General features: G+C 41.5%; 1 protein-coding gene across 1 annotated transcript; it reads left to right on the top strand.

Annotated features, from left to right (window-relative positions):
* The first annotated feature begins 17756 nt into the window (after positions 1–17756).
* LOC148016123 (uncharacterized) lies at positions 17757–98467 on the top strand. The gene is made up of 14 exons (XM_087664226.1): positions 17757–18318; positions 28413–28502; positions 28602–28775; positions 28848–29054; positions 54327–54713; positions 54987–55081; positions 72938–73079; positions 73220–73386; positions 95336–95570; positions 95653–95796; positions 95884–96012; positions 96115–96201; positions 96336–96431; positions 96541–98467. Exons 1-14 carry the CDS (start codon positions 17953–17955, stop codon positions 97699–97701), a joined length of 3480 nt encoding a protein of 1159 aa, XP_087520352.1. The 5' UTR covers positions 17757–17952; the 3' UTR covers positions 97702–98467.
* Positions 98468–112211: the final 13744 nt, after the last annotated feature.

The raw sequence follows: 112211 nt of genomic DNA, 5'->3' as shown, positions 1-112211 counted from the left end.
TCCCAATATCAACAAATCCAACAAAGACCCCCAAGTCCTAGTGCGAGTCTGATAGTATAGACTGTGTTAAGACCCCGCGGTCATATAGACCGACAGACATTGACCAGCTTGATAGGAAAAGCTGTGTTAAGACTCCGGATGAGTCAAATAAAGCACTACCCTTAGATTGTTGAGGACAGCAATCCAGTAAGCAGGGGTGAGTGTAAGGGCTTTGTAGCTATACCATGCTGTTATCATCAGAAGCATCTATATAGGGAGTAGTAGTGACTCAAAGCCCTGCCTTGTTTCCACACTACGTGTGATTCCCTATACCCAGTGGTGGTGAACCCTCTTATGTGCAGTGTCACGAGGGTGTAGTCCTGGGATGTGTCTATGTTGTCCCTCTTTTTAGATTGAATAATATAAGAGTATACATTGAGCTCACATATCGTGTTACCTTTATGTGCCGTGTTGAGTGCGTAACGAGTGTAGGTGCATCACAGCGGGGGAAATAAAAGGGCTCCCCCGAACTTACCGTCGCGCACGACCGTCATCTCGCTCGCCCACATTAGCACGACCGTCGTTTTGCTGCCCGTATTTGTCTTCATCTGTGCACAATTGTCACCCCACCCACCCACATCCATCGAACCGCCCGCCCACCTCCATTAGACTTCGTGTGCTCTCTCTCTCTCTCTCTCTCTCTCTCTCTCTCTCTCTCTCTCTCTCTCTCTACACACACACACACACATTAAAAAAAGCAAAAAATGCTCTCTTTTTCTAAATTAAGTAATTAATTAACCAATTAAATAATTAATTAACTTAATCAATAAATTAACTTATTAATTAATTACTAAGATTTAATAACTATTAAGTCAATTGATTAGCAAACAAAATTAATTATTAACTTACTAATCAATCTATTTATTAATTAAGTAACTAATAAAATTTAAGTAATAACTTTTTTGAATTAATTAGTTAATTAATAATTTTTTAAATTTACTTATTTAATAAGTAATTAATTAATTAAGCAACTAATTGACATGTAATTCTCTCTCTCCCCACACACACATATAGATACACACACATATCATAAAAAGCAAAAAAAGCTTCCTCTTTTTCTAAATTAAATAATTAATTAAATTACTAAATAATTAATTATACCGAATAACTAATTGGTTTAATAATTATTAAGTGAATTAATTAGCGAACAAAATTAACTATTAATTAATTAATGAATGAACTTACTAATCAATTAATTAGTCAATAAGTTAAAATTAATAAGTAATTACTTAAAATTAATAATTAATAAATGACCAATTGGTTTAATAACTATTAAATCGATTAATTATCCAACAAAATCATGTATTAATCGATTAGTTAAAATTAATAGCTAATTACTTAAAATTAAGAACCAATATCTAAAAACTAATTAGTGATAATCAATAACCAATTACTTGAAATTAATAATAAATTAGTTAAAATTAATAACTAATAACAAATTATTTATTTACATATTATAAATTACTAAAATTAAAATCAATTGAAATAACTATTAACAACCAATAAATATCTTTCATTCAAGTAGGGATTGTTAGTTTTAATTTTATGTATTTATTTTATTAAAATATTAAATAATTTTATCACATAGTTATTTAGTAATTAAAACTACTTATTACTCAATTGATTAATGTTAATCTAAATATTAAATTATTAATATTTTCTTTTATTAGTATAAAACCTATTTAATATATATATATAAATCAAATAATATTTACTAAGATGATATCAAATAGTTCATTGATTAGTTAATTAGTGTATCGATCAAATTATATCAATTAGATTATTAATTCATTTCTTAATTGATGTTAGTTATCTTGTTTATTAATTCATGCATATCAACTAGTTTATTAAGTAATTAGTTATTATAGTGATCAATTAGTATGAAGTGAACCATTGGTATATTAATATTACTTCACTTGTTTATTAATTTATATATTAGTATTAATCATCTCACATAAATCAATGTGTTAGTATAGTAATATTAATTAATCCGTTAATATGATTGTATATTAATATGTTAGTTGTATGGAATTTTTTTTGGAGGGAATGAAGAGAGAGTGCAAGTGCATGTGGATTAGGATCGTTCTGCCCGCCCGAGAAAGGAGTTGTCGGCACCCCAATATTTGGTGTAGAAAAATATGACAAGCACCCCTCCCCCCCTCTCATAGCTCTCTCTTTATACAACACATATCTCTGAGTCTCCCTTTCTCCATCTCTCTCTCGCTCTCTCTCTCTCTCTCTCTCTCTCTCTCTCTCTCTCTCTCTCTCTCTCTCTCTCTCTCTCTCTCTCTCTCTCTATGAGACATGCATTTAATGCCCCATTATCTCAAAGTGGTTATATAAGGCCACACACCCCTTATGACACAACGCCTCCCCCTCCCTCAAGTTGTGGAATATTTTATTAATCTCATAGGTACGTACACATCTCTCTCTCTCTCTCTCTCTCTCTCTCTCTCTCTCTCTCTCTCTCTCTCTCTCTCTCTCTCTCTCTTCGTGGCACCCACATCCACTCACACACACACTCTCTCTCTATCTCCCTCCCCCACAAATCTCTCTCTCTCTCTCTCTCTCTCTCTCTCTCTCTCTCTCTCTCTCTCTCTCTCTCTCTCTCTCTCATGCCAAATACTTTATATATCTAGCACTCACACACACACATACACGCACGCTTTCTATCTCCCTCTCTCTCTCATGCACATGCTTTATATATCCTCCTCTCTCTCTCTCTCCCTCTCTTGTATATGACATACATCCGCACACTAAGTCTTTCAATGATACCTATATCTGACATGCGTATTCGTACATGTGTAGATAGCTTTGGAAATGGATCCAACATCCAGTGCTACACCAAATACCAAGGTCCGCATATATGTATCCTTCCTCTCTACCAAGCCTATTATGCACTACACAAGTAGTCAGTTCATAATGTTGAATAAGGAAGACATTTGCAATGGCAATGGCCATTGTGTTCTTGCTATCACCCATGGAAATGGCCAAATACAAAGCACATTGATCCATTGTAACAATGACCATGAAGATGTCCATGTATATGTTTCTGGATACCTTGGTCTCACAAGACTATCTTGTCGAACAAGGAAATGGGCCTACATTGTAGCCTTCCTCCACCATAGACCTCACCCAGAGCCCTTGTAGTGTTGAGAAAATAACAATCACAATGGAAGCCTCACCACCCCCTATACATTGAGAAAAACAAAACCATCCCTATCACACTTGATGTGGAAGAGGAGAGGACATGATAATCCTCTTATGTTGTAAGTGTGGTAGAGTACATAATATCTTCAGGGAGTTGACGCCGAGTGTTACGTCATTTGCTTTAGAATACAAGTGCTATAGAGAGAGTGGAGGAGATCCCAATTTTGTATGATGGCAATGTGGCATATAAGCTTTCACCAATAGCAGACAATATGTGTCCAATGGAGGGTATAGAGCCAAAGTACGATGGCCATTGTTGGACAAAGCCCGCATCAACATCGATGGCATTCCTCAGTACTTTTCACCGAAGCAAATGTATTGGAGAGCTAGAGTGTCCCAATAGAAATTGTACTAGTAGGTCGATTTTTGACCCCCCCAAACAAGGTGGTATTGACAAATACAAGATTCTTCATTCGCTCCACTATCATTAAAATGATTGCAGAGTTGCATAACATGGTTCTAGTAATCTATTGCAAGTAAATCATAATAATCAAGTCCCAATATATGTCATGCATGTAAACTCAATACCAGCATACCGGCTGTCAAAATGTTAGCTGATGGTCTTGAAAGCCTTGGATGCTTCTATGTAAGAACCCCCCCATCCCGCTCTCCAAGTGAGAGTGTGTAGTGTATTCTATGATGTCAACGAGGCCAATGTCAAGATTGTTTATCCATCAAGGCACACATAACCATGAGATGCAAAGAGGAACATGCATAGCTAATGTCAAAGATGTGCAAAAGACAGTAGAGGAAATGGTAAGAGACTTTAGTGCAACTGGACCTCGACACTTGCAAAAATGACTATGGCTAGAAAGCTAACTATGAGTGCCTTGGTTCGTGAGCAAGGTGTCCCCATTTCTAACATTGAACTCTCAACAATGCTCAAGGAACTCCAATCACTCATTTAGAGGAACATGTAACATATTATTCCATTCACAACACATTCCAAAATATCATTAAAAAGTCATGCATATGAATATCAATATTCTGTGCATGCAAGTTCAAACACATGGTCCATGCGCAGCACATGTTGAGAGCGATCAGGGAATGGAAGCTTGTCTTCTAAAGTTAAAGCAACATTGCGTATATAGGTTTTTTTATGGTAGCCTATTTCTTGGGTAAGCCATTGACAATGATAGTAGGTGTTTTATATTCAAAATGTTAATGATTGGGCCAGCCTCAAGGATTGGCTTAGTGAATTGTATGCAAATGAATGGCATTGGGGACCTACGCAATAGCTAGATATGCTACGACTACATGCATCGTATTAATGATTGGACCACCATGGCAGCACATGTGTATAACCCAAGGTAGTTTCTCTTACGTAATTCTACAGTCACAACACGAACTTAAGTAACATAGTTCTCCTTGCTCTTTCATTCATGTCTTGTGTTTCTATAGTGTACAAGAGTTGATGACTCTAGAAATATGTGAGATGAAGGAAGAGGATACATATGCAAAAGCTCTTTTTTGGACAAAGATGGAGAAGTGTGAACAACCAAGTGCTGATTTTCGAGGATTCATGGCAAACGAGGCAACCACCAATAAGAGGACCATCTGCACATTGTTCAATGGTGGTCTAGACAACATAATGCAAGGAAGGGAGAGATCTTGCTTATTTCATTGGGAAAAAAGTCTCCAAATACACACATCACAATATGTGTACAAGAATTTCCAAGATGAGCATAAGTGCTTGTGTCGAATGTAGAGGTGTGTAGTCATGGAAGATGATTCAACAATGCAATTCGATTCATTCGAGCTTGGTGGGCCTCAGGGAAAGTTGCAGGTTGCAATATACCAACAATGGATTGTTGACTTAATTGGTAGCATATTAGATATCCACGTTGGAGGTGGCACTTTGTCGGGGTAAGACTAGTTCGTAATAGTAGGGTGTGATATGTGGTGCATTTGTTTTCTCACGCTCCATACCTTCTTGTGCTGTATTTTTGTCCAGGTGGTGGAGAACATTGCTCATATACCAACCATGAACCTAGTAGAGCCAATGCATACAAGTTGGTTGGCAAGGGAGGGATTCAAGGGATCTTTCAACTTGTATGATTTGGCTAATGCTCTACTATTATACAGAGCATAAAATGACATGCATTCATTGGTGGAAAGTTCCATGGTGTAGGATCTGGTGTAGAGAAGCTTTTGAGTCGACTACAACAAGGAATCAACCCCACACCTTGAGCAATGGCAAGGATGGTCGAGGAGGTGGCAAGAGGAACTGAATTGCATAAATGTCTTGATTTTTTAGAGGACAATGTGATTATAGCAAGAAAATGCAAGGTTGATGGGAAAGTGGGGTTCGAGGAAGCCAATGCCTCTCATAGGCCTGACTATGTGACTGAAAACATACCTAGAAAAAAGGGTACAAGAAAACTAATCTTTAAGGACTCTTTGCCTTTTGACCAATCGAGGGCAGTATCACCAAATTTTTTGGAGGAAATGGTGGTGGAGACAGTCCTTCATGACACCATTTGGGCTATAAGAAGGATTCTTGCTCGCAGTCATATACAATGTCAATAATGGTTGGGAGCTAGAGAGGGAAAATATAAAAAACCTATAAAAAATACGCCGCATGGGGTGCCTGTACCTTCGTTTTGGGGCATCATGTGGATTTGTCTAGCTCAAGAGGAGAAGCTAGCAATCAACATGGAATGCGGCATCAATTCATGTGGTTTTGTAATGATAGTGTGGACCATACATGGAACATTTGTTCTTCCATTCATCACGCATTGCCTAAGGTTCCACAAGTATGGCTAGTGGCATGAGGCACAAATTTGACAGCAGAAGAAATCCACATGTTGGAGAGTGGTGGGTTTGTTTTACAAAAGGCGGCACAAGAGGTGGATGCTAACGAGGGCTTGTGTAGATATTGAAGAGGTGTTTCACACGCTACAAGGAAAAGGATAGACTTAGCGTTGGCTCCAGATGCAACTATGAAGGGCCACACAGTGGTGAAGCCTTTGAAGCATGAGGTTTTCAAACTACTACAGACACCTAACTCGTGTCATGTAGGAGTGTTATGATGTGCACATTGCAAAGAATCCAACATGTAATTGCAAGGATTTCATGGACAGTGCTGCAAAAGAAAAAGCATATTTGGCATGCAATCACCTATACTATGTGTACCTCCAAGTGTTTGGGATGGATGCAAATGCCAACATGTTTATACATCAACCCACACTCATTGAAGAAAACTTGCACATTGTCTTTGGAAGTAGAATAACTTTTCCAACATCACCTATACTATGACCAGTGATGCAACGCCAACATTGCCTCTCAGCACAACCACATTTTATTTTGCTGAGAAAGACATTGTTATACAATCCAGTTGGATGGCTTGTGTCAAAAATTTGACAAGCCTTTGGTGACCTTGTCTCTCTTAATTTGACAAGCAATAGCATTTTTTTGAGAGTTAACACAATATAAATGTACATTTGAATCGCTTGTATGAATTGTCTTGTATCGTATTTGTTGAGGAGAGGGGGGGAGGGGAGGGAGCTATCAATCCATTGCAATTAAAGTTCTAAAAACATTGAGTGGCCACCCAAGCATTCACATTATGTGTGTGTGTGTGTGTGTGTGTGTGTGTGAAAGAGAGAGAGAGAGAGAGAGACGTATTTAGGATTTAAGAGAAGTGTTTGTTACAAGACGTGCCATAATCTGATGTGAGGCATTATTATACAATGTGAACTAATCGCATGCATGAGAGAGAGAAAGTAAGAGAGAGAGAGAGGGAGATAAACATGGAGAGCGAGCGAGTGACTAAGATATATATATCTATATATCTATATATATATATATATATATATATATAAGTGAGAGAGAGAGAGAGAGAGAGAAAGAGAATGTAGAGAATCAAAGATTGCATGTACAATCCTAAACTAAGAGAGAGTAAAGACATGGAGTAATTTGAGAGAGAGAGAGAGAGAGAGAGAGAGAGAGAGAGAGAGAGAGAGAGGTGTGGGCCATGGAGTTCCATTCTTCCAGGGTGATTGCATGAATGAATCCACATTATGTGCGAGAGAGGGAGAGAGAAATCGTTTACATGAGATGGAGTGCTATTTGATCAAGTGTGCTAGAAAGAGAAAAAAAGAATATACACATAGAGAGAGAAACTTAGAAACTAAGAGAGAGAGAGAGAGAGAGAGAGAGAGAGAGAGAGAGAGAGAGAGAGAGAGAGAGAGAGAGAGAGAGAGAGAGAGAGGTACATAGAGTGAAGGTAGTGGTCGCAATCGTGGAGATAGTGGGGATGATGGTAGTGGTGATGGAGGTGGTGACAGTGGTGGCAGTAGAGATGGTGGTAGTGGTGGTGGAGGTAGCTATGGTGGTGGGGGTGGTAGTGGCGGCAACAGAGGTGGTGGTTGTGGTGGAGGTACAAAACTCTAGGGGTGGAATAAGTGGAATATGTGGAACAAGAAATGGAGGTTTCCCAAAAAAGCTTGCTTCTTGCCCTTTCCCCTAACTGTATGGTGCTCATATTATCACAATGAATGACAACTAGACCATGTTCTCTTGCACATCCAAATCAACCAATAACTTATGCAGCTATACCACCTCACATGCTCCCATGGCAGCACCTCTATACTCAACCTCTGTACTCGATAAAGCAAGTGTAGGTTGCTTTTTACTACTCCACATAACTACTGCACACTAAGGGAAAACATGAATCCGTCAATAGATCTTCTATCAAATATCCTACCAACCCAATTTGTATTTGTGTATCCAAATACATGTATATACTTATCTGCCTCATAAAAAAGTCCATAATGTAAAGTGGACTTCACATACCTCAATATATGTCTAACTACATCCAAATGAGGCTTTCTAGGCATCTGTATAAATTGACTAACAAGAGCAACAATATAGCTCAAGTCTAGCCTTGTGATAGTTGTGTAAACTAAACTTCGTACTATCCTCTTGAACATAGTAGGGTCTCCTATCTCATCCCCAACATTATCATTTAATTTCACATTTTGCTCCAATGGCAGTAAAAGAGGCTTTTACACTATCATACCATACTTGGATAGCATATCCAAGCCATACTATCTTTGGGATAGCCATATACCAAAACAAGCTTAATTAGTGATTAGAACCACTGTTAGTTACTTTCAGGGTGATTAAAGTTGAAGTGGAAAAGCTTGAATCTTTTTGGCTATGGCTACCAGCCAAACCCACATTTAGGGTTTTGCCCTACATGAGCAACTAAGAAGGAATTTCAAGAAACCCTTTTAAGGTTGAATAGCCCACTTGGGGGCTAATAAAGCCCTATGGTGGCCGCCATGATTATGCCTTCTATAGGTTGCTGCATCTTTTCAAACTCCACATTGTTTAGAACTATGTTAATTTAGGAAAAATGGCAATGCTGCTGAGCTCATATGTGCCCAATGCCAGTTGTTGATGTGCCACCTTGGTGGGCTCTGAGGTCAAGAGAAAGTTCCTAGAAGAACCCTGATGGAGATATTGCCTCCTTTCCTCTTACCAAGTCCTCCACTGATTGACGGTCAAGGCTAGCTATGGTGTAGAAGAAGGTAAAGTGAGAAGAATGAGATCTTCTTGTGCACTTAGGTTAGGATGAAGCTAGAAAAAGTGTGGTTGATCATAGATGGCTCTGATACCATGCTAAAAATTAGAGTGAGAGCATAAAGTTGTGTGCACAAGAGGGAGAGAGAGCTCAAGTACAAAAAGAAAAGCTTGCTTAGTAAGTTGCTCAAGGTACAATTAGTACACTCTCTCTACGCTTAAGAGTAGCCTCCATGTTGTTTATATAGCCTTGCTAGGGGCTAGGGTTAGGGTTTCCCTTACCCTTCAGTTCATTCAGACCTCACCTTCCCTCATGCATCCTTGCTTGTTCAAGGTTCCCATGCTACACTTCTAACAATCTAGCACAAACACTTTCAAGTGTGACATATGGGGCTTCTTCCTTGTAAAGCATTCTTCAGGGGTCATTCTTCTAACAATCTAGCACAAACACTTTCAGGTGTGACATACGGGGCTTCTTCCTTGTAAAACACTTTCAAGTGTGACATTTTGCTACAGGGTATACCTACAAGTAAATTCTCTCTTTATTCCATGAGACCTCAAGAAGTCACTGAACTCATTACAGAGGTGCTCTCTCCCTCCATCTGACCTCAAGAGCTTAACTTTCAAGTCTATTTTTGTTTCAACAATGATGTTAAAAGTTTTGAAATGCTCAAATACATCACTCTTTTTCTTCATGAAATACGCCCACAGCTTCCTTGAATAATCATCAATAGATATTTGTTGCCATGAGGAGATATGTTTTGTATCAGCTCCCAAATAACTGTATGCACAACATCAAGTATATTTCTGCTCACATCTCTATCATGCAAAAAAGGTTGTCTTACCTACTTACCAAATTGACACGCTTCACAGACTTTATGAAATTCTACAAATCTAAAAGTAGGCAATCTTATAATCAATCCTTTAGATTGTATTAATTTTAGCCTTCACACATTTGCATGTCCAATATGTTTGTGCCTTATATTCAATATCTGCAAACCACTCTTTTTTTCTTTAGTATACATAACAACATTTATAGTAGAAATTCCAATATATAAAGTGAACATGCAACCAACTCTACTTCATTTTGTGAGTAACCTTTGGGTATCATTAAAGTTTTCCACAAAACAACCTTTTGGATTAAATCAAACTTGCAACCCTTGCTCTATTATTTGGACAATAGACACTAAATTCTTTGTGATTGATGGCATATGTAATACATCTGACAAACTCATTGTCCAACTATCATGAAAGGATAAGGAAATCTTTTCAATGTGTGAATTTGGGTAGCATGAATCATCACCTGTCTGCACATAATCTAGATCTTGTAAATTTCGTATCTCTCCAAATCATTCAACACGACTGGTCATGCGATTAGATGCTCCTGAATCAACATACTATACATAATAATGTGTCTCCTTTCTTGTAATAGCATTCATCATATGCTACATAACAAACATATGCTCATTTTTATCTCCATTCTATTATGAATATGATACATAGTTTTCTTGCTGCAATTACCACTATGGATATCATCCTTCTTAGCATAAGAATGGCCTATAATATGATATGTTTTGCCACAATAATGAAAAATAATACCAGAATCTTTGTTCTACCATCCACCTCTTTCTTTAGAGCCCCCTTGCCTCTAAGTTTCCTTGGCCTCTTGAAACCTTTATTTCGTCGAATTGCTGATTTAACATATTTTGCTAATTACCAGCATGTTCCATATCACACCCTCTCAAAGAGGATCTGCTACGTCTCCTTCTTAAACTCGAGTAAAATGCTTGGACATGTTCCCTACTTCTTTCAAATGATTCACCCTGCATATTAATCTCTTCGCTGATCATGAGAGAGACCAACACATTAAGAACTAGAACCAGCTTTCGTACATACACAAAAGTGACAAATGATTTCTAGGCCTTCCCATTATTAAGGCCATTCAAAATAGATGAAACCAAATCATCACCATCAAGCATTGCATCAATAGTTGTTAAGGTGTTTGCAATGCTTCTCACTTTCAAAACATACTCATTTATAGACATATTCCCTTTCTTCAAAGTATTTAACTCTTGCTTGAGTTGAATCGTCCGTGCCTTTATATTTATTGAAACCATGTTCTCAAAAATTGTCCAATTTGCATGTGATTTTTTTGTATTTCTAATATGCTTCAACATAGTATTATCAATGACTATATAGATAGCCAATACATCACCTTTTTGTCTTTTGTATTCCATTATTTTTACACCTTCAATTAATCTTTAATTGCACGATCACTGTACTCTGGCTCCTTTTCTTCACTTGAAACAAACTTGTATAGGCCTTTTCCAATAAAGAAGTTCGTCATATGAAACTTTCATGATGAATAATTATTATCATTCAGCTTCTCAATGATAGCACGTCGTTGTCAAACTGTGCCAAATTTGGGTTAAACCGCAATGCCATGCTACTACACCTACAATGTCAAGGTTTTATGTGCCAAGATGTTGCACCATGAGTTGAGGAAGAGATCTCTAGAAGGAGTAAGAGAAGATATGGCTTCCTTTTCTCACACCAAGTCCTCCAATGGAGGTAGGTTTGAAAAGGCTATGGTGAAAAGAGGGATAGGTTGAGAAAATGACATGCTCATGTGCACTCAGTGGAATTTGAAGTTGAATGAAGCCTTTTGGATCAGAGATGGCTTTAATACCATGTTGAAATATCAGAGTGAGAGCATGAGAAGGTGTTCACAAGAGGGAGAGAGAGCTCAAGTACGAGAAGAAGATCTTGCTTAATGAGTTGTTCACAAGTACAACTAGTGTACTCTCTCTACTTTGAGAATGAATTTTAGGTTGTCAAATAGCCTCTGGATAGCTAGGGTTAGGGTTTCCCCTACCCTCTAGTCTATTCACACCCATCTACCCTTATCCACCCTTGCATACATAGGGTTCACATGCCTATCTCTCAACAGATACACCCAAAGGTAATGTTTAACTTGAAAACATCACTTAAGTTTGAGTCTAGTTAAGAAGCTTATATTGCACATTAGTCATGAAATTTAGGTCAAACTTAAAACTATAAAGTTTAGCTCACAAAAAGTTTCACAATGCATATCTATATTATAAAATGATGGATTGTAATCATGACCATGTTAAATTTATGGCTAAAGTTGGCCAAGGCCCAAATATTTTTTTCTCAAATTTGTGCTAACTCAGAGACAAAATTTTGAATACACATGACATAGAAACATACAAGCAACTATCATGAATGTCCAACCAAAAAAGAAATAAAAAACCACTTATCATAATGCAAAATACTCATAAATCAAGGTGAACATCACATTGGATGCCAAGAATGGTTTTGGGACTTCCCCATGCATGCATGTTACAACTTTGCAACACACACACACACACACACACACACACACAATGTGTGAGTGGGTGCTCTATTATATCTCTCTAAAAGAGTACAAGCAATAGAAGAATGAATGCCTAAAAAGCATAGATACAACAATGTGTTGTGCTTATATAGAAATAGACTTTTCATATTAAAAAACAATTATTATTTCACTTCTCAATTAGAGACGAGTGGTTCATTGGAAAGTACAAGAAATGCCAATATATATGAGTTAGTTTTATAGATCGAATGAGCAATCTAAGAAATACCTATTTTTCAATGATGATCATTTATGCTCAACAATTCTTACAATAAATGCACTGACATAAATATGACTAATTTTACTTAGTAGTAAGAGTAATGCTACTTGCAATTTTCTCTTTTGTTCTAGGTAATAGTGAGTGTTGCCACCCTAGGCAACTCTATTTACAAAGTACATGATAATGAAAAATGAATAAAGGTAGGGATAAGGTACTCAAGTAACTTTAGCTACAAGTTACTCTCGGTGAGATAGCTAATCCTTCCTAGTTTACTTGGCTTATTGAAAGTGCTATTCCTTACATCCCCTAATGAATGTAGATAGCTACCCTCTAAGTCAACCTAAGTAATGGTAGTTTCAACACATTAAAATATCAGAAGGTATAAAATCATGCCCAATGAAATTATCACCCATAATTAAATCCTTTAGATGAGAGAGAGAGAGAGAGAGAGAGAGAGAGAGAGAGAGAGAGAGAGAGAGAGAGAGAGAGAGAGAGAGAGAGAGAGAGAGAGAGAGAGAGAGAGAGAGAGACCATATAAGGCTTACCATGTGGCATATCTTGTCATCAATTATTTTTAAGGTGATGAGAAGCTAACCAACAACGGATTCGTTTTGTTAAGATGTGCAACTAGATCTTTGAATTGTCATTCGACCCTCAAACTCTTTAATAGTAAGTCATTTATAATTTTGCAATGCCTTCATATAAAACATGTCTTATTTATGTGGATTGTTTCACACTTACTCAATTTTTGGTTGCATCTCTCCAAAATCGTGGCCTGGGAATCATGGTAGCAGTTGATTCACATTAAAAGCTTACCAAATGGGTCTCACCATGCTTTGGACAAGTGTGCTTACTACTTATTGAAAATATTTGGTGCTTGAATATACTCATATGGAATCCTCATTGTATATTTGACATGCATATTGATCCAATTTTGATCCTCTTTCAAAATACTTAACCAAATTTGTCATTGTCCAAGCACTTGTGAGGATTCACATATGCTTAACCAAAATGGTCATTGTCCAAGCACTTGTGAGGATTCACATATGCTTAACCAAAATGGTCATTGTCCAAGCACATGTGAGGATTCACATATTGATCCAAATTTGATCCTCTTTCAAAATACTTAACCAAAATGGTCATTGTCCAAGCACTTGTGAGGATTCACATATGCATCTTTTATAAGGGACTTTCTTTTCATCCATTCACAAAAGAACTTTATGCAAGCATCAATGCATATGTGGCAAACTACTCATGATGGCCTATTGCTCGTGACCAATGGAACATCCATTCAAATTGCTTGACAATGTCATAACTGCCTTGACAATAATACTTATGGCCATGAATCTTCAATCCTCCTCACAAGTACTTGTCCTTTGCAAGTATGCCATTTTCCAAATGCAACCTCAATAGTTTTGAGGCATGATCCCATGAGTATTTCTCCAATACTTTGTTTTTTTAGGATTGAGTTCAGCCTCTAAGGATTCTATTGCTCTCATTCCTTGCCAAGTTGCCAATCTTACTAACTATCATCTACTCTTGGATTGAGATATCAGTCCACATCTTGGGTGAACATTTGTGTTAAGCATATGATAGATATTTCTTCTAGGGTCATCACTCTATATCTCTCTTGGGCATCTATAATTGTGGATATTTTGTAAGGCTCATTTGTATTCTTTTGTGTTGATTGTTTGAATGTGTCATACTAAATTGTATCAACACTCCATGATTACTAAAGCTAGCTTCTCTCTAGCTCATCATTCCTCTTACCTTCATTTGTGCATATTCTAATCTAAGGAGATCCATATCCACTCCCTTGATTTTTTCAAGCACCTACACAATTTGGGCTAAGGTGAGAATTTTGTGATAGTTTTAACCATTCATTGTCTAGTGTGGCATTCATGGAGTATGGACTCTAGAATGATATTGACTACTTTATTTGTTTTTAAGCTCATACCACTTTCCCAACCACTAGGGAAGGGGTTTGGGGATACACAAATATAAAATGAATCTAATTTTTTTCAATAGCACAAATTCTTGCATTCTTGTTCTGTTAATCTTTATAGCCATTTTGTGCTACTTTTCTCTGTATTAAGTTGGCTTGCTAGCAAGTGCTACATAGTAATCCATGAGGAACTTTCGTGTCATATAATGCTAGTTTGGTATGGTATCTTTACGATGTTAAGGATATGTAGCTTACATATTTCTAGTGTTACCAAAGTAATAACTCCATTGCACATAAGTGTGGTTATGTTAAGTTGTTGTATTGATATGTATCCTACTTACATTTGGTTTGCTATTGTGCCATATATAGCACATTGTAGCTTTCTTCTACTTAGTGTGGTAGATCATGCAATTATGCTACATAATATCATAGAACAAACTTTTATTTAGGAATAAGTGCAAACATGTAAGATATTGTATTTACGAACTTGTAAATGGAAACATTTCTTTAAAGATTGTTCATGGTAGCAATTGGATGCATAACATTGACACCTTATAAGATGCTTGGCATAATCTCTTTTGCAATGTAACACGTGGCATGTGTAGCATTTGTCTTGCATGAGAGGCTTTTCCAAATAAATGTTCTAATAATGAATGGATCAACTTTGAAGTTGCAAGATGGGAGATGAATAGTGCGAATGTTGTTGTTGCCTCATTGACTGTTCGGTGTTGATTTCTCATGTGAGATGATAGTGTGTGAGAGCTTGTAAAGGCTTTGAGTTTAAAAATGGTATATATTCTAATTTCTTGATTATCATATGCCAATATCAAATTGGATACATGTTCTTGGTATGTTTTCTTACACTCATAACACATAATCAAGAGGTACATAAATACTTTATTCGCAAAGTGAATACTACAATTGCATAGTAAAATTATCTATAAAGTGCATATTACCATAGGTGCAAGTATTTTGCGCATTGATAATACAAAGTGTTAAGAACTTGTCCAATTGATGTTTATCTTCGAGACATTTGCTATGGACCATTTTGCACAAGGCCTTTGCTTTAATATTTTCTCTCTACCCTTGTTAGTATAACCATGCTATTACCCAATGTGTTTGGCCTTTACTTAAAGCATGTTTTGCCCTGTTAGGCCTCGAGCTTGCTTTCTCCAACAAGTGTTGGTTTGAAAATTAGACCTAATTGATGCTATGTGCTTTAACAAAAAACTTTACTCGGGAGTAAAAGAAGCATTGAGTTTGAAATGTGCATATATGTTGATGGTATGCATCCATTTGATGTGGGCTCGCATTTATCGATTAAGATTATTAATTTAGACTAGAATTTGCACGACTTCATCATCTACTCTTTCGTCATGATGCAATGAGGCCTCACCATGGTTTCCATTATCAACATTTATTTCAAGCTAGAGTTGTGGGAGTTGCTTAACAACTTGGGATATGGCTATTGGCGATTAAGTTTTATTGGACAAAGATCAATTCCTCATCTAGATCAAGAGTCCTAGTGAGAATGATCATGCTCCAAAATAGTTGTAGTTTACCTAGAGCATGGTCATAGTCAAATTGATAACTTGCATTGCTCTCAATATTCATGAGCTTAGCTAGCTAACATGATGATGAGATCTTAGTGAGCTCTTCTTGCATATTCTATGTCAATAACAAAGGAGAGGAACTTGTTACTATTAAACGGAGAAGTTTTCCATCCTAGGTCTCTAGGGAGTTACAAATTCACTTATGATATATTTTGGTGTTGTGTTGATGCCTTACCATTGTAGCATGAAACACTAGAGCAAAAGTCATTTGGTAGTTTCAGAGCCACTCGTAACATTGTTCATGGTTGTGTGCTTTACATGTATGTTGTCAAGGTGGGGTTTGTCACTACCTAAGCTACCACTGCATTCATGTTTTGAGAAGATTCTTGTAGATGTATTTCTTTACCCCAAACATGTTATAAAGAAGAAGAGCTCAAGAATGTGTGAAACTGGAAATAAGGTCAAATTGATTTGGTGCATATTATAGGGTATAAGGCTAGTCTAATCTCCAACAAAGCTAGAGCTTGAACCTTAGTTCCATTAGCATTACATTTTCACGATAAGCGATTTACTTTTTTTTTTGTGGATTTTCTTTTTTACTTCAATCATCATTGCGGATCAAGTAATTATGTAGAATAAGCACCATCATTTATAAAAATTAATAATGCTAAATTCTCTCAATTTGTAGTAAGCATGGTTTGATATTCTTGTTTTGTGGGGTAAAGGGGTTAATTTATTGACAATAAAATGCCCCCATATTTTCTTCAAAAGAATAAATTATGAATTCCGACATACTTCCCAATGCTATTATCTACTACATCTCTTACACAACTTTTTTTTTTGGGGGCTTGATGCGTATTGCACACACAACCCCTTGTAAAATGCGCTATGTGCATCATGCACACCTACCAACGTGCATTGCATTGTGCCTATTTGCCCACGCGCATCTCGTCATGCTCGCCACCCATGGCCCATGGTCAATGTCCCACGTGCATCAATCCTGGCGAAAAAGCACCTAGTGAAATGTTTAAAGCATAGTAGTTTTTGCATCAAGTAGTCATAACTCATAACATAAAGACCAAAAACATTTGCATGCTTGGATCAACCTAATTACATCAAAGGACTAATTGTTTAGGGTTCCTCACACATGTTGAATACGAAAGTAAGTAAAGCATATAAATGTTAGGCACGTACGTATTGATCCAAACATATATCTTATGCAAGCACACATCACCAAAGTGTTACTAATTGATGTTATAGGGACCTATGCCCTATACCATTTTTTTGTTGTGGGTGATTAGGGTGGAAAGTTGTAATTTGTTTCATCATTGTTAAGCCTCTTATGTGTATATTATGCTTGTGATAAGTGTTTGTGCTACAGGAAAATCACAATAATATAGGAATTTCTATTAGGTGTCTTTTGAGTATATTTTGCGTGTATTGATTGATTGCATCTTATGTGATCATTGATGATGCATTTGCCCTCAAGAAGATTTGGGAAACCAAAAATGATATCTGGTTTTGGTATCTTTGAAGATGTAACTTGACCAATGGTCTTAAATATTGTTGTAATGCGCTAGTAAGAGCGTTTAAGAGAAAGGAAACCTTAAGGTTGTAGCTAAGCTTCTTAAGGCAGCGGTGTAATATCTATGAGCGAGGATGTAGATATTTTGTATATTTTTGGTTGGTAGAACTACTGAGTTATTAAAAAGAAGCAAGAAGAATGATAGGCTACTATGCAAAATTCTAACTGGTTTTTTATAATGCACAGTTTATTTATTGAGAATGAAAAAAGACATCTAGAGATGGACAGGCATTGCCACATGCTTATCTACACTTAGCGAGCCTATGAAAGACTACCTTGTACACATGTATTATGCTGCATGCATGTGATTGTGGTAAAGAAAGAAGGAATAATAGAAGGTGAGTATATGTATAGGAGGGAGCACGGCCAGCCATGGAGCACGTAGGTTGTGCTGCATGACATGTCGACAGATGGAAAGCGGGAGATTGACAGCCATTATAGGACGAAGTACCAGTCATGACGATGGGCAAGGGACTCTTGGGACCTGCTCCCCTGTCTGCCTCCTGCCCCTCCAGCAACAGCCGAAGCTTGGCTTCATTGCCCGAGACGATCACCACGCAGGAAGAAGAGGAACAGAAGGAGGCGCAGGGCGAATGGACGGACAGGGTTGGCACGGAGACCGAGACAGAGAACAAGAGCCGCACTGCTGACCTGCGCGTGCGCTACATCGCCTCCATGCTCAAGGCCAACCCCAAGATGCTTCTCGCTGACTCCCCCATTTTCGCTGGCCTCAGCCAGCAGCAGTTGCCATTCTCTGTCTCCCTTGTAGACGCCTTCACGCCCGAGTGCCAATATGAGGCTCGGATTAGGCTACCCCTTCCGGTATGTGACATGCTGAGAGAGAGAGAGAGAGAGAGAGAGAGAGAGAGACTGCGCGTGGGCACGCGTGTGGAAAGGGGGAAAAATGCATCCTCGTACAAGGCTATTAACTCTCCAAGTCTAAAAACTATACATACAAGTTATCTAGATACAACAGCTCCTCTCTGAATCTCAAGGTCAGCATGTGATATGATGTTGATTAGGACCCCTCTTTTAATGTGTTGAGGGGTGAGGCTCCCATACCTCACAATGATGGCTCTGATCTGTTGTAGCCTCCAGTATCTATTCATTCTTCATTCATCTTCTGAGTTGCCGTAACCCTATTGAGTATTTTGTGTTTGAGTATTTCTTTACAGATCTCTAGTTCTCATACTCTTATGACATAGTAGAAGGTTCAAAGCCCTCACAGAAGAGGCAATGATACCTTCCGTGTATGTCATAGTCCATTGTACATTTGCATATGTCGTGCTCCTCCATCTTGGGTTCTTGGGCCATAGAGTTGACAAATCGGATCCTCTGTTGGAATGTGTTCAACTATCTATCTTTGTTCTCAGTCGATGGAAGGAGGTGCACATCTATCTAATAGCAGCTTGCATATTGTGGGAGAGGCATATGTTCATATATTGTGGTTGGACAATAAATCCATTCTCTCAGAGATTGTAGAAAGTAGTTGGTGAGTGTGGGTGTCCTTTTACTTATCATCATACTAGCCGTTTTGAGTAGTTGGCTACCCAGTGGCCTACCAAGACTATAAAGGCAATGGTGATCTTACCAAGGGAGTCCAAATGATCACCCTAGAGAGGTCAAAGCATTGAACAAAGGATGCTCATTGGCTCTAAGTGGTCTACCAGGACCTCCAAAGGTGGATGGAATCACATTGAACCTTTTCTTTTTGGGAGAGTTTTAAATAAGTTTTTCGTCCTATTAAGTAACCGTGCTCATGGGGAGAATGAAAGGGGACGGTTAGATCCACCACATCACAAAATAGACAAGCTATCTCAACTATTTGTGGATGTCGGCGACGAAGTACAAGGGTGAAGAGGTATAGAGGTGTGGTATAAGGGTGAAGAGGTATAGAGGTGTGGTATAAGAACTATCGATGGAAACAACTCAAGGTTTGCTCAAGGGTGCTATGCACAATGAGATCCATAGAGTAATGCTACATGATAAGAATGCACATGTAGTAGGTGTCACTTGGATAGTGTCCCTCTAGGGAAAATTGTTCACTTGCCCAAGTGTCCTTTTGCAAAGATGATATTGATCATGCAATGCAAACAGAAAGGTACAGTGGGGAAGGGAGGCTAATGTCGAGGACAAATACCTAAACCTATAGAATACCAAGAAAGGGTAGGAATTTCCTCTCAACCACGGATATCGATGCTGAAGGAGGAAGAGGAACATGATATCGGTTTTTGTGTGGTGTTGAGAACCATGAAGAAGAATGTGGATGAAGCAACCTAGTTGGAGAAGCTATTGCCATGATAGCATTAAGAGATGATACAAGATTTGCCTCGGGAGTGGAAGCCTCCATATTAGTAGAAGAGCAAGTTTCCAAGGAAGATGAAACCACAAAGGAATAGTGAATTTCCCATATTTATAGCCTAGCTAGGACTGGTGTAAACCTGTTTGTGATGTTCGGAAAAACAAAGTCCTATAGAAGAGAGAAGAATTTGCAAAAATGGAGGTCTAGTGTGAGATGTTTTAAAGCAGAACAAAGCAAAAGCAAAGCTAAAAGAAAGTGAAGGAATGTGTGAATGAGTGAATGTAGTGAAAGAGAGAGGAAAGAAAGCCAAGGACGAAATAACCTACGGGCCTGACTCATTAGCCTAAAGAACTAAGAGTGCTAAGTAGTATGAAACTATAATGTAGTATACCCTAACGGTGCTTGCCTAAGTGTGTGGTCACCATCACACATGGTCATACAATAGGTCTCTACCAATGAAACTTGTGTCAAGGTGGGAAAATAGTCCTAGGTGGGAAAATGGTCCTACATGGAGGTGCAGGAGGAGACTTGGATGTTAGAATATGCAACAATGCAAAGAGAGAGTAGGGTTTGCGAGGAGAAATGCAGTGTACGGCAAATGCTGAGAGAGAACAGAAACTCAGAAACATAAGAGAACAAGGTGATGAAGCACAAAATCATGCTCTATGAAGAAAAGTTGATACAGTGGAGTTGAAGATCAGAAGATGACAGTCTTGTCTAAATTAGGCGGCAGCACCTGTAGGGAATTCGCAAAGTGAAGGGAGTGAAATGTAGTCTTTCGGACAATGGGCTATCGAAGATGTAGGTTGATGCAGGACAGCTATGGAGGGAGCAAAACACGGTCCTTTGATGCTGTTTGAGATGAAGAAGGAGATCACTAGCTATCGAGGGAGTGAAGCACAGTCCTTAGATACTAGGAGACGGGGCTTGGGCTGCAAAACCAAATGCCCGAGACCGCAAGGCAACAAAATGCAAGACATGAATCAACACTAGATGCCTGTCTGCTGATACTAGATGCTGGGACCTGCAAATGCAAGGTAGAGGGGCTGCCAAATTGATGCCAAGTGGAAAAAGAGTGATGCCAAGGCGACAGATGCTAATGCCAAGGAGGAGGAGATGACACTAGATTGTGGGAAAGACTCCAGATTAAAAAATGCAAGTGAAGGTGGAGCTTGAAGAAGAGGGGTGTTGATGCCAAGCAGAGGGATGGCGACGCTAGGTGGAAGATACTCCAAACACAAGGCTTGATGCTATGGGAATAGGGCGCTTGAAGTAGAGGGAGAAGATAGTGAAGGATAGCCACAAACCACGAACTGCAATGTCTGCTAGGAGTGTGAGGGTAGTGGAAGGGTTGAAGGGAGAAGGGAAGGGTGTTTGATGATGGAAGAAGAATCACGAAGAGTGTGGGTGGTGTGTAAATGAATGGAGATATGGTGTGGCCTATTTATAGGCCTCTAGTGTCTAGGGTGACGCACCATTGAGTGGATGCCCATTGATAAAGTGCATAAAATGAGGGCGCTAGTCCTTTTTGGGGCTATAAGTGCGACATCCTAGCTGAGATGGATACAGGGAAGAAGTGGTTTCTCAACACCCTCTCTCAGGCCTAGAAAGGGATGAAGAAAGAGGAGTGAAGAACATGGAGAGGATCCTTGAGATCTAAGATTTCCACTTGAAAGGTAATATATAGTAAGGAATAGTAGATAGGATGAATTGAGAGCCTAACTTCACCTTAGGAGAGAAGCCATTATCTTCATAACTCCATGCTAGAAGGAATTTAAAGGCTGCGTTATCAAGTTGCGGCTGTAATCTAGGTCATACCTGAAGATCCTGGGTATCAAGAGGAGAAATGATTGCTCGAAGATAGCCATCCCCAAAGAGTGAATGGTGGGTGAATAACTTCATGATGAGTAGGTACCCCCTCTAAGGATGGAGATGGAGGGGTCCCCTCTGAAGTTAAAGAAGTAGAAACTCCCTCGGAGGGCATGGAAAAAACATCCCCCTCTGAATCCCCCTTTGTGAGAGGGAATCTAAAAACTCATAGATCACGGACTTTGAATCATTGAATGACAAAGAAAGTGCCGCTGGTCATGCCAAAGAAGGTTTTTGGGATGTTGAAGAATTTCAAGAGGTGGCTTGTTGAACCTGAGAAGTCGAGGGTGGGGAAAGGTGAGGGTTATGCTAAGCCAAGGGTGGGCAATAGTTGGTGTCTCTCGATGGAGTGGATTGTGGAGCCAAAGTAATGGAAGGATTTGAACAATCACTGTCTCTCGAAGGAGCGGATTGTCGAGGGGATGGTAGCTAACAATAACTGTCTCTCGATGGAGTAGATTGCAGAACTGTGGGTTGTCAAGGTGGCATTCCTAAAACCCCTAGAAGCAGTGGAGTTTTCCCAAGGATTAACCAGCAGCCTAATGTGCTGGGTGCATAGGCATTATTATTACCTCTGATTGTGATCTCATTCTGTTGTGTTACTTTGAAATCACTATCTTGGTTGACATTGTTACCAAGTGTGTCATGCTCGTATCATGTTGTTTTGCATTGCCCTTACATCTCTTTGGCCATCTTTTGGATTCACCGGACCTATAGTGGGGTACAATCCTCCTTTCGTCCATCCCAATCAAGTGTTGGGATAAAGGCCCGGTTTAACCTCCGTGTATAGTACACGCACATTGTACATGTGAATTCGAATCATACTTGAGTCTGCTCTCTCACTCTCTCTCTCCAACCGTCACACTCACGCTCACTCCTCCTCAAACTTCTATCACTCTCAACTGAGCTCCCCAACAATTGGTATTAGAGCATCAGGTTCTGCACGCTTCTTGAGATCTGACGGGATTAGCTAACAGTGTTGATGACCAGCAAACAACTGGAGTTCTTGGCGATTGTGTGTTGGGCAATTGCAAGTTCAGGCGATTGGTGGCGTGGTGACGAACCGGGCGGACAGAAGCAAGTGTGTGGCGTGATTGGGTTGCAGAAGGCGACGACTACTGGATTTGTGTCAACCAGCAGTTGTGACGTGACCAGGGCAGTTGGGCAAAACACGCGATGTTAGTTCGAGCGCAGCCAGGCAGTTAGGTGCGGGCGACATGACTCTTGGCAGGTCACACGACGTGTGACGTGCCAACAGACCCACATTAGGTCACGTAAAGTTCTTTTTTCTTTGTTAAAACTCAAATCTTCCCCTTAATCCTTTCAGCCACCACTTATTCTTGGCGGGGGTTCACGCGTGAAAGCACAGTTGCCAATTCTGTGCAAAATTGAGCCAGAAATTTGGGGCTTTTCCTAGATTTGACATTGCTTATGCTCGTCAGTGATTTTGAAGTCAGGAATTGCAGACATTGCGTGTGGTGACCTCAATTAATTTGGGGATTTTGCTAAATTAGTCAGAATTTTGCTTCTTTGAGCAAAATTTCTTGACATTGGATCCCAAAAATTTGGGGCTTTTCATGTATTGGCAAAGTTTTGCTCAGTTGGGTCAGATTGGTTGACATATATGCAATTTTGGACTTGAAATTTTGGGGATTTGCGTAGAATTTGGTAAATTTCTGCATTTTTACATGTGTAGTGGCTGATTCTTATACAAACAACAGAGATTTATTTCTGGATTGAGAAAGAACAGCAATGTATTTTGCTAGTTCAGCTTGTGCTTCTGTAGTTTAGTGCATTTACTCTTGTGTTTGTGATAAAATGGTTGCAACTTCTTCAAGTTCAAACATCAAGAGTTTGGTGGTCATGGCTTTGACCTTTGGAAAGATTGTATGTAGGGCATTTTGTTTCTAAAGGATTGTGAAGTTTCTTTGCAGGAAGATAAAGCTGCACTAATGCATGTAGATTGGGCCAAAGTAAATAAAAAAGGTTGTGGCTTACATAAAGATGGGTGTCACTAATGACATCTTGACAGACATTAAGGGTTTAGATACAGGTTATGCAATATGGGAGAAGCTGAAAACTACCGATGAGATCACCGCACCTGTTAATCAGGTGTATTTAATGCACAAGTTGGGTGAATATGCGACTGGATGAGTCAAAGCTTGCAGCTGAGCACTTGGGTGCATTTATAGGGATTCTAAATCTGCTCAAAGATGCAAATTTGGACTTAGATGATAAGTTGAGGGCGATCTTTTTAATCATGACATTGCTTGACTCTTGGGAGACCTTGGTGGTTTCACTCAGCAATAACCCCAATCTCTCATATGATGGGGTGAGGGGTTCTATCTTAAATGAAGAGATTAGATGTATGTCGAGTGGAGAAGGTAGCAACTCAGCTTATAATGTAAGAGGCAGGGCTGAAAAGAAAAATGCAAATGCAGGACAGAGAAACATGAGCAAGAGCAAAGGAAAGGAAAAGAGTAACATTACTTGCTATCACTATGGTCAGAAGGGCCACAAGAAACCTGATTGTAGGTATTACAAGAAGGAACAAGAGAGAAAGAAGAATGCAATAGATAAAAAAAAGGAAGATAAGACAGATGCATTTGAGGCAACCAAAGGCAAAGAAAAGGCTAATGTGGCCTCTAGTGTGGTCATAGAGGAGCTTTATAGAGGCTGATGTATTATGTGCAGTTGATTATGATGCCCTTGTATGTCACATGCAGGATATGCAGATTACCAAGGCTGATGTGATTGATGCACTTTTGTCAGTTGATGATGGTGTCACTCAGACTTGGATTGTAGACTCTGGTACCTCTTTCCATGTAACTCCTTGCTTGGAGTGTTTTGCTATATTCAATGTAAGCAGTTATGAAAAGGTGTATCTTGGAAATAACCATGCTTGTAACATTGATGGGATTGGCACTGTACACTTGTCTTTAGGCAATGGGGAAGAGTTTGTGTTGAAAGATGTTAGATATGTGCATGGCATTAAAAAGAGTTTACTATCTGTTGGTCAACTTGGCATTAAAAAGAGTTTACTATTTGTTGGTCAGCATGACTTGCATGGCTATACCACACTGTTTGGTGGTGGTTTGTGGAAAGTGAAAAAGAGTTCCATGCTGATTGCAAAAGGAACCAAGAAGGGCACTTTGTATTGTTTGCATTGTAAAGCCTTGAATGGCAAGTTTCTTACAGTTGCTGAAATTTGCAACCACTTAGAGTTATGGCATAAGAGATTAGGCCATATGAGCCAAAAAGGACTTGATGTCCTTACCTCTTTGAAGAGGGTTGATGGAAAAGGCTCTAAACTTGACTTTTGTAATGATTGTCAGTTTGGAAAGAAAATAAAAAGTTTCTTTTACTCTGATGTCTCTCGTAAGTCCAATGTCTTGGACTTAGTGCATTCTGATGTATGTAGTATTTCCGTGAAATCATTGGGTAGTGCTGTATATTTTATCTCCTTTATTGATGACTATTCCAAAAAGATTTGGGTATACTTGCTGAAAAAGAAAAGTGAAGTGTTTGCTGTTTTTAAAACTTTTCATGCATTTGTGACCACTTAGACAGGTAGAAAGCCTGAAATGCTTGAGAACTGATAATGGGGGTGAGTTCACATCGACTAAATTCAAGTCCTTTTGTGATTTGCATGGTATTAAGAGGGAGCTTACAGCCCCTTATAGCCCATCTTCAAATGGGGTGGTTGAAAGATATAATAGGACTTGATGTGAAAGAGTGCGGTGCATGTTGTCCATTGCTAATCTTTCTCATGAATTTTGGGGAGAGGCACTCAAAACCGTGGTTCACATTTGCAACCGCTTTCCAAACAGGTCCTTAAATAATGGCATCCCTGAGGAGGTTTGGTCTGGCAAATCGGCCTCATATAACCATTTACGCATATTTGGCTGTGATGCTTTTGTGTATGTTAGGAATGAGCTGAGGAACAAACTTGACCCAAAATCCACCAAAGGCATTTTTATGGGCTATGGTGATGAGGGTGAATTTGGCTACAAAGTGTGGTTACCTCGGTCCAAGTAAATTATTTGCAGCCGTAATGTTGTGTTTAATGAGGCAAAATTGTTGAAAGGCACTTTAGCCTCTAATGAAGATCTGAAAAAGGTGAAGTTTCAGAGTTTGCAGCCACCTATTACTTCAGAAAATGAGCCTCATGGTGCTGTACCACAGGCTGAAACTGAGGATCAGCCAGTTATTTTTGAGCTAGCTGATGATGGACAACAAATAGGAGCACAAGGAGGTCACAGACAGCAAGATAGGCTTGCTGATTATGAAAATGCAGGTGTTGGAAATGAAAATGAAGGTGCTGTACAGCATGAATAACATGCTGAAAATGGCTTACAGTAGCCAATAAATGCTGAAAATAATCTACCTCCAGATGTAGACCCAATTCTTGAAAATGTTGATCATTGGGTACGTAGGTTTACACGAGTAAGAAGGCAGCCATATAGGTTTGACCCCTCCTTGCATTATGTGATGCTTACAGGTGAGGGTGAGCCTCTTACATACAAACAGGCCAAGTCATGTGAATTCAGCAGTAAGTGGGAGCTAGCTATGCAAGAAGAGATTAAATCTCTATATGCAAATGATACTTGGGATCTTGTGTCATTGCCCAAGGGAAGGAAGCCACTTCCAAACAAATGGGTGTACAAAGTAAAGTTAGTTGATGGGAAACCCAAGTACAAGGCAAGACTGGTTGCCAAAGGGTATGCACAAAAGGAAGGCATTGGCTTCCAAGAGGTCTTTTCACCTCTTGTGAAGATGACCACTCTACGTGTTTTTTTTACTCGCACTGCTGTTTTAGATTTAGAGTTGTATCAAATGGATGTAAAAACAACTTTCTTGCATGGTGACATTGATGAGGAAATCTACATGAAATAGCCCGAGGGCTTTGTAGTTCTTGGAAAAGAGCAGGTGGTGTGTAAGCTAAAACGCAGCCTGTATGGGCTGAAGCAAGCACCACGGCAGTGGTACAAAAAGTTTGACACTTTTATGCTATCTCATGAGTTTACAGGCAGTCATGCAAATCATCCCTTGTACATGAAAAAGGATATGGATGGCAGCCCCATCATACTTGTTTTGTATGTGGATGATATGTTGCTAGCTGGGAAAAGAAAGACTAGCTTGGATGCTCTCAAAAATCAGTTGAAATTAGCCTTCTCCATGAAAGATTTGGGAAATGCAGAGCATATTTTGGGCATGAGAATTCGTAGAGATAGAATGCAAAAATTGTTGTTTTTATCTTAAGAAAAGTACTTTGAAAAAGTATTAGACAGATTTAACATGGTTGAAGCTAAGCCTTTTGGGGTACCCTTACCTCCTTATCTTAAGCTTAGCAAAGCCAACAGCCCAAAAGATGACGCAGAAGCAAATGCTATGAAAGGAGTCCCTTATGCATCAGCTTGTGGCTCTCTTATGTATGCTATGACTGCTACTCATCCAGACATTGCTCATGTAGTGGGAGTTTTAGTAGGTTTATGTCAAATCCTGGCAAAACACATTGGGAGGCTGTCAAGTGTATTCTTCGATACCTTAAGGGTATACAAAGAAAGTGTATTTGCTATGGGCAGGGTGCACTTAGTTTGCAGGGTTATTGTGATGCAAACATGGCAGGTGACTTGGACATTCATAGGTCCACGAGTGGGTATGTCTTCACAGTTTGCTGGTGGAGCTGTTTCTTGGTGTTCTAGGTTGCAGAACATTGTTGCACTGAGTACCACTGAAGCTGAATACATATCAGCTATTGAAGCTTCTAAGAAAGCTATATGGTTGAGTAGACTTGCAGAGGATCTCGGCATGTCTATGGGTACTGCAGTTTTGGGATGTGATAGCCAGAGTGTTGTGTATCTGGCTAAGAATGCCACATATCATTCACGCACAAAGCATATAGATGTGCGATATCACTTTGTCAGACAGATTCTGGAAGATGATTAAATCACATTGACCAAGATCAAAACACAAGACAACCTTGCAGATGTTCTTACTAAAAGTCTAAGCAAAGCTCAGCAGGGGCATTGCATACGACTAGTGGGAGTTGGTTAGAGGTTCACATTGGACCTTTAAGTGGGAAGTTGTTGGGATAAAGGCCCGGTTTAACCTCCGTGTATAGTACACGCACATTGTACATGTGAATGCACCCTTACATGCCCTAAGTATAAATACATTTTATTCTTTGTGTACCAACACATTGTTGGTACACTCTTATTGAATCGTATTCGACTCTACCCTTTCACTCTCTCTCTCCAGCTGTCACACTCTCACACTCACTCGAACTTCTGTCACTCTCAGCTGAGCTCCCCAACAATCAAGAACCCCCAGGATGACCCTCAACAGGAAATGTTAAAACTTCTAGTGTTAAGTGTGTAGGAACAAGTGCATATAATGGAGAGCTAGAATGTTAGAAAGAGTACAACTATGCTAGGTATCAGTTTATGGAAAACCACATGGACAAAAAAGGGAGTACGTGTCTGCCATTAAATGGGAGGGAGGAAACTTGTGTCAGAGAATCTTAGCTGACATTTAAAAACGCTTCCAGGTCTTTACTTCTTAAAGAGTAAAATTAAGTCAATTTCGTGTTCCAACCATCTTTTTTCATTTTCTGTAGTGTAGTCCAGAGCTTGTCTCACTTGTTTTGAACTCTATAGGTACCATGAAGTTGTACAAGGCTAAAAATTAAAATTTAGCAGATGAATGCATAAAATGCAACTTCTTGATGCTTTCAGTCTGACAGGATGGTAATGAAGCATGGGGTGTTGCAGTTGCGGGGAGCAAAAAGCAAGCAGAAAGAGATGCTGCTGTTGATGCATGCGAAAAGCTAAATGTAAGACTGCATTACATGATATGATCATCGTACTTTTATATACATCATGTACACCTAATGTTGCTATCTTGGCAATGGGCTTGTGTTTTTTGCTTTCAGAGTTTAGGTTTATTAGTGAGTACACAGAAGAGTAACTCATCTGCTAGCACAGGGTGGGGAGAAAATCCTAAGAACATTCTGGTTACAAGTGTTGCATTCCGAAGTTATTGCTGTGGGGGGAGTGCAAAACCTTTGCCAATCACCCTCACTTCTTCAGGACCAGTTCATGAGCAGGTTGTACAGCTTTTGTTTAAGAAGTCTATCCATTGTTGTTTGTTAAACCTAACACACAGGTAGATTGTGCAGACATTTGTTGCTGAGTTATGTGTCCCTATTCAAGGTCAGCCACAACCATTTAAAGCAGTTGGACAAGGCCGCAGTAAAGCAGTGGCTGAGCGAGCATGTTGTTATGCTGCTTGTGAAAGACTCTTTCAAGAAGGCTTGCTGAAAAGGCCTGGCGATTCAAGTGGAGGGCCCATTCACAGCTTTAATAAAGCTCTGCACATACAAGAGGTAAAGGTATTTTAAAGTAGTGCATACTTTCAGGCCATTAATCTTTGGAATCCATTGACTTTATTCGACATTTTTTTGCAATACCTGCAATAAACATATGATTTTTGTAAATTATTCAGTTGTTCAACATGCACTCACATACATTTTCTTTCTGAACTGCCGTAATAATAACCCTCATAAAGTGCAAGACTATGATGTATGCATATGGTTCTCACGTTGATACTGAAGTGATTGCTCACTTTGTTCTCCGAGAAGACTGGCTTTTATCCTCTCTCCAATCTTCTCATCTAGCTATTTGTTCACAATGTATTTGCAATTGCTGCTGCTACTCTTGCCATCATATCAATATTCAGCTGTGAGAGGGTACTTTCTAGGATCAAAACTAGTCCACCAAAATAGTCTAAGTTCCATTATTAAGTTTTAATAACATAATGAGAACTTTGGATGGACCTGAACACATGCAAGGACTTATCTTGAGTGCTACAAGTCGTCTAAGCCTAAAAATATAAAATTTCAAAAATTGGTGTTTATGGCTATTTTGGGGGATTTTTGTAATTCTTTCAGGATTGGCTTGTTGACCAGCTGTTTGCTTTGATTTGAGTACTTGGATAATTCTATTCAGAGTTCGTATGTGGATGTTATGGTGGAAGCAAGTTGTAGCCAATCTTAGGACAGGATTGCTGTCTTAAAGAATGTATGATAGTTATATGGTTTTCTTGGATGTATATTGTCCTGAAGATGGAGGGAAGATTTTGTGATATTTTAGAGGGGTGCTGTTGCTCTTATGTAGGGTATTTTGAAGTACATGGACTATTTTGGTATTGGATTGTTTTATGCTTGTCCGAGGCGTGATTTTGGGCTATATGTACATTGTTTTGGATTTATTTAAATTGGACTTATTTTGAGTCATAGTCTTAGAAATTGGGATTTCACTGAGCCATAGTCTCAACTAATTTGGATTTCACCGAGCCATAGTCCCAATAATTGGGATTTCATTGAACCATAGTCTTAGTATTTTGGTTTTCTTTGAGCCATAGTCTCAGAAATATCCTTAGAAATATCATTTGAAAGTGGATGTATATGTTTTATGGAAATTGGGCCAAAGCTTTTTTGCGAAAAATATATTTTTACAATTGAGTTTCTTTTATTTATTGTGAATCTCTTTGATTTTGTCTTCAACTTCTATAGAAATTTTGATCTATCTTCTATAAATTCTTCTTGCTAGGATCTCAATGGTTTTAGTCTAGATAGAGTAAACACCTTGACATCTTTGGTGAAGCCAATGTGAAAGGCCGATAGAAGTATTTTGTAGGATGGAAGATGCTACAAGTCTTGCGGATGATGTAAGATAGTTATTGTAGACCGAAGTGGAGATTCAGATATGGAGTTTTAACCGGATATAGATACGATGCAGATGTATCAAGAAATTATGGAAAGAAACTAGCGATAAAAGCTCTTTAAGTAATCGTCAAGAAAAAAAGCAAATAATATCGAAAGGGATGGTTTGTAAGGATATACGAATGATTGCGTAGGATGAAGTTAAGGACTTTAACATGAAATACACTGGAGCCCCAAGAGAAACACCAAGGAAATAGGGTTTCTACTGCAAGAAAATCTATCTTGTCATCATCAACAAGCTTTTTTTATTAGGTTTTATATGATCACAATGAAGAAAAGAACATGAGGCACAACAAATCTTCATGCAGCATCATGTAGATCTCCCACGGATTTTATAAATCAACCATATTCTTCATAATCTTCATAATCTCCATCAAAAGAACAATAAAACACCAAAGAAAGACACCACTTTTGCTTGGAAATACATCACATAGTATTCTTCTTTATTTACTTCATAGTCCTTTTCTCTTCTCTCACATGCAGATACATTGTTTTTATGCATAAAATTGACTCTCTCTCACTTTTCTCTCTCTCAATGATACTCTCTCAAATGTACATAATCTCCTCACTACAATAATCAATAATCACACATAATACTCCTCTCTTGGTCATGAATATACCTTCCAAAAGGTATGTGTGGTATGAAGGGACACCAAAGACTTCATAGTGTCCTGTGAGATCTGTCTTCTGTCACTGTCTTCTGTAACCTTCTGTGAATCTTCAGCAGTTACTTATTCACTTCAATTAGCTTGGATAGAGCTTCCATTCATTCTTTCGTAAGACAAAAACACTTTTCAAAATATCCATACATCCATCATAACACTCAATAGAAACAACAAAATAGAACCACAGAGCAATAGAAGTACATAACAACAAAGCTGCAGAAGCTTACAGAACTTCACAGAAGATCAACAGAACCCATAAAAATCATAAAAACCAAAACAAAACCAATTCAATCTTTCATAAACCTCTTCACACAACTTCAATCATCTCTCAAAACATTCATTCAACCATCTCTACTACCAAAACAGAAACAAAACAGAAGAAAATCAGACCTTACAGAACCAAACATCCTCATAAAAAACCATAAAAAACCCTTCAAACTTATCTAAACCTTTCCAAACACTTCAAAATATCTCGAAATTCAAACAATCAGTCATAAAAAACAACCATTTATCATAAAAAACAACAAAAAATCAGCCCAAAAACCAACATGTTTCACACTTAACATATCCCACACTTAGACAAGGAAGCGTCCTTGCGACCTCAGGAAAAAATGAATAAAAGCTCTAATCCCTTTGCTAAAAAATCTTCAATCAGCACAATGTACCAGCTACGATCACGACCTCAACATCAGCTTCATAAAACCTATATAATATGTTTCAGCTTCCAAATCTTCAACTGCAACTTCATCCAGCTAATAAGTAACATCATCAATTTTCACAGCTCCATCTTCATCAGCTCCTCATCCACAAAGAAAAACAACAATACCCAATACAAAAAATACCCATATGCAAATATAATCTGAATGGCACAACTCCTCAAAAATGTTGAAGAGAAAGAAGAAATTTCCATTAAAAAAAAGAGAGTGGATACAATTAAGAAAACCCTCCTACTAAGTAGGATGAAGGTATTTCTTCTTAAATTGCAAACTAATTTTAAGACGGTCCAAGGCTTTGTTTTTATCCACAAAGTACTGAGGTACATTTTGGAGGAATTGTAGGCAACACATCCTTTCCAATAAAATGATGAATCTGGTAGGGAAGGCCTATGCAAAATAATATAAGAGATCCATTTGAGCAACTGCTACATCCTCATTTGGATTAATCAGCATCTGGGGGATACCCTTGCGAGTATTCAAGTGTGACTGATGATGCACGAACGCAAGATACTAGCAAAAGTGAGCAGCAAGACAAACTGTAGTATCTCCAGAAGTACCATGTATCCTAGCAAAGTGGAGGTAAGAATTGGAACACGCTGCAGAAGTATCCCAGGATCCTGGAATGAGAGGCCAATTAAACACTGGACCTGTCACTGAATCATGTAATGTCCATAGTCTTCTACGAAGGATGTCACCATCATACCCTGGGGTATCCAGCACTGTTTGGGGAGGAAGGTTGATGTAATCTGTCGGAGAGGGTAATTAAATGAAAGGAGAGCATTGTAATGGAGGATAGGACAGATCATAAAAAGAGGGTAATTGAAGGGATAAAGAAGGTGGAAAAGATGGAGAATACATAAAAAATGTATGAAGGGATTCTGTTGGAAAAACTGAAGGAACAGGAGGAACAGTAGGTGGAATGTCAGAAGGAGTAGGAGATAATGTAGGATCAGCAAATGAAAGGACATGTAGTGAACATTAAAATGTGAGGAAATCTTGAAGGGATAAATGATAAGAGAGGAATATTATCAGGACTAGATGAAAGAAGAGAAACATATAATGGGAAACGATAAGACATTAGGGAATATGATAAAAGATCAGCAGGATCTAAAGGATAAATAGAACATTGGAAATTTAAATCTTGAAAGAAAGACTCAGTAAATAATGGGTTATCAGCAATGAAGCTCAACAATTGAGATTGAAGAGGCTGGATATCTGATTTATGAAAGACACTTTTGAGGCGGCGAGGTTCCAAAGCAACATTCTCCAAAGGTGGATGCCAAGCATATCCCTTGCACCAAGACGTCTGCTCATGATAAGTTCGTAAACTCTCTGCTAATAGAAGCTCAACTGAATGTACATACATCACTGCTTGCAAGATGACATCTCCCACATAAACGTTTAAATCTTCCTTATCAGGGATCTGTAGATGGCCTGTAAGATACATGAAAGAGAGTAACTGGACCTCATGGAAAATCAAGTCATCCACAAATCTATCAAAAACAACTCGTAAGAAATCCGCAGACTAGAGATTGGACCATCCATCCTCTGGAGGCTCTAAATCCACATTGCTCAAAGAGATATATAAGGCAAACCTCTGTTGATGATATTTCACCCAAAAGAATGGAGGAGGTGACACCAATTCAGTATGACGGACAAAATCATTCTGCACACAATTCATCTGCTGTGCTGAAGGCGATCAACCTTAGTTGAGAACCCATCACAGAGCTTAGCCTTATGTTGCAACTGATTAAGCTTCTCTTGGGATGACACAACAGAAGATACAGGAGCAGGAGGGAAAACAAAAAGAACATCCACCTTCTGATTAAGTTCTTCAATGAGTTTTTGTTGGGACTCTACAGTGTCCTGAGATTGCTGGAACTGACCCTCACTGGTAGCAAGCTTACTAGCCAAAGTGACCATCTTTGCAAGGGTAGAATTCTTCTCAAGCATCAAAGATGCATTCTCCTCCTCTAGTTTAACCTTAGCTTCTAGCTCCTGAATAGTGACCTTCTGTGAATCCATTAAGGCTGTGGCAGTAGTCATCTGATTGTGGATATCACTGAGGGTAGCCCTTTCTGAAGACAGATTCTTCAGTGCCTTACTCAAGTGATTAGTGAGGGAATCCACCTTGACTTGCATGGAAGTGTAAACATTGGTGTACAGCGTCTGAAGACAGGAAGTAAGGGAAGTTTCCAGAGTAGACTGGACATTGGAAACCATCTGTGGAAGCATGGGTCCAGCTAAAATGGTTTGTAATGATGAAGGGATCTGTGAATCTAATTTTTCTTTCTTTTGAGCGGCAAATAGATTGGTACAGGAAAGGAATGAAGGAGGGGCACTGCCAGACACAATAGGAGTGGATGTTTGCACCAGTGGATCTCTGGACAGAAGGATTGGAAGGTCCCTTTGTGCGAAGGCGTTTCTTTCTAGAAAAAATAATAGTCGACTGCTCATCTTCTAAATTAAGGTGCATGGGCCTAGGAGAAGAAACTGATACTGTAGGCTGCACTGGTAAAGGAGCTGGATCTGGCATTGGAACACCACCAGGAGAAGGTGCAAAAGTAAGGATCCTCTGTAGGAAGGCACCATAAGAAACAATACTATTTTGACCCTTCTTGACACGCTGGAAATGCTGATCCATCTTAGATAACAGGAAACTTGCCTAGTTGAATTTAGCTCCCTTCAGAATCTTCACAGAATCTGTGAATAATTCTTTTGACAGGTATTTGGATGCAGCCTTTCTTGACATGAACGGGTCCTGTAGGAACTGGCATAATTGCTTCGAGACTGGAGAAGAAATGTGGGCAACAGATACCCCTGAGCTATTAATGAGCTGGTTAAGGAGCAAGGGGGTGGAAGTTTCGTTCTTCATCAGTGTGACTGTCTCCTTAGCCGTCAGTAGTAGCTGGTTACCATTGGGCACAAAGGAAACAGATAAGGGCAAACATAATGCTTCACTGATATTGGCTACTGATAAACAGAATGTCCGTTTGTAAGCCAAGCCAGACTGGTTTTTGTAAGAAGCGAGGAAAGAATAACACAGCTTCTCATCCACAGGTGGTAAAGTGAGAGCCACAAATGGGCGAAGGCCAGCTCGTCGAATACAATCTGCCTCTAACAAAAGAGAATAGTCATGGACCGCAAGAGAAACATGCTGGATCACAATTGGAGGCGTAGAAAGAAGTGCCATTCAGACTATGGTAAAAGAAAACCCACACACACAACCAAGAAATAAAAAAGAAAACCTGCAAAATCCAAAAACAAAACCAAGACTGAGACCATCGATAGGAAACCGACTAATTGATACGACTGACTCGACCATAACAACCCCCAGGCAAACCGCATCCTAGAAAAAAATTCGGCATGACCTCTACACATATGTGACCGAAAGCTTCATGCTATGCAGACATACATGCACCTTGTAACCCCGTATCAAGAAGAAAATAAAATAAAACTACATTCCGTAGCCCAGACAGAGACAAAAAAAAAAACATGACGCAATCAAATATTCTGACTAAAAACGAGAATAAATACCATGTTGACCAATGTCAGATTACTACTCCTACTCCCACGTAGGGTTTACGTCCTACAGTGCGGCGGAGAGTGTGAGTGAAACTAACGACTCATTGTTTATTATATAAACAATTAAGCATCGTTCATTATTCAATTAACCCGTTAATGCATGGTGAGTCGACATCGTAACCTAGTCCCACTCAGATTTTGACACGACTGGACTGATTGACTGGGTCTCTACTAATGCAGTTCTTTGTTATAATTAGATGATGTATGACACTTGCGTGTATGCATGCGTGACTTCGGGGGTTGATTTTAATTACAAGTTAATGTGTCTAAAACGCGTGTGCGTGTGCATTTGTGAATTGATTTTAATTTATAATTTATGTGGGTTAGGATGCAAAGGTGCACGTGCAATGGCGGGGATTCTTTTTAGAATTAATGTCCGGTTCATTTTATTTACAATTTATGAGGTGCAGTCTATTAATTATGTGTGTGCAACGTTCGGTTGATTTTATTGACAATTAATGTGTGTTATCGTGTAAGTGAGAGGGGGAAAAAGGAAGGAACCTGGTAATGTGTGGGTCTGCCTACGAAGTCTGAAATCACAACCTCCAAAAGTGGAATGCCCAGTCCACAAAAATCCACAAAACGGTCAAACAGTCGACTGCAAAGAGTCGTCCTGACCACGACAAAGAACAATGAAATGGATGACCAAAAGAAAAGAAGAAAAAAAAATGTATGTCTTGGATTTATTTGGATGTGTTGATTGGTAGGGTTTTTATGTTTTTAGTTTGTGGTGTTTGGTTAAGTTGAAGTGCGTATTTTGTTTTTTGTTTATTTGTTTCTCGGTTTATGGTGTTGGTTGTTTGTGTATTGTTTTAATCAATAAAAAAAAGGAAAGAAAGGTTTGTTTTATTTTGTTTGGTTAAGTTGTTATTTGTTTTTATTGTGTATGGTTTTATATTTGTTTTTGTTTTTGTTTGGGGTTTGTGGTGTTTTTTGTTTGTTTGTGTTTTTTTTTTTGAATTTTAATTTTAACCAAGAACCCAATTTTTTCTACTACGAGGATGGAAACCCTTATTGTTTCAATGTGATGGAAATGTTCATTTGATATTGGGGAGTTTCGAAAAACTTTATTTATAATAAATACATTGTCATGAGATGTTTTTAAAAAAAAGTTTCCAACATTATGTGAATATTTTTTTATTTCAAGAAAATGTCCAAAATAGGAAAGAGAGTAAATGTGATTTTTTGTATTTTTTTGAATTATTTTCTGATTTTTATATATTTTTTGGATTTTTTATCAAATTTTATCAGTTTAGAAAGAATTTCAGCCAATTTAGAATTTTCAAGAATTTTTTAATAGGATTTTTCAAGAAGAAAAATTATTAAACTGTGGGAAAAGGTTTCAGCAAATTTTGGTAATTTTTCAGAATTTGTTTTGAATTTTTTATGATTATGTTTAAATTTTAAATGTGTTTAATGGATTTTGTGATTAAGAAATAATTTTCGGGATTTCAAAAATGAAGATGCTGATTCAGAGCTCTTGTTTGAACTGTTGGCTGTTGGCTCCAGTTGGTAGGGTTTCACTGTTGCTGCTGATTTGGCATCGGGGGAATTGTTTGGGAGCATTGTTGTTGTGGTTGAATCATCATTTGAGGCATTGATTGTGGCCATTGTGGATTTGGTGCACTGTACTGTGATACTGGGGGCATCTATTGGTAGGGGTAGGGGACAGTTCCTAGGATTGTATTTGGTGGGTACATCATTCCTGGCATCAGAGGAGGTGGGACTCCTCTTCCTGGATTCATCGCCAATCTAGCTTCCACTTCATCGTACAGTCTTGCACCTTCTGTTTGCAGCTTGCAGTGTGGCTGGTCTTTGCAACTCCACAAACTTACGAACTTCTGGTTGTAATCCTCTGAGGAAGACTCCCTTCTAAATGCCATCATCTAGATTATGGTTGGTCCATCTCTTCAGTATGGACTCCATTTTGGAGAGATACGCTTCCACTCGTTCTCCAACAGACTGACTCAAGTTCATGAATTCTTCTCGCATCCGCTCTTCAAAACCTTCACGCCCGAATTTAGTGAGAAAGGCTATCTTCAGTTGATCGCATGTGCCAAACGTTCCTGCTGCTTATCTCTCATATCACTAAAACGCTGTGCTCTTGAAAGTGGCGGGGAATATTGCCAACCAATGCTCAGGGGTTCTGGCATTGTTAGCCACACATGCTACCATAAACTTTGCTACATGAAGATCAGGGTCTTCACTGTACTCTCCCTTAAAAATTGGCAACGGGACTACATTCGCTGGCCTGTCATCAATATTTCTGGGATGGATCTGGCTTGGAAGTGGACCTCCAGCAGGAGGAGGAAGGGCTTTGCTGTGCCATTGGGACTTTTGTAAAGAGTTCCGCAAGGGCGTCTGTGGGAGCTTTCGCTCAACTGCCAAGACTCACAGACCGCTTATTGCTTCAAGCGTTCCAAACGAGCTCTAATGGCTATCTCTCACCTAGCCGACGCGCCATCGATCCTACGAGTGTAGTGAGCTTACCTTGATGCTTGATTGAGTACCCTCCTCTCTCTTGCACTCTGGTAGCTCCACGATTCTTGATGCTAGCTCTGTTAGAGATCACAGCCAGGCAGAGGCAGGTGTGCAGTCGGACAGGCAGTCGGACTGCACAGTCGGACTGCATTTAATGCAGCCGACACAGTCTCTGACACTTATCTGCTCACAGATTATAGACCAGTGCAGGCAGTCCGACCAGTGCAGGCAGTCGGCTGCATTAAATGCAGCCGACACAGTCTCTGACACTTATCTGCTCGCAGATTATAGACCGGTGACACGCGCAGATTCCGTCTCTGTTCGCAGATTTCATACAGGAGACAGTGTAGACTGCAGCGGACTTCGAGGTGAACAGCAGGTTGCATCGTCGAGGTGGAGACACGCAGTCCAGTGCACTGCGCCCGTGTATATATCTGCATATCTTTGTTTTCAGCACTTACAATTGAATCATCACTTAGAAATCCTAGCTGAAACATATTGTAGGACATAGGGAAAGATTTCCTCCATAGTGATAACAAGGAAGCACCTTGGCAAAAGATAGTAGCGAAACTTCTTCACACTACACATAAGAGCTAAAACCATATGCTTAGCAGGAGTGTAGTTCTTCTTTGTTGGTTTCATCACTCAACTAGCAAAGTAGATAGGCCTCATGAGTGAGGTCTTTGGATACTCCTAGAGACTCTAATCCCACCCTAGGATTCACATAAAAATCTTAGTCCCATGATAATGGTATGATAATGAGAAAGATGCTAGGATTTCTTTTGTTTTTCGAAACTTTTATTTACTCTCTTTATTCCAAGCAAGTATTTTTGCATTAGTGAGTCGCTACAAGGGCAAGACCAATTGTACCAATACATGAATAAATTGACTTAGAGACCCGACCTTCCAGATGAAAGAAGTTAAGCTCCTTAATTGAGGTAGAAGCTTGTAGTGTTAAGAAAGCACGAATCTTATTCGGTAGGTAGCTTTATTTTCATTTTTTGACACCGCATAGCCTAGCAAGACCACCTTTCTTTCTCCAATAGGACATTTATCTATGTTGAGTTGTCTACCCATTTGTGCTAATCTACTTACCCCTTCATCTACTCTAGCCAAGTGGAGATCACGAGAATTGTAGATACAAAAGTCATCAATAAACACTTTGATTGATTTACCAAAGAAAGGTTGAAATACAAAGTTCATGAAACGATGAAATGTAGTAGGAACATTAGTTAGGCCAAAGGGCATGACTCTATATTCAAAACACCCCCAAGGAGTAATGAATATTGCTTTTCTTTGATCTTCTTCAGCAAATTGGATTTGAAAATAGCTCGAGTATCCATCACAAACAGTGTATCTTTGACGACCAGCTACCTCATTGAGAATCTCATCTTGAAATGGAAGAGGAAAATGATCTCTCTTTATTGTTGCATTGAGTGGTTAGTAGTTCACACAAACCCTCCACTTTTTTTTTTCCTTAGGTGTTACCACAACTGATAAAATCCATTTAGAATTCTCTAGAGGATAGATGAAACTTGTCTTTAAGAGTCTTTTCACTTCCACTACGAGAGCATTTTGTTGTGTGACCCCCAACCGTTGCAACTTTTGTATTGCCAGTCTACTATATGGCTTCAAGTTAATATGGTATTCCACAACGGTTACTCCTGCAATGTGATCATGATTAGAGATAAACAAAGTGGCATGCTTCCTCAATATTACCATATAATCCTCCTTATCCTTTGTACTAAGATCCTTTGCCAACATCTTTTCTAGTTTCTCTTCACTTGGTCCTATCCAGATGCTTGACTCGCCTAATAATAAAGCTTAATGAAGCTTCTTCAAATCTTCTTTTTATCACAGACTATCAAACAAATGGCGCTATGAGAAAGGGGGTTGAATTTTTCAATCTTGGCTTGAACTACACAATTTCTGAGTAGAGATAGAGGGGTTTGGGGTTTTGAAGCCCTGGGAATCTAGCTGTGTAGTCAGTTTGAGCTGAGACAGACCGTAGAGCCCGATTGCTTCAGAGAGCTCCCCTTTCCGCAAGATGATGTTGAGCTAAAACATGCGTTACTTGCTGATTAGCCTCTTAAACAGCCCCAAAACACGCTAAAAAATGCTCTTTTAGAGAAAAACCCTAAAACAGGGAGCGGTTCGAGAGAGTTTAGTGGAAAACCTAATTTTTGGGGTGCCCTTCCACATCTATAAATAGACAGGCTGCCCCCATTCAGCCTCATTCCGTTTGTTCAGGTTTCTCACTCCACGTGTAGATTTCAGCCATCGGCCTCCTCCCACGTGGCTGTCCAGTCCTCAAGACCGCTGTCACTCCATTCGTGTTTGCTCCTGCTGTTGGCGCCTTCATCCATGCTGATGTCAAATGCTGGCGACATCATCATCTGTTGCAATTTGATCATCAAATCATCACCAACCACATCAGACAGTGTTTCAGCCTGCTGTTTACAGCAGACTGTGCGCAGTTTCCAGCCTTCGATCGATGGTATGCTGCTGCGTTTACCAATTTCTAGCCTCCAGATAGTTGCGTTTTGGTGACCAGCCTGTTGCCATTCACTATTCAATACTCCTACACTCCGACTGGTGGTCACAAACTTGGGATCCATCTCTAGTGGACGTCACACTCCGGCATTGCTTCCTTGAGTACACTGTACACTCTTACATTCATTTATAGCATTCATTCACTTTAGAGTTGTGTTCTCTCTCTCCCTTCTTCTGTTTGTGTTTGAGTTTTGAGTTTTTGCGTTTAGGGTTTGAGTTTTGAGTTTTAAGTTTTACGTTTAGGGTTTGAGTTTTGCCCTCTGTGTCTGTGTTTGTCTCTTTGTGTTTCTATTGTGGTCGTACACTCTGTGTGTCCTTAGTGCAAACCCTAGCAGTTTTCTTCACAGATGATAGGTGATTGGAAGCCCCAAATGTAAGCTGAGATTTGATACCACTGTTGCGTAGGTCAAATGTAAGACTTGTGCATAGCAAACCAAAGAAGCTCTCCTTTACTCTCTTTTCTTAAAAAAATTGAAGGTGCAACTCATGGAACTCAAAATAGACTAAGAAGAGTAAAGTAAATTTGAGCCCCGTATATGGAGTGAGTATCTCCTTCATACCGTATTTATAGTATTAAAGTGAATTTTGCTTTGCCCAAACATAGACCCTTTACAATCACTCTTTTTGCAAAAGAGTTTGAGTTAATTGAATCAATGGTTACAATCAATTGCACAACTTACAATTGCTGAGAGCCATAAAATATTTTTAAAATATCTTCAGTATATCTTCTAAAACTCAAGTGTAAATAAATATTTACAAAGAGTATATATGTACACCTTAGAATAAATGACGATGCGTTTATTTAAATATTTTAATGAAGAAGTCTTTGGAATAAATAGTGCTTGTCGTGTGTATTCAATTCATCTTGCTCTACACATTAGCTATCAAAAAATCAGAAAATTATGTTAGAAAAATAATCAATTGAATAATTGCAGCTAGCCATAATAATTAACTAATAATTGGAATTTGATTAAATAATCAAATCACGTAAATGTTAGTACTTGAGATATGAATATTGTGGCATCACCCACGTACGGCTTCACTCGCGTTCACACCTAGAAGTCTCATGCGTGGAAAGGATAGGCATCCCCATTAACCTTCCACCCAAGATTCGTTCTTAGGAATGTGCCTCGTGCTAATGGAGAACCATCTAAGGCACTCATCCCCTCGTGTAGGTGCTAGCTGGCAACCGTTCAGCAAGCTGCTCCATTGAGCAATGTAGAAATTCAGCCAATGGCTGATCTGAATAGTCAGCAAGATGTTGAATTCGAGGTTTAGTAGGAGTTTGTACATAGTCAGGAAGCTAGGTTGATGCCTAGATGGTACTTGTAGACTATGAAAGATAGTCATTTGGATGCTCCTATTGCTGGTTGTATTAGAAGGCAAGCCCGTTTGCATGTTCATGTTAATACAATGGAGTTTGTTATGGCAGCATATACAATTGATGATGAGGAGTCTGATTGTTTTGAGGATGCACAACAGAGTGTGCATAGGATGGCATCAATGCAAGCTGAATTTGATTCTATCATGAAGAATCAAACATGGGATTAAGTTACGCTGCTTGTTGGAAAGAAAGCCACTAGTATTAAATGGGTCTATAAGCTGAAAAGAAAAGCGGATGGATCCATTGATAAGTATAAAGCCAGGCTTGTGGCAAAAGGCTACTTTCAAAATTAGGGTATTGATTATGAGGAGACATTTACTACATCCCATATGACTACCATACAATGTATGGTTACTTTGGTTGCCCATCATGGTTGGGACTGTGCACCAGCTTGATATTAACATTGCATTTTTACATGGGGAACTTCAAGAAGAAGTGTAATGTACAACAGTCCATTTGTTTTGCAGTTGAGGGATCTGAATACTTGATATGTAAGCTGAAAAAGGCTTTTGTATGGTTTAAAGCAAGCTCCACAAGCTTGGTATACAAAAATTGATGCCTTTTTACTTAGCCAAGGGTTCATTAACAGCTCATTAGAGTCTACTCTTTAGGTATGCAAGGAGGGGGGATTCTTCTTGGTCATATGTCTTTATGTAGATGATCTTTTGCTCATAGGGACATATCGTAATCAAATTTTAGTATTCAAAAAAAGTTTGCAGCAAACTTTTGAAATGTCAGATTTGGGGCCTTTGCATTACTATTTGGGCATTCAGTTTATCCATGATGCTAGAGGCATTGGATTGTCTCAGTCCAGATATGTTGGTAAACTCCTTGAGAGGTTTGGCTTCTAGGATCGCAAACCAGTTAGTTAGCACACCAATGGAGACTGGACTCAAGCAGTCTTTGCATGATGACAGTGATTTGTTTGACATCCATACATATGCTTCAGCAGTTGGATGTCTCATTTATTTATGTAACGCAAGGCTAGATATTCAGTTTGCAGTTTCAATCCTGAGCATATATATATATATATATATATATATATATATATATATATATATATATATATATATATATATATATATATATATATATATATATATAGCTCACGTGTGTCACATTGGCAAGTTGTAAACCACGTTTTTCTTTACTTGTAGGGTACTAGGACTCTTGGATTGCTATATGCCAAGGGGGGACCATTGCAATTACATGCTAATAGGTCCTCATGTGATGAGGGCAGTGCTAATTTTGGCACCCTTTGAATGTGCTAAATATAGGAAGGAGCACGGAGTCTCATGGCAGAGCCTGTGGAGCAGCACATGGAGTTGATGAGCTTGACAACTTCTCTCTAGATGCATAGGCCATGATGATCCATGATGAGCAAATACAACTTCACGACTGGTAAGATGAGGATGAAGAGAGTGATTAGTAATAGCAAGCTGAATACGAGGCAGCTTTCACTGCCACAGGTGAATGTGTATGGCTGAGACGTTTGTTGGCTGATCTTGATGTATCTGTCATGGAGCCTACTCCTTTGTTTATTGACAATCAGAGTGCCATTGTAGTGGCATGGAACCCAGTGTTTCATGCACACACGAAACACATAGAAATCTACCATCACTTTCAGAGAGAGGCTACATGCAGGAGATAGCAGCCTTGTCTACTGTCCTATCACAAACAAAGTGGTAGACATCTTCACTGAAGCTCTTCCTCACGATAAATTTGAAGCAATTTGCAATGCTTTAAATTTGATCTCCTTTGGTGGATGATCCTCATAAGCTGATCATTTTTCACTCCAAGGGGGTTTATTGGGTTTGACTCACACCTACGCTCATAGAGGAGCGTTGGTGATCAATAGTAGGATATTGGGGCACTTTTTACTCTCCTTATGAGAGGTTTTTCTCCTTAGCTACTTTATCTTCTATTTTGTGTGCTTGTGTTATACAACTTGGTCACTTATCGTGTTTTACACCTTTTAGGTGTGAACGTACATTAACAACCCTAAGGTTTAAGGTTGCATACTATGGCACATGCTGGAGAATGTGCAAGTTTGAAGGGTGTGGATGTCGTGTGGCTACACATTCAGTGAGGGAAAAACAAGGGAAAGACATCTATATAAGTACTTTAGATATGTGCTTATGGGATATTTACTCATGATCCTAATAGATTTTTCTAGGATCAAAATTGGCCCACCGAAATATTCTAAGTTTTCAACTATTAAGTTCCGATAACTTAATGAGAACTTTGGGTAGATCTAAACACATGTAAGGATTGTAATTTTGCTTGCATTGGCTTGTCGATTAGTTTGTTCATTTCGATTTGAATACTTGGACGACCCTATTAAGTGTTTGTATGTGAAAGTCATGTTGGTACAAGTTGCAACCAAGGATTGCTGTCTTAAAGAATTTGTATGACAGATCATGGTTTTCTTGGATGTATACCATTTTGAAGAACAAAAGATTTTGTGATATTTTAGAGGGCCAATTTTTCTCTTATACAAGGTATTTTGATGTATGTGGATTGTTTGGTACTAGACTGTTGTATACTTGTTTGGGGCCTAATTTTGGGTATAGATACATTATTTTGTGCTTGTATTTTTGTATGGTGAATATGGAATCTTTTGATGGTGATTTTAAATTGGATTTCTTATGATCCATAGTCTCAGAAATTGGTATTTCATTAAGCTATATTCTTAGTAATTGGGATTTCATTGAGCTATAGTCTTAGTAATTGGGTTTTATCTGAGCCAGTCTTAGAAATATCATTTGAAAGTGGATGTATATGTTGTATAGGGATTGAGCCAAAGCTTTTTTGCGAAAAATAGAATCTAAAATAGGATTTCTTCTATTTCTTATGAGTTTGTTGGATTTTGCCTCTATCCTCTATAGAAATTCTTGTCTCTCTTTTGTAAACTCTTCTTGCCAAGAGCCTGGTGGTTTTAGGCCAGACACAGTAAATACCCTGACTCTGCAGCAACACACTACCAAAGCTTAGGATATTGGGGGATGCAACTGGAGAAGAAGAAAACATGGCTATAGTGGTCCTAGAGAAGTGGGCAATAGCAAACACAGCCTTTGAGAAGAAAACACAACTGTTTGGATGATCCGAGAAGTGGGCAGCAGCAAGAAGTGATGAGAAATGCAGCCCACACATTGTCATGATGATTATGCCAGCTAGGGTGGTCACACCAGCAGTACACAGCAGATTTGATGTTGGAAGTTGGATGGGCGGATTGCCAACTTGTCGCCAACAGTTGAAATAGGTTGAGGCAACAAGTGTGGCACCTAGGCAGTAATAAGATTGCCTGCTGTTCAGCAAATGCAGCTGGTTGGAGTCGTGGTAGTAGCTGACTATGAACATGTGTAAGAGTTGCTAGCAGGTGGACAGCGAGTATGAGGGTGCAACAATTGTAGATACAAGATGTGGGATGTGAAAAGTGGTCGGACAGATTCTTATTTTAGACACATGAGCCAACCAATTGTCTAGGATGGTGTCTAGGCACACTTGGGTGGCACTTGGACACTTTGGGATTAAATGTGGGTGTCCGGACAGTTTTGTGACATTTAATATTTGAGTTTTGGGGATGTTTATTGAGCTAAAAAAGGGTAATTAAAGTTCATTAAGCCTTTCTTGCTTAACTATGCTAACTAGACAAAGCTCCTAACATCCTAAGTGGACTCCATATAGGGCTTATAACTAGGAGGTGACTGTGACCACTAGTAGAAAGAACTCTAATAGTTGCTTTTTTCATTAAGTTTAGAGTTTGGTGCCAAAGAAAGGCTTGAAATCGTTCCAAAGGTGATGCCTAGTGTCTAAGAATTGGCTTATGGTCATGGTGTAGTGGGTTCAAGTCTCATTGGTGCATCACTTGGTTGGACTCCTATAATCATATGGTGCGTTTGTGTAAGTTTGGGTAGTTGCCTACTTGAGCACTGTGTTGATTCTCCTCCTTGTTAGGGTCACTGAGAAGGTGGGTCCCAACGTGATTAAGCTCCATTGCTCATTTGGCTTGCAAACTTACTATTTGCACATAGAGAAAAAACCAATGTGGTTCTTACTCGCTCTCTTGGGGAAAGGAGGTGCCCCACCTATGTTCTAAATTTTCATGGTTTGGGCTTGCATTAAATGCTTTATATATGATAAAAAATAGTCACATGGTTTGATCCCAAGGTGTAGAAGCATTGCTCACAGAATTTCTGTCTAAAGCACATGGCTAGAACAATGCTTTAGAAAAGAACTATATAACTATCGATGACTCCCTGTATAAGCACTGCATTAAATCCACAAAGAATTACACATTCCTGAAACTTTTGGTTCGGAACAAAAATGACAATATTTTACTGAAGATCTTCTACTATAAAGATGGGGAATATAAGTAGAGTACAACAATATCAATAAGAAACACATGTCCAAATTCCAATGTGAACATATCAGATGTTTAGCTTCTAAAGTTAGACCGAATGTATTCATTCCATGTGGAAGTTATCAGATTATTTAGCCTGCTGCATACCGCCCAAAGAATGGGTAATAACAAAGCGATTCTAGACTAGGGGATGCCCTATTTTCTCCTCGTCTAGGTAGGTGACATTTCTGAGTGGAGGGCATACTTGCTTCCCAGCTCTGATGAATGCTGCAGCAAAATACATTCAAAACCTGTGCTGAGACCTTTGCACGGTTGTCACATCCATCGATGGCATCCAATACTAGTACGGTACAAATCGGACTAATAAATCTTGGATGTATGTCCAATGTAAAACATTTGTACATATAATTTTAAGGCCTATACTTAATATTGGGGGTTAAGATAATTCACTTAACATATATAGAGTCTTTACACTAGGAGTTTACATATGGAGAGCTTGAGAGCGGAGGGAGGGTGGAGGTAGGGTGAAGGGAGAGCTTAAGGGAACAGAGGGTAGAGAGCTTGAGGAGAGAGAATTTGAGAGTGAAGAGCTTGAAAGTTGAACTTGAAATTTGAATTTGAAATTTGAGAGAGAGAGAGAGAGAGAGAGAGAGAGAGAGAGAGAGAGTGTGTGTGTGTGTGTGTGAAAGACCAGTGTGATCCTCACACAGGAGCAGGGAAGAAAGATCCGCTCTCCTGTCATCCATCAGTGTTTTGCTACACACTTCGCTTTATTTTGCTCATCCTCATCATCGCGTGCCGGTTCGGACGCCTTGCAGCCTGAAGCCGACTGACTTCGCCTGCTTCTGCACATCGACCTGCCCTGCGTCTGCACCGCCCGTCTGCCCCCTCTGACCCGTCGTGTGACCTGCCATCCGTCCTGCCCGCCATCAGGGACAACTTTGCTGAGGAGAGACAAATCGATTGCAGCAGACGACCTTACGCCAGTGCAGTTCTGCTCTGCCCCTGTATGAACAGCCTTCTCACTGCCAGTCAGGTACAGACCTGTTTTGCGAGCAGCCCAGACTTCAGCACAGTCCCTGTGCGCCCTTCTGCAGACAGTTACAGGCCCCCAGACTTACAGGCTTAGACCTGCGGTCAAAAGGCTTGCATACAGGCATCTGCAAGGACAGAGAAATCTGATTGCAAGGATAGGTCACGTCAGAGAGAGAAGACAGCAGTATGGCTGGCCTGGATATGGATTTTCTAGACCGGACGGTGGCAGCCCTTGGCCCTGATTCTGATACAGAGGAGCCGGAGGATATGGTGCGGTGCACGGAGGAGATGCCTCCGGGTTCTGAATTGCCGCCTGCGGGCAAACGCTCCAAGCATACTTCTGACGAGTCAATGGGTCCTCAGGAACATTCCTATGCGCAAGTTGCCTCTGATCCTGTGGATTCGCAGGAGATTGACTGGGAGCATTTGTTGGACTTTGCCAATACTCTGCTTGGCGATTATGTCCAACATAATAATGAAACTTTTTCTGACGCGGGAACTAATGACGTGCTGGAAGCCACGGTGGACCCGAAATCAGTCTTGCGGTATTTTCCGGTGTTTTATGACCGTGCCGTTATACTTTTCTTCACTGGCAGGATCCCAGTGCTTTCACATATTCGCCAGTGGATGCACCATTTATTGCAAGGGGAGTGTGTTGAGGAGATCTTCCTTGGACCTCGCGGCTTTTATGAGGTGCTGTTGAAATCAGAAACACATCAAGCTGAGCTCCTGTCCGAGTTGCCATTATTCTTTGATCGCCGCTTGGTCCATGTTGTACCATGGCGGCCTATGGGAGACTTCCAGCGTCTGCTTCAACGAGAATGCCCGGTGTGGGTGGAAGTGGAAAATTGTCCGGCGGTCTATTGGCCATTGTTGAAGGATGCGATGGCAGTTGTGGAAACAGTGCTGGTTCCCCCAAGCCTCAGGGCTATGAATTGAAACCGTTTATGCATGTTATGGGACATGGCCAGGAAAAGGCCTGCGTGGCTTCGCCTCAATTGTTCTGGCATGCATCCTTTGCATTTTCGCTTGAAATGGGCAACTTTGTAGAACACTGCTTTTCATGTGGTAAATTGGGGCATTCTATGGCCGAATGCCCCGAAAGACAACCGTCGTCCGAGGATGCGCATGTTGTGCTGCCTAAGGATGACATGGTGCTTGATGCCTCGGCACAGGAGGCCCTTCAGCCACCTAATGTCGTGGATAAAGGCGAACAACAGGTCCTGGGTTTGGATTCCCGTAGCACTGATTGGATTGAGGCACGTCAAACAAAAGGTAAAAAGTTGGATGCAGGCCTGGCGGATCCTGGGCCTAATGCTTCACAGGATTCCGTGCGCACGTATATGCACAGGAAAGAAATGTTCACTTCACAGCATGCTGCGCGTACTATGGCCCCGTCTGCCCCCCGTAATCAGTCTACAAGGAAAGTCTATACAGATGGTCCCAAGGGCCTACCTGCTAAGCTGGCGTTTGATACAAAAGGTAATGTGATTACACCCTGGGATCGGCGTTATTCCCGCCCCACTCCCAAGGCAGTGGATTTTCCTTCTACCTCTAAAGCAGGTCGCCAGAATTCGTTTGCAGTATTGGCTGATTTTCTGGATGAGGGTATCCTGGATGCTCTCGCGGAAAAGGTGAAATCGAGGCAACAGGCACCTCGTTCTTGGCTTCCTTTTTTTGAAGATATATGAAGATAGCCACGTGGAATGTGTGAGGCATTTGCTCTCGCCATAAGCAACATGCCATGTGGACTGTCTTGCATGAGAACCAGTGGGATGTATTGTGTGCAGTTGAGCACAAAAGTCACGGTGAAGCAGGAAAAGTTGTGGATTATCATGGATTCCGTCTGTTTTATGCAGGGACACATGCTACGCACTATTCGGGCGTGCTGATGATGGTCCATGAGAAATACCATCCTGTTCTTGTTAAAAATGATGTGCAGGGCCGCTTTCTGGTAATCGAAGTCTTATTTGAAGGAGAGATTTTATGGTTGCTGGGCCTCTATGCTCCGAATGATTCTATATCCCGACAGGATCTTTGGTCGACTTTGCAGGGCTCGATGTCACTTGGTCGAAGGGGGTTTTTGATGGGAGATTTCAATATGTGTGTTGACTCTTCTCAGTCCACTTCAGGGCATTCGGTAATGGATGCGCCGGAAAGCCGGGTGTGGAATTCCTTTGCTTTGCGCGTACTTAAGCAAGATCTTTGGTCGTGGCTTCACCCTTCTTTTTCAGGGTTTACTTTTCATTCCGCACAATATGCAACTACTTGGTCGCGGTTGGACCGAATGTATATCATGCAGGGGGATGATTTTCTTTCCGAGATGCTAGAAATGAAGGTCTTGCAGCAATATGCATTGACAGACCATTTCCCCCTCCAGCTTGAGATGCGGGCACAACCTATTGCACCTTTTATGCAGTTGCTGGATAGGCTCCCTTTACGTTTCAACTCCTCTTATTTGAAGCATCCAATTTTTCAGGGCTATATGCAGTAATTGATTGAGAGGTTCTTATTGGACTTTGCCTCTGAGAGCTTGGCTTCATTTGCACGGCTGCTCTCTAATGTGCAGCGGGTTGCTCGGCAATATGGGATCCATCATGTCTCTCTTTGTCGGCGACGTCGACATGCAGCAGAGGACTCACTGGCTTTGGTCCGTTCGTTGCTCGTGGATACCCCAGATGATGATTTTCTGCTGTCACTGGAGATGCGTTTGGCCCATCTTATTCAAGTGTTTCAGTTGAAATCTTATCAGCAGGCCAAGCTGCATAACTTGACCGACACATTGCAAGATAGTGCCTGCCAGTCTCATAAGTTCTTTCGCGCCTTGCATGCTTCTCCTGCTCGCGAAAATATGACTAGACTCTAGGATTCGGAAGGTCGCATGGTCACTGATCCGTAGACCATTGTCAATATGTACAGAAATTATTTTATGGAACTTCTTGGTTTTTCTCCCTCGCCTTGTAGCCAGGTTACGCATGCCCGCTCGGTCTTCTATCATCTGGTCCGCTAGCAGGTTCCACTTGATATGCAAGCCACTTTGGAGGCGGATATTTGCGAGGAGGAGGTTATGGATGTTTTATTATACCTGCCTAAGGATAAAAGTCCTGGTTGGGATGGTCTCACTAATGAATTCTTTGAGAACTCGGTCACGCAGCTGGTGAAGCCGTTGGCGGTTATGTTTCAGCAAGTTTGGGAAACAGGGGTCATGCCTTCCTCATGGAAAGAAGGCCTTATCAAACTGATTCCAAAGGTCCCTTCGCCGTCAATGCTGCAACACTGGAGACCAATTTCTTTGATGGGCTCGATGTATAAAATCTTCTCCAAAGTGCTGGTGAATTGGCTTCACAAGCACCTTCCAGCTATTGTGCATCCTCTCCAATATGGTTTCATTAAGGGCCGCAACAATCTGCATAATATCTTAAATGTGCAAATGGCTATTGACTATGCACGGCACTCCAGTCAGGAAGTGGTATTGATTCAATTGGACTTGGAAAAGGCTTTTGACTATGTGGACTGGTCTTTCATTGCAGATCTCATGTCTACTATGGGTTTTGGTACTCGGATGTCCCGATTGATCTACACCATTAGTGCTCCGGCTTCTTCAAGAGTTATACTCAATGGTGGGGTTACAGAGCCATTTGTCCTTGCACGCTCGGTCAGACAGGGTTGCTCTTTGAGTCCTCTCTTCTTTGCCCTAGCGACTCACCCGGTCCTTTCAATGTTATCCTCAATGGCGGCTTCTGCTCAGCTGGCAGGATTGTCTCTTCCTTTGGGGCAGCACTTCATTAGCCAATCTTTGGCTGATGACACCTTTATGATTTTGTGGGCGGACAGGGACAACATTCGAAAGGCATTAGATGTTTGGACGCTCTTTGGTCAGGCCTCTGGTCTTTGCATCAATGCCTTTAAATCAGCCATACTCAGTTGCATGGAGCCTGATTTACAGTCATTAGGTTGGCAGGGCCAGGTGGTTTCCCGTGGCTCCATTGTCAGGCATCTTGGATACCCATTGGGGGTGGATGTACGGCCAAAGGAACTACTGGAGTGGATTTCACAAAAACTGGCAGCGAAGTTTATGTATTGGAAGTCGCAAGCGTGGCCATTCCATGTCCGCCTCAAAGTGGCTCAGACAATTATGCTACCAATGCTAATGTATTTCCTGCTATTGCTGCCGTGGACGCCTACTACTTTGAAGGCTCTCACTCATCCCATTCGTTTCATGCTATGGAAGAAGGATTCACTGCAGGCAGGTATTTCGTGGATTTCATGGTCACATACATGTACCCCTAAATGCATGGGTGGTGGAGCTATTTTGGATCGAGAAACTCATATGCTGGCTCTTCGTTGGTCTCTTTTTCGTGCCACATGTGTGGATCATCACCTGTGGACCATTATAGCCCGTTATTTTCTTGAGGACAGCGGGCTACACCATGGTAATACACGACTTCGGGCCTCCTGGTGGCATGTCCTTAATGCTGACTCTCGATTTTCCAGTCCCTCTTCCTCTCTGTTACTGCACTTGGTTGGCTCTTGGAAAGTGGTGCTCCAAAAGGCCCGTTGGCATCCAGTGGGGGACCGCTTGCAGACTAACTCCTTTCAGCTGGAATTGTTGGCAGTATCGAGATTACTTTCATGGGAAGATAAACATCAGCTTAGACCGAGATTTAACCGCATGGCCCGTTTAGGTGTGACTTCGATTGCGGATGCTACCCTTGCCACTTGCAATGTCCTCGCATCGTTTCAGACTGCTAGGAGACTTTTCAGGATCCCGTGCGGATACCGTGGTTTATGGGAACAGCTTTTGTCGGAGCTTCAAGGTAGGCAACCCTTTCCTGCCTTGGCTGTGGATCGTCCTTGGCAGGACTGGGACCTTGCAGGCCGGTTGAGTCTGGAAAAGGCCTCTACTAATCAGGTGTATCATCTTCTCATTCAAGATCACCAATGGCTGGGTGTGAAAGCTAATACTGTTTGGGGACTGCGGAAATCGCAGTCATGGTGGCAGGCAACGGTGATGGAGGGCTGGCTGAATAGGGCACCTTTCAAATGCAAGGTCTTTCTTTGGCGGGTAATGATTGGTGGTCTTCCTCTTGCCTCGGCCCTTTCCAAGCATAGAATCTCGAATGGCAATTGTTTCTTCTATACCACTACTGCGGAATCGGCCCGACATCGATTTCTTTCTTGCCCGCTCGCCAAGAATATCTGGTCACTCTTGTCGCAAATCTGGCGCACAGTGGTGGAGTCCTCACTAACTCCTTTCGATTGGGTTTTTGTGCGTCCAAAGTACCCCACACCGCCACAGTTACATATGAAGATCTTATTTCACTTTTTTAGATATTGGGGATGCTGGCACATTTGGACCACGCACAATGCTTTTCTCTTTGATTCGGCCTCTAATGTACCGAGACATATTGCCAGGCTTAAAGGGCTCTTGCATTGGCAGATAGATCTCATCTGGCACTCCGACTTGCTCCCTTGGGAGGATTTGCTTCCCTGGCATATGGCAATCGCCTCTGGGTCGTTGCCATGATTGGTGTAACCTTTTTCGTGCATTAGTATGGGGATTTCCCACATGTTGGCCTAGGGCCCTCGTGTCTCTTGTAATCATGTACCTTTTCGTAATTAATACAATTACCTTTTACGAAAAAAGAGAGAGAGTGTGTGTGTGTGTGTGTGTGTGTGTGATTACGAAAAAAAAGAGAGAGTGTGGGTGTGTGTGTGTGTAGTGAAATGTGTTTCGTCTGTGTGGCTTCTATGAGGTTGTGCTTTGCTCACCCTCGGCACGAGATTTTTTTCTCCATCAGCAGCCCCTCTTTTTTGATAGACAGTTGATGCATATTGTTTCTTGATGTCCAACAGCAGATCTCCAATGTGTGCTCAAGTAGGTATGTTTGGTATGGGTGGAAGTGGAGTGTTGCCCGGCTATTTATTGGGCCCTCCCCAAGGGTGCTATGGCCATAGTGGGTCATGTTGGTGCCCCCTAGTTTGAAGGCAGCCAACAAAAATAGATTGTGCATTCTATGGAATGTAGCATGAAAGAGGCCCAATTGGTTGCACACCTCAATTGCAATGGCATGCGGCCTCTTTGGTTTCAGCCCAATTGGGTACTTTTGTTGGACACTGTTTCTCCTGTGGTCAGTTGGGTCACTTCTTGGTAGAATGCTCGGATAGAAAGAGTACCTTGGTGGACCAGCCTATGGATAAGGACCAAAACGCACCTCCCCATCTTGCTGATCAACAAATTATTGAGCATGGCCAATCTAGACTGAGGCAACCAGCTCCTCCTTCAGATCTAGAGACACATAGATAAACGAAAGCCCACCGCAATAAAGAAAAAGCCAAGGAGACCTCCATGCATGTAGTACTTGCTGGCTCTTCTTCATTGTCGGACCTTCTCTACACTTATTCACATCATTGAGATGCACTGACTACTCCAGTTTCTACTACTCCTAAGGATCTGTAGGTCCCCAAAGAGCCACAACAAGAACAACACGCTTGTGACCCTCCAGCCTTGCTAGCTTTTGATGCTGTGGTCGAGTGATCTCTCCTTGGGATCACAAGTATCTAGGTTCGACCTCCCACCTTGTTGATGGACCTTCCTCCTCACGGGCCAATTTTCCAAGGTTGAATCCTTTTGTAGTGCTAGGAGACTTCTTTGAAGATGGTGTATTGGAGATTTTGGCAGCGAAGGCCGAGGCCCATGCAGCAAAATCTCGTCAACACTCTTGATCCTACGTGTCTATTTAGGCTTGGGGTGTCTCTTGCACACTCCTCCTTTTGTGTTTGTTGAATCCATTGTATCTAGTTTATATATGATGGCCTAGAGCCACCTTGAACATTGTAATCCATTGTATCTAGTTTATATATGATGGTGTGTGTAAATGGGGTTAAATGTTGATGTAATAATTCTACTTTGTAGAGGCAAGCTTCAAAAATAGAGTATTTGTCCTTTATTTGAATTGCACTGTTATAATATGAAGCATCCTGTTGTTGACGGCCACCATGATCTCAGTTAAAATCTGCAAATTCAATCTCTACTAGTATCCAGCAAAAACAGTCCATACTAATTCTTTCTTTTCTGATGCTTTTTAACAGCAAAATGAACGGACATGTATTGTAAGTCTTCGCAATGAGGACATTGTGATGATTGAGGATGCTCTTAGACGTCTTCAGCTGGAAATTGAAGAATGCACTGCTCAAAAGCCTGGTTCCTCTGTTACTCTGGAAGAACATGAGTCCGTCCCTGAGATGACCATTGTTGAAGTTCATAAAGAGACTGTTTGCAAAGAAAAACTGGCAATAGAGAATACAAGGTTATGCCTTGAAGCAAGGAGGAGGTTGTCATCTTCAGATTTTGAAGAACAGAGGCGAATGCGCCAGTCATTGCCATCCTGGGTTGAAAGGCAGAAAATTATTGATTTGATTGCCAGCAATCAAGTCGTAGTTCTTACAGGAGAGACGGGATGTGGAAAGACAACACAGGTTATGGAAACCTTATGTCCTTAGTACCAAAGCAATCTCTTTTTAGGAAGTAGTGAGAAGTTCATGCTTTCATGCATTGCTTTCTTGTGCTGGCCTAGCAAGTTTGAAACTGTTGATGAGCTGGCTCTTTTAGACTTACCTGCTGTCATTTGGCTATTCTCGTCTTGATTCTCAACCCAAGATTGAGTCTGAAAACTCATTTAGAGAACAAACCTGAAAATTAATGTTGATTTGTGGTTTGGGCTGTAGGCTGAAGGTCACCTTTCTTTGCAGGTCCCACAATTCATACTAGAAGATTATGAACTGAATGGTATTGGTGCTGAAGCACACATTGTAATTACTCAACCAAGGAGGATTGCTGCCATCAGGTGTTAGGTGGCTGAACTTTTTCTGTATAATTTTATCTTTTGGAAGTGTCTGATGAATCTACTTCAGCTGCTGATACTGGAAAAGAACCTTTGTGAATGTCTCCCTTTTGATTTTCCATGTTGCAAAGTACTCTGAGCACTAGATTACTTTCAAACCATTCACCATTCTAAATCTGTGTATTGGTTTAGATATTGATGATATTGTATAAGTGTGAATCCTTGGTGACAATGGAACATGTGTTAGAATGTCTGTGGCATTATCTTGAATTGCATTTCTTCAAAGCCTTTTGGAAGGTCATGTCAAGGGAAACCAATCTGCTAAACTCATCTTTATGGCAGCAAAGTATAACAGCTGCATAAACTCTGTGCTCCATACTGGTGGTCTAGTTTTAGAGAGGCGCTTACCCTTAAAGGCTGCACCGTTAACTTTGTTATGTTTATGAGCATTTGTGCCAAGTTCAAGAAGGCTTTAGGGGCTTACTACCTTCAGGAGATGTATTTGTTAAGACATCATACATGTTCAACAAAGCATTTAGGGGCTTCCTAGATTGATTTGTTAGGACGGTGTATGATTTGACAAATTTCCTTTTCAGCAGCTCTTCTTGCATTGACCAACAAAGTTGTCATATCACAGTTACATGATGAATAAGATCTGACTATCAAATTATCAAGGTAAGCTGCCTTTTGCTGGTCTTTGTATGATGGGATGCCTAGTGAAAAAACGGTGTCCAACATTGCCCAGCAAGAAAAAGAGGATGGTTATGCACCACAGGTTTAAGGTGGCCATGTACGTTTCATGTATCTCTTGGGGGTGCCATGATAATTGTCCAAATTTTATCCACCTTGTCGATAAGGAAATAGAATGGTGATCAAACACTCTGCCAGTCAAATGTTATGCTTGCATTGACTTGCCACCTATGGGAAGGTAAAGTTCCTGCAGCTTCTGCTTCAGAGAAATTAATAGTAAAATAGCAATTATGCAGTGCAATATCTTGTATACATATCTATAATATCATTACATCTGAGGATATTGTTTGATGCAATACTCAGCTAAAAAGGTGCATTACAAACGTAAGACCTTAATTAACTCTTTATACAGCCCCAAAACTCAAAAAATACCAAAATTTATTAAAGACTACCTAAGTGTTTGTGTGCCATAAGTTAACACCCAAACTTTGAGAGGAACCAGGACTCCAGCTGTTCTTCCCATCCTTGCTTTGCAGATCCTACTTCAATTGGCTCTAGTTTCCAAAGCTGTCTAAACCCCTCCTTGGCAGATACCTCAGTTCATGGTGCAGCCAGCCCTCCATCAGGTCTGGGTGATCAGTCCACTCAGCTAGACTTCTGTGTTTGCTGTAGACGTCTTCTCTACAGCTTGTCTAAGCATCTAGCTTGCAATTGTCAAGTCCTAGAGGCTGCGTTTATTGCTTATGGACCTGGCAGTATTGTTGAAGTCATCAGCTGTGCAATTACCAGCCCCAATTCAGGCAGCAAGAGGCTGCATTTTTCTGTTTCTGCAAGCACATGCATCATCTGCTTCATTTTCAGCCTGCTTCCCTCAGTTTTCAAGCTGCTGCCCTGGTTTTTTTGCTCCTATGCAGGTGGCCCTGCTGTTACTGCCTCCGATCAGCCTACTCCAGATATTGTGATCTGTATTTGCTGCTGCTGATTGCATTTAGAGGCTGCCTATTGCGATTCAGGATCCCTTTTGAATATGAGACTCTCTCCAGTTCATCTCTGCCCTGAACCTTTCTAAGGCATGGAGGTTTGAGGTTTTGTATTCACTCTTACATAGTGTGTTTACAACATTTAATATTATTCATTCATTCTTCATTATCTCTGAGTTACTCTTTACCTTTTAGTTTTAGTGCTATCACTTTTTGCATTTTGTTGTATACCTTGGTTGCATGTTGTCCATAGATGGATCCATATAGTACGATCCATCCAGTCCAGTCGGATGTGTACGATCCGTCTTTTTTTCTTTTTGGAGTTGGTGTTCAAAGAAAAGTTTATTTCTGCTCTACCCTTTTCCTCTTTCTCCTCATTGACCCTAGCCTATACTTCATTTACCACCTCTTCTTCTACCTCTCTCTTACAAGCTCCTCTACTTTTCTCTCTCCTCCATCCACTTCTTTCTAGACTCTACCTCTACATCCTCTTCCTCTTGTGTCTCATCCCATATAGCTCTATTTCTATTTTGTCTTCTTTTACCTCCTCTTCTTTCCCTTCCCTTGTCTCTACCTATATTTCTATATTCTTTACTCCTCTTACAATGCCTAAGCCTCTTCATGAAAAGCCTTCTCATTATACACAGCTCACCTTAAGTCTTAGCCTTAACTTTATTTTTGTATCTACTACCTACTACTTTTTATACTTGCTACTTGGCACTTGTAACTCGCTATACCGTGATCCATAAACCATGATTCATCATTGCAGGTAGTTTTTTTTAGAATCCATTGTACATGTCTTCAATCTTATAAATAAAATTGGATCTTGGAAATTACTTCTGATTAGAGTTTTGGATTTACATTTTGTCTCAAGCTCTCATCATGTTCATGACTCGTTGTTGAAAATTGAAGCAAAGACATTTGTGGTTTGTAAACTATATTAGTATTGGATGGATAAAACCTTGTGATACTCTCATGGGTAGCCACTCTCATGTTAAAACAAGTAATATTTACTAGCCTAACTTGTAATTTTCTATGTATTTTTTAATGACCGCACGAAACATTGGATTTTATCCAGGATTTTTTTGTGTACGTTCGGTACCGTACTAAGTCCATGTACTGGATGGATTGAACGGATCATACATGACTATCTTGTTGTATACTTATGTTAATCTTCCATGCGTGAGTATTTCTTGATATGGTATCAAAGCTAGGTACTCTTTGAAGAAATCTAAGTCTTGATTTGCAAGCTTGATATCAAAGACAAAGAAGTCTGATGTTTCTACATCAAGAATTGAACATGAGTGGTACTCTCAACTCACTCCTAGAGATTCCAACACAGGCGGAGAAACATCTGACTACCATGGTTTTTATTGACAATATGATGATCTCATGGCCCAAGTAAGATTTGATTCTCATGTATCAAGCCTAACAAGCTGTGAAAGGTTCTATGGAACTTATAATTGGGATTGGCCACCCAATTGGAGAAAGAGACATCGAGTACAAACCTTCATTCTCTACCCCCTTTCTACTTTGGTATCAAGTACAAAAGTTTACACTTTTGTTTTCATTTCTTTTGCTCCTACGTGCATACAAGATTTTGGTAATAAAAAAAAAAAACTCGCTTCCCAATTTGTTTGCACAAACTTAAGTCTTGAAGAGGAGAGACTTGTGTATGTAAATATTAGAAGAGGTACTCATAAGAAAAAATGAAGTAATTCTCCTCCGAGTTTAGCATCTTCAAGTAGCAAGCTAGTTTGATGTTGATGCTTCATTTCAATTTCCATAAGAAAATAATTTATCTTCATTCACTTCTATTCCATTTACATCTCCATTTCCAATCCCACCCTTCTCTTCCTCTTCCACATCTTCATACACCCCATTTTTCACATTCCCATTTACCATTCCACTTGTCCAACCACACACCACACTAGGGGATCTTAAAATATCGGCACATCCTTTCCCTGTAAATTCTTTGCTTTTGCCCAACCAGGTGGTATAGGTGCACCGATGGTAGGGGTTTAACCCCCAAACCAAGCTGCCATGGGGACCTATATGCAAGGGTGTTCCACCCACACATCTAAAGACTAAAACCCCACCCTACTCTCCCATCTCACAAGTAACCATATAATTTTCCAACATGTCACTACCAAGTGGGTCAACCTATACCTTTTTGGAATTTGAACCACACACAAGTTAGTCATCTGCTTTGGGACACACATGTAGAGTCACCATTCCAAGCTTCAATGCCACATGTGACACCTAGTCACCCACAATTCTATCCTATGCCATCGACTTATCCCTCACCTCACATAACCATCCATCCATCTGCATCTGCTAAGCATGCGTTTATGGACAAGACTTGTTTTAATGGGTCTAACTTTACGACTTGGTTTAATTTGATGCGATATATCTTGGTTCCCAAGGCTTGTGGAAACTTGTTCGTGGGTAGGAGCTTAAACTTGACCCTTGCTTGTTCTCCTTTGAGGTAGTTCACTCTTGGAAGAGCAGAAATGCCGTAGCTATCGTTGAGTTTCTTTCCCATCCTTATTTTGCAGTTCCTACTTCAGTTGGCGCCAGTTTTCGATTGTTGTCTACACCCCTCCTCGGTAGATACCCCAGTTCCTGGTGCAGCCAGCTCTCCATCAGCTCCGTGTGATCACTCCACTCAGCCTTACTACTGTGTTTTCTGCACATGCTTCCTCTGCAGTCTGTCTATGCAATGAGCCTGCAGTTGCCAGCCCCAAAGGCTGTGTTTATTGCTGTATGGACCTGGCAGGTTGCTGAAGTCATTAGCTGTGCAGTTGCCAGCTCTAGTTCAGCCAGTAAGAGGCTGCGTTTTGCTGTTTCTACAGCCAAATCCATCATCTACTTCATTTTCAGTCTGCTGCCCTGGCATTTTTGCTCCTGTGCAGGCTGCCCTGCTGCCACTGCTTCCATCAGCCTGATCTAGACATGCTGATCTGTGTTTGCTGCTGCTGATTTCATTCAGTGGCTGCTTGGTCTGATTTAGGATTTGTTTTGTAGTCACGGAGGCTTAAGGTTTTGTATTCACTCTTGCATAGTGTGTTCATAGCATTCAGCATTATTAATCCATTATTCATTTTGAGTTACTCTTTACCTTTCAGTTCTAGTGTTATCACTTTGTGTTTTGTTGTGCACTTATGTTTATGTTCTATGCTCAAGTATTTCGTTACAAGCCTCAGATCTTCCCATCTACCAAGAAAGTATCTTTTTTTTGGCAAGTAAAGTGTGGCTAATTATATTACTCAGAAGGTTGAATACAATGAAGTGCATATGCTCAACAGACTAGCTGGAGCTGATGCAAATCACAAATCCATTATGTATACAAGCCTCTCAAGGCGGTTTGGGGGGGATAGGGGCAAGAAGCCATGGAGGGGGGGGGGGGGGGGGGGGTGTATCGCCATCTGGGGCTGCCCGCCTACATCATGAAGAATAGGTAATGGCTGCCCCAAGTGTGCAGAAAGTGAAAACGGAGTTCCTGATAGGCTCGAGACTCGCCCTGCATCTAGTCCCATCGGTTGCGAAGGGAGTGGATGATAGAGGTCAAAAGCTCTGCCAAAGTCACATATACTAAAAGGCACTCTCCACCAAAAACCACTTGATAGCCAGCGTGCCTTCCAAATGTGCCATCCTGTAAGACTGCCTATGATCTTCCATACCTCTGAGTTTCCTACTGTGGGCTCCAATACTTAGCGGATGGGTAAAGCCTCCAAGCCGACCATTGCATAAGACCCAATCTGGATGAGAAAAATCGTGTCTTGCATCTAGGCCTCATACAAGAGGTGACAGCCCTGGCTGACTGCCTGCCAGCAAAACCCCCCCACGAGATACATCCAAGGTTGGATGCCACACGGCGGAGAATACGACAGGCTCCTCTTCACACGAGCTGGAGAATACGGTAGGCTCCTCTCCATACGAGCTGTGCCGCCTTGCAAGACCACAGGTAGTGCTTTGGGGTTTCCAAGTGCTGCTGTGGGCAGTGCTTACAACCTTCACCTGTTGTATCTAGGCCAACCAACTCGCAACAGCTAGACCCCCATGTGCTTAAAGCCAAAGGAAATACGACACTCTCCTCGGCCTCCAGTTGTCCCGCAGGCGACGCTAGAAGGTCCGACGGAAGGTATCCGTGATGCTATGCTCTACCCTGTATCTGCTGCACGTAGGCACCCAATCCATGTCTTTCTGCATCAGTACATGTCTACCAATCTTGGTTGTGTACTCCAAGAACCTCAGCGGCTTCTTGGCGACCGCAATGGCAGGCCATAGCCACTCTCTAGTATCCCACTCCAACTCATCAGGTGGCTTGCTCTCCCATATCCAAAAGCGCCACTTCCAAAACTCCTCCCAGGGCACCTAAGGGTCCCAGTCACAAGGTCTTCCCCTGGAGTCCGACCACACGGATTCTCCTCTAGGAAAAGACATCAATCTCCTCATCCTGCTGTCCTCTGTCAAGAGCCAGACGCCCCCCATCTTGCATGGTAAAGAAAGTCCCATAGGGGGCACCACCCACCCTACTTGCCACCTGTAAGGGGATACCTGCCGTTGAGAATCTAGCAACCCACACCTTCCCAGGCTCCATCAGCTCTTGGATCGAGGGATCTAGCCACTCCTGAGGGATCGCTAAGTCAATCTCCCTTCTCAGCTCAGTACCTTGCTGACATCCTGATGCCCGCTGCAGCACCTCCTGATCCACCATCTTGCACACCGTCCTCCATGTCTTGATAGTACGAGCAGGGCCAACCTCCTAGCCAGCCCACTGGATGTGGGATCGCTTACCTATCTGTATCCTGTCCCGATCTCTGACCTGGTGGTTCTAGACCACCGATTGGCGGTCTATTTTCTCCTTGCATCGTGGGGGCCTCTGAACTAGGGCCTTGCAAAGGCTCTTCCACAATCCAAGTAAATTGCGGAGGAAGGACGATCTGGGTGGCATGATTTGGGCAGTCGTGAAGATCCATCTCAAGGATGGCCTCCAACCCCCGCCAAGCCTCCGTCTACATTCCCGGAGATCTTCCTGGAAAAGGACCTTCCAAGTTTACCCACCTAGTGTGAGACCACGAACCACTAGCTTGCCCAAAAGAGCCAAGCTTTGGAACTCTGGTCAATGATCCCAAGCCCTCCCTTAGACCAATGCCGAATGATGGTCACCCATGTCACCTTGGCTCGAGAGTCCTTGGAACCGTCTAAGCCAACCAAGAGAAAATTCCGCACTAGGCGGCGAAGTTGAACCACACAAGATGAGGAGAAACACCAACAAGAGGCGATGTACCAGGCCATCGCTAGGACTTGGTTGACTACTAGGGCTCGGCTCGCTAAAGAAAGGCAGATAGTGTTCCAATAGGTTAGCTTCTGCCTAATAGAGTCGAGAACTGGGAGAAAGTGCTAGGCAGGAGTGATGTCAAGCCCCACCTGGAACCCTAGATATCGGACGCGGTCTGTCCCCTGTCCACCCATCTGAATCCAAGATGGACACCCCACTCCGTGCTAGAGTCCGGATCTGTGAGAAAACCAAGTGACTTTCACCAGTTGATTTTTGCTCCAGCTGCAGTGCAAAAATACCTCTAGAGCTAGTCTCACTCTCTCCAACATCAGCTCATCATCCTCTACATAACGAGCGGTATCATCTGCATACTCTGAGTCCAGTAGTTCAGTCTCCTCCCTCACTCGAAGTTGCAGGCCACGTAGCCTGCTCACTCGTGAGCAGAGGAAATAGGACATTGTGTCCGCAAAGAGTAGGAACAGATATGGGGCAAGAGGGTAGCCTTGCCGGACAAATCTCTCTAGCCAAAACTTCTCCCACCTCCTACCACCAATGAGAATCCTGCTAGTGGCCAATGTGTGAAGTGCTGAAGCCCTGTAGATCCATGCTTGGGGGAAACCCAGCCTTGCCATAGTGCCCTCTAAGAAGTTCCAATCAACCCTGTCATAGGCCTTCTTGAAGTCCAGGAGTATTGCCAATCCTTGATCACTGTGCTGAGTCCACTCGGTGGCCTCGAAAAAAGTGAAGACATTGTTTAGGATGCTCCTATCCGGGACAAAACCTATGTGGGTGTCATGAATGATGTCTAGAAGCATGGGGCGGAGTCGACTCTCGATCATCTTGGTAGGGCCTTATAGGTCACTGACAACAAGGTGATCGGTCTCTACTAGGATAGCTCCAACCGATCTCCCCCTTTGGGGAGGAGACTAATAAGACCTATCGCTCCTTGGCATTCGTCCTGAGCCAAAAATCTCTTGAAACGCCAGTAGTAGGGGGTCCTTCACCACCTCCCAGTAGGTAGTGAAGAAGACCTTAGAAAGACCATCCTCTCTTGGGCATTTCTGCGCGTCCTGTGCATTGAAGGCCTCAGCTAGTTCCTTCTCTGTGAAGGGGTCTAGGAGGGAGCGTCCCATCTCCTCTGTGACCAGGGGTGGAATGCAATCCTAGATTTGCTATCTAAATCATTGTACTCTGGTTGAGACTGCATCTTGCTGAAAAAGCTGTCTGTAGAAGTCAGTGCGGCAATCTCCAACACCTCATCAGGCCTAGACCGAATCTTCCCGTGCTGATCACAGAGGCTGCGAATCTGGTCTCTTGAGGTGCAAGGTTGATGCAATTGAAAAAATTCCGTGCACATCGTGTCTCCCTTCCGCGCCCAAAAAATTGTTGAGGTACGGAAGGAGAACTTAGAGCGCATGTCCTCAAGGCCGGCAAGGGCTTCCCGTGTGCGCACCTCTTGGGTGTGGAGAGTGGGATCCCTTGATGCCTCCTGGAGTAGTCTCTATGTGGCTGCTATGTCTCACCGGAGTGCTCTCCCCTCCTCCCAACTATGCTGCTTGGCCTATAGGGCTGCCTCCTGGTAGATCGTGCTCGAATCGGCCAAGGCCTCTGCAATCTCCTCTGCGATTTGGTTCCCCGTGGTCCACTCCCTAGTCTAGAGTTGCTCAATTTGCCTTCTCACCTCCTCCCTCATGTAGATGGAGTCTAGGATCCGACAGGATTGCGTGCCATGGGCTGAAGCAAGAGCATCAAGAGTGGGGAGAACCGGGCAGTGATCAGACAAAGTGGTACCAGCCAACTGCCCTACTTGGTCTCCGCGAGAGCAACCCCCCTCTCCCACATAGAACCTGTCCAGCCGCTCTAGAAGAGCTCCACCCAGCCGCCTGTATCCCCAAGAGAAGTCTAGCGACCTCTCCCTTCTGTGGAAAGTTGGGTCCTGCCAAGCATCACATGCTCCTACTGCGAGGAGTAAGGCCTCCCTTGCCTCTTCTCCTCCCCTGCTATACCCTGGTAATCTCTGCCTCTGCCCTGTTGGTCCTCTAAGGCCTCAAGGTGGTTGAAGTCTCCTCCAACAATCCAAGAGTCCACCTCTGGAAGTCTTGCTGCGATCTCCACCCAGAACTTGTTGCGTGCCCTAACCTTAGTAGGAGCATAGACATTGAGGACTCCAAGGCATGAGTCCCCTATATCCAATCTGATCCATAGGACCCTCCCTGCCACAATCATCCCGTAGTCTCGTACACAGGCGGTGAGGCTTGGGCCAATAGAGGTACGTACGCCTCCACCCTTGCCGTGGGCATCGATGGAGTACTCCCAGTAGGTTTGTGAGCTGCTTGGAAGTACCTTTCCTACTTGATGGGCTTCGGAGGGATTGAGCTTGTGCTTTTGAAGAAGTAAGATGTCGATCCGTCCGGCAAGACCATGCTGTAGCTCCTGCCAAACAATCAATTTCCTAGAACCACATGCCCCACTGTAGTGGAGGCTGTGCACGTTCCAGGATGCTAGGTGTATACTCATGGGGGAACCTGTGACTGGTCGAACAAGCATCTGTTCGGTGTGGAAGCTGTTGATGAAGAGGAAGAGCTATGGGGCATGCGAATGCGCTTAGATGGAGGCTTGGAGGGTGAACTTCATTCCTCCATGGTGGCTCTCGGGCGGACCATGGGGGTGATAGATGCTCCAGGCGGTACCAGCAGGGTGTCTATCAGCCACGTTGAGAGGCATAACTCTGTACACTGGTAGAAGCAGGTAGCCTGTGCGAGGGGCCACTCGATCACATCCATCGGTGAACTCCATTGTGGAGGGGCTAAAAAATTAATGCTTAGATGTGGGACCTCGGCTCCAATCCACTAGTTAATGTCCATCATGCACCTTGGCCACTGCTGGGAAAAGAGTACAAGTTCTCCTCCTTCCATCCACTAGGAGATGTGGTTTGCAACCTGGCCCCTCACCTCCTCCTCTATTTGTGTCATCGTCAAGTCTCCTGAATGAGAGGTCTAAAAGAAGAAAGGATAGTTTGGTCCATTCGATGGTGCAAGTAAATGGACCTTGCCTCTCCTTGACTTGCGGACCACAAAGATCCCCACCTCCAGAGGTAGTGGAAACTCTTTGCGCTCCGCAACTCTCAAATAAGACCACGGACCACTGCGGAAAAACTCACGGGGGAGCAATTGTGATTGTCAAGGGAAGGTGCGATGGGCGGCTGGACTAGATGAGCTGGTGGCTATGTGGGGAGGGGGGGGGGTTGGCTGTTGGTGAGGAGAGGATGTGGGCATGTGAGGCTCGTCGCCCCTTGTGGAAAGGGGGGGATGGATGGGTGGGGGGGGCACATGTATTGGGTGAGGATTGGGGGGGTTAATCGGCGGGGGAGAAGGTGGGTAAGAGGACAAATAAGGGGTGGTGGGGTGATTGGACGTATGAGGCGGGTGTGAGGGGGGGCGAGTGGCCCCGGAAGGGGGAGGCTGTGGGATAGGGTCGGGGGGGGGGGGGGGCCATGGGGGATGGGGGATCTCAGGTGGAGGGGGGGTTGAGACGCCTCAGTGGGTGGTGGGGGTGGAGGCTTGTGATCCTATTGGGTGGGATGAGTGGGAGGGTGTTGCATGGTGTTCTGACAAGGGACCTACGTCGCCCACCCTCCTGCTCTCTGTTTACATGGCTGCGTTTGAGGGGGCTGGCTGAGGCCTCCCCTATTGTCTCCTCTCTCTCGTCGTTGGACTCGTGTGAAACCATCAGCATCCACCTGTGGTTCTGCCAATTGAGCCGCCTTGGCTTCGAAATGCATGCAGTCTGTTGCTTGATGCCCAAAGTCATGTCGTCGCAGGCACTGGCCAGGCTGCCTTGTCACAATAACTTGCTGCTTGAAAGAGTGTATGCTTGCCTCAATCTCAAGAAACTTGGGCATGTTCCTTGTATCTTTTTCAGCCACCCGTACCTTTGGGACTCTTGCGGCTGTCATTGTATCCGTGGAGGAGGGAGGAAGAATTGTGCCGAAAAGCCGTCCAAAGTCCTCCACTAACTGATGGTACTGTATCGCCAGTTTGGGGAATAGAAGGGTAAACGGGTGTCTAGGAAACCTGTTGTGGAGCGCGAACTCCTCCACCGTGAAGACACTACACTAGAGAACCATGTGAATGACCCCCTTCGTGGAGGCATAAGGTGAGCTATCCACTAGCTCGCAGGCTGCATCCACAGAGGTGAGTTGAACCATGAAGATCCCCTGATCCATGAAAACTACCTCTACAATCTGCGCTATGCCAATGCGTAGTGTGGAGTGGAGCCAATCCCGAAGCTGGGCCTTGGATGGAGAGTGTCCTACGACCTGTCCATAGATTGCTGTTTCTTTTAGTTCCAACTCTATGACACGGATGGAAAGGAGCTGTTTCTCAGAGAGAACGACGCGCAAGGTGTTTGACTAGAGGGCACTCGTAAAATGCTGGAGCGTTTGACTAGAGGTTTCCATTGCATGTCACTAAGGAAAGTATCTAGAATGAGATGTATTAATCTTCTAAGCAATCCCAAAAACAATGTGAGGCGTTTTAACATGCAAGGGTTATGTGATAGATCATTATTTCTATTATATACTCATATTTATTCAATTGATGGACAAAAGCTTCCTTGATTGTGCATGTTTCTGGCCTGCCAGCCTGCCTTCTTACTTGCAGCCAATTTCAGTGATGCCTTATTCAACGGTTGCTAATTCAGCTTGTACCTTTAGAGGCTGAAAGCCCTGAAAGTTTCTCTGCCTTTGCTCAACCCCTGTTTTACAGCACATAACAGGAGCTTTCAGCTGCTCATTTATATTTGTGGCATTCTAATATGTTCTATAAATGGTTGAGTTATGCAGCCTGCAGCTGCCCCTAAGCAGGCAACCTTGTGTGGGTCTAAGCATAAAGGCTTGGACTTTTATTTTGAGTTAATCCTCTAACCTTCTAGCTATAAAGAAATACCCTAATGTAGAAACACAAATACAATTGTAGTTCAAAGCACAAACTAAACAGAACACAATTAGGGTCAGGGTAACTCAAAGACAATGAACATAGTGAAGGTTTGAAATGAATGAATCTATGTAATACAATGCTCATGTAGCAAACACACTATGCAGTGAATGAATACTGTACCTTGAACTCTCGTATCTCGAGGATCGAGGTAGAGGTAATGCATTGGAGACAGTGTTATCCTTTGATAGATCCCAAAACGTAGCACGGCAGCATTTGAAGATGTTTGGCAGCAGTAAGCATAGTAGTTTGGATGCTGGGACAATGATAAATAGGTAGAGGAGAGAAAATTTGCAAACACAGCCTACATATGGTGTAGGACTGCTGGCGGCAGCAGCAAGATGAAAACATAGCCTTCTAGTGGGTGTGCAACGTTGAAGGGCTGGAAACATATTGGATGGGTGTGTGCAATGTTGCACAGCTTTAGTTGAGATGTCCTCTGCGAATGGGATGTGGACATCAAAGCTAGACCACTTGAAACCCATATAAACGAGATTGGTTGAATGGGAGGGTAGGATGTAGGCTGTTTATTTATAGAAAGTCTAGGGCCTCCCAAATTAGGGTTTACATATGGGACATTGAAACTCTCTCGAACTGCTCGTGGTTTAAAAGAATTGTTAAAATCATTAATTAACTTGAGTTGGGTCATTTAATAAAAGCTAATGGTAATTTTGCTCAACACCCTCTCAGGCCCAAAATGGAACTAGAAGGGACTATAAACAAGCCCAAGATTTTTTTTTCCCCCCCATGGGGTCCCACCCCAAAGCAGCCAAGGCATCGGGCAAAGGGTGCACATTGGCTCTCTAGTGACCTACCTAGACTACAAAGGCAATGGCTATCTTACCAAGGGAACCCAGGTGTTCACCCTAGAGAGGATAGAGCATCAGACAAAAGGATGCTCATTAGTTGCCCAATGGCCTACTAAGTCTTGCAAAGGTAGATGGAAACACAATGGACTATCTTCTTCTTTTTGAAAAGGGAGGGGGGGAGGGGGGGGGGGGGGGGCGGGGGGAGAGGTTAAAGGGCTTTGTTTTATGGTTCAAAAGATTTATCATTACATGAGTGTTCTCGAAAAGTTTTTGGTTGATTGAGTGATAGCGTTCACAAACAAACCAATCTATCCCAACTAATACTGTGTATCGAAGACCAAGGAAATAGATGTACTGTGAGAAGTATCTATGGTGGGTATGTGAAGAGGCAAAAAAGAAGTGTGGAAAGCAAGCGAGACTAGTTAAGCTAGCAAGAGAGATTACCTTGAAGGTTGCCATGTGCAATGCCACAAATATGGTGGGTCGAGAGTTGACCACTCCAAAGACTAAAAAGAGATAAATACACACAAATGCATGTTTATAAGAATAGAATGCGAATGCATTGGAGTTATGTAAGAAGCAATGCATGTGTGATCATGCTTGTATAAAATGCGAATTTCCAAGCCATAAATCCAAAAGTGTGGGTAAAGGAAGATGAGCCTTCGTAATGGGTACACGACCCCGCTAAGGAAAAGATGAGGTCCTAAAGGCTGTGCCTAAGGGTGAAGGATCCCCCGATGTGATGTGTGATGACATATGAGGTGCACTTAATGGAGATGGAAAGGAAGGTGTAGTGGAAGTAGAGGGTGTGATGGGTGGGAGATTAAATGGATTGATCGATGTAGTTGCTGGAAATGATTTTGGTTTCTTTTGTCCATTATATGCTTTGAATGAAGATGATTCACCTACTTCAAAATGGCCTCGAGAAGGAAAAACTGAAGGAAAAGAAGGGAGAGAACTTATAGGTGTTTGAGTTAATCTTTTGTACTCATCACCTATTTTTGAGTTCATGAACAAAAGTCTATTTTCTTTAGGACTTATGAACCAATAATGTGTTTGCATAGTCCCTTCATGAGAATTACCTACATCTCATTAAAAAGAGAAAGAAAACTCAAAAGATGGAGAAGTTTTGTTTTGTGTACCTAAACTAGAAGTGAATGAAGATGAAGATGTAAATGGCATTGATGAAAGAGGTAGAGATGGAGATGAAAGTTAGTCTGGTACATCGGATCTAAAGGGAAAAGCTCAAATTTACCTTTAATTTTTTGTTGAGATCGATACATGAGGATTAGGTTATACTCTGCTCTTGAGATCTCATACGGTCTTTGGACTCCATGGTAGTCTGAAGTCTCTCTAGCCATGTAAGATGGTGGAGCAAGGTTTATGGCCCATGCCCGCTCAAGAGAATGAAGTAGTAATGTCTGTTCGAAGTCATCTTGCCCTGTTGTTGTCCTTACTTCTTGCGAAGGGCTTTTAGATCAAAGGCCTAGGTTTCTTCGAGGAGATAGTTTTGATACCATGTAAAGAAACACCCTAATGCAGAAACACAAATACAATCTTATGAGAAAGCATAAATTAAATAGAACACAATTAGGTTAACTCAGAGACAATGAACACAATGAAGATCTAAAATGAATGAATCTGTAAAACACAATGCTCATGTAGCAAACACACTATGTAGTGAATGAATACTATACCCCAAACTCTCGTGTCTCAAGGACCAAGGTAGAGGTAATGAGCTGGAGAGTGTGTCATACTTCGATGGATCTTGAAACATGGCAAGAGAGCCTCCCAAGATGTCTGGCAGCGGTAAACGCAGCAGTGTGGATGCCGGAACAGTGATAGACAGAGAAGAGAGAAAAAATCGTCAAACGCAGCCTGGAAATGGTGGACTGCTTGGCGGCGGCAGCAAGATGGCTGGAAACAGGTGCTGGATGGGTATAGGTAATGTTGGGCACCTTCGGCTGAAATGTCCTCCGAAAAGGGCTGTGGCCAGCAAAGCTAGATCACCTGAAACTTGTAAAAATGAGATTGGCTTAATGGAAGGGCAAGCTGTCTATTTATAGAAAGTTTGGGGCCTCCCAATTTAGGGTTTGCATGTAGGACATTGAAACTCTCTTAAACTGCTCCCGGTTTAAAAGTGTGGTTAAAATTTATTAATTAACTTGAGTTTTGGGGCTGTTTAATGAAAGCTAATGATAAGTTAGCTCAATACTAGACATATATTGACATCAAGAAGCATGGCACTTGGGGTGTTCTTTACTCATGCTTTTTATGGATCCCCTAAACCCAGCTCATTAAGGCTTGTCTTTAGTCCATTCACATCCAAGACTGGATATACTTTTGAAGTTTCTGATAACTCCACTTCAGTAATTTTGATTAGGACCTTCAAAGCACTTTTTTGTCTTCGCTTAGCCTAGAGTGTTCTCATCAATTTGCATAAGTCCTCTAGAATTTGCACTTGTGACATGAAACAACCTGACTGGAGACCTCCAGTATCCTTGCAAAACCTCAGTGAGATACTTAGCTTGTCATGTTGGGATTGAAATCAGTTTGGAGCTACAGCTGATGCCTCCCTTCTATGGCATAATTCATAAGCTCCTTGATGTAGCTCAGTCATCTATTGTCCAACTACATTTGGGCATGCCCATATTTTCTTTGGTTCAGATATTTATGTGCATATTTCGTGCACCTCGAGTGGCATCCTACCTTTTCCTGTTTATATTACTTAGTTGTGCCATGCACAAAATTTATTTACACATTTATTAATTGAGATTGGTTGATGCTTCATTGTAGGACTCTCCCTCCATCTTGTCGATTTGAGCATTTGTGGGTGGTACTGAATTTAATTTTCTTTCAAAGTGCTAGAGCACAGGTGCATCACTGGCAGAAATTGAAGATCTTATAAACCTGAATAATTTTTGCAATATATTTCTGGCTGTGTTTGTAAACTCTAACTTTAACCCTAGTCCCTAACAGGCCAGGATATGTAAGGGATCCTTGAGAATTTGGCATTTTGGAGAAGATTAGTGGAAAATAATGTTGGAATGCTACAGGAATTTAACATGCATGGGAATAGTTGTGCAGGATCAGTGCATGCTTGGTAGGTGCAAATGTCTGGGCGGCTATGTGTAATTTTCCCTTTTTGGAATGGGAAGTTAATTTTTTGTTTGAAAAATGAACGAAGGAAAATACTATTTCTTCTTAAAAAATAAAGAACTGAGATTTTGATTGATGTGTTTTATAATAAATGTGTTTATCTATCCTTTTCTGGATGTCATGACGTTTTTGGTAAAGAAAGTAGAGCTATTTGGTGGCAAATGCATGCTGGCATTTGTTGAAGATTGCACTGGAAGGCCATGATGCCACTTGGAGATCACGGTGCTCTTTGGGCATGCATGTTGTTCTTTGGAGCCATCACATGCCTGTTAGTAAAGAGGACTCTTCAACGTTGTAAGAGCACTCATCCAGTACTATTGTGGTGACATCTAGAGCCCCTGCACAGTTAATTTCATGGCTGCCATCTACCCCCTGACCCCCCTGCCCCCCAAACCCAGGGCCAAAAAAAAAACGTGGTGACAAAGAAAGCTTGTTGGAAGAGTTTCTAAGGTTGAACATAGGAGCTGCAATGCTGAATAGACATAAAAGAAGTCATGGTCTGATTTCTCCGAGATAATTGTTTCCTTCATCTTCGATGTAGAGTTCTTGGCCATGTTGAAGAGGTCTAGTAATCTCAAATCTGAACAGCTTTGTGGCTGAATTGAGTCTTTAAAATTATGGCTACAAATGAAAGAAATATTGCAAGGGGCACTAGGCGTAGGGATAATCAGTGTTCGTCTCTCAAAGCAGAAGTATTCTAGCTCCTTTTTGTATTCAAAAAGTCTAGCTGTATTAAAGTTTGTGCAGAAAAACATTTAATTACCCTTTGACTTACCAAAGACTGGTTTCATGGGTGCTGTTGCTTCAGACCATCACTAAATTTTCTAGGAGGGTGAGCTTGTGGTTGCCTCATGAAGTTGGGAAGTGAAATGTTCCATGGACCACTCTAGCCAAGAGCAAGAGTTCTCTGCTAAAAAATGTTGAGAGCAAGAGGCTGCACCAGATGTACACCATGAAGATGTCACACAACTACCACTCGACGAGGATGATGATGCTATTTATTAGGCATGGAACCAAAGTGTCATGGTATTGCTGATGGACCTAGCCAAGGATTGTTGCTTTTGTTAAAGCTTTCAAAGCTACCGCAAAGAATTGGAAGGAGCAAGTAAAGATAAGAATGCTTGAGAGGCTCCATCAATTTAGGTCCATGTGTTCTTTTTGGAATACAGATTCCTAATGTGCAACTTTTATTCACGTATGTTATTTTTGTGGAGGTTCTATATTTCAAATTGTGACTAGGGAATTGTTACTCAAGGCATGGAGATGGCTGGGAGCCTTGACAATGGTTTTCAACATGGCATCCAGGACATGTGCGTTGGAAATTTTTGATCCAAGCATGGGCATGAACTCAGTGGGCAATGATTTTATGAAACCTCATGTATATGAGAATTTGATTCCCTAAGGGCAAGGTGAAGGACAAGAAGTAAAGTTTGATACTTCTAGCGGGGCCAAGAACATGCTAAAAGCTCTACCTTCAATAGTTTGATGCAACATATCTTGGTAGAATTTTCACTAAAGCTTATAAGAGTTGTAAGGTGGCATATTTCTTGAAGGATAATCCTTTGGTGTACTTTGCTTCATTAAGGAATATCTCCTTGTACTTGGATGTGATTTTAGTAGGCCTCTTCTTCCATTTGCTTTACACTTATGTTTGTGGTTGGCGTTATCATTTGACACTGGCATCATTTGAATGGGGCATATATATACTTGATGAATATGTCACTCTAGGTGGGTCACTTTGTGTTCAAAATGGGTGTGATGAAAATGGATCTATAGACAATCTTGACTTCAATTGATTTGGGAACCTTAAGTCTTTCATTTGAAGAATCATGAATTCAAGTGTTGGATAAACAACACTGCTTCTCTTTTAATACGACATTTTTCAATCCTTTAAAAAACGATTCAAGTGGCTTTTTTAGTACATCTTCTTACAAACCATGCAGTGTTGCTGAGCGTGTTGCGTGGGAACGAGGTGAATCAGTTGGAAAGAGTGTTGGCTACAGCATTAGGCTAGAGAACACTCCTCCAAGACCACGTGGAAGCATTTTATATTGCACAACTGGAATCTTGTTAGGAAGGCTGCAAGTGAGTATCAGGACTCTTTCTGGAAGAAATTACCATGAGTCTGATTATTTTATCAATTTCAACGCGAGGTTTGCAACTCACTTGAAAGATGGTCAATTGTATATTGATATCGATGAATTTGTTTACATGATTTTTTGCAGAGGTGTGATGGCCTAGCTGGAATTTCACATATTGTGATTGATGAAGTTCATGAGCGTGACTTGCATATTGACTTTCTACTTGTCGTTGTACGTGAACTCCTCAAGCATCATGCCTCATTGCGTCTGGTTGTTATGAGTGCCACAGTTGATTCCACAATCTACACAAGGTAATCCCTCATGTTAAGAGTGAACTTTTTGTTAAGGATTTCACAAATCTAAATTTATTTGTGCTAAAGGATTGATTTGACAGGGACCCTATTTGTCATGACTGATTGCATTTGAATGGTGTTCTTCACTTTGTTCATTATCAAGAGGGTTGTAATGAGGAGCTACTTTTTTCCTACTTCAATAGATGCAGCCTAGGCTTGGCAAAAACATGTTCAACTGATGTATGCAATCTAATTTCCGACTTCTCTAGCTTTGACCCTTTGCTATGCATGAACTCTTCCACATTGAACCGATAAGCATGCAACAAATCTGGATACTGATGGGAAGTTAGCAGAAGAGAATGGGTGAAGTATAGGTAATTGTTGGTTGACACCACAATGTTGAAGTGCATTCTTGTAATGCTTCATAATAAGCTATTTCTGAGTAAACAGTGGTAGCTAATTACAAGAAAGACATGTCAATCCATACAAGCTTTGTATGCTGATTATGCTTCCAAAAGAAAGGTTCAAGCTAGGGAATAAAGCAGTCTTAGCTGCTTCACTATGGAAGTGGATGGAATGGATGGACACCTGATATTTCAAGCATATGTTTCTAGCATATCCTTTCCAAGTGATGAGCATAATCTTTGGTGGTAGCAAAATGAAACTTGGAAAGTAGCATGGGTGGTGATGATTCAGCCCAAGGAAAGTGTAGGCCTTGCTAATGTGTATCAGCCACTCAAATCAGAGAGAGTCGTGCAAACTTGGTGGACTCCTGCCAAGTGTGGAGCCAAAGAAGGAATTGTTGCAGGGATTTGAAGGATACACCCCTAGTGGGATGGGGGTATCTTCTGAGAGACATCATCACAGTTTGGAAAGCTTTCAAGGAGTTCTTTTCTGCATGTGACAGATTCAAAAGCAGAAACTGGATATTGAGGATTTTTTCGGGAATGCTTGAGGAAAAGGGTTAAGATTTTGATGACACAAGATTTCTTGAGGCAGATGTGCCTTTTGCACCACAGGTCTACATGTGGCATCTCTTTCATCTCTTAATTTCTTGCCCAGTGGCTAGGCAAGTATGGGGTTTTGTCCCTCTAGTGTGGTCTTGTGCAAGACATCAGAGCACAACCTGTCCTTGGATGTTGTGTAAAATGCCATCAATTGCCAGTTTGCAACCAAAACATCCCAATTAGTTTTACTTCTTGCATTGAACTGGCCTTAAACATAATGAGGAATTGCAAAATATTTATATTTTTGATTCAGCTGCAGGTATCCATTATGAACACAAAGAAGACGCAACTAACACATGATGATGAACTCAAACAAGAATGCAAAAGGAAAGAAGAAATTAGGGAATGAATGAATTCTAAATGAATGAAAGGAATAGATAATATGAAGGATGCTCAAGGAGCAAAGACTGTCCAACAACTGTTGTCTCTCATGGGAGTGGCTGAGGTAGAGTATTGTCCTTCGAGAACGGATTCCAAGTGCAGCAAACCACCACTGTCAGAAGAGAAATCTGATTTAGAGAGCTGAGGACAGCAAGGCAACAGACCAGATGTCAAAACAAAGCAGTTGCAGAGGCTAGAACAACCAAACACAATAATGTAGTGCCTAGCGTGTCTCTGACAAAGTGCAAAGCAGTTAGCAACCAGAATGCACCCAGCTAGTTGAGGATGTGAGAGTGGGTGACTGCTGCAGCTGTTGTGGGACCAAAAACACAGCCTCCAAATGATTCTGATGACTAGCAATAGCAGCAGTAGGGAATGTAGAAGGCCGAGAACCAAAACACAATAGCAGATGGTCCTCTTGCCCTGCAGAACTTGATGGCTGGTGGTGGCAGTGGCAGCTCCTGGCAGGGTGGCAGTCCCTCTGTGATGGTGGCAGCAATGGCAGAACCTCCAAATGATGTGGGAGGCAGTTCCAAAGGTAGGGTGGCAACCTGATTAAGAGGAATGATGATGGAGAGCTTGGCATAGTATGGATATAAAATGAGGATGGAATGCCCACAATGTGTTACTATATAGGAGATTTTTGGGCATTCGTCTACTGCCAAAATAAAATACTTTTTCAATGAATTCTTTTGGGGGTTGTTTTTTGTTAGCATTTAGTGTGCCATGTTGTCATCTCTTGGTTGGGAGGTCGTTCAGAGTGTGAGGGAGACATGGGAGCTCTGACATGCTCTAGGCATGTGCACGCAATCAGTGCAGTCATTTCAATCGTTTACAGTGTATTTTACTTTTGTTCTCAGCCTGTTTTCAGGCACATTGTTGGGCAGCAGCATTTCCACATGGGGGGCATCAGTTTTCACTTTGGCAGCCATTTTTATGGCACCTGGTCGGCTAGTTTTGGCAGCACGTCTGTTAGCCCTTTCCATTGATACTTGGCAGTGTTCATCCACAACATGGGCAGTGGTGGCAGCCCATATGGCACTCAGCTTGGTTGTGATTTGGCTGTAGATTTGTTTGTTTTCTAGTGCCCAATATCTTGACACTTTCTGATCGGGCAATACGCAGCCTTGAAGGGCTCAATAAGAATCTGCTTTTCTGAAGTTCCGAAGGGTCGCAAGGCTGAAATGCAAAGGAAAGAGGCAGGCTGCCTTGCTGTCCCTCAGACTTCAAAGTGTGGTGGTTATTGGTGATCCTCTCTCATCTTTGATGGCACCTGAGGACTACGTTCCACTCCCTCCATAGCTGTCCTTCACCATTTAGCATTTACTTTGATACCCTACCGCTTGGAGGACCGTGTTTCACTCCCTTCATTGTGCAAATTCCCTATAGGTGCTACCACCTAATCATCCGCCGAGATAGTGCAATCTCCACTATATCAACATGATTTATTCAACATGATTCAATGCTCATCATTCTTCACTCTTCTTCCGAGTTTTTCGTTTCTCACTGTTTGCCATAAACTTTGTGTTTCTCCTCGCAAACCCTATTGTCTTTTTGATATGGTATGTATGAGTATATACCATCCCATCACTTTTCTTGACATGGTATGAGAGCAGAGATGTTGAAAGAGCTAAAGATCCTCTGCATCAAAGAATGCAAACAAAGTAGGTTTGGGAACACCTTCAGATTTCCCCTATTTCCATTGCATCATTGGAAGATGCCCTTATCTTCTTCTCCCTATGACCCTTCTTTTACAAGTTTCCCACACCAATGTTATGGCCTCTCCATAAACAAAAGGACAGACCATTGGGTGCTCTGCTCCTCTTGCGATAAGAATGGTCATATCGGTGAAGGTTGTCATCGTTGACCTTTGCTTTCTAACCCTCCAGAGTATATGCATATTTTCCCCAACACTCCTTTGTGCGACCTCACCCTTTTAGGCCACAAAGATCATTCAGTATTGGCTATTAGATTTTTATGCTCAAGCCAATAAGATGGCAAGATGCACACTAAGCCGTTACAAGAAAAAGGGGGCTGTAAGACCCCACGAGGCGATAAGCCCTCTTGGAGACTCCTGCAATGCGCCATGGAGGTTTTCCCCAACCATTTTCCGGGCCAATGGCTTCCACAGCCCGCAGTTCTGTAGTCTGCTCCACCGAGAGACAATGGCTACTATGTACCATCTCCTCGATAGTTTACTCCTTTAAGAGATAGTGGTTATTTGACTCCTTTCACTTCTTCAGCTTTGCAGTCCGCTCCACGGAGAGAGAGAGGTTTTTACCCACCTATGGTTTCCTAGGAGCTACCTATTTCTCCACCTCCCTCGTATGTCTCCATGGACATCAACTCCAATGTGGGCATTGAGGAGTTTCTGTGTGACATCCCTTCCTCCACTTTCTTTTCTACTGGAGTTCAAGAGGACATCTTTGGGAGCTACCTAGTTTATGTTTCATTGGGGCCTCAAATACCTTCTTCAACATTGTCGGCGGCATTTCCTTTATCATCAGATGCTTTGGAGGCCATGATCCATGAGTTTTTAGATTCCTTCTCTCTTTAGGGGGATTGAGAGGGGGACTTATCTTTCTTCTACTTCAAATGGGGTTCCCATTTCTCCACCTTCAAAGGGGATCCCTACTCATCATGTGGTTCTTCACACACCCTTTACTTCTTGGGGCGATTGACATCTTTGATACCCAGGACCTACAAGTTCTTCGTGGTTCCAAGCCTTGGATGTTTTAGCCATGACTTGGTGGCTAGGTCTTCATATTCCTTTTAGCATGGAGTCACAAAGCTTGTGGCTTCTCTCTTGAGGTTATGTTTTAGGTACTATTGGCTTATCATGTCTATTGTTCTTCACTACAGGTTACCTTATAATAAGTAGAACATTGGGATTACAAAGTGAATGTTCTTTTTTTTTCGTGAAGATAATTGAATTAAATGTCAATATTTACATCAGACCATCAGGTTAGCTAAGAAAAATAGAACAAACAAAAATCAAGCCGAAAGGCCTCTAAGACCATAACACACAAATATCACACAAAAAGAACAGTCGGAGTAAAGTGAACAATATCCAGCCAAGGAGCACCAATGTCAGGAAGAACCAGGTCAGCTGAAATGATAGAGGAGATTTGCCATAACAATAAACCACGAACACAGGCCGCATGACCATGGATACCCGAGGCAAAATAAAAAATGAAGGCATTTTGAGTACACCAAATATGCCACAGAGCTATCCAACTAAGGAAGGAAAATGTAGGTATGATCTGATTGCAAGGCGGACATAGAAGGCATCCTTCCCATAATCCACGAATTAGTTGATATTCGTTGTTGAGTCATTGAGGACCGCACATGGAAAACAAAACTCCAAATCTATTGAGCAACAGAGAAAGAGACCAAGAAATGAAGCAATGTCTCATTGCATGCAGTGCAAAATACACAACGTCCACGGGAGATCTTATGAGCATGCAACATATCCCCAGTTGGAAGACCCCCAATAAGCAACCTCCATATGAAAACTTTACCTTGATAAGGAATCTTAGACTTCCAGAGTTTGAGAAATCTTTTTTGCCACTTCTTTTTGTTGTCTCGAATATGCCATATTCTATTGGCCTTTCCAATGACCCGTCTCTTGATCTCGACCATGTGACGATAGATCTGATTAGCTGACCTATTCTCGAAATCATCAAATAGCACAAACATCCAATCTTGCCAAGGAGGCCAGGGCTGTAAAGCAAGCAATGGAGAGTACCTCAGAAGCTGCTCCTATAAGGACGACTAAATGTCATGATAGCCACGAGGCATTTGAAAGTACTGACGAATGCGGTAGAAAAAATAAAGACGGAGCTGTCCAAGAATGACACCATCATAGACTCTCTGCAACCTCGAGCGAGCCATTTGATTAAACTTATCTCGCTACAAATATGAATTTATAAGGTACGATACAATATTAGTAGGGAAAAAAATTAAGATGATTTTTAAAATAACAAAAACCATAAATCATTAAATGATAGATTATAAAATACATGTTTAAAGTGGAAATAGCCATTTCATTACAGAATAAGATGAATACATGAGGGTGACCATTGCAATCGCATGGGCTGCACAAAACATGCGATACAACTACAGTCTAGTATATTTGATACAAAAAAAAGAGAGACCTATGAATCTATGATGAGGCATCACTATCATCATCATCATCATCATCATCATCATCAGCATCAGAACCATCTGAGTGCTCATCAAGAGAGTCTGAAGATGACTCCTCGGCATTCGATAATGAGACACACTCATACTCATCCTCGATGATGAGGTTACCATCATCATCAAATGATGGCTCCTTAGGTGGCAGCTGTGTAGGCAAGGGGGGGATGTCATCATGAGACACAGGATGTGAGCTACTAGAGCCCCGCCTTACATATGTCTGCAAGCCACTCGAACCACCCCTCCTCGATGATGGAGGGTGTCGAATGACCATGCCCTTGTTACCACCTACTTGAACTCCTCGCCCACAAGCATGCTGACTGCGAGTGTCACGAGTATCTGCTACTATAAGCTCTCTATAGAGCTTTGCAAAAATCATCTCCTCCTTGTAAAGAAATGCCCTAATACAAAAAACATAAACAGAAACAGTACGACAAAGCACAGACTGATAAAAGAATACAGTTAGGGTTAGGGTAACTCAGAGACAATGAACACAATGAATGAATGAAGTGATATAACTACTGAATAACACGATGCTCATGCAACAAATACACTATGCAGTGAATGAATACTGAACCTCCAACTCTCGTATCTCAAGGATCAGGGTAGGGGTAATGAGCTGGAGAGTGTGTCGTACTTCGAATGGATCTTGAATCTCAGCAAGGCAGCCTCCGAATGTCGAACACTAGCAAACGTAGTAGTGAGAAGCTGGATTTGATGCAGACAGCAATGAGGAGAGAGAGAAAGACTAAAAACGCAGGCAGCACGTGAGAGAAAGACTAAAAACGTAGGCAAGACAGCTTGCAGAAGAGAGAAATACTAAAAATGTAGGCAGGTTGTACGGTAGCAGGTCTGCACAGGAACATCAGTCGCCTGGCTGGAACTAACTTCAAACTGTGTGAAGAGGGCTGGAAATCAGGCGCCAATTGATGGAGACAGCAATGGACAGCTTCGGCTGAGATGTTCTCCGCGAATAGGGTGTGGGTAGCAAGCTGAAACACTTGAAATCTGCAAAAACAAGATTAGAGGAGTGGAGGGCTGGCTGCCAATTTATAGAAAATTAGGGTTCTAGATCCTCTCCCACTTAACTCTCTCGATCCGCTTCCCATTTTAGGGTTTTGGCTAAAATAAGCCTAAAATAAGCATGTTTTGGGGCTGTTTAAGTGGCTAAGTGCATTTCTTAGCTCAACATCCCCTCTTAGGCCCAAAATAGGGCTAGAAAAGTAGGCTAACTTAAATTGTGATTGACCCCAAGGTGTCCCACCCCAAAGCAGCCAGGGCATCGGACAAAGGGTGACGTCGGTTGCCCAACGGCTTACCAAGACTACAGAGGCGATGGTTATCATACCAAGGGAGCCTAAGTGATCACCCTAGAGAGGCTAGGGCATTGGACCAAGGGCACTCGTCGGCTGCCCAAGGGCCTACCAAGTCCTACAAAGGCGGATGGAAACAACAATGGACTTGTTTATTTTGTTTTTTGTAAAGTGTTTTAAAATATATAAGTAATATAGGGGCAGCGGCTGATTAAGTGATAGATAGGAAAAGATAAAGAGAGTTTGAGACCCAAGTCATTCACAAAACTAGCAAGCCAATCCCTCACATTGACTAGGATAAGTGCCTAAGGATGATAAAAGTGTGTGTGTGTAATCATGTGGTGAATATATGGAGAGGCAAAAAAAATGATGGTGGGCTTAGCAAGACAAGCAACGCAAGCAAGCAAGCAAGGGTAGGGAAACTGCCTTTAGGAGAACTGGCATGTGCTATGCCACGAATATGGTGGATCCTAGAGTCAACCACTCTAGAAGACCGAAGAGGGATAAATGCGCACAAATGCATGTTTACATGAACAGAATGCCAATGCATGGGGTCTTTCTCTCTCTTGCAGGTTGTCCTGCCTGCGTTTTTAGTCTTTTTCTCTCCTCATTGTTGTCTGCATCAGATCTAGCTTCTCACTGTTGCATTTGCTGGTGTTCGACATTTGGAGGCTGTCTTGCTGCGATTCGGGATCCATTCGGAGTACGACATACTCTCCAGCTCATTACCCCTGCCCTGATCCTTGAGATACAAGAGTTCGAGGTTCAGTATTCATTCACTGCATAGTGTGTTTGCTACATGAGCATCGTATTATTTAGTAGTTATATCACTTCATTTATTTACTGTGTTCATTGTGTCTGAGTTACCCTAACCCTAACTATGTTCTTTTATCAATTTGTGCTTTGTTGTACGGTTTTTGTTTATGTTTCTGTGTTAGGACATTTCTTTATATGGTACCCGTCAAGCTGAAGTAGGGGAGAGTTTACCCAAGCCAATCCTGGGGAGCAGGTACTGAAGAACCGGCCGGTTGATTGCTTTGGTCAAAATGTCTGCAAAATTATCTGATGAAGGCACAAACTCTAGGCAAATAGTGTCTAGCTCAACTTGCTCTCGCGAAAAGTGAAAGTGGACTCCCACATACTGCGTCTGTGGTGTGATAATCGGATTGCCCGCAAGGGCAATGGCACTCTGGTTGTCACAGTAGACAATTGTGGGAGAGAGACAAGGAAAATGAAGTGCCGCCAGTAAACTACTCAAATAGATGGCCTCAGTGATGCCATCGAAGAGAGTCCGGTACTTAGCCTCGGCCGTGGAAGCCACCACCGTCTCTTGCTTACGGCTGGACCAAGAAATGGGAGCCGTGCCCAAGGTAAAGAGATAGCCGCCATGGGAACAGTGGGTATCAGGATCTCCTGCCCAATTAGAATCAGTGTACCCTTGCAAACATAAACCAGAACTATATGTCAAGCCATAAGAATAAGTACACCGTAAATAATGCAACATGCAAAGACATGCAATCCAATGTGACATTCTAGGTGCTGGGAAATACTGACTGAGTATGCTAACTGAGTAAGCTAAATCTGGCCTAATGTGAATTAACCAAAGAAGTTTTTCTACAACAGAGCAATAGGTATGTGCATGTGCTATTTCCATGACTGTCTGGTTCCTATGCTCTACGACTCCATTTTGAGAGGGGGAGTTAGTAGAGGTGAGTTGGCGAGAGATGCTATACTTTTGTAGAAACTTGGAAAACGTGTAAAAGATGAACGCACCACTAGTATCACTCCTCATGCAACCGACACGACGACCAGTCTGGTTATAAACCAGTAGCACCCAAGCAGAAAAATATGTAAAAGCATTTGACTTATGCTTGAGAAAGTACACCCACATGTATCTAGAATGATCATCCACAATAAAAAAGAAGTACAACACGCCGTTCAAGGCGGCAGTGGATGTCGGCCCACAAAGATCAACATGAATTAATCTAAGAGGCGCCTCAGTTCTATGTGAGGTCTGTTGAGGAAATGGGGTGCGGTGCTGCTTCCCGAGCTAACAAGCTTTACAGACATCTCAAGTTAGCTTCAGGTATGGAAGGCTCTCAATCAGCTCACGGCTCATAAAGTGAGTCATAACTAAGATGCCCTAAGTGAAAATGCCAAAGACGCTCATTGTTGGTAGGCTCCCAAGATGTGGCTAAGGCCTGGAATCTATGGAACATGGAGCCCTCGGTTGTTGGCTCGGTCAGAAAGTGAGTCATGTGGTATAGGCCATTAGGCTGTGCCTCACCGCGAGCAACTACTAAACCAATCTGAGAGTCAAGCATCTCGACTATGGTTGCTGTAAAGAAAACCTCTCGCCCCAACCAACAAAGCTGCTGAACAGATAACAAGTTTATCCCAAGCTGAGGGACATGATATACATTGTCTAGCGTAGCCAGTTTGGACCCTTGTTAGTGGCAAAACTGACGCAACTTTGAGCCTGAATCTTGACCGAAGAGTTGTTTTCTATGCAGATCCATCCGACTGCAGGGGCTCGGGAACGGAAAATGTCCACTATAGGAGTCATATGATGTGCAGCTCCACTGTCCACAATCCAAACAGGAGCTGAAGTGCTCGGTTGTGACGAGCGGGCCTCTGTGGTAACCTCATCAGGAGGCAACTCACAGATGTGGACGAGACTCGCATCTGATGTCTCTATGAAGACGATGTGGGCCTCTGCAGACCAATTAAACAAGCCCTCAGGAGTTGAGAACGTTGTCGATTGAGATGGCTGAGCGGTGGCGGTATGAGTCTGACCTTTAAATTGCCCCTTGCCATCACCTTGCCTCCCTTGTTGGGGATTGCTCGACTGAGGGGCGGGGGTCTAAGACTTAGGTTTTGGTGTTGTGCCTCTTGCCTTTGATCAACACTCATTGTCAAAATGGCCAGTCTTTTGACAATGTTGACAATATGTATTCTTCTCAGGTACATTCTGCCACCCAGGTTTAAGAGATTGGGATGTTCGTTGTGATTCCTCGGATGGATTTTACTTTTGATTTTGATTTTGAGTGGAGGTTTGGTTTTGCTTTCCCTTTCCTTGTTACCCTTTTTGAGAATGAGCAATAAGAGCCCCCTTTGAAGAGGAATTCATATGAAACCGATTGAACAACCGTGCATAACGCAAAAGCTGACACTCAAATTCATAGAATGTAAGCATGGTAGGTTTTGAAACTATGCCTTCCACAAAATTGAAGTATTTCCTAGGGAGTTTGTTTAGGAACAATGTGACCTGATCGTCAGAGGACTTAGGAGTCCCCATAGTGGAGAATTCAGCGAGGAGACGCCAATACTCAGCCAACTTGACTTTCAAGTCATCCCGGTCAGTGATTTTGAAAAGCTAAAGCTCATGGTCAAGATTAATACGATGGGTTCTATCCCAAGTCGCATAGTGGTTAGTCAAGTGTACCCATTGCTTTGACGCTAAGTCAAAATGCTAAACCTGAGAATGAAACTCAGACAATAAGCCTTGCATCAGCTTGACAATAGCGAAGGCATTCCTAGCATTCCATGAGCGGACAACCTCGTACGGAACAAATGCGGGATCGGGTTGGGGTTCCAACCCCTGCACAAGATCCCATAGGTTTTGGGAGTCAATGACATGCCTCATTAAGTTTGACCAAGCAATAAAGTTTGACCCGTTAAAACGAGTCTTGTCATTAAATGCATTCTTGGCAGAAGATGAGCTAGAACCATGAGGTGTCGAGTAGGGAGGGTAAGATGGACGTGGGGGATAAGATTGTGGAGGGTAAAATGGTGGAGGTGGATGGGTCTGATAAGGAGGGGGAAAAGATGGGTAGGCAGAAGTAGGCTGTGAGTGTCCAATGAGTGCCGATTGAGGCGGAGGCACTGGAATATGAATGTTTCCATAAGGTGCAAGTGTAGGTGGAGGCATTGGGACACGAAAGCCCTGTCCAAAGTGAGGCTGGGGCATAGTAGTATGACTAGAAGGTCCACTAGGTAAACCATGGAGGCAAACTATGGAGTCAACTGATCCATACTCGGGAGAGACTGGGGGGGGTACTCAGGCTGCAATGATCCCGAAAATGTGTATGAAGTAGGTGGAACACCACCCAGTTGAGGGAAGAATGAGGTTCTAAAGGATGTGTCTATGTTTCCATAACCCCCCGATGTGATGTGCGGAGCGACATGAGGTGTCCGAAATGGAAATGTAAATGGTGGGAATGGAAGTGGAGAAGTAGTGAAAGAATGTGGTGGGATGGGTGGGTTATGAAAATGTGGTGTGTGAGGTGCAAATGCATTTTGTTTATTTTTAACATTTAATAATTGGAAATGAAAATGTGAAGATGATGATGCACCATGCAATGAAGAAAAAGGAACACCAAATTCATTCTAGTTTTGTGAAGTAGACAGAAAAGATGGAAGGGTAGAAGAAGAGATACTTGGATTTTTCTTATAATCCCCACGACTTGTGTTAATATACAAGAATTGGTCCTTAAGAGGACCTTTTCTGTAGTCAACAGACTGGACTCTTTCTTCCATATGATCTCTATCATAATATTGCAAGGCAGAAGAGGTAAAAGAAGAAGGAATAAAAGATGAATTTAAAGTAACTTGCACTGGAGTGGACGAAAGAGAATGAAAGAAATGAACATACTCCGGGTCTTGTTCTCCAAGAGGGGGGCCCATCCTTGATGGAGGTCTCGACGGCCCTACAACATCATCAGATTTATGCGCAACATTTTAAGAGAGAAATTCATGCATACTTTCATTTAGAAGCTTTTCTTGAAGGGCAATCCTTCGATTGAGCTCCTCAATCTTCTTTTGTCTATAAGCTATGATCAATTTGTATTCTTCAGAGGTCAACTTGCCTAGCTTTTATTCCATGTAATTAGAAGTGTCTTCCACCATGTTGAAACTTTGTGAAGCAAACTGATCGGCCCACTCTCACTCGGTTCTCGACATAGTTGGTTTTGGAGACTGAATCTGTGTTGTTGTGTTCGAAGTCATTTGAACCTATTGTAGTTCTTGCTTCTTGTGTAGAGCTTTCAGATCAAAGGCTTAGGTTTCTCAAAGAGTACCAGACTTTGATACCATGTAAAGAAATGCCCTAACACAGAAACATAAACAGAAACCGTACGACAAAGCACAAACTGATAAAAGAACACAGTTAGGGTTAGGGTAACTCAGAGACAATGAACACAGTGAATGAATGAAGTGATATAACCACTGAATAATACGATGCTCATGCAGCAAACACACTATGCAGTGAATGAATACTGAACCTCGAACTCTTGTATCTCAAGGATCAGGGTAGGGGTAATGAGCTGGAGAGTGTGTCGTACTCCGAATGGATCCCGAATCGCAACAAGGTAGCCTCCGAATGTCGAACACCAACAAATGCAGCAGTGAGAAGCTGGATTTGATGCAGACAACAGCGAGGAGAGAGAAAGACTAAAAAAGCAGTCAGGAACAACAGTCGCCTGGCTGGAATCAGCTCCAAACTGCGTGAAGAGGGCTGAAAATCAGGCGCCAACTGATCGAGACAGCAATGGACAACTTTGGTTGAGATGTCCTCTGTGAATGGGGTGTAGGGAGCAAGTTGAAACACTTGAAATTTGCAAAAACGAGATTAGAGAAGAGTGAAGGGCTGGTTGCCAATTTATAGAAAATTAGGGTTCTAGATCCTCTTCCACTTGACTCTCTCGATCTGCTCCCCATTTTAGGGTTTTGGCTAAAATAAGCCTAAAATAAGCATGTTTTGGGGTTGTTTAAGTGGCTAAGTGCATTTCTTAGCACAACACTCCTCCTGATCCACCTCCTTATGTATACTCAGAAGAGTGTCACCCATCAACTTGAATGTATCAACATTCACCTACACAATGCAGTGATGCATGTAAGATTGATCATTGTAACTACCAAAGTCTAAATTATAAAGTATAAACTTCAAAGTTCAAAGTTTAAAACAACAAATTTTAAATGTTATGGTTAAGTGTTTAAACTTTACCTGCTTCGGACTACCCATGCTCATCATAGAACTCATCATGCGGAAGTTAGTGCAGCAATAAACTAGCTGCTCTAACTGTCGTATGCTAAGCCGATTGTGAATCTTTGTGTGAATGAGAGCAAATGCACTCGAGTTTCTCTCACATGCACCCGAAGGGCAATCCTTGGCAAGGACCCTCATGGCTAAGGGCTCAAAGGTCTCTAGTGTATATCCAAAGTTTTGCCACCAAAATAAAGGCTTCATAAGTGACTCTCTGCTCCAACAAGTGGGAGAGCAAAAGCCACATGCCCCCTCTGATATGCATAGCATCCTAGCTCTTCCAACATTGCATTGTGGTCATCCACAGGGACCACACGAGCCAAATAAGCAAGCTGGTCTGAACGGAACTCTCTATCATCCATGACTGCCGGTGACTTGTAGGCCGGATATACCAATCCAGCAAAACCATGGATGGGCTTAAGCATCCATGCCCATTTCCTCTCTGCTATCTCTAAAACATGTGCACGCTGTCTTTGTGATCACTGTACAAGCACATGTCTCCACCAATGCCGCTTTTAAGAAGTGAATGAGAAGACCCATGGTGGATCCCTCGCAATCACTCATATGTAATACCTTAGAAAAGGGATTCAGACAAGTTTCCAGTTTCAAGATTCAAGAATGAAGAGAGATGGGGGTTGGGGCTCTTGCGACCCGGCGAGAAAGAGAGAATCGAGATAGATCATAGATACTAGAGAGAAATTAATTATTAGAATAGGGAGATAGATAGTTATGCATAAATCAAATTTCAATCATGATATTATTATCATAATGAAAGAAATTGAAACAAATTTAAAAGGAAAATTGCAATGTATACCTCAATGATAGCTTGTCGATGTGGTGGTAGATGAATGCGCCTGTCGTTTTCCTCCCCCTCTTGCCGGTATCTATGGCCCACAAAAAGTAAGTGCTGAGTGGACATGAGATGAGTATGTTGATGATGCCCCGTTTCTTATGATCACTCCATCCGTTAATGAGAATGGAGCAACCATATTTTATCCATGCGGCCCGAATAGGACCAAGGGCTCTATCAATCCTCTCCTCTTTATCAATCTTTTTCGTCCTCATGTCATTGTATGTAACACTGGTCCATCCTTCACATGGACCCACATTGGCAATGGCTTTTACCATCTTCTTCCATTGCTCTTGCTTTAGGACATTGAATGCAAGATTTCACTCAATCACCTTGTGTGCAATTTCAATGTCTGCAAGTCATTGTCTTTCTCTAAGAAAGGCAACTAATCCACGCACATGATTGGGAGCTTGAGAGAGAGAGGATTGTCTCTCCGGCACCGTATGAGCCTCCATTCTTTGTCTTTTACCAGAGCCAGATGCGGATGTGGAGCCCCACCACCAATGGTAGATGCCTCTCCTGCATCGGTTGAAGATACACCCACATTTGATGCTTCCTCATTAGTAGGCATAGGAGTTGGTGCCAATAAGCCACTTCCTCCTCCTCTTGTGGATTCCCCTCTCATCTTGGCAAGAATCTCCTCCGCAATGTTTTGAGGGATCTCCTTGCATGGAGCAACTTGCCCCCCCCCCCCCCCCCTCTTGGAAAGATGTTGGAGAAGGCGAGTTGCACCACTTGTATGACGCTTCCCGTAATACTTGCATGTCCAATGGCGGTAGTTGGATTTCTTTGTGTCCCTCTCCACATGGATCGCATGCAATTGAAGGCCTCGTGCTTCCTACGAGTCATGGTGCCGATGACGGATAAAGAGGCCCGAGAGAGAGAGATGCTTGAGTCTCGACTCTTGAAACTTGAGTCTTGAAAGTTGAAAGGGAGGGAGACTCGAGAGGCCCGAGGGTTGGGGTAAAGTTGAAAGAGCAAGAGTGAGAGAGAGGAGATGGAAGATGAGAATGGCAAATGCTTTGATAGGGTGCGGGATAGAGGGGATGGAAGATGAGATTTGAGAATGGCAAATTCTTCAATAGGGTGCGGGAAAGAGGGGATGGGAGACAAGATTCGAGAATGACAAATCACAAGTCCATTCAAGAATCAAGATCCAAGAGAGGAAGATGAGAATGGTAAGTACTTGCTGAATTGGTGTGGAAGCATGGACGAGAGGAGCACCTTTTGTAGATGAGAGAAGGGTCAAAGTTCAAACAGTCAAAGGGGGGTCAACGGTCAAAGAGAGGGCTGCCAACTGGAAGGAATCCAAAGAGGATTGAGGGGGGGGGGGGGGGAGGGGGGGGGAGGGGGGGGGAAGTGCATGGCTGGAAAAGGGGGTGGGATGAGGTATCCAAGGCTTCCCACCCCCCCCAAAAAGTGCCATGCAAGCAGGCAGAACACGTAGGAGTAAAGGCAGGGGCACATGAAATGCGAAACACAGGATGCACAGGTGAGGTGGCCCAAATAGGCTCAAAATCACGTACGAATTCGTATGGATACGTACCGTACATACAATATTGTGCGTCATACGGAGGCAACTATGTGTGAAACGCAAAATCTCTTGCTTGGATGCAATCAAATGAGAAAGGAGAAAAGATTAGGAGACCTTAATAGGCCTTGTGGAATTCAGCACATGCCACCACGAAACTTAGATAACTGTGTGACCATGCGAGGTAGCAATCTTTTCAAAGAATTTTTTTTTTTCCCCTATCCAGAGATGACTCTGCACACATAAAGCGTGCAAAAGTGTCAATCTCAAAGCAACGAGATGGAAATTAACATCCAACAAAGCTGCTCCCCCCATCCTTTTAGGAGTAGTCACATGTTGCTAAGAAATCCACACCTGGCCCAAACGATTCCTTATCTTTTTCCACAACATGAAGTGGATAGGCTAAACCAATTTCAAAAGAGACTTCTTAGTCCAAGGAAGTAAGGGCAAAAAAAACAAGAGCTTACTGATCACGATGCATTGAGTAACTTTAAGTCTCATATGAAGAGGCCAGACTTGAGATTTCCAATACCTAAACTGATCATGTATATGGGATGACATCCAATGAAGCAAGGTGCGAGGAGCTATATCCACACCAATAGGATAACCCAAGTGTCAGGTAATATCTCCTTTAGAAATCACAGCTTCTCGCCAATCCAAAGATTGCAAGTCACTCGGTACAAGAAACTAGTGTAGATTTTTGAGCATTAATATGAAGCCCTGAAGCTAAGCAAAGAGATTCCATGTAACCATTGCCCGATTTACATTAGTCTGATCAGCCTTGAGAAACATAAAGGAATCATCGGCCAAAGAGTGACCCAAAATTTGGGTACCACTGGGAAGAGAGAAACCAACAATCTCATGCGAGGACCAAAGTCCACGGTAGACATTAGCTCCCGTAAGAAAGACCAACTAACATGATCAAATGCATTTTCAAGGTCAAGCTGAAGCATAACAACTTATTGGCCAGAGGCTTTGGCATAGTTAATCCCCAGTTGAACATTCAAAATATTATGCGTGATATTCCGTCCCTTAATGAAACCATATTAAGTTGGATGGACCAACTTCCAAGTGTGGGAATACTTTCTGCAATCTATTGGCAATGATTTCAGAAAAGATTTTATACAAAGAATCCATAACAAAAATGGGTCTCCACATTATTTCAAGGAAGTTGAAGAAGAAACCTTGGGCAACAATCGAATCATTGCAATCTTCCAATCTGAAGGCATCAAACCGGAATTTGAGACTTGCTGACACAGGCGAGTTAATGGATTCTTAAGTTGCTCGACATGGGCTGAAAACATCTCATTGGGAAGCCCATCCTAGACAGGGCTTTTCCTACGTGGTAAATGGGACAGCACATCCTCGACTTCAGCCTCTGAGATATCAGTCTCCATCAAATCAACCCATTTAGGCTTAACCTCATTACTAACGAAGTCACAAATGTATTGATGGGTAGAGAAAATAGCATAAAAAAGAATCTCCTCTGGACCCAACAAAGATTTATAATAGTCGATGCACATTTGAATGATGGAGACAGGTTCAATAACCATATCGCCTTGCTCATCCAACAAACACACAATATTTTCTCGAGAGTATTTATGGTGTAACCAAGTAAAGAACTGATGAGATTGACGGTTATTATTATGCAAAGCTTCTGCTTATTTGTATTTAGCACATTCCTCGTCTTGAAGAGATTGAACTCTACATTTCAATCATTCAATGCATGTAACCAAGTCATCTATCCCCTAACTGAACAGAGACAACAAGTGAGCCAACAAAGTTTGTGAATGTTGCAATTTAGCTCGAAAAGAAGAAGCATGCTGAATACCATGCTGTTGGAACAACACACGTGCATTAACCCTAAAAACAGCCCACGCTTCCATACCCCTAGATAGAACCCTCGAGCTCAAAGAAGCAATCAATTGCTAGATACACTCCAAAAACTGATTTTGCAGCAAAAAAGATTGATTGAAACGCAAAGGCAAACAAGTAAGCATAGCCTTGAGGCATAAATTGGCCAGAGTCAATTCCAAAAGCAAGGGATAGTGATTTGACAAGATATCTTGTCGCTCCACCCACATGTCAATCATTGCTGGAAGAAAAGAATCGCTCTGATAAATGTATATCCTCTCAAGTTTGGCCCAAGTATCTGAATGTTGAAGAGAGTGATAAGTATATCCAGACTGTGAAGGATGCATCCAAGACCACATGTCTTGTTTCAAAGACACAACTGCCAATGCATCCCAAGCCTGATGCTCAAGACCATCCATGACCAAGTGAGGTGAAGTTGCATGATCTGTAGATACGCACGCATTTAAATTACCCATAACAAAACCTTGATAAGCCATGGAAAGGCAGTGCAAGTCATCCCAAACCTAACGGCGTTCCTGAGCAGTAGAAGAAACATGCACATCCACTAGCCACAAAACCTCACCCTCATATCTGATTTCTAGCATCAGAAATCTACCCCGAGCATCTTAAGAGACCAAGGATGGTTGCAAGGAAGATTAAACACCCAATATAACTCTAGATTTATGTAGAACCTGTCACTAAAAAACACTATATAATCCTTATATAGATAAGAAGAACCTGCCAAAGCATGTTGTTTGTGTTCCACGACACAAAAAACATCTCAATTGCTAGCAAAAACAGTTTTCCACAACCGATACTGCTTACTACTAGAAGAAATGCCTTTAACATTCCATAAAGCAAGTCTCATGATATACAAAACCATCCTAAGGGGGCAAAAGCCTCCCACGAGCATCAAAGTGCAAAGTAGAATCAGAAGCACTTTTATCAACCACACCAACTGCAGGTACACACAAAGATTGAGGTTTCATGTAAAAACCCCTACCTCTACGTTGAAAAGTCTAAGTAACAGGATGAGGAGATGGGTGAGTAGGAGTCGAACAATATTCCTATCGAGCATTTTGTCTAACCACAGTGACCCAGGAATCATCCTAAGGAGGCAAATCCCGACCAGTTGAATGCGATTCATGCTCAATACCAACCTGGGAAGCATCCTTATTTCCATTATCATGTCCATGCAGCACAAGAGGCATAAGAGGAGCAACATCTTGCTACTGAGTCAAAGGTTGGCGATCACGCTCTTGCATATCCATGTCAAGGTCCAAAGAACGTTGCAAAACCTCACGGGTACTATCACATTCAAAAATAAAATGGCCACATCAAAAGCAGTGTCCAATAAATGTCCCCTATTTGAGTTTAAAAACCAATGTCATAACCCAAGGATCTCAAAACAAATTTTAGTAGGCAAGGTTTCCTAGTGTCCCAAAGCATACAAGCCCTATTCCTATTACAAGAGGCCAAACGGGGCTCCACCAACACCTCGCTAAGGGATCTCAAAATCAAAAAAAGAAGTCTCCAAAGATGTGCAGGAAAATTAACTACCTCCAGCCAAATTGGGCATGCTTGCCTAAGAGCCTCTTGAAGCTCAGCCATAGGTCTCCATGGGACCATATGGACCAGTTAACCATCCAAAAACAAAGGAATACATTGCATATTGTGAGGACACACATCCAGAGTACAAAAAAGAACCTCAAAAAACCCCTTTGGTTCATCATAAATCTCTTCCACAAGAGGAGTCTGCGCTTGCCCAAGAACATCATGACGTGCATCATCACTCACAAGCATGCACTGCAGCCAAGTGTGAATCCAAGCAATCAAAGGAGTCCTACCTGTAAAATAAAGGATGGCTGCCCTCTCATGAAAGCAGCAATCTGCTGTAAAGCTAGGTCAGTTCCCATAACAACCACCACATGATCCCCTTTCAGTAAAGAGCTCGCTTTACCCTCAGTAGCATGAACATAATTAGACATAAGATTGTTGGCAGTGGGAAGCATGAACTGGAAAGACTCATCAGCCTATGAGCAAGAAACACGAACACCTTGCTGAGGCGAATCCGAAGCACACAAAACTGGTTCATCAATTGTCATCTTACAGCATTTATCTAATGCTGGAGCACATAAAATCTGGAGCACACAAAATCTAGAGCTATCTAATGCCTAGCAGCATGGTTCATCCTTTGCAAGCTGCGTTTATTGGCCAAATGCCACCTAGCTGGTCCACATCTTCAGGTTGACTAGTGGTCACAGGATTGCAGGAAGCATCATCTTTCACACCGTTTGGGCTTTGCATTTTGCAGCCTAGCCCCTTTCCGCCATCTACATTGTCTCCAACAAACTATTTGTTGCCTCCGTATGCTGCATATTCCACTGGTTGGCTCTCTTCTGTTGCATTTTAGCCATAGGCAAAGCCACCCTGGTGTCCTTCAGACTCAAGAGTGTGGTTGTTACTGGTGATCTTCTTTCTCATCTCCGATGGCACCTGAGGACTGCATTTCACTCCCTCTATAGGTATCCTTCACCATTCAGCCTTTACTTCAATACCCTACTGCCTAAGAGGACTGCATTTTGCTCCTTCACAGTGCAGATTTCCTACAGGTGCTGCTGCCTGATCAGCTAGGACAATGCTATCATCTTCAAGCTTTTGCTCCATTGTATTTTCATGATTTGATGTTCATCATTCTTTGACTCTTATTCTGATTTTTTCTTCTCTTAATGTTTGCCGTACACTGTTTCTCCCTGCAAACCCTATTGTCTTGATATGGTATGAGTGCACACTGTCCCGTCACTTTTCTTGACACCTTTGGTCCCTAGTAACTACAAGGCCATCGTGATTGACCACACACTGGCCAAGATATACGGATCTACGTTGCAGCATTAGCTGAGTGTATGTGCTGAGATGTAGGAGAGCACAAGGGAGGCCAATTTTAGATGTGGATACACCACACTAGACCATATCCTCACACTTAGGGTGATCATTGAGGAGGGCTGAGCTTGAGGAGAGTTTACTGTTGCTTTGTGGATTTTTGTGAGGCATTTGACATGTGAATAATTGCTTGCTGCTTTATCATACTCACAAATCCCACCACTTCAGCCACAAATCCATTCTCTGCACCCATTCTTCCTCATTCTAGCTCACTCACTACGACCCAATCTTTTCACTTCACACTTACAAGTAACTACTCCTGTTTTTTATCCCAACTGCTTTGTCAAGTCATGACTCGTCAGAGATCACCCTGATGGGAATACCTATCAACCAGGTAGCTTAAACATGGGGAGCAACCTTTCGCATGTCTGATGCACCATGACTTCCTTGGGTGACCACTTAGTTTGCCTGCATGGCAATGCTAAATAGGCCCTTTTACTCTCATTCGGCAGCAACACAGCCTGTTTTGATGACAACATGCAGTAGAAGCAGCAGCCATCCCTAAATCTAACGTGTAGAGATGAAGGTAATGATGGCTGGCAGTCATAGTCACATGGAACAGGAACATATAGAGAGACTCCTTTCGGACAGGGAACGAGGATCCTAAATGTATTTGGGAATGCCACGTCATGATGATACATTGACAAGCTTTGCAGTATAAGGTGATCCAAGTTCCTTAATCCATGGAATGAAGTTCCATGTGACTATGCTGCCAGTAGGATACTGATGTGGGCTGAACCTTGGTAGGCTGACAAATTACAATAATGGCAAGAATGGCGTTGAAGGATAGATTCATAGATCAAAAGTATGGCCAGATCATGAATCCATTTTATAGAACTTTTTAAGCCGATTGTCCTACCAAAACTCTTGATTTTCTTTTGAAGTCTCTCCAAAATTTTGACTCGGGGCTGTATGAGAGCCAAATAAATTAGCCAATAATTCCAAAGGCCATCTCTAGAAAGACTCGAGTGGGATATGTGAGAGTGGATTTAGAGAGATTTTCTAGGATAGGGCTGCAGACATTCCATTTTCCAAACATAGAAGCAAGTTCGAGAGAAGGATGCAGACCCTAATCCTAGGTCCTCCTTTCAGATTTCTGAGGACAGCTCTAGGCCAAGGAAAACCTTTTATTCTTGTTGCTATTGGCACATAGGAGTTTGGCAGATGGTTGGCTGGGTTTATGTAGGGGCTTAATTGCATGCTTAAGATGTGGAGTGGCGAAGGAGACACAGAGGCACTTGATTTGGAGTTTAGATGAGAGCCCTCAAACTGTGAGTTTGAGGACTTCAAGGGACCATCACCTGGGAGATACCTGATCAACAGCAAGAGTCATCCCCATCCCAGAATTCTCATAGTCAGAGTAGACCACTGGTCATTGTCTTAAATTGGAGCTCATTGGCAGTATTATAGCTTGGCGCATTTGGACAGGGAGACGCAGTGAAGCTCAAGGGCAGCAGCATATTCCTTCAGTGAAAACCCTCATTCATATATGGAGAGAGATCATTTGTACTCCGGGAGGCAGACAGGAAAGATTGCAGGGTGATTGAGATCCATGAGTTGGAGTTGGAGAAACCCTCTGACATACTTGGAGCCCTGGCAGCTTCTTCACTTAAGGATCCCTAAGCAGATTGCCAGGGAGATGTCATGCATTTATATGTTTTATCTGTGCTTTGTAGTGGGATTGTGTGTTTTGAATTTACCTTAGTGGTGATCACTCAGGACAGAGATCATGTTGATCCGTAGCTTTTGTCATTTTATTTTTCATCAAGTATGCAGATAGTCCATTTTCAGAGTCATGTAACGCAGGTCTCCTCTTATGCCTTCTGATATTTCTGCTGCAACCTTCAGGTACTTTAGTGATTGTCCTGCCATGAACATTCCCGGGTTTATGCATCCTGTACAAGTATCTTACTTGGAGGACATAGAGAGCCACATAGGCCAGGCTTCCTCCGTTATGACAAAGCTTGTAAAGGCAGCAGCTTCACAGGATGAAGATGTTGATGTTAATCTTGTAGCAGCTGTTGTGTTATGGGTGGTTGAAAATTTTTCCAAAGATGATGGTGCAGTTCTATGCTTCCTTCCTGTAAGAGACATTTATTTCAAAATTGTGTTCTGATTCTGACAAGTACTGTCCCATACCATGCTTACCATCTCTGGAGCTGCAGGGCTTGGACCATATCATTACAGTGAAAGATCGTCTTCAGAAGTCGCATTTGAGCAAAAAGATGATTATCCTTCCATTACATTCACTGCTTCCAGCTGGAGAACAACGAGCCGCATTTGCTCGTGCACCACCTGGCCTGCACAAGGCCTGTTCTCTCGTTCTACCCTACAAACTACGAAATGTTTGTCCTAAGCTGCTATAACAAGGCTCAGGTTCTTTTCTTGTTTGCCAGGTAGTTTTAGCAACAAATATTGCAGAGACGAGCGTTACCATTGATGATGTGGTATATGTGGTCGACAGTGGAAAAGTAAAAGAGAAACAGTATGATCCATCCCGAAACATTAATACATTGCAGATCCAGGTGCTGAGTGGAACTAGTAGTTATCATGTTTTTACTTTAGTCCAAAATGGTTAGTGTTTATATCTTTGGACAATTTTTGCATTAAGTTCGGTCTTCTTGCAGTGGACTTCTCAAGCAAGTGCACGTCAGCGACAGGGTAGAGCAGGACGAGTGAGAGCAGGCTTTTGCTTTCGACTGTACACAAAAGAGGTGCAATTCTATTAATCAGCAAAGTACACGTTTTTGTGAGAGTTTTTAAAATCTCATTTGGATATATGCACAGATGACACATTTTTGACTGCATTATCAGCATACATAGAAATAATGTGTGTGGTATGATGCAGGCATATGCTTCTATGTTGCCACATCAACTGCCTGAGATGCATCGCCTCCCACTTGAAGAGCTATGCCTTCAAATCAAATCATTGACAAGTCAAAATGTAGGATGGTTTTGAACTCTTGAATATTTGTGAAACCTTCCTTTGATCAGGTCACCAAACATAGGTATGTTTCTAAGTTTGACAATTTGACTGTCTAACCTGTTATCAGGCCACAGGAACTTTGTTACGCAGTGGTGACTCAAACAATGGTACAAAGCTAGACGCACATGTGGATAATATTGCTACCTTTCTTTCAATGGCTCTGCAACCTCCAAAGCCCCAGGCAATTCATGCTGCCATCAAGGTGCTTCATGAACTTGGTGCAATTGATAAACATGAGAATTTGACACCCTTGGGAGCTACACTAGCTAAGTTGGCTATTCCTCCAAGATTTGGAAAAATGTTGGTATATGGGGCCTTACTGGGTTCTTTGGACCCTCTTTTGACCATTGCTGCGGCTGCTTGTTTTAGAGACCCATTTGTTGCCCCTGTCAACAAGAGACCTGAGGCAGATAAGATGCGTCAGAGTTTTGCTGTTGGTGCTTCATATGGAAGTGACCAGTTGGCAGTGGTCACAGCATACGAGAACTGGTGTGCCGCATGTTCTGATGGTCAAGGTAACTCATTCTGTGAAGAACGTTTCCTCTCACCCGTGACAATGAAGCTTATAGCAGGGATGAGACGGCAGTTGAGAAGAACACTGTCGGAAGCGGGCATTTCAGAGCAATGGATAAGGCCAAATGCTGAAGCTACCTTACATGTAGCCAGATGCCTTCTGGTTGCTGGGCTCTATCCAAATATTGCAAGCTCCGAGTTTAAGCGGGAATCCAGAGGTATGAAGAATGCAGTTAAACATCTATATCGATGGAAATTAGGGTTCAAAGTTCCCAATGGTCGGGTGTTGCTTCATCCAACGTCTGTCATAACAGAAAAGCAGTTGAATCCAGAATTGCATTACTACCTAGTCTTCCTGGAAAAAGTGAGGACAAATCAGGTTTTTGTCCGTGGCTCTACATTGGTGCCCCCTCTTGCAGTGATACTTATGGGTTGGAGTGTCCATCTTTCACCTGTTGCTGTTCCTTCACAAGATGCGGCTGGCGACTGGATGCTTCTGGAGGTGGAAGGATGGTTGAAATTCTTTATCGACCATAAATCTGGATCTCTACTACTGCAGCTTTGCAATGCTTTCGACAAAGTTTTGAGTAGCTGGGTAAGCGGTTGTACCCACAGAGATGCCGAGCGCCATCTCTTGAAAGTAGTGGTTTCCATACTTGAAGATAGTTGCAATGCCATGCTTAGCAATGCGAAAGTCAAGTACAACCCAGAATAAATAGTTCTATCGGAAAAAATCTATTTACATGGTCTGCTACATAATGTAAATATCAGACTGCAGACCGGACCTTGGAAGTCCAGATATCTTTGCTGTTTCTCTGTAAGGCATGCCTAGAACCAATAAGTTCATGATTCGTACTGTGCACAGCTATGGCTCTTCAGATGCAGTGGTGGAGAGAGGGTTTCACTATGGAAAGCAGCAGTGTGGATTTGGGAAGTGTACTTTGGTGAAGAACTCTTGAATCAAAATTTATCCTCAGGTATGGCTCTTCACGTGTGGCGGTCTAGAGATGATTTTAGTACGGGAAGCAGGAGTGTATTTGGGATTTATTTTTTGGTGAAGGATTTTTAAAGCAAAATTTATCCTCCCAAGCATGTAATTACATTGCTCCTTTGCCTTGGTCATTTATCATAACTTAAAAGAAGGCGGCAGTATAGGCATATAGAAGAGCAATCACAGCAAAGTTGTCACCACAAGGGTGACTATTTTGACGGGTATAGTGGTGCATAATTAGCTCAGATTGGAACTTTTCAATCTATCATAAATGATTGTTAGTGTTTAGCAATGGGGCTTGCCATGCCCAACAAAGTGGGCAGCAGGTTGTGATTAGGGGATCGAATCAAGCTTTTAGCCTAAAGTCCCATTGGTACTTTTTGATGTATGTGGTCACTGCTAGATGTTTGTGGGTTGGTTGATGGTCTGTATGTGAAAAGAGTCATCACATGGCCTAAATATTTTTTGCTGATATCGTGCAATTCTAATTTCTATTTATCTCATACTCTCCATCCACTCTTGATTCATTGAAAGACGTGCCTATCAATCCATATACACCTTAATTACATGATTGTGCAACTTCATCCAACATTTTCTCATTTGTTCTTGCCTTCTCTCGTGCTCTTGCACAGTCACAATTGCTTCATGGTATCAAAGCACTGGAGCTTCATAGCATAAACACTTCATGGTACAGTAGCAAAAGCACTCCCTCTTGAGCTTATCTACCTTCATGTATGGTAAGTCTTATAATATCTTCTTACCCTTTATGGTTTTCCAAATTCATGTTTGGTTACTTTCTCACCTAAAGATTACAATTTTTTTCTAAATTTCAAGAATAAAAAGATCGTGGTGAAAGTCAACATGATCTCCACATCTTCACACTAGTATACTAGATGACATTGGCTAGGCCACTAATCACATTTCATGTAGTTGGTATCATTGCACATCATTGTGAAGCTTGAGGATATGCCTTGCCTACTTTGCATTTTTGTGAGAACAAGGAAGTGATTGTGATATCTTTGCTCATAAAAGTAAAACAAATTGCATGTTTTATATGCAACAAATAGTGCACTTTGTATCATGTATTGATGCATTTTTAAAGCTACTTGAATGTATGACACAAATTCTTAGATTTTGAATGTAGTTTTTGTGAGTAAAACATTTTATAATTTCCATATCTTTACTTCCATAAAATCGTAAAATGGTGCATCCTTCAATATCACATCCTTATGTTTATCCATGGCTTAGGTATATCTTTTAGCTAATTCTAATCGATTATGATTAGTGCTTATATACTATAACAACAAATCATTCATATCTAGAAGGTTTCGTTGCTCTCTCTTTCTTGTGTGAAGATAATTGAATTAAGTATTAAATATTTATATCAGACCATTAGGTCAGCATTTTCTGTATGTGTCTCTTACTTTCTGTTACATCAGACCGTTAGGTCATTCGAGAAACTCTCACTCACACACACACACACACACACACACACACACACACACTCTCTCTCTCTCTCTCTCTCTCTCTCTCTCTCTCTCTCTCTCTCTCTCTCTCTCTCTACATTCTGTTACATTAGACCATCAAGTCCTCAAAGAAAGTGCCAAAAGACTATTAGGACTATGATATAAAGAGAAAATCACATTGCTGGTGTAGAGCAAACAATGGCCAGTCAATGGACAACAATGTCAGGGAGAACTAGGCTAGTTGATATCATAGAAGAAATTTGCCATAGCACTAAACCTTGAATACATGCCACATGACCATGGATGCTCGAGACCGAATCAAAAAGAAAAGCATTTCGAGTACGCCAAATATGCCATAAGCCAGTCCATCTAAGAAATTGGAACAGGTAGAAATAATCAAAATGCAAAGAATGCATGGAGGGTAGCTTTTTCATAATCCATGGTCGGGTTGTTATCCGGAGCTAAGTTGTCAAGAGCCAAATACGAGAAATAAAACACCAGATCTGTCGCGCTATTGGACAAGAGGCAAAAAGATGAAGCAATGTTTAATCACATGTAGTGCAAAATACACAATGACCAGCAGAGATCTTTCGAGCATGCAACACCTCTTTAGTTGGAAGACCACCAATCAGTAATCTCCACAAGAAGACTTTTCCTTGATAGAGAATCTTAGACTTCCAAAGTTGAAGGGATCTTTCATGCCACTTATTTTTTTCATCCATAATATGTCATAATTTATTTACCTTTGTAGTGATCCATCTCTTGGCCTCCACTATCTAATGGTATATTTGGTTAGCAGACCTTTTCTCAAAATCATTTGGAATCACAAACTTGAGTTACGCCATGGATACAATGGTTGTAGCACTAGTAAAGGAGAGAACCACTGAAGTGTGACTTATATGGATGACCAGATATCACAATATCCACGGGGTACCCAAAAGTGTTGACGAATATGTCGAAAAGAGTAAAGACGTGACTGCCCATGAATAACACCATCAAAAATTGTCTGCAATCCCAAACGAGCCATCTGATTAAACTTGAGTCTATACCTATCTTTGTGCGGTCAATCCAACAACTTGGAGGAGGCTAAGACCTCTCCTTGCAGTGAATTCACCTCCTTGCGAATCTTAGGAGGGCGCCAAACTGGAAAACGTAAGATCTCCTACCAGGATGCAATCAAATGAGAAAGGAGAAAAGATTGGGTGGTCTTAATTAGTCTGGAGGAGTTAAGCACATGCCACCAAGAGGTACAAATAACCGTATTACCATGAGAGATACCAATCTTTTCAATGAAAAATTTTGCAATGTTTGACCAAGGATGACTCTATACACAATGTCTGCAAAAGGGCCAACCTTAAGGCTTTCATATGCAAATTAACATCCAACAGGGTTGCTCCCCCCATTTGTTTAGGCGTAGTCACATGCTGCCACAAAATCCAAACTTGACCCAATTGATTCCCCTTATTTTTTCACAACAAAAACCTGATAGGGTGAACAAGTTCCAAAAGAGACTTCTTAGACCAAGGAAGGATTGGCAAAAAGAACGATATCATACTGATCATAATACTTTGAGCAACTTTCAGTCTGACACATAAAGGCCAACCTTGAGATTTCCAGTACATGAACATGTCATGAATCCGAGAGGCCATCCAATCTAGTAAGGCTCGAGGTGCTATCTCCATCCAAATAGGATATCCCAAGTGTTTGGTTATATTTTCCTTTGGGATCATAATTCCATGCTAGTCCAAGGCTTGCAGATCAGTATTTGTACAGAAGAGAAGTATAGATTTATGTGTATTAATATGAAGATTAGATGCCAAAGCAAAAAGATTCTATACCACCATTGCCCGATTAACATTAGTGCAATCAGCCTTAAGAAATATAAAAGAATCATTTGCCAAAGATTGACCCACAAGTTGAGTACCACTAGAAAGAGTTAAGCCAACTATCTCGCCTTGATCAGCCAACTTATCCAACAATGAGAGCATGAAGTGAATGACCAAAGCAAACAACAAAGGGTTGAGAGGGCAACCTTGCCTAAGAGATTGAGATAAGGCAATTTCTTCCGTGATCCCTCCATTAAGAGCAATACGAGCTACAACTCCCTGACCAATAGTGTCAATAAGAGAAACCATGCGAGGGCCAAATCCCATTGTAGACAATAATTGCCGCAGAAAAGGCCAGCTAACATGATCAAATGTCTTCTCAATATCAGGTTGAAGCATTACTACTTGCTATCCTCAAGCTTTAGCATAGTCAATTCCCAGTTGTACATTCAAGATGTTATGCATGATATTTCGACCTTTAATGAAACCATATTGATGTGGATGAAGCAGGTGCGGAAACACTTTCTGCAATCTGTTCGCAATGATTTTGGAGAAGATTTTATATAACAAACCCATAACGGAAATAGGTCTTCGTTGTTTCAAAGAGGTAGGGGAGGGAACCTTGGGCAACAACCAAATGACAACAATCTTCAAATGGCATGATACTAGAGTTCCACATTTGCTGGCACAGATGAGTCAATGGGTCTTTAAGCTGCTACATATTAGCTGAAAATAGCTCATTAGGAAACCCATCCCAGCCAGGGCTTTTCCTTCGAGGTAGATGGCATAGCACTTATTCCACTTCATCTTCTAAAATATCCGCCTCCATTAAGTCCACCCATTCTGATTTGACTTGGTTGCTTACCAGCTCGAAATATAGCTGCGAGCAGAGAGGACAGTATCAAAAGAATTCTCTTATAGACCCAACAAGAACTCATAAAAGTTGACACACATGAATTATGGAGGCCGGATCCGTCACCATAACACCCTATTCATCCATTAAGCACACAATATTTTCCCTAGCATATTTCTGGTGCAGGCGAGCAAAGAATTGATGGGATTGGCAATTATTATCATATAAAGCTTCTGCTCCGTCCAACAATTTGTATTTTGCATATTCCTATTCTTGAAGAGAATGAACCCTGCCTTTCAACCATTCAATGCATGTGATCAATTCGTCATTAGAATCCCATGATTGACTTAACGACAAGGAGTGGGCCAATAAAGATTGGGTATTCTGCAATTCAACTCGTAAAGAGGAAGCCTGTTGAATACTATACTGACAGAAAAATTGTCGGGCATTGTCCCTAAAAACAGCCCATGTATCCCTCTTTCCAGATAGGACCTTCAAGCTAAAGGAAGCCATCAATTGCTGAACATATTCTAAAAATTGATTATGTTGTAGAAAAGATTGATTAAAACGAAGTGGCAAGCGAGTAAGAAGAGCCTTAAATACATGAATAGGTCTATGGGTCATTTCCAAGACCAAAGGATAGTGATCTGATAAGACATGCTGTCGTTCCACCCACATGTCAATAACTGCAGGAAGAAAGGAATCACTCTAACAAATATATATCCTACCCAGTCTGGCCCAGGTATTAGGATGTTGCAAAGATTGATAGGTATAACCAGATTGTGATGGATACATCCAGGACCACATGTCCTACTTCAAAGATCCAACTACAAGGGTATCCCAAGCCTATCGCTCATGACCATCCATAACTGAGTGCAGAGAAGTAGCCCGATCCGCAGATAGACATGCATTAAAGTCGCCCATGACAAAACCTTGGCAAGCAATGGAAAGGCAGCACAGGTCATCCCAAAGTTGATGACGCTCCCTTACTGTGGAAGAAGCATACACACCCACCAACCACAAAACCTCTCCCTCATAAAGTATCTCTAGAATTACAAATCAACCTCGAGGGTCTTGAGAAACCAGCGATGGCTGCAGGCAAGATTTGACAACCAACATAACTCCAAATTTATATAGAGTTCTACCACTGAAAAAAACAACATAATCCTTATAAGCATAGGAGAATCCAGCCAAAGCATGTTGTTTATGTTTCACCGCACAAAAGACATCCCACTTTCCAGCAAACACAACTTTCCACAACTGATACTGCTTACCACGCGAAGAGATACCTTTCACATTCCACAAAGCAATTCTTATAATAAATTGGAAATGAGAAAACTATTGAACTACTGCTTTTCCTTTCCCTTTTACATCTATAGCTTTTGTTGCCTGGAATCTTTCCATCTCGCTTCGGATTACATCTACAAGGTCCGCCCTTTGCAAACCAGCAATCGAAGCACGAGAAGAAAACTGTTGTTGCTATGAATAAAAAACATCCTTAGGAGGCACAAGCCTCCCTTGCATATCAAAGTGCAAAGTAAAATTGGAATTTCTTTTATCATCCTCGATCGGAGCACGTGAAGATTGAGGGTTCATATAAAACCCTCTACCTCTGTGTTGAAAGGTCTGAGTGATAGGGTGTGACAATGGGTGGGCAGAAGCCGAATGAGATGCTTGTCTTGCATTACGTCTAATCACCAATACCCAAGAATCTTCTCAAGAAGACACATTCCGATCGACCGAAAGGGAAGTATGCTCAGAGCCCACTTGAGAAACCTCCTTTTTACCTTCATCATGACCATGTTGGGGAGGCATCTCAAGATCAGCTTGAAGTTGTTGATGTATGTGGGAAGGCTAGTGGTCTTGCATATCCATGTCTGAATCTATAGATCATTGCAACACCTCCAGATTTTTGTCACATTCCAAAATAAAATGGCCCAATTGGCCGCATCGAAAACAATGTCCTACAAAGGTACCCCATTTCAACTCATCAACCAAGGTTTGCAGTCCTGGAACTTGAAAATGAATTTTCGTCGAGTGAGGTTTTCCTATGTCCCAAAGCATGCATGCCATGTTTCGATTGCGGGAAGCCAGGCGAGGCTCTACCAACACGTCGCCCAAGGTTCTCAAGATCAAAGGGTCCTCAACACCTCTTGAAACTCGGCCATGGGCCTCCAAGGGACCATGTGAACTAGTTGCCCATCCAAAAACAAAAGGATGCGTTGCATGATGAATGACGACACTTCCGAGGAGCGAAAAAGCACCTCAAAAAATCCCTTGGGACTATCATAAATCTCTTTAACAAGAGGGGCCTGCACATGCCCTGGAGCATCTTCTTGGCACTGTTGAACATTTACAAGCATAGACAGCAAGCACGTACGAATCCTTGTGATCAAGGGAGTCCTTCCTATAAAATAAAAGATGGCTGCCCTCTCATGGAAGGCAGCAATCAATTGTAGAACCAATTCCGTTCCCATAACTGCATCTACATGATCTCCTTTCGGAAAAGAGCTAGCTTTACTCTCATTAGCATGAACATAATCGGACATAAGATGATTAGCAGTGGCCAACATGAACTGAAGAGACCCATCAACCTAGACCTCTGGCTAAGGCGAATTTAGGGGGCATAATAGTGGATCTTCAACTGACATCTTCTGACATTTACCTGTCTCATCCCCTTCTGCCACAACTGACCAGAATCCTCTGCCAATGAATCACTATCTGAATCCGACAGAAGTTGGTCATTTCTATTCCCTAGATGCTGGTCGAGAAAGGCCACATCGATACCATTTGTCTCCTATAGATTCTCCATCACTGATCTAGATGCTGAGCCTGAATTGCTTTGTCTCCCTTATTGCAGGCTTGAAGACCACAAGTGTGTGTGTGTAGGCAGTGAGCTCTACTCTCTCTCTCTCTGAAGCAGGCCGCTAGTCGTAGGGTCACAGGCCAGGTCCCTGTGCAGAAGGTGCAAATACCCACAAAAACTTGAAGAGTATAGGGGCAAGGGCTATGGGGCTATGGGGCACTCACCTAAACTCTCGTCGCCATGAGTTTAGATACCCGAACCGCAATTAAATGGATTTCAGCTCTTCGTATGAAGGTCTCTATACAGTAAAAGTAGAAAAGTGGCTTTTGATAGGTCAGTTAGGTGACAGGGATTAGGCACAGGGTGGGCAGTCGAGAGGGCACAGGGCAGCCAGTACACAATAGCTCAAAACCTTGCAGGTATGGTTCTTGACAAATGGTATTGTTCTATGTGACACTAGCGTGCGTGTCGAGACGGGCCTGGTGTCCGACTCTCTCTCTCTCTCTCTCTCTCTCTGTGCATTGACACAGAGAAGGATTACACAGGCGTTCAAAGGCCTCGACAGAATCAACGCAAAGGGTCAGGTCGCCATCGCTCAATCATCTTGCCTCTCTCTCTCTCTCCTTCTCCATCTCTCTCCCTCTTTGAATATTCAAAGTGTCAAGACTTTTGTTGCTCTCTCTCTCTCTCTCTCTCTCTCTCTCATGTGAAGATGTTTGAAGTAATGAGGCAAAATATTTACAATGGCTCTCTAGCCAACCAAGCAAAATAAAAAATATGCAACAAATATGAGGAAGCCAAGAGGCAATAAAATATAAAACCATACGGACGAGAGAAGTGGCTCATGAAGTGCACACAATAGGAGTGGTGCGAACAATATTCAAACATGGAGTAGCCATCTCTCCAAGTATTGGATTGATCAAAACCATGGAAGTAATTTATCACAATAGCAATATGTGCACATGATGTACATGATTGAGGAGCCCTCTAAATATACCAAAGACTAGTCCATGGCATGGGTGGTGTGAGCAATATTCAAACATGGAGTATTAGATTGATTGAAATCATGGAAGTAATTTATCATAGAAGCAATTTGTGCACATGATGTACATGATCGAGGAGCCCTCCAAATATGCCAAAGATTGTTCATCACATAAAATGAAAGAGGTATGGATGATGCAATTGTATCATTGTTGTGGCTAGTATCTTGCCCAAAACCCAAGAACAAGTAATTGTCACACTAATGGGTCATATAAAGTCCCAAACCTATCTTACAAGGGAGCAAGAAATAAAAAGATGAGTAGGGATTTCATCACATGTGGTATAGAAGATACATCTACCACTAAAGATCTTGTGACCATGCAATACATCCCTTGTGGAAAGACCATTGATAAGAAGCCTTCATATGATTGCTTTTTCTTCATAAGAAAGTTTAGATTTCCATAATTGGAGCAACCAATCATGCGCCACTTAGCTCTATGACCAAGCTTTGTTTGCTTTTTCAACAATCCATCCCTTATCCTCAACCATTTCAAGAAGTCCTCTAGTTTCATGAAATCCAATCCAACCACGAGATGAAGGTTGAAAAGTAAACAAAGGAGAAAGTTGCCTAAGCTAGTTCTCCAAAGTCAACCAAATGACATGTAACCTCAAGGAACCCTAAAGTACTAATGAATACAAGGGTAAATTTGAAACTAATCTAAAACAGTAACATTATATATCTTCAAACCCAATATTGCCATATGATTAAACTTTCCTTCTCCATATGCTTCTTAGGACAATCAAGAAACTTGGATGTGGTAAAAACATCTACTTGCAAGGAATTAGTTCCTTTTTAGAATTACAGCAATGCCAAACAATGAAGTAAAGAATCTCTTGCCCTGAGGTAATTAAGTGGAAAAGAAGAAAAGACTTTGGAGTTTTTTATTGAGTTGCCAATCTCATCAACAAAAACCTAGCAATGTCTATCCAAGGATGTTGCTCTATACATAACAATGGCAATAGAGCCAACCAAAAGGCATTCATATGAACTTTCACATCTAACAAGGTAGCTCCACTCAAATGTTTTGGCATAGTAACATGTTGCCAGGAAACCCACACTAGGCCCAAATGATTTCCCTACTTCCACAACATAAAGTATATGGATTGCACCAATTCTAGCACTGACTTTTGTGTCCATGGAAGCAAAGGTGAGAAATAAGATATCATGCTTATCATGATTGTTTGTGCTACTTTTAATCACATATATAGAGACCAACATTGGGATTTCCAATATATAAACTTATCATGAAGACATCCAATCAAGCAAGGCATGAGGAGCTAGATCCACCTTTATGGGATAACTGAAATGTCCAGTTCTCTCCTTAAGAAATGGCCCCTCTATGGCAGCCTAAAGCATGTAAATCACTCTCCGTACAACTGATCAAAGTGGATTTTTTAGCATTGGTATACGTGCCCGAAGATAAACCAAATGGGCTCTAAATAGTCATCACAATTGATAGAAGCAATGAGAAATGTCATGCAAGGATTAAAACCCATGGTAGACATTGCCCATCAAAGAAAGGACTAACCTGCTAATATGATCAAATGCCTTTTCAATTTCCAATTCAATCATAACAACATGTTGGCTAGAGGCTTTGGCATAATCTAACCCCAATTGAAGATTCAAAATAATATGCATAATGTGCCATCCCTTAATAAAACCATACCAATATAGATTAATCAATTGCGAGAAGACTTTCTACAGTCTATTAGCAATGATTCTAGAGAAGTTTTACACAAGGATCTCATAACAGAAATGGGCCTTCACTATTGCAAAGTCTAAGGGGGAAGGAAGCTTCAATAAAAAATAAAGCATTGCAATCTTTTAATCTGACATGTAGCCCGATCTCCAAACATGCTAGCAAAGGTGAGCCAATATGCCCTTAAGCTAATCAATATAAGTTGAAAATAGTTCTTTCAACAAGGCATCCCAATTAGGGCTTTTCCTACACATTAAGCGGAATAACACTTCCTTGATTTTAGCCTCAATAATATTTTCCTCCAGAAAATCTACCCATTCAAGCTTCACTTAGTCATGCACCATGTTCAATATGTAATGATGATGAGGCAGTGAAACCAGACTTGCTTCTTAGCAAGGGTGGTAATGACTTGATTTAATAGTGATTACAACAAGCATAAAATTCATGTGAACTAAAAATGCAATAGTTACCACTTAATCTTGTATAATGGACACCTTGTTGGCCCAAAAATTGAAACCCCTTGTAGTATTTCTTTAAGTTGTACTGCTAAAAGTTAAAGTATATTAAGATCAAGCTTGAACTCCTTCAATCTTCAATACACATTGTTGTCCATAGTAACCAACAACTATTCAAATGAATTTTCCCCTTGGTTTGCTTGGGATTGGCCTTCAATCTGCACCATGGAAGACAATTTTTTCCACAATGTTGATTGGCTAGCCTCTTAAAATTCTCTAAAATTCCCAAATTTCAAGTGTTGAATTTCAAGTATTAGACCTTGAATTCTAAGCATGCTTTTTGAGATGGCTATCAAACCCTAATTTTTGATATGTAAAATAGGATGTATAGCAATGAATCTCTTAATTTCTTCATCTCCTATAGCTATAATGGTTAAAATTGGCTTAGATAACTTGAGAGATAGTTAAAGAATGCGAGAGAATGTTAGGATAGAGAAAATTCATATGTTTGGGGTGAAAAATGAACTAATCACTATCTCGGCTTTAATCCAACAAAATCCAAAAATGGTGTTAGTACAATTCTGTTTATGTTACATTTGGTGGGTTGGAGACAAGTGCAATAAGTTGGATCTAAAGTCTATTAAATGCATCTTTTTTTTATATGGTGATACAGGTGAGATGGGCTATCATCTTTGGGATCCATATGCTAAGAAAGTTATCTGTAGCCATGATGTGTTCCATGAGGATAAGATACATGAGAAACCTAAGGAAGTGATTAAGTTACACAAGGTGATCTTTTAGAAGGAATCTCCTATTACTATATAGCCAACCTCCATTAGACAAGCTATAGTTGTTGTTGATGCTTTAGTGGCCCAATATCTACTTATTGTGTACAATCATATTGATATGGATAGAGAGGGCATGATATACAAGCTCCCCAACCATTTTTTTCAACACTCTACTAGAGTCTCACATTCTCCTCATCGTTATAAGTCCTCTATGGATTATGTCATGGTGATAGATTGTACTAAGCCCCTTACTTTTGAGGAGGCTATGCATAGAGGTGACAATTTGTCTTGGAAGGGGGCTATATAGTTTTAGTTTGACTCATTGCAAAAAAACCATACGTGGAATTTGGTTTCCTGCCTAGTGAAAAACATACACTGTTATGCAAGTGGATGTATAAGCTAAAGAGTATCCTTAGTCATTATAAGCCAACATATAAGGTCCACTTGGCTGCAAAGGATTTTAAATAGAAAAATGGAGTTGACTTTGATAAGATCATTTTTCCCATGGTCAAAATGACTACTTTTCGCTTATTTTTTTCCTTGGTTACAAAGTTAAACATGGACTTGTTTCACATGGATATTAACATGGCTTTTCTACATGGGAACCAGCATGAGGATATTTATATGCAATAGCTTAAGGGCTTTATGGAAAAGGGCAAGAAACACCTAGTATGCAAGTTGAGGAAGAGTCTCTATGGACTTAAGTAGTCACCTAGGGAACGATATCATAAGTTCGATACCTTCATGTATTGATAGTCTTATTTCCACAATGTTATGGATCCATGTCTCTAAATGAAGAAGGCTTGTGATGATAGCCTTATTATTTTGGTACTTTATATTGACAATATGCTAATTTTTGGGAGTGCTCATGATGAATTAAATGATTTAAAGACTCAATCATCAAGAGGATCTTTGAGATGAAGGAACAAGGCATGCTTCTCATATACTTGATATATGTGTTACGCACAATCTCTCTAAGAGACTTCTCTTCTTGTCATAGGAGTACATTCATAAGATACTTCAACGGTTCTATATGCAAGATAGTAAATCCATTGGCATCCCTTTAACTTCTCATGTGAAGTTCAATCAAGCAAATTATCCCTAATTGGATGATAAGAAGGCCAAGACAGTCAAGATTCCATAGTGGGGACAACTTGATGTATACCATGATAGCCACTAGACCCAACATAGCATTTGCAATTATATATAATTATACTTTTTTCCTTACTCTAGACACATCCACCTTTAAGTGGGAGGTTATTGGGGATTAAAGGTCGTACATGCCTAGCTACCTATATTATTTACCTTATACTTAATGCCTGCAAATTTGTACATTGTAACTAGTGGCTGCCCATCATTGCCATCTTTATTCCTTATTCTTTATCATGATTGAATAATAAAGTGAAGGCAAGTCACACATTGTGACCATTGGAAGTTCTCACACATAGATCTTTCTCTTGTTCAAACTCCATAGCTCTTGCTCTTGGTTCCACTTGTGCTCTTGTTTCTCACTCTTGCTCATCCCTTTCAATGGGCCTTAAAGCCTTCTCCCAAAAATGGCAAAGGGTTTCCTTTGGAGAAACCCTTACAGGGGGTTTCTTAATGGGAAGGGGTTTTTTTTTAGAAAACTAGAAACCCCCCCCCCCCCCCCCCCCCAATGTGGCCTTGGGGGATTCCTAGTTTTTTGAAAAACCTTTCAAAACCCCCCCAAAAAGATCCCCCATGAGAACAACTCCTTGATCTTGTTAGGGTCATCCATTGTCTTATTTTCTTACTGGTTATCATCCCTTTTCCATTAATTTTAATGAGTCACATTCTATTGTAAGTTCCCTCAATGCCCATCGTCTATAAATCCATCATACATATTGCTTTTCACCATCCAAAAAGGTTTGGATGCATCTTTAAGATCCCAGATAAGTCTTCCTTCTTCAAGTGATATTATACTATACTTGTCTCTAATCCAATGCTTTGATTTATTAGCCCCCATTTCCTTTCTTTACCTCCCCCCAAAGAAATTTACCTATCATGTTATCCCAGGCCTTTTCTAGCCCTTTGCTCCAACAAATCAAAGGTACATAAAATCTAATCATATGAGACATGAAGCAATGTAGAATTTGGAGTTTTAAATGCAAGGGCCAAGACATTTAACTATAGCTATCTACTTTCCTCTTGACTTTATCAAGCACACAATCTGTGAGGATGATTTCCTTGACATCTATTTCCATTGGAAACCCTAAATACAAACATGTGACCTCTATTAGTGACTTTGCCTTACCATTCTAGATTTGATAAATCATCTTCTAATACACTTATCAAGGTGGACTTTCATAATTGATGTTAAATCTTCATGCTCTCTAATAAATGTCTAGGAGTTCACATCCTTTATCCAAATTTTCCCTCGTCACCTTTTGTAGCATCATCAAATCATTGGCCAAGCCTTGTCTTGCAATCTATTTTCCCTAATAGTTGATTTTAGTTAAAGAGCCATTCTACATAATGTCTTTCATTGGACAAAAGAGAGAATGTGTTGCTATCGCAAATAAGATTGGACTAAGTAGGAAACCTTTTTGTACTCCCCTTCCTATGTTGAACATAAGAAAGGAACCATTGAGAACCACCTATGCTTCCACCAATTTAGAAAATGTGCATTTACTATCCTTAGGTTGAAGCCCATTTTCTCCATGATTTTTTGAATGTAAGTCATTTGACCTTATCAAAATAATTTTCTACGTCTGATTGAAGTAGCATTATCCTTTTCCCTAATCTTCTAGCCCATTCCATGGCCATCAAAATATTACTGGCATTTTCAAGCAATGATCTTCATTTGATGAAGTCAAATTGGTATTGCTTAATGTATTTTTGCATTATTGGACTCATTCTAACTATCAATGCTTTAGCAATTATTTTGTATAGCACTCCTAACAATGAAATAGGCCATCAATGGCTCATCTTAATGCATTAACAACTTGAGGATCATGCTTATGATACTCCTTTTCTAGGATAATGGTAGTTTGCCTTCAACCCAACATTTGTTGATCAATGTGCATATTGCCTTTTTCAAGTCCTGTAGAAATGCCAGAACAATCCCAGCATCATGCCATTGTATCCATGTACTTTTTCTTCCCCATGCTCTTCAATGCCTCCAACAATTCAGCCTCTAAAAATCCCTAGAAAACAAGATATTCTCATGCTACTTGCTTAATGTGTGACATGCATCTATGGTATTTTTTTTGTTTCACTTGCCTAAACCTATATTTATCATATATCTCTTCAAAGAGCCGTTGACATAAAGCCACTAT

Source organism: Lygodium microphyllum, chromosome 23, assembly GCF_053477565.2.
Source record: "Lygodium microphyllum isolate KBCC chromosome 23, Lygodium_microphyllum_v1.1.10, whole genome shotgun sequence".
NCBI lineage: Eukaryota > Viridiplantae > Streptophyta > Polypodiopsida > Schizaeales > Lygodiaceae > Lygodium > Lygodium microphyllum.
This window is presented reverse-complemented; position numbering and strand designations above follow the sequence as displayed.

What these genes read in the sequence shown, in the direction of transcription:
- LOC148016123 (XM_087664226.1), top strand. Translation starts at nt 17,953, where the DNA reads ATGACGATGGGCAAGGGACTCTTGGGACCTGCTCCCCTGTCTGCCTCC. An exon ending in TTCGACTGTACACAAAAGAG is followed by an intron (nt 96,202 to 96,335) that starts GTGCAATTCTAT and finishes GGTATGATGCAG; the next exon opens with GCATATGCTTCTATGTTGCC. An exon ending in AATCATTGACAAGTCAAAAT is followed by an intron (nt 96,432 to 96,540) that starts GTAGGATGGTTT and finishes ACCTGTTATCAG; the next exon opens with GCCACAGGAACTTTGTTACG.